Source organism: Hemibagrus wyckioides, linkage group LG23 (assembly GCF_019097595.1).
Source record: "Hemibagrus wyckioides isolate EC202008001 linkage group LG23, SWU_Hwy_1.0, whole genome shotgun sequence".
NCBI classification, from domain to species: domain Eukaryota; kingdom Metazoa; phylum Chordata; class Actinopteri; order Siluriformes; family Bagridae; genus Hemibagrus; species Hemibagrus wyckioides.
This window is the reverse complement of record NC_080732.1, coordinates 10764360-10908538: the sequence shown is the minus strand read 5'-3', so window position 1 is coordinate 10908538 and position 144179 is coordinate 10764360. Positions and strand designations below refer to the sequence as shown.

Here is a 144179-nt window from a genome sequence, read left to right as displayed (position 1 = left end):
CCTACAGATACCAGTTGCTGTCTGCCTAAAGCAATCTGGGATAAAGTGTCCCGCTTTAAGGAATCATGGTAGTAGTGGGGCTTGTTCAGCTGGGACTAAACCGTTTGGTCCTAATTTGATGACCACTGCACCACCTCAACCTCTATGGACTTTGCCAGAAGGAAAGAGGTGATATGTGCACTACAGCTGTTTTTCTGTAGGTCAGTTGGCTGCCTTTGCTTTATTGTAAATCTCACACAGGTCCACAGATGATGCAAAGCCCCTGTAATTGCTTTTGGTAGATAGATTAGCTTGTTGTTGTTGCCAGCCAGTATAATCTTACATAGGACACAAAAATAAATCTAGTGCATGTAATCTGTCATACCAAAGTTCATCCTTATTATAAACAAAATCTAAGTGGGTTACCTAATGATGGAAATTGTCACTTAATGTATTATTGCTTTTTAATAGTTCTACCTGCAACTTACTCTTGCTTCCAGATGGGTCATAAACCTGCAATAGTTATTCCCCAGTTCAGGCTAACATTTTCCTAAGTAAACATGCATGGCCTATTAGTATTTCAATTCAAAGTGTTGTCTATTTATGTTTTTGTTTGGTGTGTGTTTTCTAGTGGCAAATGATCTGAATGTCTGATATTGTTTTCTTCAAATAATTGTGTCAAGTTGTTTAATAGGATCACTGGTGGGCTCTGTACCCCTACCCCAACCTTGAACATTGAATTCGCACTGCCAAAAGCCATAAGTGAAAGCCCCTTTTCAGTTGATTTTTTATTTTATTATTCTTTTTTTAATTAATATTAGTTTATTTATTATTAGTTGTTGAAAGTGCACAAAAGCGCAGAGTCTTCCTCTGTACACATACACACTGGGCTCTATGAAAGGCTAATATGATACGATTAATATGATATTTCTGTAAATGCCATACTGGTTATTGAGTGAAACAGGCCAGTTTCAGAACATACATTAACCATTCAACAACATTAAACTGTGTTGTGTCAAGGCAATTCCATGAAAACTTATTTTGGTGGTTAACCTTCATACATGTAAGTCACTACAAACACATTTATATTCTGAATGACTTTCTTCTAATTAGCTCTATTCTAATTTTATAAACAATAAAATAATCTCAGTTTATTCAGTGAACACTGAATCTAGATCAAGATGTTGCTATGGTTTGATGCTATGTTTTTTCTTCTAGAACCAATCCCCAAGGTAAAGCAAACATATTACAATCTATATTCTTGCTCTGTTGCCCCTTGAATTGTCCTTGATGCTGAAAGTGTGTCATAATGGTACCAATGGGACACCCATTTAATCTGTCTTTCAGAAAGAACACAGATTTTAAAACAATCAACTGCTATCAACAAAGCACTCTGCCAGGCATCTGCTCTGATGTTTCCTCTCTCAGTTTTATTCTCTGAGATGGCAGGCCATGCTTTGCCACATAATGATGTGTTGTGTACAGAGAGACCAAACATTATCAAATGCAATATTTTTATTCTTGTCTGACAATAGTGCCAGCTATGCTAGTCATCGGTTTAAATTAACATGCTCATATTAATAAATTATAGTTCTACAGTTCACAGGTACTTGTATGTTGACAAACCACAGATCTAAAAACATCATCAATGTTGTGAAGTTTTCTGTCACATTTTTTTTTTTTTTTTAGAATTTTTAGAAGGAGTCTTTATTGTCAGTGCTTTGGAACAGTCAGCTGAAAAATACCTGAAACATAAGGAATACAATTTTATGTGCAGCTGATCGAGTTGGGACAAAACACCTCAACAATCAACAAGGACAAATGTGCTATAGACTGAAGGCATTTCAGGTTTTATTTGTAAATGTGGTTTTAAAAAAATGTGCAAAAATATTGGAACATGTGACTGACATGTCCAAACATTTACTTTTGGTTTTAGCATTCAGTTTCATCTAAGAAAGCTGTATTTGTTGTTAACCCAACATAAATATCACAGAGAATGAGAAAAGTAAGCTATTTTGAAACTGAGAAATAAAGGAAACTCCATTAGAGCCATTACACAAGCATTGGGCATAGCCGATACAACTATTTGGAATGTCCTGAAAAAGAAAGAAACCAATGGTCTACTGAGCAGCAGTCACTGAACAGTTGATTACAGAAACATTGTGAGAGCTGTAAAGAGCAACACATAAACAACAGTCTGTGACATCATCAACAACCTCCACATGGCAGGGGTGAAAGTTTCACAATCTACCTTTCAAAAAAGACTTCAAGAGTAGAAATATAAAGGCCATACCACAAGAGATGCAAATCACTCAGCAGTAAGAATCAGAAGGCCAGAATAAAATTCACAAAGAAGTACAGAGAGGAGCTAAAAGTTCTAAAAAGTGAAAAGGCCAAAGTGTGGAGGAAGAAAGGACCTTATTGTAAGCAAGATATATGCAACCAAATATTAAGTGTTATTTACTTTAATTTACTTTAAGACATATTTGTTCCTATACTTTTGATTGCCTATAAAAGGGTGGTCTGATACAACAGGTTTTATGTTGTTTGTTGTTTAACACATGTAGGTGTAAATTCCAGGAAATAAAAGCTGAAATCCTAAACTTTCATTCCATATCTACATTATATCCATATTTATATTATATCCATATTTATATTTTTAGCCACTATGACAGATGAAAGTTAATAAGTTAAAAATGGAAAATGCAAGAAAATTATTTATCCCATTATCCTATAAAGTTGTATACAGAATGTCCATAATGGATGCCAAATTGTACAGCAACCATGTTATGTTTATTTGTTAGCACTTTCTCATTAACTGCCTCCTACTGTAGTTCACAATTCAAGTCACGGTCCAAGATCCCACTTTGGTAGTGACCAATCTTTAACTGCATGCATTACATAGCTGTATACCTCTTACCCATGGTGCCCGTGACCTCTTCCATGACTTTTTTCCTTTTTGTTCTCCTGCAAGTCTCCTCTTCTCCCTTCACTAATTATCCTGCCATCTGTCCCACTCTTTTCTTCACAACCCTCATTTCTCCTCTCAGTAGGACTGATATGAGTGTACTGTTTTTTTTTCTTGTGTGTGTGTGTGTGTGTGTGTGTGTGTGTGTGACCGAGAGTGAATGAAATTGAATGAGTTTCTCCTTATCATTCTGTTTGATCTAGTTTACAATATTTTCTGATGTGCTGGGAAAAGTTATGTTTAAATGCTGTAACATTTAATTATGGAAGTAACACTGCAAATATTAAGGACAGCTACTTCCATGAAAAACTATAGCCATGTATACAGAAGGTATGTTTCCTGTCAAAGTGTATGAGACACAGTTAGTTACTTACTTTTCCTCTTTGAGCCCTTTAGAACATATTATCCCACTAAAGACAATGTAATATTACAGTTATTGTCTTTTTTTCCCCAAAATTCCCAGCCCAACTAAAGACCAAATAAAAGACCTGAAACTAGCCCTAAATAAGACATCACCCATTTTTCTTCATTTTGTTTTTTTTACCTTTTGTGGAGTATTTACTGACACAACATTGTACTGCATTATATAATATAGTCAATTATTGTATTTTTACAGTATATCATATACACATTTAAAATAAAATACAATCCACATTATGGTTGTGGCTATTTGGTAACCACTTACTGTAACTGAAACAAGACACAGCTGAGCAGTCCAGCAGACACAACCAACTAACCTCTAAAATCTGCTCTTTGCACTGTTTATAATATATTTTTGTAAAATAATAAAACAGTATTTTGCTAAAAAAAAAATTAATACTGCAAATTACAGCAATTTTATACAACGTTCACTGTATCTAGTGGCTGTTACACTTTAAACACACTCTGCTCATCAGAGAAGGCATCCACATAAAAGCATATCCATTTATTTACTGTCCATCAATAACAGTTGCTTTTTGTTATGATCTTTTAACAATACTCACATGAGAGTGCACATACATGCTATAGGTGGAATTAACTTAAGTTAATAGCAATCAATTATGTAGTAAAGCTTAACACAAGCAGGCTCATTGTGAAAAACTATACTATAATTTTCCTACACCAGTCAGATCAATAGGCAGGGGACAATACCTGAAGCATTGAACTGAGTGTCTATTTGCAAAACATTGACAAATTCAAAGCAGTGTGCCAAGTGGCAACAATAACACACTATAGCTCAGATAACTATAGAAATCACTTAAAATGATATTCTAATCATATTAATGAATGTGTTAATAATTAAAACATTAGACTAAAAATTATATAACACATTTAAAAGGTAACTCTTTTTAGGGTGCCAGAGTTGAACAGCAGCACATGTAGTGTTTCACCTCACATTGCCAGTGCCCCAATCCAATCTGGGTTACTCTCTGTACATTATCTTTCTTTGTACTCACGTCCACAAAACATGCTGGCAGATGGATTGGTATGTTAAATTGCCCATAGTGGTGAATGTATGTGAATGGTGCTTCCCATGTACTGGCATCCCATTCAGGGTTTGTTCCTGCCTCATGCCCAGTGCACCTAAATTGTAAAGGTAGTCTGATGTTTGTGTTCCAGATCTTTGGTGAACAAAAACAAAAGCCAGTATTCACTTTACAAAAATCTGTTTAATTCCATTTTCCTTTTTGCTATTTATTATTCTATTATTATAATCCTATTTTAACTTTTATATTTAAATATTATTCATCCAGGTAATAATTCTAGATGAACTGGTTACCACTTCATTCACTATTCATTCAAATCATGTCACTCTACAAATATACCCTACTGCTACACTATAGAGAATGTCATTTATGTCTGAGAAAGGTTTCTACAACATTGTTCTAGAGAGTGTAAGGATGCTTATGAATCATTTAAGAGGTTGATTAAAGGGTTGTCTTGTTCTGGGACATTGTGTAAGGGTTCCTCTGAACAGAAAGCACTGTAAAGTCAGGACCAAGGACAGCGACCTCAGCACCACCCAGAGCGGTGAAAAAAGTACACATGCTCCATGCATACAGACTGAATAATCTATGACTGAAGGCGAGTGATTGCCTTAAACCCACCCCACACATAGAGAGGGGGATAATACTTGCCACCACAGAAGATGGAGACAATGGATGAGGGACTACAGGTATAATCTATACAATGATTCTGTTGTTTTTTGGAATTAGTGCAAGTTATCATTCAGGGCTCCATACAGTACATCAGGTTCAAAGTAAAACAAGTTATTTTGGCTTCTGAATACTACATTACTTAATCAGTCAATAAACTATAAATAAACACAACAAAATTGTAGAGTAAAGGGAATGTCAGAGTAAATCACAGGTAATCAGGTAAATGTTTTTTGTGAATCTATTCCTTTGCAAAATGAGTCTGTAGCTTTCATGTTACATGAGGTTCAGTTACTATAATTGTCATATATGTTTTGCTTTTAAGTTCTGAATTTAATTATATGTGCACACACACACACACACACATACACGCCCAAAGGCAGGTAACTTGTCCACTCAGTCTGAGACAAAGCCCAAGGTAAAATGGATTCTGTACAGTAGGATTTTTTTATAAAGGAAAAATCATTTCATCTGTTATATTTGTTTAGATTTTATTAATTTAGGTTTAGTAAGGTCTACCACAGTATGTGAGGCCTCCAATTATTCAGGTTTGTATTGGCCACTAGGCTGGTGATTATCTGTAGAGATATGCTACACTATGTGAATTACACAGTTATGAGAAATGACAGTGGCTCCTGGGTGGCTGGTGACCTCCTTCATATGAATAGCGTTTTCTAGTTTGACCAAATTTGTAATGGTTCCATGAAATCTTTGTGTAATAAAAGTAAACATCCCATCTCCATTCAATACATCTGAGCAATGAGCTCTAGAAAAATGATTTAGAAAACTGTTAGCTTGTTCTTCAGAGTTTCAAATGGAAATTGTTTTTGTTGTTGCTTTTATTTTGTTACATATGATAATATAATAATGTCAACTTAACTGGATTACTAGCTTTTAGGTTTTGGATGGCTGTAATGTCTCAGTTCCACTTCTGCTAGTGTGTTTTTGGTTGTAGTTGTTTGTTTATTAAAACAGTGTTTGAGCAGTGTTATGTTTACAGATCAGTTATTTGTATTCACTTCCCCAAATCTTCTCAAGGCCACGCCATCTTTTGGCATATATTCTTACATTTACTTCCTGAAAAAAAAAGTAAAGCATAATATTGTTACAAAATCAATTAGATATTTTAAAGCTGTTCAGGATTTTTGAGTTTGTAGCTTAGAACTTAGTTCTACCAAGTTGTGTAGTTGACATTGGTAATGTTAGTGCAGAAGCGGTTTAAAATCCTGTAAGTCACCAGGTATAAACAGTATTCCTTCATTTGTAGAATTCTTTTTTTTTGTCCCTAGATTGGATCACCATATGCTGCACCCTGATCCACTGAAAAGCTCACAGTGTACTGATTTTTTCCCATCAGAAACCACTGCACTGACGTGCCTATACACAGATATGGTATAGTTCTATAGTGATTAGCAAAGCAGATTGCAGCTCTGAAGCTTGTGCCCAGAAAGCTATGCAAACAATGTCAGATTTTGAAGCATCTGATGTTGAGACTAGGTGATGCTTTGCCAGGGGAAGGGGTAGCTGGGCATAAAATCTACCTTTCTATAAATAATGGTACCTATTTAATGTCAACATTTACATTTTCATTCCATTTTCACAAATCATTGTTATGAGCTATATTTAATCATCCATTTTTCCCAGCCCAACCATCACCTTCACTCTTGATGTTGTCTTAACATTTATTTTCTGAACGGATTTGTATTTAACCTGAGCTTACAACTGAACAAGCATATGCTTAATATGTTTAATAAATTACTAATGAGATGAATAAGTTCTTTTTGGTTAGTGAAGGCAGCCCCAGAGACTGGGATTGGGAGGAACCAGTTTAGATTTAGCCTGTAGCTGGACACACTCTTTTGAGAGGCTCTACAAATCTGCTGCTTGCCTCTCTCCATAAATATCAGTAAAGAGATTTGCATCACACAGTGTCTTCTCGGCAGTGTCAATGCCCTTAGGATCTGTGGGTGGAGAATTGTTAGGACAGATTTGTATCTAGTCTTTTCTTCCACAGCTATGAGATTATGATTCATTCTTGTTATTCTCCACAGATAAGCAAGCGGAAGTCTGACAGACATGAAGTGTCCTCCTCAGTCTCCTAAGGCACTGGAACACCGGTCATGTCCACCAGTGGGACAAAGCTGAGACACATATTTGAGACACAACATATGTTAGTCGACCTCTGCAAGGACCGCCATGCCTTGCAGGGTGAACGTCACTATCGTATTATGACACTGAAAATAAAAGAGTCAGGCTTGTGCCCCAAGATGGTCTTGCACAGCCCAGAAATAATATCAAGGATGCAGACATATTCAGCTGGTGACAGTTAGAGCAGGGACTTCAGAAACAATATGTCTGAGTTTCAACTTTAGATTGAATAGCCTGTGTGTAATTACAGGGGTTTGTCTAGAACAAATATTTCCTTTGTCCTCCGCTATAAACCAGTTGTCATTTCCAGTTTGCAAATAAATGAAAAGAAAAGTATGAAAAACATATAAATAGAGCAGGAAGAGCAAGGATGATGAGGGGTTGGCTGATAGGATAGGAAGAGGCCTGCAGCAATGTAGGGGCTGGATGTAGCTACAGATTGCCACTGCTCCCTATTTTCAGTGTTCATATTCATATTAAAGTGCAGAAAAGAGCAGACAGCGTCCTATAATGCAGTTACATTGTTGTTACAGCAAGGCAAAGACACCATGCCAAAAAGATGAGAATATAAAGATATTTTTATAAAAGAAGTCTTTAGTACTACTGAAAAGACAATTTGCTTCAATTTTGTTATCATCTTTAAGAGTATTATTACAGATTCACATAACTCTGCAAAAAATAATAAACTTAAAGTCATTTTTGGCCTATAGCATATTCAATAGCCAGTCCACTTTTTGGTGTTGGTTTTTTCCTTTTGACTACTGATTTTAGCTGAAGTTGATTTGTTCATAGGCTTCATGGAGTAAATTAGCCTCTTCAGCTCCTCTCTGTAATAACAATCTGGCAAAGGACGTCCAACTTTACTGATGAGTTTAAAAAAGATATAAAGACATTGAAGGGGGTGAGAAGGAAAAGGAAAGGGAGAGTTGGAAATGAAAGTGTGAGGAAGATTAAGGTGTAATCATGGTGGTCAGGTCAGTTATCATGGACAGAAAAAGAGACAGTAGCTGAAAGTAAACTGTGTTCCTGTTGTATCTGTGTTCTGGGCCCAAGGAGCCCTACTTAAATGAATCTGTTCGTATTAGGTGTGTGTGGGTTGTATATGTACGAGCTTTTCTGTATGTGCATTGATAAGTTTGCGTGTGTGTGGGTGTTGTGTGTCGGATGATCTGTGAAGAACGTCCTCTGCTGTATTAGGCTAAAGCAGGTCAGGGTCAGTCCTTGCTTGCCAAACAGGGGGTGAGATCTGATTGGCTACGACAGACTTTTGACAAGTAATTGTTCTAATCATGTTGGCAAAAGGGGATAAGGGGGTTGGGTGGAGTAGGGAGACATCACTGATCCTACCTCCCTTTGTATGTGACATTTCCTTCTCTTCATCATCTGTGTTACTCCTCTTCTGCCTCCATCGTCCATGCAGATCTGCAGCTTCATTAGAGCAGTCAGCTTTACAAATGTAGGTGCAGATCTAAATGCAGCCCAAGCACCATGCACAGTTGGTGATAGAAATCAGGGCTGGATAACGAAACAGATGGACAGTTACAACTTGACCCTGGCAATGAAGAGATGGCGCATTGAAATTAATGAGTGACCTCTTGTTTGGTTCCAGTCAGAAAAAAAAAAATCAAGAAGGGCCAGTGGTCACTATGCATGCATAGTCTCTTCTTCTGTGTGTGTCTATATGGACAGGTGTGTGTGTGTGTGTGCGTGTGTATTTGTATGGTTTGGGAACGGGGGTGAGGGTGCAGGGGGGATGTATAGGTATATTACCCTGTCAGCTCTGCTCATAGGTAGTGCACTGTTGAGCCACTGTAATGATATAAGTGTTGTCAGCAGAGACAGCCTGAGTTGGCTAGACAGGGGAAAAAGGAGAAAATTGTTAAAGAGATTGAAGCACTGATCAGACAGCTTTGACAGGAATAAAGTCAAGATGAGGAGGGCCACTCCTGGTCTAGTGTGTCTTGATATAGAAGTAGGTAAAGATATATGTGTGTGTGTGTGTGTGTGTGTGTGTGTGTGTGTGTATTATTAAACATAGTAGTAGTAGTAGTATACAATTGAATTGTATTCAATTATTATAATTATAATTCAGTTGTTACTATAATTAATAGTAGCAATAGTAATAGTAGTATGCAACTGTATTTACTACTAGTAGTAGTGGTAGTAGGAGTGATATACAATTTTGTCTGTTATTATTGTTAAAATATACCATATATAATATTAAGTATAGTATAAGTATTAGTATAATAAATATATATAACACTTTAACCCACCCATGTCATAGGAACTGCCATGTAACATAATGTTAGGTAGGCTCCTAAAATATTTTCAAAAATAAAACAAAAAATATTACTACAATATGGATGATAATCATTGCACATAATGGAGCAGTTCAGGGTTAATGGTCTTGCTTAACACCAGCTCTCTGGCAGACCTACATTTGATCATTACTAATTGTTTTATTATATGATACGCTCTTAGGAAAAATAGGTCAATCAGGCCTTTTTTGTATGGTTCTTTTTGTAGGGTTCTACATAGAACCTTTAAGAATTAACCTTTTTTTAACATAGAACCCTGAGGGACAGAACAATATAAGTATTTTTTTCTAAGAATGTATTCCATTTATTTCCTATAGATCAGAGATTTTATTATTTCTAATAAATATGCACTGGAATTGTGTATGTCCTGTTTGAATGGCAATCTGTCACTATATTATGACATCATCATTGGAAGTGCATACCAATGCAATACGCATCAGTACTTCCTCTCTTTAAGTGGATAATGCAAATAGGAAATCAACAGATGGACAACCTAAATGCATATGACTGTTTTTAAAGCCTCAATTCAATAAGTGCCTTTAGCCCTTAGGGCATGAGAGAGAGAGAGAGAGAGAGAGAGAGAGAGAGAGAGTATGGTTACAAACAAAAAAAATAGTAGTGCGTTTAACTTTCATTTATTTAAGTAAAAAAGACCTATGGGTCTGACTGATTTCAGATAGCTATGTAATGCAGGATGCACAAATAGCACACATTTTACATAATCTTACATAAGTTCCTCAAATACTTCATTGCTTTCTATAATGTCCATTTTTCCTGTTTTTTTTTCTCCCTCTGTCTCTCCACTCATGTTTAACTGTATTTCTTGTCTGGGATTCTGATTATCTGCACACTCTGAGACTGCTTTATGTTATTGAATTAAGCAGCTCAGCCTATAGCCAGAACCGCAGTGGGCTCTGTTTCATGCCTGTAGCAGAGGAACAGATACTCTAGGGCCCAGCCAGAACAAAACTCCCTCTTGCATTCCTCAGATGTTTTCCTGAGATATTCCATCCCCTGCATATTCAAGCATTGCAGCACCAAATCCCCTTAAACAATGAGATTTTCCAGCCTCCCACACAACAGAACTCCCTCTACTAATTTTTCTCAGGTGGTATTTTGACACCGCAAGTGAAGATTCTGCTTTTGTCATTTTATTCTTTGAGCCCTCAAGTAAGTACATTTATTCCTACTTGGAAATAACTAGGAAACATGAAACCCTCCTATCATAACTATGTACTCTATACTTTGTGTTTATTAGTTTTATTATTATTATTATTATTATTATTATTATTATTATTATTATTATTATTATTATTATTATTTTGGAGTCCTATAGTGTATAATATCATTAATTATTCTCTATTATCAAAAAGAAATGACACAAATAAAAAGCTATCAATCTGTTCAGGCCAACTCAGCACCTGGGCTTGACTGATGCATTCAGTATACACATATAACCTCTGATAAAGTAAGGTCACTAGAAGCATGAACCTAGGTTCAGATATCTGTCTGTCAAACACAATAAAGAAAACAGAGATGTAGATGCGTAATGTGGGTGTAGAGTGAAAGAGAAAGAGACATTGACTTTGATAGAGCCAAATGAATGGGCTGCTGTTAGTTCTGGGTCATTAACCCATTAAATTAGGATGTCACTGACACAGAAAAGTGGGAGGTGACAGGATGGCTCCTTGGCCCCTTTATAGTCCAGACCGTCAGTGGCAAGCATTTTCCTCCCAACATGAGTGCAACACACATGATCTAGGCGTGCCATAATTCTTAGAGAAGAAGGATCCTTACTCAACAATGGATTTATGCCCTTACAAAACAGCTTCAGAGTGAAACAGGGCATTATAGAAAGAACTGAAATGTTTTGACAGTGTGGTGAAAAATCAGCCATCCTCTAATCTGGTTTGAAAACACTGATAGGCCTGTAATGTAAAGGCCACTAAATTGTGGCTGCTTGTATGGAGACCAGATTTCCTTGAAGTTCTTCCACTTCTTTCTCAGTCACTCATGTTTCTTTGTGTCATTTACTGTTGCCATAATGTAACACCATTGTGAGTTACAACACACCAAAAACATATCACACTCACTATGCTCTCCTCCTCTGCTAATGCCGTAACCAAGCCATTTTAATATTCGCTGGTTTGCAGCCCACCTTTTGTGCCAAGATCCACAACACAATTACAGATGTGTTAAACTTGTAGTACATCTGGTCTGGGGAAAGTGATTCTATCCTATTTCTTTGTAATCACCGAAACAAAGGCTGTTGGCGGCAGTGGGAAATGTAATTAGCTGCTTCTAGCTGGCTTTGGGGGCAGTAACACAGCCTGGTTAATGTTGTCATAGAGATGTTTGGGGAAAGGTATTGGCTGTCTGTGGCCAGCAAGGCCCAGGTTTATTCCCTCTTAATGGGCTTTGGGCTGAGCTCCCAGAGGAGAGTTTGGTTGACAATCTGACAAAGTTATCTGAAGATAAGTAGGTTGGGGAGAGAGAGAGAGAGAGAGAGAGAGAGACAGAGTACAGTCAAATAGTATCATTACACACACACACACAACTTATCCCTTTATAGAATTTGTTTCCACCATTACTTCCATTTGTGTCTTCATAATACTAGCTTTATTAGTCTTCATAAGTTTCGGTTTTCAATCTGTTGTCAATGCCATGGTCAGTCCTTCAAAACTTGAAACTTGAGATCTCTGTGATTTTACTCCTGTCTGAATTCATAATTAATTTTTAATGCATATATGTGGGGAAAACCCATATTTTTACATAATGAGACCTGTAGGTCTTACATACCTGTGTAACTCCTGGTAAAGATTCTGTCATATCCGGTAGAAAAGAGTTTAGACGAATGTTTTAAACAAAATTAAAGAAACCACATTAAACCAATTAAAATGTCGAACAATAAAATATAGGCAATGGTGAAAAGAACTTGTTAAAAAAAAGTGACAGGGGCTTTGGGTACGATTTTTCTTTTGTTTAGTCTACAAATCACCAAGCCTAACATTTTTGTATTGCTTGTATTGAAGAAAGCTGATGCATGGATTATGCATGGAATGTTTTTGGCAATGCATACATTGCATAGATTTTAATTACACAGTCATCGCTTGTACTGTGAATCAATCAAACTTTACCAATATTTACTGGTATAACAGACATACGGTATTTTGGGAGATGTTTATATATTGAACATACACATATGATACATATATTTGTGTATATATTGAACTGAAAATCTTAAGAAAATCTTAAACCCTGTTGGACTTGTGACCTTATAGCTTCAGTTGGGGAGGTTTTTTTTTTTATATGAAGCTAGCATCAACTGATCACCTTAATTAGGAGTCTTGGGAGAAAAATGATGAGTGGGAGGCTTCATCATCATAAAAACAACTGAGAAGAAATGACAAAGACACACGCAAAGAGTTCCAGGCCGACTGGAATCGGTGTACATGTTTGTGCGAGAGGTGCAGAAATTGATTTAGCTCCATGAGACAAAGAGTGTGTGTTAATGGTCCCTAATTCTGACTGGAACATATAGTGGAGTGATTATTCATTACATGCCCATTTCATGGTGCTCATCATTCTGTAGGCTTGTTTTTCAGACCAGCGGTGTCAGAATAGCCTGAGGAAACAGTGTGGAAGCTGAAAGACTCCGCTGCAGTTGAGCCAATTCACTGAGACTCAGCCTGGTGGGCTGCCCACAGAAATAAATAGAAAAATATGCTAAGGGGAACTGCCCAAGAATGCTGATGGACAATAATCTAATGTACTATTGTAAATCTAAGAAATGACTAATCACAATGTAGGACACATGGCACTTTAGGACTGCTTAGTATCTCTCATTGGCCACCTCAGTATGAACACCAGTACACACACATGCGCACACACACGCGTATATGTGTGTGTGTGTGTGTGTGTGTGTGCATTCATCATAGCTAGAGACTCAGCTGTCCCACCACTAAAATTGCCAATAAAGCTGAACTCATATAGATCATCTCAGCATTTCAGCAGGAAAGGATGGACTTGTCACCTAGACCATCTCTCTATTTCTCTCTGGCCTATAACACACACACACACACACAAACTTTATAACAGAAGTGAATGAACTCCTAAACACTTGAAAATTAATGCAGAGATGCATACAGGGCATACTGTCAAAAAAAAAGGCCACTCACCCTGGTACAATATGTTTTATATTTAGATATCAATATTAAAAGTGGATCTTTGATACTAGAGTATAACTGAGTGCATAGTTCAGAGATTTTAAAATATTTTCAAGCACAATGGCAATTACATTTGCATTAATCACAGTATTTAAGATTGCAGCCAAGGTCATTAACCTGATCTATTTTCTGAAGATGCTCCCTGGGTAGCATGTTTGCAGCCCCAAAGCTTGGAGTCCATTATGGATCAGTACATCATCAGCCACTCTCCTAATCTGAAAAAGCATAAAGTGTTATTTTAGAATCATTTTTCCATTACTATGCATTTGGTCAGAGGCAATTGTTGATAGGCATTTCCCTGATCCTGATGTGACTTGTTTCTCTCATTAATTCTTGATTTAAAGAGAGGTTGTCAGGCCACACAACAGCTTGGCTTTGCATGTTAGAGTTTTTCTGCATGTTAAAAAAAAAAGGAAAGAAAAGTAAAGTAGGAAACAAATAGCTTTCTTAGTAGTCTGTCCAGAAGAGAGTCCCATGATGGAGTAAATCTGAAAGAGCCACAGTGCCCCCTACTGGCTAAAGACTGAATGAGTTTATCTGACGCTCACATGTAACTAGTAAGAAGGTTTGTTTGTGTGTGTGTGTGTGTGTGTGTGTGCGTGTGTGTGTGCATTTGCCGTAATAGCCTAATTACCCTAGCAGGCATAGCAAAAGCCTGACTGTAATTCCTAAAATTTGTCCAAGTCACAGACAACCTGCGTGGCCAATGGGCAAGATCATCGGACATTTCACAATGTATAATAATCATAATCTTTGCTGTAGTTATTTTCTCTCATGAGAAGTCTTTTTGGTCACTCCAGGCTAAAAATTCACTGTGTAATTAAGAATCTTAAGTGAGTGCTGCTGGGTGAGAGCTACTTAGTTCATTTTGTGGCCTCCAGCATGATCATCACCTTCTGCTCGCAAGCAATGAAGATAAAAGTGTCCTTTCAGTGTGGGACATTTAACACTTTCTGTTTCTATTACTATTTATCTCTCTCTCTCCTCTCTCCCTAGCTGTGTCTTCATTCTTATCAGCCATATTGGTACTACTACCAGTAGTAACAGCAGTATTGATTTTGTTAATAATAATAATAAAAACAATCATCACCACCATCACTGTTGGGGGCACAGTGGCTCAGCATGTTGACTCACACCTCTGGGTTTGATGACAGCCTCTAGGTTCTCCTTGACCCTGTGTTGGATAAGTGGTACAGAAAAAGGATGGATAATTAAGTTTTATTTTTAAGTCAATTTTTAAAGATGGCTTTTACATACTTTTTTGCAGACGTTAATCAGACATTAAAGCCACATATAGCTGTGTGTCATCTGTATATATATATATATATATATATATATATATATATATATATATATATATATATATATATATATATATATATAAGAGATTAAATGCTCTATTTGTAATAATGCCAGTTGGTGAAAGCCTAAAAATTATAGGAACAAGAACAAATCCTTGAGGGACACTATAGAATAATGAGTGTTGTACTGAGAAACAGGTACTAAGTACAGGACCAATACTTTTTCCTTTTATTTAAATTGGATGTACATAAACCTCAAAATGTATTGGAACAGCAAGTTCATTTGTTTTTCCTGTACATTTAAGACATTTATCAGATAATAGATTTAATTCAATTATATTTTATTAGTATAGTGTGTTATCAGTGCACTGATGAGCAGGTTTAGTTATAAATTTAGGATTTAAATTTTAAAATTTGAATCAGTTTTGAGCAAGCCAGGTGTGATGATGGCAAGGAAAACCTCTCTGAGATAACCTGAGAATGAAACCTTGAGAGGAACAGTGTGGGTCCACCTCAGCAGCCATGATTTTTTTTTCCAAGTGATGAGAACTACAACCAGAAATAGTGCATCAGGATCGATCAGGCAGGTCCAGAGAGTCTTCACTGATATCTCAGTAGTAGCATGTGTAATTCAACACAGCAATTGGGAGAGAAAGAAAAACACATACAGAGACAGATTATTAGGTTACATAATGGTTATGGACAATGCACATTGTATGCAGAGTGCAAGACTAGCTATGACAACATAACTAAAAGGGAGAGACAGAAGGTAACACAGGTAACACAGAAGGTAACCACATGAGGGCTTCCTGTGACATAAAAGCATTCAGCCAATCCACCGTCAACAACCTGAGTGAATGAGTGAGAGTGGGGGGTGACAACTATTTTCCTCAAAACACTCTATGCCCCTGAACCCCCAAGACTCCTTTAACAGATCTCTGTCCTGTAATCCGGTTTTAAAAACGTTGCAGTTTATAGATCTCTGAGAACAAAGAAATTGTTTGAAAATACTTTGGTGACAGCTATATATCGTGTTTTAATCCCAAAATCATCATAATACTTTCTATAGCAATGGTATCAGGTTTATGATAAGATTGTTCGCCACTTAATTTTACTACAGAGATACCATGTACCACTGACCTTAAAGAATTCATGTGAATACTATAATGCAGATTTGTCTTATATCCTGGGAGAAGCACATATTCCTCATAACCCTCTATTGTATACTATTTGGTGAATTTAATTAGTAATAGCATTTACATTTGTAGAGAACTATGTCTCTTTGTGTATAGTTTCTAAAAAAGTTTTTTTTTTCTCTTTTGGATCTCTCTACCTTACTCTCTACTAAGTAAAACATACATTTGTACATCTGATAACATAGCTGAATGATGAACATAGACTTAATAAGAGTTAATAAGCTACTTAATTGACAGCTGACATGATATTATAGAAGAATTGTCCAATAACTCCTTTGTCCATGTAGGCATGAAGACAGTGTAAAAGAGAGAGAATAAACTCTGTAGAACCTAGGGAAACTTTGTCAGCGTTGTCAGTGTGATTCAGTTTTCAACAATTCCAGTGAAATCAGATTAGCACATATGCATATGCTGCAGCGTTATCATTTCATCTTCATATTTACAACTGGGACAGACAGAACAGTACCAGCAGTTTCTTCTTGCACTATAGAGGAACTGAGTATTATAAAAGATTTGAATAACAATTTGAATATGTCCTCCAGCTCCAACTACAGTATATACTCTTATGCTTATGTCATTTGGCAACACATACACTACTCACAAAAAGTTAAGGATATTCGGCTTTCAGGTGAAATTTCAGGATGCACCTAAAATGCACTATAACCTTTACAGGTGAACTTAATTTAACCTTCTCTACACTTTTGAATGCACATGTCCAACTGTTCAGTGTTTCAGTACTTTTTGCATAACTTGCTGTTCTCTAACAAGGTGCTTAACGGCAAACTGGTGTTTGATCCATGAATCGACCAATAAATTTTCTGGTTCAATTAGAATTGGTATTTAAACTGTCCTCTTCATCATGCTGTTCACATTTTGACATCATGAGACCAAGACCACACCTAACAACTGATCAACAGTACCTCGCCATTGCGAGGCTTCAAACAGGATGTTCTCAGAGGGAAGTGGCCACTGAGCTTAAAGTGTCACAGAGTTTCATCAGCAGGTTGCAACAGAGATACAGAGAGACTGAAAGAGTCACAGAAAGGCATAGAAGTGGACGTCCTTTGGCCACATCCCACATTGATGACCGCTTCATTGTGAACAGTGCCCTGCGGAACTGGATGATGAATGCCACTCAACTCCAGGCACATTTAAGGGAGGTGAGAGGCACCCAAGTGTCATGTCAGACCATTTGAAACCATTGGTCTGCATGCTAGACGACCTGCAAGGGTACCTGACCACACCACCAAGCCAGGGAGCATTTACACTGGATGAGGGACCAGTGGGCCTCAGTGCTGTTCTGTGATGAAAGTCGATTCACGTTGAGCAGAAATGATGGCTGCCAACAATGTTGGAGGCCTCAATGAGAGCGCTATGCATCAGCCACTGTTGCGGTGGTGTTACAGTCTGTGCAGGTGTGTCTACTCAATACAGAACTGCCCTACATCTTGTGAATGGTACAGTGATAAGCCAATACTACCTGAATAACATCATTAATCCAGTCATTGTGCCCCTGCATGAACAACACAGGCCTGATTTCATCTTCATGGACAACAATGCTCCAGCTCATCCAGGTCGCATCATTAGGGAATGGCTGCTGGAGGCTGGGGTACCTCAAATGGAGTGCACTTTCTACAGACCTGAATCCCATAGAAAACCTATGGGATCAGCTGAGTCGCTGTGTAGAGGCTCGTAATCCTGCACCCCAGAACCTCAATGACCTGAGGGCTGCCCTTCAAGAAGAGTGGAATGCCATGCCTCAGCAGACAATAAGTCGACTCGTGAACAGCATGAGATGTCGTTGTCAAGCTGTAATTGATGGTCAAGGGCACATGACAAATTATTGAGACATTGACATTTTTTGTTGTGGTATACCCACCACTGTTGTTGGCTTTTGTTTCAATAAATTGTTTGAGATGAGGAAATCACCATTGCATGCTTCTACTTAAATGCCCTACTTTCATGATATAATATCACTGTAGCGTGAACTTTTTTACATTTTCCATAAATTTCACCCAAAAGCCAAATATCCTTAACTTTTTGTGAGTAGTGTATGTATTGAGCAAACAATAACTGAGCAAATAAATAAAAATATATGTTTGCCTATATCAAGCACAGAACTAGCTGAAAAATAGATGGTACAATAATTTGGTAGTCTTGGGTTTAGCTGCATTAAAAGGCATTCACACATACAGCAACTAACAGCGACAAAGCGACTGAAGACCATTCATTTTCAATAAGACATGCCAACTTCCAGTAACTGTTGGAGGCTAGATGTGAGCATGTCCTGCAAGGTGACAAAGTTGAGAAAAGTTTAATGTATGCAAATATGGAGCAACAGTAGAGCACATTTGATCCGCATACAGAGACACAAGTTTTAAAAAAAATTATTCATGTGAAAATGTCATACATCAAAAATCAGACTTTGTGGGCATTCTAACTAAGTTGATTAATGCATTTAATAGCCAGGAATATTAGCGTTTAATTATTAACCATGTCGACCATGTGTGACATGACAAATAGCCATGCTGCCTGCGAATCCAAACTGTTTCATGGACCCAGAGAGTCAGACACTTGCAATTTCCCCACAGATAGATGGACACAAGAGCACATACACTGTCTCCTTCATCTCATACCATGCAAATATACACTGTTGAGTTTTATATATAAATAATGTCCTTCCTGAATTCTTTATTTTAATTACATTGCTGCTGACATAAGTCACCAGTTGGTGTATTATGAAGACGCCATGGCGTCCTACTACTACTAAAGGTTGACATAATAAAAATGTTTACAAATTGGTGGCACAACTAGCTTTACACTTTTGAAGACAAATCAGTTTTCTCGTCACTAAAATTAAATCATCGGTGTGTATATAAGTATCATATCATACAAGATGAAGAATCAGTGTGTGTTTATGCCATGGATCATGTGCTCTCTACCGTAGCATTGGCAGTCGCTACACTAACTTATTCCATATTTACCTACAATTAAACTTTTCTCGACTTTGTCACCTGACTGGACATGGCCAACGGCTGCTCAGATTGCCAGCTCTCACTGAAAATAGTTGATTTGTTGCAGCAAGTCGGCTGTATGTGTGAATTTGATTTTATCTCAGGCGTTCCTACTGCTGGTTGCCATAGTAATAACGTTCCTCAATGGGTGGAGCAACTGGCGTTCCACTTGACAACAAATCAGTTGCTAAAATTTTGCATAGTGTGAGGAAAGCGTTTGTCTATAAAACTCATCTGTGTGTACGTGCATACTTATACAAAGTTGAGAAACTTTTTGGTGCAGACTTGGTGCAGCGACTACCAATGGCTTGAAATCAATAGAGCACATGTTGCAAAGAGCACACACTGCCTCTGCTTCATCTCCTTTAATATGTATCATATATACACTGTTACATTTACAATGTACAAGTGACCTGTCTGTACATTTTTTCATTTTAGCGGCAAGAATTTGTTGTCGAGAGGAATGCCAGTTGCATTACACAATGCTAAACGTTATTACAATAGCGACCAGTAGTAGGAAAGTCTACTAGCGACTCGCTCAGATAGAACCTGAGTGCAGCATCGACCGTCCTGCCGTCACATCAGATCTCGGCTGTTTCCGCCTTCGCTTAAGACACTTGGTTGTCGGTCCTGGCTGTGGGCGTGGCCGAGCCTATTCACCAATCAGCGAGTGCATGCTGTACCACTTCCCTCGTGTAGCAAGATGGCGTTGAGAGAGCTTTCCTCGTTGGAGAAATTTCTGGGAATAAAAAAGCTAAATAAATACAGTACCCAAGGAGAAAGAAAGGTGATTTCACACACTTACCGTTTTTTTAGGGTGCAGCAAATACTGAGTGTTAGATATACAAGCATGTACATTGTTATCATGGGGCTAAACAAAATGCTGCATGCTGACAACACTTAGCTAAGCTAGCTGCATTGATTGATGTGTAATACAGAGAGTATAGTTTCAGTTTATAGATATACATTGATTAAAGGCATATCTGGTAAACCAGTTAAGTAGAAACAATGGCAGGCTATCTGATTAAACCTGCTTATGAAGGACGACAGCATGGTGTGATGAATTAAAGTGACTAGCTGCAGGTTAGTCTTTATAGTTTGACTCCGTCATTTTCAGTAAGCGCATTGTGCCGGGGAGCTGCCGGTGGGTCCGGGGCCACAGTCTCCCTAAGGCCGCTAAAGGCGCCAGGATCTTTACAGCCTGCTCTCTCTGTCTTATCCATTACGTGTTCATTTTACAGTCTGTATGATTACATTTACATTTGTGTATATATAAGGGGTTCTCAATTGTTTTGAACCTAGGGACGGATTCCACTGTAAAATAAATCGCAAGGTAATCTTCAGCACAGAACTGTTATTTTAACGTAAAGGTAATCTGTTTAGATTACCTCGCTATACTTATGTGAACAGCCACAGACTGTTTTATTAGAGTTACAGATTTATTAGAGTCCTCTGAGATTTTTATTCCAGAACTTTTCATCAGCAGAACAAATTAGGTCCAAGCTGACATTATTTCTGGATAGTGATCTCTTGTAGCAAAATTATAGTCTCAGTCCCTGGCAGTGCTTTACAGACCCCACTTTAAGAACAGTCTTGTTGCAGAATCCATCTATGTTTTATTTTTAACACCTTAGAGCAGGGGTGTCCGATCTTATCCGCAAAGGGCCTGTGTGGGTGTATGTTTTCATACCAATCATGCCGGAGACACTCTTGATTCCAACCAGTTTAATCAGTTGAACATGGCTTTCTATAGACTCAGGTGTGGCTTCTGCTTGATTGGAATGGAAACCTGCACCCACACCGGCCCTGAGTTCTGATTCTTGTGAATAAAAGCTTAGAATAAGACTTCATTTCCCAGAAACCATCAGTAATACAAAATTTTGTACTCAGCTGTAAATCTGAGTTTTAAGAAACTGCTGCTCATGCTTATCCCCATTTATTGTACACACAGCACAATCATCATGGGTTGTACAGAAAGCTGTATTTTTTTTAAAAAAGTAGCTAGATTTAGAGTTGAGTACAAACTCAGAAATGAAGTAAAAAAAAAAAAAAAACATTCAGAAACTTTAAGTAAAAAGGGACAAATAAACTTACTATAAGCTAGTGGCATAAGTAGCACATTGACCAGTGGCTACTTATTGAATTTGTAATATGTCCACAGCTGTTCAAAATGCTTATTTATTTATATTTTATTTTTATTTTTTTAAATAAATCCAGTTATGGTACTCTTTCTTTCATTTTAGGTCCCTGTTCTCCAGAACAACAATGCACAGTCTTTAGTTGGTTTGGCCACCATCAGCTGTCACCTGGTACATGAGGCTAAGAGAAGGGAACTGCTGGGAGATTCAGCTGAGCAGAGAGCTGTTGTCCAACAATGGCTGGAGTATCGATTGACCCGACTTGATCACTGCTCTAGAGATGAGATCAACATTATACTGAAAGTAAGAGATTTGGTCCTGCAAACAATCAGATTAACAAAGACTAAGTGGTTGAAAGACAGTGGAACCTCTGCATGCATATGGCACCTCTCACAAATTTTTGCCTTAAGAATTGAAATTTTGCAATGAATTTGCATTTTCAGCAAACGAACAAACGAAGCCAACACCGGCTAAGTTGCACATACGTCTGGGAGCTGTACAAAACTTGCTTGCTTCAGTGGAAAGGCAAGCGGAGCCAACTGAAGCGAGCTTGCAAATTTTACAAATGTTTTTTCAGTCAGCATAAACTGTTTCGAAAGAGTCAACCCATATTGCCTTTGGCATGTGTTCAAAGGCTATGTGATTTTCCACACATTTTTTTGCTGACAGATTGATGGCATGGATAGTCTGTTGTATTTTTAGCCCAAACTTGGTGGCATGACATCCTGTGAGGACCCTTGGAAATTGGTAATATTGGTAATATTTTTGGGTAGCTGGAACAGGTTATCTGCATTTACATTATTTCTTATGGTAAAATTCGTATCGCAAGAACCCGCCTCCAGAACGAGTTAAATTCATATGCAGAGGTTCCACTGTAATTATTTCTGTTTATGGTTGTGCAGTGTTAACATCTCTGTATTATGCCTTTCTGGATTTTTTTATTATCTTTAAATCCAAGTTAAATATGTCACCCATGTGCTGTGAGTCTTTCGGTCTATGGTGGCCATATATAAAAAGAAAAAAAAATTATAGTTGTACAACAGCTTGTTTATGAGATAAACTACATAGTCTGAATATCTAGATTTTTGCAAATTTAATTAAAAAAAAAAAGAAAATATTTCATTTAGAAGAGTATTCATACTCATGCTTTGATTATTTTTAGACATCTCTGGAACATGACGGCAATTTCAGTTGATTAGACATGATTTAGAATCGCACAAACCCGTGTATATAAGATCCGTCAGTTCATAGTGATTGACAGCACAAAAACCAAGCTGTGAAATCTATGGGGACATTGAGTGGGTAGATGAAAGCCACTTGTGTATAAAATAAATATAGCAGAGACTTAAAAAGCATGGGGGAAAAAATCTTTTTGATGAGTCAAAAAAAAGGCATTGGGGCTAATATTGGGCTGAACTCCATTCTTATATTTGGCAAAATCATGTACTGTTAAATGGCTAGTACCAATCCTTTGTTAAAGCAGGGTGATGCATCATGTTATAGGGTTTCTTCTTAATTGCATGAATGGGTTCAATTCAATTAAACTTGAGAGGCTCTGCCAATAAAAATTAAAGTCACTGGCCAAATCCAGGTGTACAAAGCCTGTAGTGACTTACTCAAGAAGACTCAAAGCTGTAATTGCTGCTGCTAAAATGGCACCAAGACATTAGCAGCAAATACTTTAAAACCTGTATATGGTGAGGTGGGGCTTCCATGTATCTGACTTGTTTATCCAGCTCCTCCCACAGATGCCTGATCAGCTTGAGATGTGAGGAATTTGAAAGCCAAATCACTCTCTTGAAGTGCGTCATGTTTCTCAAACCATTCCTGAACAGTTTTTGAAGTGTGGCAGGGTGTGTTATCTTGCTGAAAGAGGCCACTGCCATTAGAGAATACTGTTGTCATGAAGTGATGTACTTGGTCTCCGACAGTGTTTCAGTAGGTGGTATGTGTCAGAGTAACATCTGCATGAATGCCAGGACCCAAGGTTTCCCAGAAGAATGTTGCCCAGAGCATTACATTGCCTTCTTCCCATAGTGCATTTTGGCACTAGTGCTAATATTTCAGGAAGTGGTAAATCTTTTGAAGCCTTGCCAATATAATTGTACCAATCAGGAAAATAATCATAATTTTATTGAGATATTCTGTGTAAGTTAATGGCATATTTTTCAAGTCAATATTTTTTTTTTATTAAATGTATTACACATCAGCTTATACCTAACATAAAGTTGCTCTTTGTGGCTATACAATTACTGACTCAGTGTTAATTTTGTTGTTAATCATACAGTACAATAAAACTAAATATATTTCCGGCCAAACATTTATATACACCTATGATAGGTCTAAGCTATTTATTATATAGGATTCGGTTAGGCAATCTCAGATTTTCACACCTCCACTCAATTCATGTTACCACACCTCAAGGCATCAGTCTGAAAGTAAAAACTTGGTCACAACTGGCTCTTCTAGAAGGACAGTGAAACTGAAGTATACTTCCAGTGATGTAACAAAATGGCTTAAAGACAACACAGTAATAGAGTTGGTGTGGCCATCACCCTGACCTGAATTTTTGTGGACTGAACTAAAAATGTGTCTGTGAAGAGACTAACAAACCTGACTGAGTTACATATTTATGTCAGGAGAAACTAGCTAAAAATGTCCAGCAAAGTATTATAAAATTCTTGTGGGAGGTTACCCAAAATGTTTGATTCAGGTTCAAGTCCATCCTGATGCCCTACCTACTGTTTGGAGTTCTCAACACAACAAAACATCTCACTTTGAAACAAGGAAATTATTTATAAACAGATGAATCTACAAATAAATTAACAGAAATCAGAATTCCATTATAGAAATAGAATAACACCTTTTCACTTTATTGACTGTACTAAAGGATTCATACAGCAACAAATCAGAAATGCTATAGTTTGTTTCAATATTTTGTTTTCTATATATTTATAGAAATATATAATTCTCTCTCTCTCTCTGCTACTCTTCTTTCCCTACTAATCTGTCTTCCTTGATCCATGTTTCCAGGCAATGTCATTCCAAAGCCGGCCCATTTTACTAAAAAATGTTAACAAAACTAAAAACAGGACACCTCAGGCTTTCAGCTGAAATTGCAATTAGTGGAGTAGGGAATGATTATTACTTAATTTTATTTTAAATATTCAGATTTTCTATGTATTTCTGTATGATAACTGCTGTACTGTCCGGAATTGTTCTGCCATTGTTCTGTGCTGAATGCATTTTTAACAGTTTCGAAAGCAGTGTGTTAGCATGTGCTGCAAATATACAGTGTCTTACAGGGGGTAGAGTGTGAATGACAGAAGAGTTTTTTGGAAGATGTGGTCCTTGAGCATATTTTGTGTGAATGCAATGAAAAATAATTCTGCATAGACTTCTGTTTTGATGACTGTATTAAGAGTGTTAAGAATGTGACTTCAGTTTCAAATAATGCATGTTAGCAATCGAAAAAAATTGTACGATGCTCTGCATGTTGTACTCTCCTATGTGAATGTAGAGTAAGAGGCCAGAGCTGTGGATGTGCACACGTGTTGATCAGAATCCAGACCTATCTCTTTTGCTTTCTGAATAGTTCCAGTTTTGGTGAGCCTGTGCACACTGCAGCCTCGGCTTTCTGTTCTTGGCTGACAGAAGTGGAATCTGACATGGTTTTCTGTTATTGTAGCCCTTTTGCCTTAAGGTTTATCATGTTTATTCCAAGACGTTTATTTGTTTACCACAATTTTACGGGATGATAATCTGAGTTACTGTAGCCTTTCTGTCAGCTCTTTTCAGCCTTTCTGTCAGAAAACTCTTGAGACTGTTGTGTGTGTGGAAAGTCCCAGTATATTTATAGCACTTATAGAAATATTCAAACCAGCTTGCCTGGCACCAACAATCATGCCATGGTCAAAAATCACTGATGTCATTCCCCTCCTATTCTGATGGTTTTTTCATATTACCCAAAGTTGCTGGTTTGTATATGATTTTAGACAAAAAAAAAAATTCAAGGCATAAGTCAAGCTGGTACAGAGATATTACCTCACATCCTGTTTTCAGTAGCCTTTCCAAGTCACAGATGATGTCATTTTGTTTATTAACTTCAACTCATGCTTCTAATTATTTTATACGAAGATCTTAATGTCGGTATACACCGATCAGGCATGAAATTATGAGCACTGACAGGTGAGGTGAATAACACTGATTATCTCTTCATCATGGCATCTGTTAGTGGGTGGGATATATTAGGCAGCAAGTGAACATTTTGTCCTTAAAGTTGATGTGTTAGAAGCAGGAAAAATGGGCAAGTGTAAGGATTTGAGTGAGTTTGACAAGGGACAAATCGTGATGGCTAGACGATTAGATCAGAGCATCTCCAAGACTGCAGCTCTTGTGGGGTGTTCCCGGTCTGCAGTGGTCAATATCAAAAGTGGTTCGAGGACGGAACAGTGGTGAACCGGCCACAGGGTCATGGGTGGTCAAGGCTCATTGAAGCACGTGAGCAGTGAAGGTTGGCCTGTGTGGTCCAACCCAACAGACGAGCTACTGTTGCTCAAATTGCTGAAGAAGTTAATGCTGGTTCTGTTCTGGTGTCAGAATACACAGTGAATGACGGGTAAGGTTTGTTTTGGCAGCAAAAGGAGGGCCAACACAATATTTGGCAGGTGTCTGGTTGGTGTATTAAAGGTTTGTGAAATATATCCTCACTTTCTCTTTGGAAACTTAACCATCAGATTTGTTTGCAGATTATGGATAAAACATCATGCAAATCAAAAATCTGGACTGATCTCAAAATGTCATGATACAAATTACGTTAACAAATTTTGTAAGTGATGAAGCAAACAAGTGAATTTCAGCATGGTTGGAGTTTTACTAGTTGATGAATTATAGCTCCCCAGAGAGGAATTATTCTAAATGTCTTGGAGTACCACAGGTCAAGTTCATTTACTCATCTACAAAAATTGTTCAAAATCTGTTAAAGTGCTGCTGAGTCATGCCCTTACTTCCTGTTTGGTGACTTTGCTTTAACTTTGAATGTTGTATGGTTAAAATAGTACCAGTTGGTTTTTACAAAGGGTGTTATGGTGAGGTCCTTCATTTTCTACAAAGCTTGTTCAGAGAACTCTCACTGAGATGTGCTTTCTCCTCCTGTTTGGAAGTTTTTTCAAATAGTTTCACAATTCTGTAAATTACATTTGGTGATTGGACAAAGTTTATAGTAGATGAAGCTAAAAAACTAATAATTCAAAAATTGACATCATCTCTCTTAAATTCAGTTTGACCCAAAAAGTATGTCCAAATTTACCCTTCTGGTGGTAAAACAGGGTTTGATTCGTGTACAACAAAATTGCTGTGAATCTCACATGCAGAATTTAAGAAAAGGCACATAATGCATTTTATGCTGCACCATATATACGTGAATGTATAATAATAATTAGAAAAGTGCATTTCCGACACATTTTGTATCGATGCCCACAGATTGCTAATAATTATTCATGTACAGACGGTTAGATCAGAAAGTTTGATTTTCTTTTAAATGGCCAGTAAATGTAAATAAGTCCACAGTAATAAATCCAGCTTGAAAAATGAAAATACTTTATTGGAGGTAAAAAAAAAAAAAATGTGGCAATGTGAGTACAAATGTAGCCTGTTAACCTTGCATCAAAAAATGATCATAAAATAAAGCTTGTGATGGGGATGCTCTTTTGTGCATGCAGATTTTTCCTTGCACACCAAAGCTTGTCTTAGGCTTGCAGTGGTTTAAAACGGTGTGTGTGAGTTGTCCCCATTCCATGCATGTTCAGCTGTTTTCTTCTCATGGTTGAAATTTACCACATGTTCCAGAGACTGTATTTGTATGGACAGTAGATATTTTGTGTACGCAAGGGTTTAAAACAAGCATGTGAGTTGACCCCTTTTTATGTGCATACATCTATTTTTTTCTCGTGTTTTTAATTTACTGTGCATGCAATCTTCAATAACACACTGGATTTTTGCCGTTGATTTGATGCCAATTTTTTGCTAGCATGGCAAGTCCTGTGAAGCGACTTATGTTTAATGTCCTCCACAACAAGGGTTATCTTTATTTGTTAATGGGCTTTTCTCCAAAGTATTCAAGCATCTCAGTGCATATAACCTCATCATCATGTTGACCATCATGTTCACTTATGCTGGAATCTGACCCAAGTAAACCAGTAAGAAGGGATGGGAAAGGGCTGTTGCTAGGGACTGAAAGACTGATATTTTTTTCTTTGCACTTAACTGCAAGATAGGAACTTCATTCTTTTGAACCTGGGCACTAGCAATCGGCACAATGTTAGGTTCTGAGGATTCAGACCTAAAGAACTGCAGTCACAGGCCATTGCTACTTCAGCAGTCTATCTACCCGTTTATGTGTGCTGTTCCATTGGGTGCTTACATTTTGGACCAGCATATTCTGAGCTATGTCCATTTGCTTCTGTTTCTGCTTAAGCTTCCTGCATACTACAGTTCACTTTTGTGTTCTGTATGACACAATGTTTCAAGCACCTTCCTAACATTTGCTGAAACCCTGATCCTTTAATACATAGAGGTCCACCAACTGTAATGTGTAATGTTGTAGAATTTCATTTCTCAATCCTCTTCAAGAAAATTACATCACCCCTAGGTATGACTCTGTGGCAATGCTCATGAGGGGTACATTGCTGGTTTCCTTCATGACTTTTTTGACCTTGTCTTTTATTTCTTCAGACAGAATCAGTTTCATGATGTGCTCTTAATAGTAATCAGCTTTATATTCATATTTCACCACTGAGCCTGGATGCATGTCAGTTATTATTTTGTTCATAATACTGTTAGTCAACATCTTTGGTTGCTCAGATGAACATGAAAACATTCTATTTAAATGTGTCTATCAGGCACAGGTTTATACTCTTAAGTAATAAATTAGATGATATGCTTTAATATCATGTCTGGTATGCCTTAACTAGTAATACATTTTTGTAGTGATAATGATCTGATGATAATGATCATGTTGTGTTAAAACCTGTTATCCTGCAGAGGGCGCCAATGGTCTTGTAATGGTTGTTGAATGATACTGCATAACATTATCAGATAATTATTTAATCTTGGCGAGCTATAAATAAATCACTAGTGTTACTTAATATTAATATTTGACCACTGTTTTATAATATAAATGCTTAAAGTTCCTGAGTATGTGCTGAGTAACCATGGAAACATACAAACTCAGAGCGTGAGTTATGACCTTATTATGAAACACACAAAGAACAGTAATGTGCACATGTGAGAAAATATTGATTTATTCACGTTGACTTTCTGAATTTCTGTCTACTTTCTATTAAGTGTTAAAAAATTGATACAAATATATCATGCATATTGTACACATTTTTTTATTTGTATAGCACTTTTATCAATGGACAAAGTGTAGTCCTGAGAAGATGTAACAAAAGAAACCTTGCGAGAAATCATTCACAAGTTGTGTAACCAGGAGCTTTTGAGCAACTTATAAATCAGAGTAATATAGATTTAACACTATTTCCTTTGAGTTCAAGTTAAGTAAATGTGTGTTCACATTAAGATTATTCAAAATTATTCAAATCTATCTAGTAGTGAGCTTACCATGCATGTCTGACAAAGGATCTGTGAAACCTGGATGTCGCATTTTCAGGTGCTGCAGCATTGAAAATATTGTATTGTGGTAAATTTTTACCATTTTCCCTTGAATACCTCAGTTACCATGAATACCAAAATTTTTTCCCCAGGTACTTACATGTAATCAAGTAATTCTGACTAACTTTAATTATAATAGGGTTCCAGCACTTTTATTAATTGGACTTTTAGTAATAAGAACATATACAATAAGTGAAGGTTGGCCCCCTAATTAGTTATTAAAATCAACACCGTACAGACTGTAGCCTATTTAATGCTAAGCATGATTTGTCAGCCCCCTTCCACCCTGTCCATCAATGGAAAACAACTTGTATATTTTTTTTTATTTGGTTGTGGACCATTCTGCATATCAGAGACATAGGTGTGCTATATGATGTGTTTCTAAGATACAGATCAAGATGCAATATTTCAGTATTTTTTACAATTTTTGGCATGTTTAAAGTTAATATAGCATCTCAACAGTTTCATCAGATTTAGACTTAAACTGACATAACTAGACATACACTGACTTGGTTAGGTTAATTGCTGATATCACACCATCTTCACAATCATGTTTTACTCATGCTTCTGTAGGGATAAAAGCAAGCTAGAACGTTGAATTGCTCAGGTGTGGAAATGTGGTGATTGACACTTAATACTGTCACTTTAAACAGTAATGAAGAACCAGTGGTGTGTGCCCGGGGCTGGTCACTGTCTGTGACTGAGCAAGTCAGCAGAAGTCAACAATAGCACATCACAACACTGAAAGAAGAGAAGGCCAGAAGGACTTACAGCCATGAGATAAGATTGCAAAGACATCCGAGCCCCCTTCATGCTTAGCTTCCCACTGAGCAGTCACTGACTCCATTAGCCTTCAAGATGCTAAAACATATTGCACAAAAGTGCAAAAGATAGTCTTTTGTCCATATCCAAATTCTGTGAAAAGTTTTTCTTTCATTTAAATGAGTAAGTAGATGCAATGATGGCAACAAAGTCTGCTTTTCCCCACTAACTTAATAAATTGGTTTAAGGTGGGAAAGATGTGCACATCACAAATTGTGTAATTGATAATGTATACTTCAGGTATAAAAAATCACTATAGTTGACAGTTTACACTTTAAAGGGAAAAGAGTCTGTTGTTGATTTGTAAAATATTCCAGATAATTGCCATTTTCAGCACCTGCTAGGGGTTGCACTGATTAGTCCACTAATATATGTACTAGACACTTGCAGCAACCTTTGATGCACAGTGTGTGCAAATGCTTTTCTATCATTACCAACAGGAACTTTTTCAGCAATTTGTTCTACAGTAACTGTTGTGTGGGATTGGACTAGACAGTCTAGTCTTCAATCCCTACAACCATCATTGACCCGGTTCACTGGTTCACCAGTTGTAATTCCTTGGACCCCTTTTGATAGGTACTAAATACTGCACACCACGAACACAAGACCTACTGTTCGGAGATGCTATGACTCTAGCCATTCAGATTTGGATAAAAAAAATAAAATATACCACGCAACACTGTAAAGACAATAATCAACACATGGAGAAAATATGGCACAAGGGTGAGATTAGTAAGAACAGGACATCCCTCTAAAATTGATGAGAACAGGAGAAAACTGGTCAGGGATGCTCGTCATATTCAAGAATTCGTCATATGCCTGGGCTACACGGGAGGGTGGCAATATGAAAGCATTTTTTAACCAAAAAAACCCCACTCAAGCCTGTTTAAAATTTGCAAAAAAAAAAAAAAAAAATACATACAATCTTCCAAAACCATGTGGAATAATGTGGTATCGTCTGATAAAACCAATGTTTTGCCCATAAAAACACAGCACATCATTAAAAGAACACCATCCCCACATTGAAGCATAAAGGTGGCAGCATCATGCTTTAAGCTGGAACTGGCTTTGATCAGGGTGGAGGGAATAATGAATAGTTCCAGATACCAGTCAGTTTTGGCCCAAAACCTTAAGGCTTCTGCTAAAACACTTAAGATGAAGAGAATTTCACCTTTCAGTTTGACAATGACCCAAAGCACACCCAAAGCAAGGAATGGCTTCACCAAAACAAAATCAAGGTTTTGGAATGCCCCAATCAAAGTCCAGATCTAAATCCAATTGAAAATCTGTGGAGAGAGCTGAAGAGGGCTGTGCACAGGAGATGCTCAACCAATATGACAGAGTTAACCTTTTTGGAGGGAAGAGTGGCAAAATATTAATGAGTCAAGATGTACCAAACTGACTTTTACCCAAAAATGATTGAAAGCTGTGACAAAATTTAAAAGTGCTTCAAGTAAGTGTTGGATTAGGTGTGTGCACGCTTATGCAACCAGTTTATTGTACATTGTTTCTTTTTTTTTTCTTTTTCCTCTAAAATGATTCTAATTTTTCTAATTCTATTAGAATTCTAATTCTAATAGCTTGTAATTTTACAATAAAGGTGAAAAAGGTTCAAACAGGATTTTTTTTTACATCACAAAAACAATTTTAACAGGGGTGTGTAGACTTTTTATATCCACTGTGTATGCATGTATACATACAAGTCAAGTCAAGAGGCTTTTAGTTGTTATTTTAAACATGTACATCTAATGTGGTACAGTGAAATGAAACAATATTTCTCCAGGCTCTGTTGCTGCATAAAAACAGAGCTACATAAAACATCACAGAGCTAAGGATAAAGAAAAATTAAAAGAAAAGAAAATTAACCTAAAGGGCATGTGTTAAACCTTGTGTAAACAGTGCAGGACAAAAATCCACGGAGTATCTGTCGATGCTGGTCACTCTACGCTGACTCATATGTACATATATAAGAGGGATGTATATGCAGTGTATGCAAGGCTACATGGGCCCCATTGCAAAAAAAAAAAAAAAGTTTGCCTGAGGAAGCGGAAGCATTTTAAAGCTCTCTGTTTGATGGAAACAGGCCATTAAACATGATATTTACTAGAAACAATGAGTAGTACTCTATAAATAACAACAGAAATCAGTGTACAGGACATTTCCCCATCAGCCAACACTAATTTGCTTTATAATACAGAATGTAACAAAAGATAGATTTGACTGTGATATAGCAGAACAGGAATTATGAAGGTAAAATTAAATTCACATTTAGCTTTTTTTTCTTTGCATAAAGGTTTCGCTTCAATATGGGTCAATAAAGAGTCTTGATTATTCAAATGAAATAATTTGTATATGTTAGGCTTTAAGCTTTTGTCTATGTTTTGCAGGAACTCAATCAGTACCTGGTGGACAAGGTGTATCTGGCTGGAAATAGCATCACTCTTGCGGATATGCTGATGTACTATGGCATCCACCACATCATTGTAAGTTTCTCTGATTTGGCAGGAAAGATGAAAGCATAATGAAGATGTGTTTACTTTATTTTGGTATCTTAATTTATGTGTTAAACTGATCACATGTACCAAAAAAGCTTCAGCCCTGAATGAATGGGGAAAAAAAGAAATTGAAAGATGATTGGGTGGTGTACTCTTTCTGTAAATACACTATATTGCCAAATGTTTTGGGACACCCGTCCAAATCATTGAATTCAGGGGTTTGGCTTGGCCTTGCTTTGTGCACTGGTGTGTAGTCATGTTGGAACAGGAAGGGGTCATTCCCAAACTGTTCCCACAAAGTTGGGAGCATGAAATTGTCCAAAATGTCCTGGTATGCTGAAGCATTAAGAGTTCTTTTCACTGTAACTAAGGGGCCAAGCCCAACCCCTGAAAAACACCACTGATTTGGAGGGGTGTCCCAAACCTTTTGGCAATATAGTGTATCTTTTCAAAAGATATTTCTCTATATCCATTTTGCCAAATTATTAAATAATTTCATTATTGTTCTCTTCTTCTCCTAAATCAGATGGAGCTTGCAGTACAGCAAAAAGAAAAGTACTTGAACGTGACCCGATGGTTTGATCACATCCAGCACTATCCAGGAGTGCGTCATCACCTGCCCCCTGTGGTAGTTCTGAGGAACAGAGTGTACCCAAACGGTCAACACTGACTTCCTTTTGTTGTCCACTCTCTAATGGGTAAAGCAGAGCAGTCCCATCTTTCCTCTCTGTGATCCCCCCTGCAGGTTGGGTTTTCTGTACTGATTGCATTGGGGCAATTCAGACCACTGGGACAAGAGAAAATATTTGTTGTGGGGTTTTTTTTTTCCTGTTTGTGTTTATGAACGTGTTGAGCAGTTAATGTATGGCAGTTTCCTTTAGGAAAGTACATTTATTAGGCATGTACTACATGTATGAAGTAGTATGAAGTATGAAGCAAAAGAAAAATACGTATGCAGCTAGTTGTGCCAGCCAAACTCATGCCAGAGGATGTGCAGTATTCCTGTCCATTTTAGGTTTAATTTCATTTCGGCTCCCTTTTTATTCATTTTCTATCTGTCTTCTTGATTTCGTCTGTTCTGTTTTCTCCTGCTTATCATTTTCTCTCTGAGCTGCAGTAATAGCAGTTGTGTGGGCAGTGTACAGTGCTTAGCCAGGCATGCTGAGTTTGTGCTCTGGGGGTAGAGGGCAGGCTACCAGCTGCAGCAGGCAAACCAGTGCCAATGCTGCTTCCTCTCCTAAGCATCTCCACAGCCAGTTGCCGGGAGCAAATGCACTTTATTTCATCATTTCACCAACAGTCTCCCACCCTGAGCTGGAAAATCCCATCATGGAACAGACATGGGCTTTCAGCTCGATCCAATTGATTGCCAGTCGAAACACTAACAATATCACAGATTTGAATACATATATATAAAATACTTTAAATGAGCTGGTTGTTTAAGGAACTGTCACACATTTCCTCTGTAAATGGAAAAAAATATTAAAGGATTGCTTGTTTGAGCCACATTTCTGGTTTTATTTATTTTATTTTATTTTATTTTTTTGCCTTTTATTTAAGTCAGTTTCTGCTCTGTGTAGAGACTGTAGTCTTTGTCCTAGGAAATCTGTTGATATTTTTGTTTTGGGAAAAGTAACCCCATTGTTTGTTAATCTCTGTTGTGCATATACTGACAATATACTGATTTTATTGTACTTCCAAACTCATAAAATTCTTTTGTGCCAATAATGTAAATGTGTTCTATAAATGCTCTTACCATTGATGTACTCTCTTTCACGGTGTTTCAGTAAAAAAACAGTGGAACAAAGCAGCATGTGTTTGAAGGAAAAGAACACAAACAACACAAATCCAGCAGTCATCAGGACAGGTCTTGTGACTATATAATGAAGATCTCCACAGTCGAGTGTTTGTTTCATTTCTCATATGTCCCATTATATTTAATTGTCTGGATAATCTAAGAGAAGCATTAGAATGATTTGAGGTGTCAGAGGAAAGCACCATTTACATTTCATTTTGTGAATTTTAAATAAAGTAAATATTTAAGCAATAAAAATAGATTTTGTTGAAACGATGTATTTATGTACTAGCACAGGAGTCCAAAAATTAAGATCTTTTGAAGTTCCATACAAAAAAAATAAAAGCATTTCAGCCAGCTGTGACCTGGATTCCTGGATAAATGTAATATATTGTAAAAATTAACAGTATATTGTAGTTAATAAACATGGCCTTAACTCTTTTCCATGTGGTTAGGCAGCACTTAATTTAGCCATTTTTCAGAGTTAAAGTTTAAGTTATGAAAAAGAAAGTGTGATGACATTAGAGATGAGAATTCAAGTCCTGATGATGCCACAGCCAACTGTGGCTGGGAGCACTCTATAGACCTACTCTCAGGGTGGGAGACATTACCCTCTCCCCTGTCAGTCAGTGCAACACTAACCACCAGTTATGGTCTCTGACGGTGTCCGGGCAGGCAGGGGGTTGTACAAGCAGTCCATCTCTAATCTTAAAACAAGCTCAAATCAACATAAAATTCCCATTACCGCCATTTAAGACAACATATGCACTGTTCAACTGAGACACTTGAGGATCTGTATTGAGACTGTTTTTATTTTTTCTTCTTTCTTTTACGGTCAACCTGAACACAATGGCTTTCTACCAGCCTATTATATTTGCCTAGACAACACAATTTCTCACTGGAAGTGGTTTGCATTCTTAAGACAATGATTTTGATGCTCCATTTACAGCTGTGCAAATATATGGACACTGTTAATAGAGGGGAAAGTGGTTCTGGCAGCTTGCACTACTGTTGCTCTATCCGGCAGTGATGATGCTATTGTACATAACCTTTGATCTTTGATCGTCTACTACAAATAGAGTAGAGTAGAGGCATAAGCAGATGGGGCCATCAGGGGGAAGAAGATTCCTCTCTATACAAAAAACCTGATTCTATTTTAGATTTCATCCTTTGTTTTCTGATATTTTACTTTCAGAGACACTAGAAGAATATGTGCTTGCATTTATTTATGAGTGAAAGCCAACCACACTTGCTGATTTGAATACATTGTCAAGACAATGGTAAAAGCACAGAAGGAACCCCAGTGCTCTTCAGTCAACTAAAAGAGAATGGAGAAAAGGTGCATTTGTGTGACCTAAGGCGCAGTTAGGGCACTTCAACTTTGGGTTTGGATGACAGATTGTTCCAGATTTAGACTCTGTGGATCCCTGCCTCAGCTGGATGAAGTTCCTTTTTTTCGCTCTGAATAGCATGGATGTGCAGGCTTTGTGTGCACTTTGTGTGTTCATTTGCTCACTGAAGGAGCTGTGCATATGGCTCAAGGCCATCAGGAGCTCTGTGGAATAAACGGGGTGTCATAATGGAGGAAATCAAAACTTAATCCTGTATAAGACAGTGTGGAAATCCAGCTTCTTCACCTATAACTCAAGTTTGATCACTCATAACAGTAAATCTCCACTAAAGAACTTCACAAGGCTGCTGTTGCTGCTGAAACTAATAAGTGAAATTTTGCATGTCAACATAGCCTTGTCATTAAATGGTTTTAAAGCAATTAATTTTTAGTAGAGAATTTTTAGTGATATAAGCACTTTTTGAGATCCTGATGCTACTGTAATTATCTTTTTACCTTGACTGAGGCTTTGTTTCATTTCACATTTTCATGGCTGCTCCACCAATGGGACGCACTGTATGTGATCTTTTGTACAATTTTCTGGCCAAGGTGTGTGACAGGCAATGATATAAGTCTGCGTTTGGTGATCTGCTATGGTTCTTTTTAAATACTTCATGTTTTATATTTACTGATGCTGCATAAATGACTCTTTGGCAAAGCTAGAGGTCTGGCTTGATTTGTTTGATTTCTCTATTCTTTTTTTGATATAAGAACATTTGACGGAAAGGAAAGCAAAAGTATATTTTGTACCCACTGTAGCAGCCTGTAAAAACTTCACAAGAATGTGTTGACAATAATGTGATATGATTGACAAAAAAGGATAATTGAACTAACTAGTTTATACTCTAGACATGGCAGTGATGGGCAACATTGTTCTGCTGGTTAGACAAGCGTTTAGTTTCTTTCATTGGTTTCATTATAGGAAATGATTTCTTCAAAATCAAAACTTTATTTAAATACTAATATTATATTTTGCTAATAATATATAATAAAACTAAATACTTTAAAATAATTTAACCTAAATGAAAACCTGTGATTAAAAACTACAAATTTCTATTATTTGTGTATAATGAGACAAATGTAAATGATGACCTGTTTTTGTCATTTGGTCATTATAGGGGGTGCTATAGGCAGCTTTTGCTCCTTGCCTCATAGCACACAAACCTTGAAACAGAACTGCAGGGTAAAGTGTCCCAACACTGAGCCTCTCCAGCCCTGAAAGAGTTTGTATAATGAATCCTCTTTGTCACACCATTTCAGATACAATTACCTTTAGTATCACTTCCTAGCAGCCCCGAGACACCCTATCAGAAGACATTAAGAGAGGCGGCCTGACTGAAGTTCACAGGCAAGACCTGTAGGGGAGAGGGGGTTGATGTGGAAGGTGGGTAGATGAGACAAAAACCTACTCATTTGTAAAGAATCCTATAATGACACTACAGTGAAGATATATGGAAATATAATTGAAGTTCTCTATTAAAAAAATTATTTTACATTGGAAAGGGCTAGCAATTGAACCTTCATATACCACATAGTGTGTGTATATATATATATATATATATATATATATACACTAAGATACCAGTGCAGCCAGATCATTTTTGTGTTAGGAAAATGATGCTATGCTTTTTGAAAAAAAATACAGGAAGAAATGCAATAATGAAAGGTAATGAAAAGCAAAATGTAAGGGTTTTACAGTTTTTCCAAATTAGTTACACACACGTCCCAAGCATTATTCACAACTGAAATCCCCAAACTCTTTGTTGCACATTATTCTAATAATCTTACAATTAAAGGGGGGAAAAAAACACTTTTTTATCCAAAAACTTACATGCCTCATGGCCGGGTAATGCAGTCAGAATCACACAAAAAGAGATACTGTATTTCAAAAGACAAAGACCAAAAAACAACCACTGAATAAGTCATTTGTGTAACTTTGTCTGTTCACATATCTAGATACTTCACAAAATAAAATAGGCCACAAAAGCTTTTCTTTTTTTTTTTCAAAATTTGAAACATTGAAAATTTGATGGCTTCAGGAAGACATTTATGTTAAATCTATAATGAATTCCGAAATTACAGTGATGCTGATATTGCTTAAAAGCTCCTGGTTACACAGTTCAATTTTACTATATACAGTTGTAGAAAGTAAATTATTTATTACATCAGGTGTCATCTAGATGAGGATGGGTTTCCTTTTAAATCTGGTTCCTCTCAAGGTTTCTTTTTCATTTTTCATTTAGTTTTTTTTCCTTGCCACCATTGCCTCTGGCTTGGTCATTATGGATAAACGTTGTAATTTTTTATTCTGGAATTTTATTATCCTGTAAAGCTGCTTTGCAACAAAGTCCACTATTAAATGTGTTATAGGAATAAAATAGAATTGAAGTACATAAACTATGTCCCAGCATGCAAACGTTGCATTATTGCATGCCATTTTGTAATATAAATAGTGTGAGATGTTACAATCTTTTTTCTTGCACAGTCAAGCCTAGCCAAAAGGTGTATAATCCAACCTGCAGCTATGCTGTGAACAGCAAGTGAAAGAGTTTGTTTAGCTAGGAAAGAGGACAGCAGACGTGCTTTGGCATTGTCCAGCAATTATGTTTTGACTAAAACAGACAGGTGAATCTAATCTTAGCTAATTAATTGAGGAAGCTTTCAGATTTATAAACTACTTTGACATAAAGACTATGTGCTGGTTAAAATTTAAAGCATTATTAATTAGTGCCACTTGCATAGGAAGAGTGAGTTCAATACATCAGTTACTTATTATTCTGCAGTGTCTTATTATTATTATTATTATTATTATTATTATTATTATTATTATTATTATTATTATTATTATTATTATTATTATTATTACTCTATTCATTATTATGCACATCACCACTATTCTATCGTTCTATTTTTTTTATCCCATAAATAACAAAGTAAGGCAATGCTTTTAAAAAAATAAACAGTCTACTCTGGTTCCTTGAAGGGAATATTATGCTAATGATAATGCTAATCCTGGAAAATGATAGTTTAGCTTGGAAATTGGGCAGGGTCAAAGAATAAAAAACTCATTAAAAGGTTGAAGGTTGGGGGCAGACTAATCTTCTCTCATGCATCTTTAGTGCCATCTAAGACGGTCATGTAATTATAATACTTTTGTAACTGAAGAGATTTGTTTCTAGGCAGGAGAAACGAGAATGAGGGCAGGTGTCCAGAACATCATCATCATACAGAAATCATACATGATATTCAATTCACTTCAATTCAATTCAATTCAATTTATTTGTATAGTGCTTTTAACAATGGACATTGTCTCAAAGCAGCTTTACAGAAGTATAGAAACATAGAATCCCTATTTATTATTTCTGTTTTGTTATTTATAAATGTGAGTGCAGCATTTGAAACTACTGACTGTGATATTACAATAAAATAGATTGAAAAGGATTTTTTTTATGCTTTAGACTTGTTGACAGACTATTACCATTAACTAACATGGTAGCATAAAAGATTATATCAATTTAGAGAGCCTAAAAAAGTAAAATACTGTGTCAAAAGGTCTATTTTAGTGCCCATATTCTATTCCATTATATCTAGACTTTCATTTCTAATGATACAATGTTTAATAGAAACGTTGTTCTGTTAAATTCTGACAAAACAGAATTACAAACACTGAATACTAAGTCTATTCAAAATAAGGGTTGTGGATTTCACAGTGGAGTTTGGTCTAATCTTATATTCTGGTGTACCATTTGATTCTCATATAACTAACATCTCTAGACCTATTATTATGAACAGATAATCATAGCCAAAAGAAGAAATATTTTAATACTACATGATGCTGAGTAACTAATTCATTGAGCTAGTGTTACCGGCTGCCCTGCTGACTCTTTTAGGAATTTTTAGCTAGTTCAGAACAAAGCAGTCCATGTCCTACATAGGAAAAAAGTCAGTCCATTATCCTGGTGTATTCAATGAAGCGGGCTGCCTGTTAAATTCTGCACCGAAAAAAGTCCTGCTTATGATGCTTAAAGTTTCTCAGTTGTTTTGCTCTAGTATATCTCCCTTATGCTGTGTATTATGAGTAAAACATGCTGACATCACAGTCTGCACCCTTTTCACTGAGCTTTATTGCAATAAGAAATTTATTTGGGATTCAGTCACAGGAAGCAAAATATAGTGCAAAAGCAAGAAGATACAACAGTGCAATTATACAGTATTTTGGTAAACAATTCAAATAAGAATAAGGACAACACAGTAAAAATTGTTTAAAAAATATGTTTTTCACCACTGCTCAACATGAATGAAAAAACTGGGTTGTATGTGCGTTTTATGATTTACATTTACATTTGTATTTACTGCAGAAAATCAATCTGATAAAAAAAAATATATTCTTGTAGCCCAAATATCTGATGTGTTAAAGAAAATAGAACCATGTATTGTGTTAAATTAAAGTCCCAATTATTGTCATCTACCCTTTTTCTACCTTTCAAACATAACAGCACTGAGTCTTCACATATGTTCATGAGACTGCAAAATACAGCCAGGAATCTGAGATCAGTCCTCTATACAGAATCTCTACAGATTGTCCAGAATTCTAGCTCCTCTGTTATGGACTCTGCTCTTTAGTTCATCCCACAGCTTTTCAATAAGGTTTTGGTCAAATGACCGTGACATTGAATCAATTTTGTGCAGATTTAGACAAATGTATTGGGTCATTGTCCACTTAAAGTAAACATGAAAAATGTTTGTATCACAGGTTCCCAGTCCTCAACACCAGAGCCATACTTAGCAGTGGTGATTCGTTTTTTTTCTTAGTCCTTACACTAGACACACTGAGCATTTGTTGCCAAGAACCTATATTTCTGTTGAATCCAACCATAAAAACCAGTTACGGTAAGTTTTCCAGGCATGGGCATTCTCAGATTTGTATTGCTATTTTATAGCCACTGCCTAATTTCTGAAGGTCAACACCATTTTGTCTCATTTCATTTGAATATTCTCTCATTTTCACCATATTGAAGGATTAAGGGAATCTGGCTTATGTCTAACTTCATTCATACTAATAACCGAGTCAAAAAGGAAATGTTCCTAAGTACTCAGATGACTTTATAAAACAAAATATAGATAGAAACATGTAACTTCTGTTACATGTTACATGTTAATAGTTATTTTGTTACAAATATATTTTATTAAGTTTTTGTTTGTTTGTTTGTTTGTTTGTTTGTTTGTTTTCTAATGAATTTGCTTTCTCTCATATTTTCAGTAAGATTTAGATGACTAACTACAAAGACATTTTTATAAAATGCTCCTTTACCCAGCTTTACCAACAGTTCTAATAATTCTTTAGTTGGCCTTAAATATATATTTATAAAGTAGACAATATAAATTACATTTATCTCACTAATATGCATTCATGCTTGGAAATCAATTAAAACTTACAGAAACATATTAAAAACTGGCAAGCTGGAGGGTTTGTGTTGTGTTGGCTTCATTTGGGGAAATGTTAAATTATCATGGCATTTTAGCCAGTTGTTACATAGAAGACTTTAGGAAAGAGTAAACAAAGGACATTTGTATTAGGCTGAAAATTCTTCTATTTCTCCACTTTAGGTCACTTACCTTCAGGCTTATCTCCTCTGACAAGAAGATCATCTAGCCAAGATGACTGTTTGCTTATTGGGGACTGTTAAAAGAAAGCAAATGTTTTATGCTATTTTTAAGTACACATGACACACTGCTGATTTCTGGCTCCTTTGAAAATCACATGTGCTTGAGGCAGGCGTGAAATCGACATTTGCACCCAAGAGTGGCGCATCAGGATGCATGACAAAGGTTCCTTATTGTGCAGAAGGCCCGGGAGGGAGCAAATCTGGTCTCGTGTTCTTTCCCAACCACATCCTCCACTGCTAGAGGGTCACTTTGTCCAGTGCCCACCATCTTAAAGCCTTTGAACTGATCATGCAACCAGAGGGGTGAGCCTGGTGGAATTTTATAGGCTGTGTTGATGAACACACTGCTGTTAAAGAATATTATATCAGTGCTTCATGCTATCCAGTCCATCAGCATCACAATAGAGCTACTGTCTTTCTCACATCTGGATAAAATAACAAGCGCTCACATCTGTGTATAGAATTGCTTCATTTTGCTTGACAATTTGATTCTCAATTTGTAACATCTTGCCTAGACCCATTTTGCTGGAAATGGTTCAGTCTTACATCATACTTGTGGATTAACATCTGAATGATGCTGGTTATATGTGCCATTAATACAAAAAATTACAGTACATAAGCAAGGCCCCTTTTCTGTCTGCGGGCTATTCATTTGACTATACACCTTTTAAAGTTTTATATTATTAGGGCTGTGTGTGTTATCTGTTAAATATGTGAACAATTAAATGATCAATTTTTAAATGAATTTGATTATGTTTAGGATATTGATCCATGTTTCATGATACAGATTAAGCCTCAGAAAGCCACATTCCAGAACTTATTTTATGAAGGTTTGATTTTCTGAATTGTTTCATTTTCCTATTATAAGTGGAATAAATAACATTCAAATGAAATCCCAAGCTTTCTAAATTTTATCAGATAGTTACATTTCTTTTGTGTGTATTATAAACTGCTACACAGGTGCCAAATAAGTGCAATGGCATAAGTATTGCCATTACAATATAATTAATAATAGTAATATAATTACTTTTTATAGCGAAACATTCTCAGTTTAACATCAACTCTCCACTGATGCAGAATCATTTTCATTCATACAACGATTCTTATTTTAAATGCTATCCTACAATGTATTGGAGGAAACTGTCTGAATATGAATTTTAATTATGCTGGAAAAATGGTAGAATTTGAGCTAAGCTTTATGTACTTAGCTGATTTCAGTCAAAAAATCCCCCAGGAGTCTCTGCAAACACCTGGGTGATCACAGAGTTTACTTCTTGCCAAGAAATGAGGACAAGTGTGCATTCTAGTTTTTTGTGCAAAGACACAATGTATAAGGGAAATGTTTGCTATTATGTCCATTTTCTTTGTTCTTTTTGTTCCTTTGTTTCAGTTTCTGATCATATTTTGTTTTCTTTAATGAGGTCACAACTCTATTCAACCGAATGCGTCTATTTTCTACTTCCCCGCAAACATCCCAGGTGACTGTTCAACATAGGCAGTAACTCTAAACATGCCTTCAGCCAGTTCTTTCTCTGTAAATGAGTGTGTGTGTGTGTGTGTGTAGACACAGTGATTACACAGCTGCATGTATATCTTTGTGTTTGTGCATGCACAATGCTTGCGATATTCTTAACTGCAAGGTCATATGTTCGGCTGTAGTTACTAAAGTATTTATTTGTTATTATTTCTGTGATGTGATACTTTGCTTATTCATTTTTATTCATAAATAAAGGAACATAACACAATTACAATTACTAGAATGCATAGATAAGAACCAAAATCTTTTGGATTGAAATCATTTTAAGCTACATTTATAAATGTCTAAAATAAATTATTATTATTATCCTGGAACAGGGACTGAGGAGCAACAATAAATGAACGTTTTCTAATCATCGCTGTTCACGACATGGGGCCACGTCTCCTCAGCCTTTCCAGTGTGATGAGCTAATTTGACAGCTCACGGTGTGCTGTGAATCCATCCTCAGTGAGACAGGTACCCTAGGGCAAGTCAGCTGGATTGTGGCTGCTTACAGATTTAGCTGCAGCTTCCTGCTGGGTGTCATCTGTCTCTGTGCTGTGGTGCTGCCTAATTTTTTATTTTTTTTTTTGTCCTCCTGACATCATGAGACTGAACAGTTTGTGCCTGGCAGGCCTTTTCTGTCCAGGTCTGCCATCAAAGCAGCCATCGAGCTCCTGATCCAGCCCGGCATTGCTCCCAACACATACCCCCGAGCTTTTAATGGAAAAAACACAGGCCCTCAAAAACTTCCCCCAAATGGTGCAAGAGAATTAGTATACCATTCCTGTGCACTAATAGTGCTCTAATAAAAATGGTCAAAAGGTTTTGGTTTTTAGGTGTGTGTGTGGGTGCGGTGGTTGGGGGGCATGGAGGAAGTCCAAGGATCGACACAGAAACTGAAACAGAAATACATACACATACACTGTGGCCTTCAAATCTGGAGACTGCTGTGAACCTTAATCGTAAGCGACACAATGATTTTCTACCTCAGGAGGTTTACAGTTTAGCACTGTGTGACACTGTTGACAAGGTCACTGGGTGAAAGTTTGGCTTTCAACAAAAGCACATGATGATGAGTGCATATGTTAAGTTTCAGTCAGGAGCGACTGCATACACAGGCCCTCAAGAACAAGAACACCAACTCCAACCAAACAGTGTGACAAGGCAGAGCTCTGTCCAGGAAAGGCTGACATTTCTGTCTTTCCTTACTCTCCTTATAGCATACTCTCTTTTCCTGTCTCTGGAGTGCAGACACTCAGGGAGTATCAGGATTAGTGATCTGCTCTTTGCTCAAGGACAAAGCCAGCTAAGAGGAAAAATAGGGATATACAAAGATAAAGAAAGGAGTAGAAACAATCAGAGAAAGAGAGAGATACAGAGAGAATGCAGTTAAAGAGTTAAAGGTAAAGGTTAAAGTGTACGCAAGAGATGGAGAGAGAAACTGAGAAAGAAAGAGAGAGAGAGAAAGGCAGTGGAGGCCAGGCAGGTTGTTTAGCCCCAGGATGTGAGCTCTTGCCAGGGTTGTGAGTCGTGTAATCCCCCACCTGTTTAATGCCACTATTAGCGGTATTCAGCACACACTGCTATAAGCTTACTGAATCCCTACGGCTGACTCGCAGGGCACTGGATCAAGACCCAGATGGAAAGAGGGGAGAAAAAAAGACAGTGAGTGCAAGTAAACAAGAGAGAGGAAAAAGCCATTCGATGCAAAATAATTACACCCATTGGGTAATGTGTGTCCTGTGGTCAGAAATGGTGGAGTAGACAAATGTGTGTGTGTGTGTGTGTGTGTGTGCCTGCAGCATCACTGTGCTCCCAGGAGAGTCAAGGCCTATGCAAGGCTACAGCAGCGTTTTTAATAGCAGATATTCGTTATAATTTTAATGACACTATGATACTACACATTATAAATTGGAATGGTTATATAATACATGTAAAATATATGTTTATAATGGTTGTATAATATGTCCAAAATCTCCATGTATATAGAAGAGAATATGTGCTTCCTTGACATAATAAACAGTTTAATATTTGTATTGCCAAAGCCTGCATTACAAAATGTGTGAATGAATAATAAAATAAACTTAAAAGGAAACATTAAACAATTTAATAAACCAAATCTAACAAAAATATTAATAATATTAAGAAAAAGTATTATTATTAAGAAGAAAGAAAGAAAGAAAGAAAGAAAGAAAGAAAGAAAGAAAGAAAGAAAGAAAGAAAGAAAGAAAGAAAGATCACTTGTGTATTTTAGCATCTCATTTACATGTCATTAGGTTCACATGAATTTGCTTATTTGTTTGTGTTTAATAGCTACTTCCAAGACCTGATTATTTGTATATTCAGTTGTTCAGTTGTATATTTAGTTTTTTTTTCCTTTTTAGTGTAATGCAAAAACAACTAGAACAAAAAAAATAAATACTGTTTTTAGGTTATATATTCAATTTTGTTTTTGTAAAAATATTTTTTGATATTTAAAAAAACGTGTTTCTGTTAATGACATGAAGTTGCTGATAGAATTGTGGTAAATGGACTTTTTTTTTATTATTGTACTTTGTCTCCATCTAGTGAATACATTTTAAATCATGGATAATTAAATCAAGCATGAATATTCAGGTGCATCATGGCCACTAATAAATGGACCAGTGAGTGTATACTGATGGTGTTTTTTTTTGTTTGTTTTTTTTTAAAGAAACCCCCAGTTTTTTTTTTGGAAAATTTTTTGGAGCCTCCACAAATATATGTACCTAGGTTTGTCTTGAAAGTTGAGCAGGACACATGATTTGAAGTTTCCCTAGAGACCTAGATCATTTTGAAAAACACCCTCAACTAAGAACAATATATTCATCAATTTATTATGTGATTAAATAAATAAATGAACAGGTTATATATGTATGATTGTTAATAGATCAGCCATCTCACGCACATGTACACTGATCAGCCATAACATTAAAACCACCTACCTAATATTGTGTAAGTCTTCACTGTGCTATCAAAACTGCTCTGGCTTGCCAAAGACTCTACAAGACTGGTTTTTAATGCTGATTTGTGTACATTAGAGTTCAACAATATGCATACACACATACCAATCAGACAAAACATTAAAACTCACCTATGGAGTGTATAACTGATTATCTCATAACAATGGCACCTGTCAAGGAGGAGGATATATTATGCAGCAAGTGAACATTTAATTCTCAAAGCTGATGTGTTAATAGCAGGAAAAAATGTCCAGGCATAAGGAACTGAGTGACTTTGACAAGGGCCAGATTGTGATGGCTAGACGACATGGTCATAGCATCACCAAAATGGCAGGGTGAGGTGTTCCAGTTAAGCAGAGGTTAGTACTTACCAAAAGTGGTGACAGGGTCATAGGCACAAAAGGTTCACTGATGTGTGTGAGGAGCAAAGTCTAGTCTGTCTGATGCAATTCAACATACAAGCTACTGTAGCACAAACTGCAGAATGCAAACACACAATGCATCACAGCTTACTGCATAAGGGGCTGCATATTTGTAGATTGGTCAGAATGCCAATGCTGAACCGTGTCCACTGGCAAAAGTGCCTACAATGGGCAAGTGAGCATCAGAACTGGACTATAGAGCAATGGAAGAAGGAGGTCCACTCTGCTGAATCATGCATTCTTTTACATCATGTGGATACCCCGGTGTGTTGCTTACCTATAAGGGTGCACTGTTGGAAGAAGGCAAACCTGAAGGCAGTGTGATGCTTTGGTCAATATTCTGGCATTCATTTTGATGTCTTTTTTACATGTAGCACATGTCATTATTGATGTCATTTAGTTAGAATATCTCCTATTAAAATATTTTGTCTACAGTTATGTCTATGTATGTTAACTAACCCTCTATGTCTGTATCCTATGGTATAAGATAGCCACCACAACAACTCAGGGTACAAAATAAAATTGAAAATAGAATATTTTTAGGTCTCTAGATATCAGATGAGATTTAAGCACTTTTAAACACTGATTGCTCGCTCTTTCAACCTGTTAACATCACAGCTTTTTACAGCTGTCCAGGTTATAAAAAGAGACTCAAAATAAAAACAGTCAAAATGGAATTTAAAAGTAAAATAAAATAAAATAAAATAAAATAAAATAAAATAGAATGGAAGTTGTACAATAAATGGAATTAGTTGTACAAGGAAAAACAAATAGACAAAATGTAGAAATATATAGCATATGAATGCACTACAATGACTGATGAATATGGTAAACTGAATATAGTATTGCTATTTATCTGCAGTGTAGTGCAAATCTGTACGGTGTGTTGTGCAAAAAATTCTAGTTGAGGTAGAGATGTTGTGAGACAAGTCCAAGCTCTAAGTGTTGTCCTGGTTGAGGGCCCAGATGGCCTGTAGGAAGAAGCACCTCCTCATTCTTTCTGTATTTGCCTTCAAGGGGTAGAAGCGCTTCCCTGACTGCAGCGGAGAGAGAAAAGCCCATTGTTTGGATGGCTATCTTTCACTATCTTCTTGGCCTTGGTCCAGCACTGCTTGCTGTAGATCGACTGCGGGTCGGGGAGCTCAGTGCGGATGGTACACTCAGCTGATAACACCACCCTCTGGAGAGCCGATCTGTTCTGCTTGGTGCTATTCCCTAACCAGGCTGTGATTCTTCCCATCAGGATGCTCACAATGGTGCAGGTGTAAAAGGTCCTTAGCACCTGAGAGGGTAGTTTAAAGTCCTTAAGTGTCTAATGTGGTAAAGACAATGCTGAGCCATCTTTGCCAAGATGTTGGTGTGACAGGACCATGACAGGTCCTGCACACTATGAAAATGTAGATACCAGAAATTATACCACTACTCTCTCCACTGGGTTCTCGTTGATCTTAAAGTGGTTGGTAGTCCACAGTGGTTGGTAGAAACTGAGCATGAATGCTGTAGGTTAATTTCATGCAAACAAATTTTGAATAAGCACTGAGAAGAAGGAAATGAACGAGTACATTTAAAATGACTTAATTCATGGGTAGTTTCAGACAGTTAATTGTATATAAGGATCTATTATTTTCAATTCAATTTATTTGTATAGCGCTTTTAACAATGGACATTTTAACTAACAATAGCTTGTGCAGTTATTTGAAATGTTATATTTAATTTCATTAAAATGTAAAATAAATAAATAAATAATGTGTTTTCAGGAGAATGATGAACAATATAGACAAATTTTTGCTGACACATTACCATTACATCCATATGTGAGACTACAAAATATTGCCACAAAGTTAGAAGCAGATTATTGTATATGCTGCAGCTTTAAGACTTCCTTTATAGAACTAAGATGCCCAAACCTGTTCCAGCATGACCCAGTGTAGAGCTTGGTGTCGAAGTACCTGAGCTGCCTGCACAGCGCCTGGATCCCTGAACTTTGCTCATGCTCATGGTTTGGGAATGGGATGTCTGGTGTGTGGTGAGTGCTTAGCCTCTAATCAGTAGGGGGTAGCAAAGGACTGTGCATGGGAATGTTTCAGTAAGAAGCGTTAACTATAACTTATAATTTGCTACGTGTGTGCGTGTGTGTGTGTGTGTGTGTGTGTGTGCGCGCGCGTGACAGAGGTATTGCAGGAAATTTCCCCCTAACTTAACTTACTCTTAATCTTTTGGGGAGCGCTGTGTCAAAAAACTATATTTCCCATCATTCATCCATGAACTACGTCACACCGGAAACTAAAGGAAAGTTCACTGGTTGGTCGCGAGAAGCACTGACTCTAAGCTAGTTAAAGCTACCTTTTAAAAAGTGAGTATAATTACATTTATTCCATTGCCATTAGTAGACATTAACTCTATTTTTTTAATCATACACTGAGACAATGTATAGATTTAAACACAGCTGTACTACAATCCGATCAAGTCACTCTTTTGAGGCACATGTGCTTACTTAACATCAGCGCACTGTGAAATGATCATTTTTGTTGTTGTTTGTTTGTTTGTTTGTCTGTTTGTTTGTTTTTGCACTGATAGGCGCTGATGATGGCAGTTGACTGGGCTGGATATGGATATGCAGCCCTCGTTGCGTCCGGAGGAGTTATGGGTTATGTCAAAGCAGGTCTTCTTCAATCCTCGTTATATTTGTAATATATAACCATGGGTAACATGAATACATAGCTCAGTTCAAGTAGATCGTTTTTAACACGATTTATACCGTGACTTTTAATGTATAGAAATTTGCTGTAATGTTCATCTCCATTACACAACGCTGTGGATTTATCTGGAGGTTTGACCTGACCGTCTCGCTTTCTGCAGGCAGTGTCCCTTCATTGGCAGCTGGACTGCTGTTTGGAGGTCTAGCAGGTTTTGGTGCCTACAAGATATCGCAAAACTCCCAAGACATTTGGGTGTCTTTAGGTTGGTATTTTCAGTTATTTATGCAAACGTATACAGTATCTAATCAGGTCAATTAATACCCCCCCCACACACACACACACATACACACACATACACACACACACACACACACACACACACATACACACACACATACCATAGTAAATAATTAAGGAGCAAATCATCATGGGGCATGCTGTTATAGGAAAATAATCAGACTGGGTTGTCATCTGGTCTGATATAAAGCAGTTTTCACCCAGAGGTCATTTTCAATGTCATTCCTTATTACAGCAATTTTCAGATCAAATTTTCAGTTTTGTCATTAAAAATACTTTTAAATGTTTTTACACTAATGTTGCAGGCTTCCAGTGAATCAAGGACCGGTTATCTTGTTAATAAGACAAAAATAATCTTGTTTTCTGTTACAGTGAAACTGGAAAACTCTCTGTCTGTGGAGACTTTCCCAATACCAATAATTGTGTTACTAATCAACAAAAACATTATTAATTTGTATATCTGTATATGAGCTTTTACTATATAATTGGCTAACAAATGTTAGAGAGGTCTAGTATATATGGCTAGTAAATAGTGCAATTGTATGGAAGCCTGTATCAGAATTGGCGAATGGAAAAAAAACATGCGAGTCTGGAGTAATTTGTTTTCAGCAAGCAAGTTGTTAGCAAGCTATACTTAGACAACCTCCCAAGATGTTCTCTGTTCAATTCACTTTAAAAGGGTCTGAGACCACACACTGAAATCCCTTTACTGCTTAAGCAGACCTCTTTCAGGGATAGTGTACGAAAGGACAACTGGGTCCTTTTTCACTTGGGTCACCTCTTGGTCTGGTCTGAATCTTGGTCTGGTTCAAGGGGTCTGATTTTAGGCAAAGACAAAACAACACGACTCATCAATTTTTTCATTTTTTTTCAAAATGATTTTGGTGCTATTATGTATAGCAGGGCATGTCACTTCTTCTGTGTCTCACAAAGTTCCCCTGCTACTGACACATGTCCTGCAAACTATTGATGTCATCATCGGCTAAAAACATGTGCAGGTTAATACATATACTGTGGTCTGCACTTGTTCAGGATAAGTTGCATTCACAGTTCCAGGGCAGCTGAACTCTGAGCACTTCCTACAGGTAGTCATTTTTTATGCAAACAAAGCTCTGTTTCTCACTAAACCTCCAGAGTGAAAGCCCCTATGAGCAGATCACACAGGTGTGCACCCTTGATGATGTCTCATTTACCTTCTTCAGGTTTAGGATAAATTTACTAGACATAATAGAATAAAAGAATAGTTGACCTTTTTTTTTTTTTTTTTTACAGTCAGACATAGTTGAAAAAATCCTTTGTGCGAAATCCTAATACTTCAGTCTTTGAAATGAACATGAACTGATTTTATTAGATACTGTGTATTAATAATTTCTATGTGTGTTGGGCAGCTACATCAGGAACCTTGGCTGCTCTCATGGGGAAAAGATTTTACAACTCTCGGAAGATAATGCCTGCCGGTATAGTGGCTGGAGCCAGGTAATTCGTGTTCACACTTGACAAACAAGGTCCCTGGAGACTGGATTATGAGCCTTTTCAGTAAAATATCCACATTTTCCATAAACCTCATAGATAATTCTGGAGCAAACATTTTTCTGTTTAAACAGCTTCTCATACTACACAAAGGAGACAGGCCCTTTTAGTGCCTATAATAATTATTTGGAATAAGCATGGCATGTAGTCTCATTTGTGGATGTCATTTTTCTTTTACAGTATTCTGATGCTGGTAAAGCTTGGTATTGGAGTCCTGCAGAAGCCTCAAGATTCATGAATGTTGCTGCAAAAAAATATCAGTGATAAAAATAAATCATATTTTTGTTTGACTCTAAATTGTACAGTTATTTAGAAAAAAACAGCATGATTGCAACAAGTATAATGTTCTCTAAAATGTTTAATAAATGATAAAAACATTTATTCTGCATTTATACACACACTTTTTTTCATTCAAACCACATGAATCAGTGTTTTAAAATACTTACAAAACTGTTAGTGTTGGTTTCAAGCTAAAAACAGATTATTCTTGATTTTCTAGAATATATTCTCATATGAAAAATCAAATGTTGTTCCCAAATGGCAGCAGAGGAAACCAAGTTGTTATTTGGATAATGTGGTCAAATCCATGTTGGTTCAATAGCATTCCAGTGGCATTAAAGATGGGTGTTGTAATATTTTAACATTTTTAAAAGCCCTTAGTAATCATACTCAAAGAAAAAACAACAACTGCACTGTTCCAGGAAAGGGAATTTTTTTTTCAATGAGGTTACACCTGCCACTTCAAATAGTGAATTCATCGACCAATCAGACATGACATTAAAACTACTGCGAGGTGAACTGAATAACATTAAGTTCAGTCAGTTCTCCAAACTGATGTGTTGGAAGCAGGGCAAAGATAAGGATCTTTGACAAGGGCCAATTTGTTATGGCTAGATGACTGGGTCAGAGCATCTCCAAACTGGTAGGTCTTGTGGCGTGTTACTGGTATGCAGTGATTAGTACAGGGTCATGGGCACCCAAGGCTCACTGATGCACATGAGTAGTGAAGACTATCCTGCCTGGTCCGATCCCACAGAAGAGCCACTGTAGTATGAATTGCTGAAAAAGTTCATGCTGATAGAAAGGTGTCAGAATACACAGTGCATCAAAGCTTGTTGTGTATGGAGCCATGTAGTTGCAGACCAGTCAGACATGGTCCATGCTGGTCAACTGGACCATGGATCAATGAAGAAGGTAGCCTGGTCTGAGGAATCATGTTTTCTTTTACATCATGCAGATGGCCAAGTGCATTGTTTACCTGTGGATGAAATGGCACCAGAAAGCATTATGGGAAGATGGCAAACCAGCAGAAGCAATGTTATGCTGGGGTACTTTGGGTCCTGGCTTTCATCCACATACCTAAACAATGTTGTAGCTCAAGTACCTCTTCATGGCAATGTTATTCCCTAATAGTAGTAGCCTCTTTCAGCAGAATAATCCTTCCTTAATGCAAAAATTGTAATTGGAACATAACAGAGGTGTTGACTTTGCCTCCAAATTCTCCACATCTCAATATAATTAAGAACCTTTGAGATGTCCTGGACAAACAAGTCAGATCCATGGAGTCACTCTGCAACTTGCAGGACTTAAAGGATCTGTTGCTAATGTCTTGGAGCCAGATATCACAGCACACCCTCAGAGGTTTTGAAGAGTCCATGACCCAATGGGTCATAGTTGTTTTGGTGGCACAAGGTGGACCTACACAATATTAAGCAAGTGGCTTTAATGTTATGGGTGATCAGTGTATGTTCTGAAATCTACACTGAAAAATTAATAATGAATATACCAAATTTTCAAGGCACATCACAAAAGCATGACCTCTGTGTGTTTGTAATTACAAAGACATGAACTGGTTTAGAATGAACAGCTTGATTCTAAAATACAATAAATATTTTTTTACATAGTCAATAAAGAAAACAAAAGAAAAAAATCCAGGTCTACGGTGAATATCATTTACAAAATTCACAGTTACATTTTATTCAGAAAAAAACAACTATTTGTACTGTGGACTTTGAGACATTAAAAAATTATCTGCTAGAGAAGATGACAATATTATGGTTAGCACAAGCTGAGGCCATAAAGATTTGTAGATGTGCTACCGATGGCTTCCATACTTCTCCGCCCAGTCTACTCGACCATGGACAGGTTGCACAGGAGCTGCACGAGAAAGGATATTGCCAGAATTTTTCCCCAGAACTGAGTAGCTTGTCCCTTTTACATGAGATCTTTTTTTCCACTCATCAGGATCTGAGGAACAATTATTGAGAATGTCAAATGTAAGAACATAGGCTTTAACTTTATTTTAGGAAAAAATGTATGTGGTTTCATTCTCACTGGGGGAACAGAATTGGTCAGAATTTGCCTGAATTTACCTTCAGTACTCATATTTAATGAAGTGGAAGCAGCACATTTGATCTTTATATATTTTGTTTTGCCAGTTTTAGAATCAGCAGTGGTGGACAGATCAACTAAGAGGAAAAAAACATGAATAGGGATAGAGGATGGAAGAGAATTAAACAGCAATGAAGATATACTGCAAGCAAGAGGGCATGTGTTTTTAGCTATTGCTTCTCCAGCTTAATGTATGTTAACTACTTTGCTGTTAACAAGTTGTTCCTTTCAGGAAGAACCTGGACTGCTGGTGAGACTTTTTTTCCTCCGATTTTTATATCTGATTTAATCTCAGCCAATTATAAGTTTCCATTAAACAATACATCTGAATGGATGTGAGGTGAACAGAATGAGATTTATTTAATCAGGAACAAAGTTTAGATATTAATACATACGTGCTTGCTGTTTTCCAGTTGGTGTAAGCTGTATCCTCTGGCCAACTGACCCAATTTCCTTCTTCTGGAAAGATGAACTATAACCTCCAGAGAGGTTGTACGTAGTGCTAATAAAGTTTCCTAAAAGCCAAAGTCATACTGTCACAACAAAATCTATGTAAAATTATATGACGTGAATTTTCGATTAGTGATCTTGTTTCTACTTTAGCTCAGTTTAGTTTCTACTTTTATAAAGATATGCTTTAGGAGTTTTTGTAAGTTTTAGCCTAATAGCCAGACATTATTTGATGAACAGTTACAATTATTCCAATTGTCCATTGTCCAATTATTATTTTTTATGTATGTTGTTTGGTGAATCACAAGGCAATCTCCAATGGGGAAGTTACAATACAAAAAAAATCAATGTTATATGTACCTTTAGGCTGTTCAAGTTTTTCTTGTATCCTTTCTCTAGGCTTATATGGAACAGTAATGCTGCTATCCTCTGCATCTGGGGTTAGGTATAGAGGCAAGGGATACATGCAAGAAGGAAATCACAAAAATATGAATAGGAAAAAAACAAGGAAACCCAAAAGCAAATGAGAAAGAACTGCCAGGTTTTTTTTTGTTTTGTTTTAATCCACATTGAATACTGAATGTTGATTATATGCCTCATGAATAATAGAAGACTTATAGACTTATATATACTATAGCTACAATGTACAAAGCACTGAGGAGTGTTCGAAACACTCTATTGTGCTTGATACATTAGCTTTGAAGTAGGAAACCCAGAGGAATTTGTGTGTGTGTGTGTGTGTGTGTGTTGGGGGTGCATTGTGTTGCATCATTTGTGGTAATCAGACAGCTTTTAACTAACAGACTACCCTTTTGATATAAGCTTACCAGTGTGAGAGACTCGGGTAACTAGGGCTCCACTAATGGGAGCAAGCGGTTTCTTCGTATGTGTTGACCAGTTGTCCCACAGTTCTATCTGGGGCTTCTTTTCCACAGTTGACGAGGAGCTTTTACTTATCAAACCTGAAATGAAGGTAAGACAGTAGTACTTGCATTATAAGTCTTATACTGGAATTAGGTGTATTACACCAACGCAAATTCTATTAGTGCTCATTAAATTATTTTTAAAATAATTAATAATAATAAATTAATAAATATTAAATTAAATAATTTTAAGCTTCTTGAAGCTAGAAATGAAATAACATTTAATTTGTAACCGAACTGGAAACAACCATATAGTACCAGGCAGTAAACATACCAGGCAGGTATCTTGATTGCCTTAGGTAATGCTGCCGGGCTGAACAGGTGCTTTGCAGACTGGAGTTTGATTTAATGCTACTTGGTAGCTTTGTAACGTTGGTAAAAGTGTAAATAGGTTTTTGATCTTTTGACCTAAATAGGTTAAGCCATAGGCCATTAAAAAGAGAAGAAAGTGCAAATTCAGAATAACAAAACTCCAAATACAATTAAACACCAAATCTTAAATAGCCACATCATTGTACAGTCCAACTGAAAATTCAGTGACTCAGAAGTGAACCTATTAATGGGTTTGTTCTCTTCCACTGCAATGTTGGGTTTTTTGGAGTTGAATGCAGCTGTGTCTGAGGGGTATGACTCATCCCAGCTGTCAGAGTGTTTAGTCTGTCCCCAGCGTCTCCGCCCACTTTTCAGTCGCATCATGCTGTTTTCATTTCCCATAGGCCTCTTGAGAAATAAAATTCAGGTTGACAGATTAGTCAGTCAGTGTAGTTATTTATATATACAGTATATCTACAGTCAAATCTCTTACTTTACATATATAAAAATCAACTAAATGACACTGTGGTAGTGATTGAGTGCCGATTTGTGAATGGAGAACAGAGCCAAGAGGAACAAGTGGTAAGGATCACACACCTATGCTTAATTATAGGAATGATTATTCTCTGTTACAGTGAGCAGCCGCAAAGATAAAAGTAGGGAAAGTGAGAGACGGTATAAGAGAAAGCAGAGCACACAGGGCCATGTGTGCGAATGTGCATGTGTGTGTGTGTGTGTGTGTGTGTGTAGATAACCACTGAACATCAAAAGTTAAAATAAAAGCACATTTTTTTGAGTTTGCAAGCCTGCTTCCATTTTTCCACTGTCCTACACCCTTTGAATCACAACAGAGGCCAAATCATTTTACACTATTTTTGGGAAACAAGTGGGAAATGTGAGATGTGGGCTAGAAAAAATCCAAAAGTCTGAACCTACTACCAGCAACTGTTTTGATTTCTAGGTATTCTAGAAGATTTAGCTTTTATGTCCTTTACCTTTTTTGTATTGAGTGCAAGGGGATCAGCTTCGTGGTCTGTACGAATGGGGCCCTGAGGCAGGGAGATCAACTGGAGGGTCTGATGGGAATTCCTGCCCTTGTCCTTGGTCTGAGAGTGCAGGACTGGCTCAGAAGCTGACTGCAGCTCAGATTTGATCTCGTTGGGTTTAGCTGTTTTCACCTGTGTGTTACGGAGGTCAGGTGTTTGAGGCCGTTGTCCCAACACCTGGCCCACTTGAAAATAGGGGTACCTGAGTGCCTGGCATGGTAAGATAACATATAACAAGAAATGTTGCTGAGCATATCATTAAATTCACATCTTATACTGTATATTTTAATAGACAAGCAATAGTAAAAATAAATTTTTATTTTTATTTATTTATTTATAATATTTTACAATACTAAAATGTTACATTACTGTTCAGATGTTTTGGATTTTGGAAAACGGATTCTAGTCCATGTCACATAACCACCACCTCTTTTTGTATTCAGTCATGACAACACACACATCTTCTAAGAGAATCCCCAAGAATGTACATGGATTTTATGTCTCTTGTGTTTCACAGAAATATTTGCACTTTTTAGGCAAACATATATTTGTATTTTAATTATTACTAAGCATATTATGACATACCTAACCCTTCATGTGCACCTACCACTACCAAAGTGCTTATTTAAAGTCTCATTAGGATCTGACTCAACTGGTAAGTTCTGGGTTTTTAATGGGACTTCTAATCAGTGCTTTATTAAAGGTAGGCACATTTTTAATTTTTCATTGAAAATTACTTAATTACAAAAATATGCTGACAGTGTCATGACTTTGTATGCATTATTAGTGCACTTATTATGACTGGGCCTAAGTACTACTGTAACCTGAAGGATATATTATAATATTTATAGCCTATAAGCAGTTGTATCTTGGTGGGTAAGGTTTTGGGCTAGTGATCAGAAGAATATGAGTTAAAAATGGATATGCTGCATGATGCATGTTGTTTTTTTTTCTTTGGCACCTATTGTATAATACATAATCACACACAAACATATTATTTTACATTCTGCATCTTCAAATAATTGTGCCTGTTGTGAGGTAAAAAAAAAAAAAACCTGTAAGAAACACCATTGGCCCAGAGTAACTTAGCACTAAGCCTCTGTATACCTGCACAGCAGTTGGCCTCTTTTTTGGCTCCCAATGCAGCAAATCCTTCATTAGGGTGAGAGCCTCATTACTGGCATTGGGGATGAGGGTTTTTAGAGGTGTAGGAACACACTGAGGAAAGCGGAAATTCATCGCTGCAGCAAGCTGATGACCCTCCAACCAGTCCGTCTGAACATTCAGAGAAAGTAAACATTAGAATAATCAACTATGGCATAATGGTATCTATAAACATATTAAAACAAAACCAGTATGAGGACAAGTGAAACAAAACCCAAACAGCTTAAGATCAAATGTATCCATGTCTCAAACTTTTTTTTGTACCATATTCTGCATATGCACTATATTTTTTTGTAACTATAAGTACCCACATATTCTAATATATGTGTGGATTGGGGTATAGGACCTTGTCCTGATACAAAAATTGAGGCTGCCAATAATGTCCACTACAAATTAGTCACTGAAGTCTTATTAATGAAATTTGTCGTCTCTGGCACATTTGGTTTTGGTTCACAGGTTTACATACCTTCTTTACTGTGCCAAGAACCTGGCAAATCTTGAAGATCTCATCAACCTCACTGTTGCCAGGGAAAAGAGGTCGTAAAGTGTAGAGTTCTGCCATAATGCAGCCCACTGCCCACATGTCTATAGGAGAGCTGTACACAGACGATCTCAAAAGCACCTCTGGAGCTCGATACCTGCACACACACACACAAATGTCAAATGTCACATGTCATTATGGTTAGTACTCATATAGAAAGGCTAGGAAGCAAATTCATTGTCATACAGTCAAGTCTATAATTATTTTTGTGATAGACATAAAAGAAAAAATCCTGAATATATTGTATATTAATATTTATAATTCATACATTGTTAAAATTCTGTAAAAATTTGTTAAAAAATTCCTACTATTAAACACCATTAAAACTAAATATATTTAATGATATATGTAATGTATAATTGTGTCTGAAATTAAACAATGTCCAGTTTGCCCCTGTATTAGGCCTTGTGTATCTATACCCGGGGATAACTGTTTTATCTCTGAAATTGTGTTGATTTCTTACCAAATTACGTTTACTCTAAACAAGATTAAACTTGAAAAACATGTTTTATGTATTCCTGAAAAACGATTAAAAAACTGTTCCACTTGATAACAATGCCATTCTGCTGTTTTATGTTTCATTTAGCCATTTCTGTCACTTGTTTTTTTTTGCCCATTTTGACTTCTGTCTGTTCTCAGCTTTTTTTCTGGATACCATTGATTGCCCTTTGCCGATCACCTGAGATCTCGCTCTGTTGGATTACGTGTCTTCTCTGGTCTCCCGAAGCTAAGCAGCCCTTCCTCCATCTCACAGATCTGTTCATGGTTGCCGCCAACCTGCCTGCATCTGGGGGCTGCCCAGAGAGGAGACTTCTTGTCATCGACAACCTGCACTCCAATGTCCTCCAGTGGATCTCCTGTCACCTGGTTTGCACACACACTATCCCTCCTCCAGCAGTGGTTCTGGTGGCCCTCCATGAGGAAGGATACCCAGGAGTTCGTTGCTGCCTGCTCCGTGTGCTCCCAGCAAAAGCCATCCAGGTCCCCACCTTCCAGCCATCTATGACCTCTGCCCATCCATAGACATCCTTGGCCCCACCTATCCATGGACTTTGTATGTTTGTGTCCATGGACCATCAGCAACAATGCCATGCTAAAAGGTGTAGATCGCTTCTCCACTTCATTCCATTGAGGGCCCGTCTCGCATTGCTCAAAAGCCTGGACCTTATTGTATCAGCCAGAGGCAGCCAGTTTGGCGGTCTACCAGGGACCTTCCTTTAAAGTCAACCTGCAGGTAGCTTGCACCCCATTTTGTGGGTCCCTTTCCCAGATCTAAAGTGTTCGACTCAGGCTCCCCAGGGTCCTTTGCATCCACCCTACCTTCCACAACTCTACGCTCAAACCTGTCCAAACCTGCTTACTTTTGTGCTGGCTGTTGCTTACTATTTCCTGTTTGCAGATTACTGCTTTGTGCCTATGGACCTTAGTGACTGTACTGTGCGTGTGGATTTACACGATCACTTTGTAACTGACTATTTTATGCTGCTTGTGTCTACAAGCCATTACTGCTGTGCTATTCCCTGTGGATTATTGTGTCTGCATTTGTCCTGTGGATTTAGTTACTGAACTGTGCCTTTGTATTTCTGTCTTTGAGGTCTGCTTATAGTACATCACCTATGTTCTTATTAAAGACTATTTTATCACAGTCCGTTTCTGTCATGCATTTGGGTCCTAGCCAGTAACTGTGACACAATAACTGCATTAAGCCTGCTTTCTTGATGCAATATCTTCTTTTGCAATGCTTTTCTAGGCTTTTAGAGCAGCTGCTTACAGTGCTCTTCAGTAGGTAAATTGACTGCTAAATTGGTCTAAAGTCTGGTGATTGACCTGGCCAGTCTAAAAGCTTCTACTTTCCCACAGATTAAGTAATTTGTTGAGTTGCCAGTCTGTTTTGGATCATTGTCTTGCTACATGGTGAAGTTTCTCCCAATTAATTTGGATACATTTATGTATAAATCGGCAGACAAAGTGTACCTGTAAACTTCTAAATTTATTCTGCTGCTGCAATGATGTTACATCATTAAAGATTAGTTAGCCTCTGCTAGAAGCAGCCATGCAAGCTATGATATTACCTACAACATGTTCCACAGTTGAGCTTGTATGATTTGGATCTTCCTCCACACTTTGGCCTTTTCCATCACTGAATGAAAGAGTAGTTCCATCTTAGTTCCAGAATTTTTGTGGCTCATTTTTATACTGAATTCCAATTTGGCCTTCGGAGTCTTACTGCTGAGGAGTGATTAGCATATTGTGGTATGGCCTCTATATTTCTTTTCTTTAAGTCTTCTTTGTGAAACCTTCACCCCTGCCATGTGAAGATTGTTGGTGATGTCACAGACTGTTGTTTTTTGGGTTGTTCTTCACAGCTTTCATCATGCTTTTGTAATCAGCTGTTGTTGTTTTCCTTGGCCAACCTCTTCGGTGTCTGTTGCTTAGCACACCACTGGTTTCTTTCTTTCTTTAGGACTTTCCAAATGGCAAATACAAATGTCTTCCATACATGACACAAACAAATAAATTGGTCTTGCTGTTCTAATACAGGGGTTCTGTAAATACAGCTCTGGAAAAAATAAGAGACCACTGCAAAATAATCAGTTTCTTATGTTTTTTCTTACAGGTGCATGTATTGGTGAGATGAACAGTTTTGAATCATTTTTTGTGAACTGCTGACAATATTTCTCCTAAATTCAAAATATAACTATTGTTATTTAGAGTGTATATTTAAAGGAAATGACAACACATGAAAATAACCCAAGATCATGCAGTATTCGCAGAGCTTTAATAACTCAAATAAAACAAAATGCAAATAATTTGTAAACAAATTGCAAAGCTCAGCTTTGCTTGATGTTTTGTGATCATCCATCTTCCTTATTCCAGAGGTTTTCAATAGGGTTCAAATCTGGAGATTGGGCAGTGGTCTCTTATTTATTTCCAGAGCTGTATGTCTAGAATTCAGAGACCTGGTACAAAGGCTAAACAAAACAGTCCAAGACGAAAACAAAACAAAATATAATTCAACAGTCTGGTAGTCTTAACTGGTGGAACTGTTTACATAGCACATTAACACATGTTGATTTAACATCTTAAAACCTGCTGCTCAAGCTATGTCACAGGGCAACTGAACATACATTGTGAAATGTATTAACTATCCTCTTCTACATACATGAGATCTTTAGTGTTATAACGAATGACAGGGGACAAAGAAATACCAGCAGTGCAACCCAGAGAGCATGGCCAATGATGCAGTCTTGGATACATGGTGAGTGGATGGCTGTGAACTTTCAACTACTGACCTCAATTAAATAAACCATTTCATTACTAATTCACATTTACTGGTTTGCCACATTTTTGTTTCCATGAGAAGAAAGTGGAAGCTCTCTTACCATCGTGTGGAGACATAGTCTGTATATGGAGGGCGGGAACGGATCTCTCTGGCCAGACCAAAGTCTGCTATTTTCACCAGTTCAGGACCCATACACAACAGATTCTCTGGCTTTATATCCCGATGGAAAAATCCTGAATCAGCAAACCAATTCACACATAAAAAATTACAAGTGGTCCTGACTACCAATTGTTATGTTTTAAAAATCGGATTACAAGATAACATATTCAACATAGTATTGCTGTGTAGGTAAACTTAGCACATATTACTCAAGAATATCAGTTAGTTTCTTCATAAGGCACTATTTACAAACAATATGTGGCTAAATATTGTTAAAAAAAAAAAGACTTCCTACATTAACTGCAGATATGAACTGAATAAAATTTGCCACTACAGCATAGCTTGCATTGTAGAGCTGACAGCTGTGAACAAAAGCAGCACTATGTAGCACCTAGGTAAGATAAAGTAAAAGAAGCTTTAGGGAAAAGAGCCAAGCAAGGAACAAATGCCAACCAGAGAGCATTTGAAACATGATGTTTCTTATTTTATTTTCAGTAAACATCTTATTTTCTCTAATGGCAGAGCATTTCATGCACATGAGAAGGGAGGAAAGAGACAAGCATAGATTGCACAACCCATAGGTTGTAAAAAACAATGAATTTAAAATTAATTTTATTTGTTTTTTGTTTTTTTTTCCATACATAATTTGGATTGTGGTGTTAAATGCCAGGCCTCAGTTTTAAATGTGTGCTTTAGATATTCCTGACATGAGCCACTCACATAGCCTGTTCCTGAAGAGATAAAGAGAAAGTCTGAGCGATCATGGGTGTTTGTCACACCCACGAATGGCTACTCAGAGCTCACACAGCTGTTGTCCTTTATTAAGCATTAATATCACAGTCCTGAGACAGTAACCTACCATGCTTATGAATGAATGAAAGCCCCTGCAATATCTGAAAGGTTATGTTCCTGATGACTGACTCAGGGAACAATTTGTTTCTAGAGACAAGAAAATTAAGAAAAAGGATTAATTAATTCTTATATATGTGTGTTATATAAGTGTTAACAGTTAATTTTCTTCAAAATGGAAAGTAAATAAACATAATAGAAATCCAAATCTCAAATCAATATTTGGTGTGACCACACTTTGCCTGCAAAACAGCTTCAATTCTTTTAGGTACACTTGCACACACTTTTTAAAGGAGTTAATGTCAACTGGTAGGTTGTTCCAAACATCTTAGAACTAACCACAGATGTAGGTTGCCTAATCCCAGGTATTTATTTTACAGCATTTTTTTTACACCTGGCTAAAACTTTTGCAGTACTGTGTGCATATTTAATTTCATTCACTATGAATAACTTATTTAATGATGTTATATAAAATGAAATAAAAATCAGTTTGCATTTGTCAGTTATGTGATAATAGGTGAAAATAGGTGTTGTAGAAAAAAATAATACAAGTGTCTATGGGAAGTGTTCGTGACACCTACATATGCCTTTCATAACATACAGACATTGAATGTAAGCTGACATTTAGACTACTTTAACCAATGATGTCTTTAGAAATAAACTTTTATAGATATGTTTATGTACTTCACAGAAATGTCTTATTACTTATCTAGCCCTGTGAACACTACCTGCATTTTACATAAGTAAAATGTTACAAAAATATCTTCCTTATATGCAGTGTAGAGGCAAACAAGTAAAAGTCTTGGTTCAGTCTGTAAAATCTACAGCATATCTTCATACCTGTCTTTCATCAGCTGGTAGAGATTCTCTTTCATGTACTCAAAGACGAAGTACAACTGGTCATTTTCTCTGATTACTTCCTTTAGTTTCACCACGTTGGCATGATTCAGTTTCTTTAGTGACTGAAACACACCAATATTCATTTGAAATATTTCACGGAAAATATATAATAGTGATAGGAATCAGAATAAATATTATTATTGGATGATGGTAGTGAACTGATTATGAACTAAAGAGTTCACTTTCATGGTCTAGTTTAGAGGTGTCCAATCTTATCCTGCCGGTGTGGGTGCAGGTTTTCATGCCAGTCAAGCAGGAGCCACCTTTTTAAATTAGATGATCTTGGCTTTCAGTAGACTCAGGTGTGACTTCTGCTTGGTTGGAATGAAAACCTCCACCCACACCAGCCCTGGGTCTGGACACCCCTGGTCTAGCTGCAGTTCACACCTTTACTTCTCTCAGATTCATACACTCCTCCCAGGAGTAGAACTTCCTCTTCATTCTGTGAAAAAGAGAGAATGGACAAGCTCAATTTCATTAGCAACAACAGACCACATGAAGTTGTTAAACTTCCTTGTATGGAAACCAGCCCCTTGAAAAAGTTCACAAGTGAAACGTGCTAGTTCTTTCACTATTTGTATGGACTAAGCTATATTAAAACAATCATTCTATATTTAACAAATGCTAGCACTACAGGGCATCTTCTAATAATTACAACATGATTGTTCTGCATTTAGACATGACATTTGACAATGAACTGTCCGTTTCTGCCATCATGAACCCTATTCTGAAATTCCTAAAAACTGCTTTAGCATGAATTACAGTCAAATGTACTAGTGCTATTATACTAAATATCAGCACTCTTCAAATCAAATCAAATTAGTATCCAGAATTTACTGCTGTATACATATTGAAAAATACCTTTCTAAATACCAGTGAAAACACAGTAAACATTCTGAGCTACAAGTTCTACTAGTTCTCTGACTACTACGGCCACCAAGCTTACTTGAAACTCCTGGCTTTGGGCCTGAACAGCTCCCAGTGCAGTTGGATTCTGGACTTGTGGACAGAATTGCCAGCAACATCTCCTTCCTACTGACCCTCAACACTGAAACCCTGCAGGGCTGTTTAGTTAGCCCTCTCCTGCACTCCTTATACACATATGATTGAATGGCCATAAACAGCTCCATTGTTATTGTCAAATATGCAGATGACATGTGGTGGGTCTGATCTCCCACCACACCCGGCAATGAAACAGACTACAGAGGAGAGATATGCACCCAGACACACAGGTACAAGGAAAACCACCTCAGACTCAACATTGATAAGACTAAGCAGCTTGTAGTGGTCCCACAACCATAGAGCATTGTTTACATCTCTTTATGTCTGCATAGGAGTGTACAACTGTAGCATAAGAATTTTAGTGTATATGCATGCTTTAAAGCACTCTTTAGGCACAACAATAAACTCGAAACTTGAAAATTGCCATTATAAAATGTTGGACTCAACGTTGCTATGTATAATACAGATCCAGTGCAACAGATGGTGCCTGAAAGCTAATCTGGGTGGGGATGTATACCTGCCTGCATGTGCAATAAGAGTTGTTACCCAGAACATGCTTTAGTGATATTGCTTATTTGTTGATGTTACACCAAGGTGACATAGGCCTGTGCACTTTCACTCCTTTTTTCACAGTCACTGGAGTATCATTTTGCATGGTAACTGTTTGTTCTGGACAGGTACAGTGTCTCAAAGGGTCATTTATAATTCAGCTTACTTACCCCTGTTGAAAGAAGAGACTTATAAGACGATGTGACTTAGCTTGTGCTCCGATCAGCTCTGGGTTTACTGTGTTCATTAACATTATGAGGTTAGTATAGGGCATGATGCTGAAACTCAGTTTATGGTGTGTTGACTGTTGACGTATTTGTTTATGTTTGTGGTTTGTTTGTGTACAGAGTGGAGATTCCCTAGCACTATTGGCTTCACATTTCCAGGAACTTTGCAAGATCTATATTTAACTCAGTCAATGGCAGAATAGTATCAAGGGCAACTCAATTAATGGAAGAAAAGTATATAGAGTATACAAACCATATTCTATCACCATGAACAGCTTCACAATTCATCTGTCACTTTGCACAATTTTAGAAGACAGGCTGCTCAGATCACTTCACATTAACCATCAGTAATTGCACTTTTTCCACCCATAAGAAGAATATGACAAAACTAAAATTCTGATTTAAACTTATCATTTCCAGATTCTGTTGTTCTCCCTCCATCATACTCTACACAGCATTCAGAATGCTTCTCTTTACCTTTTTCATATCCTCCCAAAGTTTTCTCAGTTGATTTATTTACTAAGGACACTCCAGTGATTAAATGTCTCCCTGTTGTGCTGATAATGAATGATGATTCATTTGCCTGCTGTGCATTTCAGCAGCCTATTTGTCTGACTCATGTTTTATCATAACCTAGTTTACCACTACATTAAAGTTACAAATCCTGTCCAACTTTGTCACTCCCAAAGAGAACCTCAACATCTTCAGCTCTGCTACCTCCATCTCTGACTCCTGTCTCTTCCTCAGTGATGTCAATGTACAATATAAAACATAAAATAAAAATAATGGAATGTGTGGATCAAGTGTTTTTATATAAGCTGCCAGATAATGAGAGTAGAAGCCATATTGTTAAGTTAAATGAAATCTGTTAGTGATTATTGTGATAAGTAAGGCTACACATGAAACAATACATTATATTTAGACAATATATTTAGATTTTTTAGATGTTCATTTCAATGCTTGCCATCTTCTCATTGTTATATACTATATGGTCAAATTCATTTGGACAAACTGACCATCACACCCATTTGAGTGTCTTCCCCAAACTGTTGCTTGCACAAGTTGGAAGCACACAACTGTCTAGATCTTTGTATGCTGTAACTTTAACATTTCCCTTTACTAGAACTAAGTGGCCTAAATTTGTTTTAGCATGACAATGTCACTTTGCACAAAGCAAGCTTCATGAGGACATAGTTCACCAAGGTTAGAGTGGTAGAACTGGCTTACACAAAGCACTGACCTCAATTCTACTGAACACCTGTGGGATGATGCCTATGGTTTTAAAATGATGAAATATAAATATAAATTAATTTCCATTAGTGATCATTGATAGCCTTGCTTAATAAGCTCATGAATTGTCCATTTCTTACACCTGACACAATTAATGGAAACAGAAAAAATCCATCTGGGATTGTAAACCACCGACTTTAATTTTTCATTGTACCTCTTAATGGCCACCAGCTCCCCGGATTCATTGCTTCTCCCCAAAAGCACACTGCCATAGGTGCCATCCCCCAGCTGCTTTAAAGTGGTATAGCGGTTCATCCTTGTTGACGCAGCTTCCAGATGGAAAAGAATACAGTTCATGTATATACAACAGCACAACCTGTGTTACTCAGGCCATCTTCTATGACTGCTCTATAAGCAATAGAGAATAGAGACAAAGAACAAATTATTCTATACACACTATTTGTACACACTGATCAGCTATATCATTAAAACTACCTGCCTAATATTGGTAATTTTGTAATCAAACCATTCTAGAATAATGTTTGTAGTATGGCAGGGTGCAGCGTCCTGCTGAAAGAGGCCATTGCCATTAGAAAAATACTTTTGCCATTAAAGGGTACTCATTGATGCACATGCAGAGTGACACAGACTATCTGGTCTGATAAACGTTGAGCAATGTGCTCCTGGGAAACCTTGGGTCCTGTAATTCATAAGGATGTTACTGTGATCAGTACCACCTACATAAACATTGTTACAGACAAAGTGTGCCCTTTCATGGCAAGTGTATTCCCTAATGGCAGTGGCTGTTTTCAGCAGGATAAGGTGCTCTGCCACACTGTAAAAACTGTTCTGGAATTGTTCATGTTTGGTGTGAATCCCCTTTAGCTTCAAACCAGCATCAATTCTTACACTTGCATAAAGTCAGGGATTTTGTAGGATCAGAGTCAGGCGTATGATTAGTCAGTTATACCAAGTAGGTGCTAATTATCACCAATTTCCTATGTAGGTTGAAATACACTCATTAATAAAACAGAAACAGCTGTGTAGGAGGCTTAAAACCGGGCAAGGAACAGTCAAACTCAGGCAGTTTGTTTGCAGAAGGGCTAAAAAGCAGTACAATAATGAGTGTCTGCAGGAAACAGTGGTGAAAGTTTGGGGCTGCATTTCTGCAAATGGAATTGGAGGTTTGGTCAGGATTAATGGTGTCCTCACTGCTGAGAAATACAGGCAGATACTTATCCATCATGCAGTACCAGTTGAGAGTACCAAATTTATACTGAGTGGGCAACAAGCTATTTGGAGCATAGAAAAGAACAGTTATAGGCAACTGTATTTTAAACACATTATTTTGTCCTTCATGTCATTAACCTGTCCTGTGTTTTCATTTTACAAGTACAGAACCATGTCCTGGGGGGAGATGATTAAGGTAGGTGAAATAGCACAGATGGAGAGGGGATAAATAAGATGTTGAGTCAGCTTAATGCTGTCAGGTCCTGATCAGCATGCCTGCTAATTGGATTTTAAACCAAATTAGAAACCATTATTTTGAATCTTGTACCCTGCTGAAAATTTACATTTATACCTGACTCAATTCAACATCCATTTATCAGGGTTAGGAAAACACCATTTGCAGACCTTTTGTACTCTAACATTTATCAGTTCTCTGTCAGTAAAAGTCAAAACTACTTGATCAAAGGTGCTGAGCTAATTAAACTGGCATATACTACTACATTTTGCAAATGTATTTGTCTAAAGAAATACAAAACCTCAATACTTAAACACATCTAAGCACAAAGTGCACAATATAACCAAAGCAATACAAACTGATTTTCCTAAAATAATAAACATATCTATTTCAAAAGGCAGATGATTAATGGTAGCATTAGCTTTATCTGTAGTGATTTGCTAGATCCTACTGTCTGAACTTGCCAAGTAATCTGAAAAGGGTTTAGAAAGACTTAGACAGGTGCATACAGGATAAATTACATCACTGGTGTTCTTAAGGTCGACGAATGTTTAATCTAATAATAATGTTCTCTAGTGCAGGCTAAATCATAGCATGATGTAATAATGTGCTGTAGGAAAATCAGTTTACTTTGCCGAGTTTTCTGCCTTGACTACATTCATTTTAATTCATCGATTTAAGTGTGATCACATAATGCAAAGCGAAACACTAAAGTTAAGACGCAAATAAATGTCACTAAAACCTGGCACTTTATGACCATAAAGTGCACTGACATATGGCTAATCTGAACCACCAGTAATGCTAACGTTACAGGGTTTTCTTCGTTTGATCATTAATGTAAATAAGATATTAAACCATGACACCAAGCTAAACCAACCATAACTGTATAATTACATTAGAGTTGTTGAAAACAGAAAGAACGTTATAGCTAACAATTAACTTGGTAATTCTGTTTGTATAAAATTAACCGGTGGTTTAACTGATCTAAAGTCGTTCCCTATTATGAAACTCACCGCCCTTTTCTGTTGTCTGGGACAGAAGATAGTAAAGTTGAGTGGAAGATAAGGTTAAATTCACTCCTCTGTACAGATAACGCGCCTAACATCTTCTATGGCAACGAGGACTCCAGCGCGACAAACACCCCGCGTCACGTGCATGGGCAGGGGCTTGTGGGATATGTAGTTTGCCAAGACGACCCAGGAGATCTGTGTTACTATTTTTAAGGGCTGCTTTTGGATTGAACTGATTACTCATTATGTGAAACATTATGCTGTGCAAGAAGTCAATTCAATTTAATTTATCTTGTCTGTTTAAAATGTAGAACATTTCAGTTTTCTGGTTTTGTGACAGCATTAAAAAAAATCTGAGGATTACCGGCAGGTGGAGGCACTGCTGCACACCACCTAGGCAAACATTTCCTTCGTCTTTGTCCCTAATGGCCGCTGCTGTCCCTCTGACACGTGGGTGCTTTAAAACCAGCTGAAGAGGAAGATATTTTTGTATAAATCATCGGCAACTCAAATAGGTAAGTATATGTCGTAATACATGATCTGCTAGTTCTAAAATAATAAAAATGATAATAATAAATCAATAAATAATCATGTTGACGTATGTATTTAGACCCTTTTAATGTGTTCATGACACTTTAGATTTAGCTCAGGAGCATCCCATTTCTCAGGGTCGTCTTTGAGATTTCTGAACTTTACACCTGTGGCACAATCAATTTGTCAGACATGATTTGGAACACACAAAACACCATCCCATATTTCTGAATCTTCCACATTGGAAGAAAAGGGGGCTTTTTTCAGTAAAATTTAAAAATTAGCTCACATGCTACAAATGCATTTGACAGGATTCTTGTAGAAGTATCATCAGCAACCTCAAAGAGGCTTTCAAGATTTGCTGGCAGGAACTTCACACACAACTCTGAGCACTTCAGGTCAATACGATCAGTCAACAGCCACAAATGGATTCTGGTTTTCAAATCCTGTAGTAGCACTTTAGTCCTCTTGTATTGTCAGTGGTAAAAATGTGACCAGGAAAAAGCACAGCCCTAAAAGAGGGTGCACAGGTGCACATAGAAGAAGTCAAGCACCATTGTTACCAGACACACACATGTCCCCATACAAAGAATTACTTTTTTTTCATATGCTCATACAAAATGCAATTTATATATAACAAAGTAAGCATCATCTCAGTGAGCCAAATATTATTATAAATTAGATTTGTCTATCAAATATTCACCTGGCACATGGAAGATCCTCCTAACTAACTAAACCCAGTTAGAGTGAAGCAAAAAAAAAAAAAACAGAAAAAAGAGAACAATTACACTGTTTTGACTTGAACTTGGGGCAAGGCATCAATCGTAGACAAGTTAAGCGTGATTGAGTTTGCATTGGAATTCATTAAGCATCACTGAGAAGGGGGAACATCCTGCAGCTGGACGGATTTGGTTTCATACGGGTGCTCTTCATTCTCTCACATCCATTTTACATTTCGACATAAGAGGCCACACACACTATGTGACCTAAAGATGACACTCAGTGTGTTTTTTTATTTGTTTTTGTTTGTTTTTGTCTGGAAAATCTGTTTTCCACACATATACCATACATATTAAAACTATTGTACCAGTGCAAAGGAGTTCAGGTTTGAACTTATTACTGTATGAAAAGTTCAGTTTGTACTGCTCTAGGAATGTTGGACTACTGATCAGAAGGTTGGCAGTTCGAATCCCTGCACAACCAAGCTGCCACCACTGGGCTCTTGAGCAAGGCCCTTAACTTTCAATTGCTCAGTTGTATAAAATGAGATAAATGTTGCTCTGAAGAAAGGGCACCTGCCAAATGACGTAAATGTAAATGAATTAGCTGCCAAAGTGAATAATGACTGACCTAGAGGTTTAGATCCATTATAAATGTTGTATAGAATATAAGCGAAGTGTAAATCAGATTGGAAAACTGCAAATAGGTTGGCTGTGAATTTTACCAATTTAATGAAGGCATAAGGAACAAAAGGCTCCTTCACTTCAACCATGGTTGTTGACCTGCATGACATTCAGGCATTGGTACAGAAATACTTCTAGCACAGCAAACAGCAGTGAGGTTCAGCTCAAAGTAAGTGAAGCTTCAAGCTTGGAGTCTCCCATGTTTGTTGCCTAAACAGAACAGTGGGCTGAGTTTGCTGTTTTACTGCGGACACAACATACAAAGTACTCTTAAGTTTACATCTCATTGTGATGTATTGAATTTCCATTGACTCCTTTCATTTTTTAAAATTTGTATTTGCAGAAGAAAGAAGAAGGCTTTCTAAAAGAAGCAAAATCTTCAAATGTGATTAAAAACCAAAACTCCACTGGGATCTACCTATTCATCTCCAGAGATTAATTAAACAATGCGCTCATGATGAATAAACCCTTACTAACCCTTAAGACCCTAAGTCATGAGTCTTCCTCAGGATCAGCCATCCAGATCATTAGAAATTAGTGCATTAATGATTGCATTGTTTGTACCCCATGCTCACATCACTATTTTTTTTTTAAAAGGCTTCAAGTACTGGTTTATGAGAATTCCACTTATCTACATACTGACCTTGAACTGGGACAACAAATGAAGGAATGAAAAGAAATGTGAGGGTGAAGGGTGAGTGTTTTGAGAGTGTAATGCTAGTTGAGGGTAAACTGGGTGCTGCCTAATTCATTGAGAAGTCAGCACCTGATCATTGCTTTATTATCAAAGGACATCCCTTTTAGGGCTCAATGACAACTACTTTACACCCTCCAGCTCTTAAAGACATTGAGTTGTGTCTGACCGCACACAACAGTAACACCCAATGGCCCCATCTGATGATTATCTGAGATCTAGAACCATAGCACAGAAAGCAATCTCTCTACCATTTTTTGCAAACATTTTGGCCTTTTTGCCTCAGCCAGTGAGATAAAGAAAAGGGGAGGGGGCAGGGCGGTTGTGCAGACCTGACCTTGTGGAGAACAATGACTTGACCTTAGCACTATTACTCAGCGCTACCTGTTTATTAAACACAGATTTGGATCAATTGAAACAATCTCTCTGTGTGCTGATAATATACTTTATATCTTATTTTATATATATTATATTTTATTATATTTATTATATATATAACGAAACACCACTTGCACTTGACATTCATACAGAGGTGTAGTGTTTTGAGGGACTAGGTTACTGCTCTCCACTGACCTCCAACAGCTTTCACTGTTTTTGAGCTGCTATGAGCCCCAGGCCAGTGCTGAGTGTTTGAAATAGAGGAGTAATGAGGGGGAAAGACAGACAACAAGCACAAGCGGCCCAACACAAACACACAGGAGAAAGTATTTAAAGCAGACTGCACAGTGTTGAGTTGAGGCAACAGCACTGACCCTGTAATATGATGCGCACTATAAACACACACACACACACACATGCACAGGATGGACAGTAAAAACTCTATGCACAGGCACACCTGGCTGTCAGGTGTGTTTCAGTAAAAGCATGATCACAAGCACAAGTCTGATTAATGTGTAAAGCTAAGAAAAATTTTGTGGTAGATGGCATTGCCTTCGGTTCTATGCATCCATACATACACACACTAATACTTTATCGAAGCACCTTTTGATTTTCAGGGGTGATATTTTTTGGTGGTGTGACTTTTTTGCACCAAACATATTATTATGGAATCATTATTCCTTTTGGAAATGGTCTCATCAGACAGTTACCCATTTTGCCAAATGTGGGGTGATTTGGATGAGCTTGGATATTTTTTTTGGCTTCCTTCTGGCCACTCTACCCTGTAGCCCAGAATGAAGAATATGAGTAGTTGTTGTCACTTGCAGAAAGTAATCAGTACTCGTCAGATAATACTATAGACCTTCAATGTTGCTCACTTGGCAGGGACATCCCGTTCTTGGTTATGTCTGTGGTGCTCCATTTTCACAAAAGCCCTTTTAGATGCTAGAAAGCCTGCCTCATGGAACAAATTTTCTTTGTCTCTTTGGAACCAACAACTGGGTCATCTTTAGGTTAGTTTGAGTGTCCTGTGTCACTTGATATAAACTACGCTTAATAATAGAATGAAATGGTGGGTACCACAAGATCTGTTCAGAAGCAGCAACCTCAGCACGCTTTATTTTGTTGCATATAAATTACAGAACAGTGAATATATCTTCATTTAGCTTAGCAAAGGGTTTGAACATTCAGCCACCACTGACTTTCTGTTCTACTCCTCTTCCATTAAACACTATTGACAGAAGTCTTTCAGCTGCAGTGATTAAGTGAAGGAAATGCCAACCTTGGGGAGCTGTAGTGACCGGAAACGTCAGCAGCGTTCCTTAGGTGTCTAGCCAGCACGAATCAACGACCATGTCTCCATCACACATCCATTACATGTGTCTTGATGGCATGGGACATAGATGGAGATGCAGTCATGGATTCATCCTGAACACAGCCACATCCTCAATGATAAAAAGGTGTGCACAGTTTTATGTTTTTTTTATTATATGAGTTTTTATTATGTTATTATGTTTTTTATTGTGTTTAAGAGAAAGGCAGATATACTAAACTTAAAACTAAAGTTAAAATAGTATCAGTATGTATAAAGCTGTTTACTGATGTTACTTTAGCATAGAATTCTGGGCAGAAAGAAAGAATTGAAAAACTTCAATACCTCACTCATAAGAGAACTCCAATGGCAGGTATTTAGAAAATTAGTTAAGGTTTATGCAGTGTTTATATTAATAAATTAGGAATCATTGTACATGTTAATTCAGATTCAGTAGATATGGATTTGAATTAAAAATGTGGCCCTTTTGGAACAAGCCAAACACGGTAAACACTGGCTCTACATTTGATGTCTCTCTATGAGCCAAGTTTACAGGTCACTTTCATCAGTGCAGAAAGCAAGAATTATCATGTGAAATGCTTATCAGACAGTCAGGCATAAAATCACAGCAAATGCATCAAAGGCCTGGAGGACCCTCATCTGCGGCAATCAGCTATCTACCAGCAGAACAGCAGAATGGTAACTGTGTAAATCCCCAACCAGGCAAATAGAGCATTGTGAGTTGGACACTTTATAATTATTGGTATAGACTGTGATTAGGGTTTTGTGAAGCTTATGAATTTATATATCTGTTGATTGTGCCTGTACAAATAAATATGTTTCTAAAGTGTATAGTAAACTCAGGTTTCTCCAGTTTATAACTGAGTGGTGTAATGATGGTGGTTACAGTTTGAAGTTGCTAAAATGTAGCTACCTCCAGCACTTATTTAGAATCAACTGTAGATATGTTACAAAAAAATATACATTGATTGTATCTAAACAAGATGTTTGTTCAAACAAATGAATCTGGTGGTGAATGTACTATGTGGTCAAAGGTTTGTGGACACTTGGCCATCACAGAAAGCACACAGTTGTATAGAATGTCTTTGTAGAATAACAATTTCACTGCACTGGAACCTAGAACCTACACTGTGACAGCAATATAATTGCTGTGCGCATTATCCATGAGGACATAAGAAGAACCCAAGTGGGATGCACTACTGACTACTGCATGACTACTGCAAAATAATCAGTTTCTGCTGACAATATTTCTCCTAAATTCAAAACATAACTATTGTTATTTAGAGTGTATATTTAAAGGAAATGACAACACATGAAAATAACCCAAGATCATGCAGTATTTGCAGAGTTTTAATAACTCAAATAACACAAAATGCAAGTAATTTGTAAACAAATTGTGTTAATGCTTTGGCTAAATAACATTAAGAAATCAGTATTTGGTGGAATAACCCCAATTTGCATGCGTTTTGGCTCCATGCTCTCCACCAGTTTTTCACATTGCTGTTGGGGAACTTTATACCACTCTTTTTGCAAAAAGGCAAACAGCTCAGCTTTGCTTGATAAGATCAGCACAGAAAAAGTGGAAGAAATCACTACTCAACATAGATCTCACCTCTTACCATGTGCTCCTGTCCAAATTCTCCTAAAACTACAAGGAAAAGCTTGCTCTTGATCTTTAGCTTCAGCACAAGATCCTTGAAAGCTGCACAACATATTTTCTTCACTATTCAACCTCCCAGATAGCCCTGTTTGTCCACTATGACTGCTGAAGACTTTGCCTCCTTTTACAAAAAAGAAAATCTGCCAGACCTTAGCGGTCACATTTTTTAACCCTAGCAACAGAAGAGCTCAAACATGTCAGCCTGTCCTTCAATCCTACCACCTGCCCACTAGATCCAATCCCTTCCACAATGCTCCAGACCATCCCACCATGATGTCCTGACCTTTATCAGTATGATCATTGATGGTTCCATAATAGGTTCTATAACATCTGGTTATGTACCATAGACTGCTTTCTACTTGGAAGGTCATATATATATATATATATATATATATATATATATATATAGTGAGGGAAAAAATTATTTGATCCCCTGCTGATTTTGTACGTTTGCCCACTGACAAAGAAATGATCAGTCTGTAATTTTAATGGTAGGTTTATCTGAACAGTGAGAGACAGAATAACAACAAAAAAATCCAGAAAAAACGCATTTCGGAAAAGTTATACATTGATTTGCATTTTAATGAGGGAAATAAGTATTTGATTCCCTATCAATCAGAAAGATTTCTGGCTCCCAGGTGTCTTTTATACAGGTAAGGAGCTGAGATTACAGCTCGTTAACTGTATGAAAGACACCCTGTCCACAGAAGGAAGCAATCAATCAGGTTCCAAACTCTCCATCATGGCCAAGACCAAAGAGCTGTCCATGGATGTCAGGGACAAGATTGTAGACCTACACAAGGCTGGAATGAGCTACAAGACCATCGCCAAGCAGCTTGGTGAGAAGGTGACAACAGTTGGTGCAATTATTCCCAAATGGAAGAAACACAAAAGGACTGTCGATCTTCCTCGGTCTGGGGCTCCATGCAAGATCTCACCTCATGGAGTTTCAATGATCATGAGAACGGTGAGGAATCAGCCCAGAATTACACTGGAGGATTTTGTCAATGATCCCAAGGCAGCTGGGACCATAGTCACCAAGAAAACAATTGGTAACACACTACGCTGTGAAGGACTGAAATCCAGTAGCGCCTGCAAGGTCCCCCTGCTAAAGAAAGCACATGTACAGGCTCATCTGAAGTTTGCCAGTGAACATCTGAATGATTCAGAGGAGAACTGGGTGAAAGTGTTGTGGTCAAATGAGACCAAAATCCAGCTCTTTGGCATCAACTCAACTCACTGTGTTTGGAGGAGGAGGAATGCTGCCTATGACTCCAAGAAGACCATCCCCACCGTCAAACATGGAGGTGGAAACATTATGCTTTGGGGGTGTTTTTCTGCTAAGGGGACAGGACAACCGCACCGCATCAAAGGGACGATGGACGGAGCCAAATCTTGAGTGAGAACCTCCTTCCCTCAGCCAGGGCATTGAAAATGGGTCGTGGATGGATATTCCAGCCTGACAATGACCCAAAGCACATGGCCAAGGCAACAAAGGAGTGGTTCAACAAGAAGCACATTAAGGTCCTGTAGTGGCCTAGCCAGTCTCCAGACCTTAATCCCATAGAAAATCTGTGGAGGGAGCTGAAGGGTCAGCCACAAAACCTTAATGACTTGGAGAGGATGTGCAAAGAGGAGTGGGCCCAAAATTCCTTGAGATGTGAGATGTGTGCAAACCTGGTGGCCAACTACAAGAAATGTCTGACGTCTGTGATTGCCAACAAGGGTTTGCCACCAAGTACTAAGTCATGTTTTGCAAAGGGGTCAAATACTTATTTCACTCAATAAAATGCAAATCAATGTATAACTTTTGAAATGTGTTTTTCTGGATTTTTTTTGTTGTTATTCTGTCTCTCACTGTTCAGATAAACCTACCAAAAAATTACAGACTGATCATTTCTTTGTCAGTGGGCAAATGTACAAAATCAGCAGGGGATCAAATAATTTTTCCCCTCACTGTATGTATGTGTATATGTATATATATAATATATATATATATATATATATATATATATATATATATATATATATATATATACACACACATACATACAGTGAGGGGAAAAATTATTTGATCCCCTGCTGATTTTGTACATTTGCCCATATATATATATATGGGTATATATATATATATGTATATATATATACATATATGTGTATATATGTATATATATACACACAAAAAGTTAAGGATATTTGGCTTTTGGGTGAAATTTATGGAAAATGTAAAATCATGAAAGTAGGGCATTTAAGTAGAAGCATGCAATGGTGATTTCCTCATCTCAAACAATTTACTGAAACAAAAGCCAACAACAGTGGTGGGTATACCACAACAAAAAATGTCAATGTCTCAATAATTTGTCATGTGCCATTGGCCATCAATTACAGCTTGACAATGACGTCTCATGCTGTTCACGAGTCGACTTATTGTCTGCTGAGGCATGGCATTCAACAGTGGCTGATGCATAGCGCTCTCCTTGACGTCTCCAACATTGTTGGCAGCCATCATTTCTGCTCAACGTGAATCGACTTTCATCAGAGAACAGCACTGAGGCCCACTGGTCCCTCGTCCAGCATAAATGCTCCCTGGCCCGACGCCTGTGTTGATCAATTCTTAGGTGTCGTCTTGGTCTCATGATGTCAAAATGTGAACAGCATGATGAAGAGGACTGTTTAAATACCAATTCTAATTGAACCAGAAAATTTATTGGTCGATTTATGGATCAAACACCAGTTGTGAATTTTGCCATTAAGCACCTTGTTAGAGAACAGCAAGTTATGCAAAAAGTACTGAAACACTGAACAGTTGGACATGTGCATTCAAAAGTGTAGAGAAGGTCAAATTAAATTCACCTGTAAAGGTTATAGTGCATTTTAGGTGCATCCTGAAATTTCACCCGGAAGCCGAATATCCTTATTTTTATTTTTTTTATCCCATATTCATATATATATATATATATATATATATATATATATATATATATATATATATATATATATATATATATATATATATATATATATAATGGTAACATGGAGGGGATGCATATTTGCTCTGTGCAGACTTTCTGCTGGTTTTCCACAAGGCTCTGTACCTGGCTCTCTTCTTTTCTTCATCTATATAAATTCTCTTGGCAAATTTCTATCCTCACATGAATTATCTTACCACTGTTATGCTTCTGGTTGCTATGTGCATCAGATTTCTAACACTTGTTGCTTGCCTACAAAGCCAAAAATGGACCAGCAGCTTTGTGCCTCAAAGCTCTTATTACTCTCCACACTACACCATGCTCCCTCTGATTCTCTAGCACTGTTCGACCGGTCCCTCTCAGGGTACAAGATAAGTATGCATAAAGACTCTACTCCATTCTTGGCAGCTTGGTAGTGGAATGAACTTCCCATCAATGTCAGAACAGCCGAGTCACAGGCTGTCTTAAAACAACAGTGGAAGTCTTATTTCTTTCTGAAATACTTCAACTAGTGCTTGTTGTTTGTGTATTTTTCAAATAAAATAAAGTTTGGGTGTGCTAAACTACCACCCAACAGAGTTTTAGGCTAACTGTATCTTTAATCTGCATACCAGTATCGATGTATTCATTGATAGAGACTTCAAAGTAGTTTTGTATGTTGCTCTGGATAAGGGTTACGTGATAAAGGTTAATGTGATGGATGTAATGAAGCTGAGTGTAAGAAAACACAGAGCAACACAGACGCGAGAATGCAAGTGTAGGAGAGTGTTTATTTAAAGCCAGAAAGACAAATCCAAAAACATACGTCAGAGAGTGGGTCAAATACAGGCTGTGGCCAAAACATGGTGCCAACAGGGTAATAAGTAAAAAAAAAAAAATTGAAAACTCAAAAAAACCCAGAAAATCTCATACTTGTGCAGGCTTGGTAACAAATAACAAAAAGCTGGGTAATGTCATGGACAGACCACATAGGCATTAGCATGGAGCAGGGCTGGAGCAGAGCTCGGGAGGCCACCATATCGGCCATGGCAGGGAGTAGGATTTGAGAGATCACCACAATGTCTTCTGCATGGAACAGTGCTTGGGAGGCCACCACATCAGTCTCTGCATGGAAAATGGCTTGGAGCTCTGTACTGGAGGCTGCCCTTTGAGTCTCTGTAGGGAGTTCAGTTCTAGAGGCCTCCCTGTTGAAGGCTTCCTTATTGTCCGCTACAGGGAGCTCTGGCATTGGCCTCTGTCTGTGGCTTGGGAATGGAGGCTGCCAGGTTGGCTTCTTGCTGTAGTTCCAGGGCAGAGACTGCCAGGTTGGCCTCCGGTTGTTGCTCAGGAATGGAGGCCACCCTTTTGACCTTGTAGTAGCTGGTGAATGGTTAAAAACAGTCAAAATGAGATGCATTCAGGGTAACCAGGGCTAGGAAAAAGACAAAGAAGAAACCCAGAAAAACTTGTACAACGAACAGGCTTGTAAGAAAGAATGAAAGGTTTGGTAACTGAACATATACTTTGTAATAAGTGTGTGCTTGTCAAGTTTTCTCTTAAAGAATTTTCAGATCTCCCCTCCACACACACAAACACACACACATAAGGGTTTAAATACATAATTAAAGTTGGAAATAAACTGAAAAAGAGGTGAGCTTAATTATGTATGAGGGAAACAAGCACTGATGACATTAGGGCAATGACAAGACATGAAAGAAATCACACATGGTAATGTGAAAAAAACAAATGTAAAAACAGAGCAATGCTGACATGAGCAGCATAGCACTGCAGGCTGCTATGTACACTGCATAAAGGGGGTGGGGGAACGCACTGAGGTGGGCCAGAGTGTCAAAAAATATTCAACCCTACAATGATCACTTGCAAAGCACAGCTAATTTTATTTCTTAACTCATCTTACTTCAATCTGTACCTCTGGCTCTCAAGCATTGCTTCCAGAGGTCTTCTATCTTGTCTCCTCCTTGAATGAAAACTGCCCTTTCGCACATACATCTAATTAAAACATCTGTAGACGTGTGTGTAGTGTTTTTGGTGCCTATATATTCTGTTGCATGAGCAATTTTTTACCATTGCCACAAGCATTGTACTGGTGTGTACGAATGTCTTGGCATTCTGAGCAAATGGTAAATAAACCTGACCTCACTATTCCACATATAGGGAACAGGCCATTCATTCTTCAGTGAAATGTCATGTTGAGATATGGGCTTGTGTAAGGTTGGATTTTGCCTGTTTCTGCTGTCAGGTGTGTTTACTGGGTGGGTAGGTAGGTGGGTAGGTTTATAATTACTTACAAACATGTATTTATATAGTGAAGGTGACAGAGGGTTTTGTGGTTTATTGGTAAAATGAATTGCTGGTTAAAGAAGAATAAAAAGAGAGGTTGATAAGGGAATGACTGGTGTTTATGGTTGTTATTAGTGATATCAGGAACTAAATTTTTGAATAGACATTCCACAATATTAAATGATACATCAAACCCTTTTTATAGATATATAAATGAAAAAAGGTTATGATGTGTCATTCCTTAATAAAGCAAAAATGGCTATGGTATAGAGTAATAAAAGAGTAATAAAACACTTAGAAGTGGCAATGCACCACTCTGTCATTAGTTCTTTTCTTTTAACTGCACACCCCATTGTGTTTTATTCCTCACTTAAATAATCACAGTTACATGGCAGTCATATAGAAGTTAAAAAAAAAGTAAAGACGATAGCTGAGGATTGTATGATGTTCTATCAATTTCTTAATAGTTTCACAGCATCTAGTATCCTGTGTAATGAAAACTATATTTAATTTTGTACAACAAAGGAAAAACTCATTGCTGTTATTATTATTCTTTTTATGAGTGAATTCATTTAAAAAAGTTTTTGATTCCTTTAGGTGCCCAGGACATTTCTTTAATTAAAATATATAGTTGTCTCCAAAAGTAGTTCCCATATTTTCAGAAGGAACTAAAGGCAGAAGCCTTTATTATCGCCACACATACATTACAGCACAATGGAATTCTTTTCTTTGCATATCCCAGCTGAGGGAGTTGTATTTACCCGTAATAGATTTTTAAACATTTAGTTACACTTATAAAACATATTGTTCATTTGGTCGTATGCTTTCCCATACTACATTAAGGAATGTTAACCATATAAATTAGTAAAGTATCAGTTGAATGGTAATGTTTACTTATTTGTTTAATAGATAGATTGATAGATAAGGATATAATTGATTTTAAAGATATTACTAAATCCAGTTTTATGTCCTGATGGACAGCTCTTTTGGGATATAACATGACATAAAAGCTGAGTAGATATATGTCTATATTTGTTATCTTCAGATGTTGTAATTAGTTAATTAATAGCATTTAAACAGCAGAGATTGCATTAACTATTAATTCTGTTGAATGCTATAATTATTTTTAATTTGCAAAAATGTTTGGCACATTCTAACTTCATCCATGTTTTATGCAGTAGGATCCATTATCTTATCTCTCCGGATCCTAATAGCCCTCATGGGTTAGAGACTTATAGTGTGACCAGATGAGTGTCTGTCCTCTCATCCGTATTCTTCTCTCATCTCAGAGCTGCTCTATGCTCCAGAGCAGTTGGGATGGATCTATTACACAACAATTGCTATCCCTTATTGTGCTTGATGAAAGGTGTCACCCTTTAATCAGTTCATCTCTCCTGTTCTCCACACGCAAATGACTTTGCTCCTTGCATATAAATGAATGACCATATCAGTGTAATTTGAGCATTTTTTATAGCCTCTAAGCTTTCTATAACCTTGCCTCCACCCTCCAAAATGAAGCTAAGAAATGAAGTGCAACTTTCCCCAACCCCCACCCACTCCTGCCCCCCACCTTCTTCTTGTGTCTCAGATGTGGCTTCCAGCTAATGGCTGTTTTGCTTGTAATGCCATTTGGTGATGATCAAAAAACAGACAGTAGAGAGGGGGAGAGCCCCTTGGAATCTAGAGTGAAGCAAAGGCAGGTGGAAGATTGCTTATCAGAAGTGATGCACAATATCTTGACAATAAGATGGCTATCAAAGAGGTAATGCTTTGGCCAGCAGACTCATGACAGTACATTTTTGGATCTTGCTTCCTACTCAGATAAGGATTCTCACGGAAAGGTGTCCTCTTCAGTTTTATCTCTTAAGAGTGTAAGGCATGTTCAGAATTAGCCCGTTGCTGAAAAGTCAGGATTACACATCTGGTCAGTTGAAGTACATTTTTGATAATTTTACCACAGTTCTCACCAAAAATTTCCATTTAATTACTCAAATTAATCAAATTACTTTAATTACTGAAACTAATCACACATAAGTAGCTGCTATTGCCAGGTATTGTTGAGTGGGCTCAATGCCAACCTCAGCAGAATATGTAGTTTATTCTGCAAGCTTTATAAATGCTATTCAGCTTAACTGAATTAATTCAGGGGTAATAAATCATTCTTTTATGCATATATACACACACATAATTTGTGCATCAGGAGTTTATTGTTTTCCAACCTTTCTTGAGTTGATTGCTGGCAGAGTAGCTACAATACATAAACACAAACCCACCCCCAATTTCTGAATCAGTCATTGAGTCACTCAGTCATTACCATGCTCCCATTTTTGTATGGAATCCTTTATATTCTGATAAGAAGCTATGTAAAATGTCACACCAGTAAATCAGTTTTGGTTCTTCTTTGGATCTTGGCATGAACACCCCTTAATAACACCAAGTGAGTTGTTCAAAATTGCACTTGGCCTAAACTTTCTCTCAGAGTCTGTTGTTTAATGGATAATGCTATTTGCGCTTTTCTAGTTTGCATTAGCAAAATTCTGTAAAAAAAAATTTTGTGTTCTGCAGTATGAGTGTTCCCAATGCTATTAATTGTTTTTCAAGTTTTGGCATCAAATTATTGCCTTTTTTTCAGCCTTTTTTGTCATAATATAAAGTAATGTAAAATAATGTATTGTAAAGATAATGTTATTTTCAATCATTTGTAATTATTTTTATGTAATATTGATTAAGTGTTATTAATTATTATTATTATTATTATTATTATTATTGTTGTTGTTGTTTTTCAGATTTGTTAAATCTTTCATAAAGCATTAGGTTTGTAGTTTGGCTTAATGTTTTTCAAGATATATCTGATACACAGTATAGTAATTGTGGTAGTTCTTCACTACTTTTTTTTGTGTATGACTGTCTGATAGAGATAAATATATATATATATATATATATATATATATATATATATATATATATATATATATATATATATATATATATATATATATATATAAATAATTTTTTTTTTTTTTTTTTTTTCATTTTAATATATGCAAAAGATTTATCATAGAACATTTAAGGGTTTTCCCAGAACAACCAAAGAACCCTTTCCTAAGAGTGTACATTATTCCAATCTTTTATGATAATCCAACGTTTACGGATCATATCCACCATAAGAAATCTGTGCAAAGCAAAACTTGTGATAGCACTCCATGATTTAGTGTATCTCATTATATTACAAGTTAACAAAGGCTGGTTTATAGAAGTCACTGGGAGGAATAATATACAGATTGTTGGAGTGATGTGTAACAACCTCTACATCACCTCCCAGTTCGCTGTGAAGCATGAACCATGTTATCATAACTCTCTGTCGCCATTTGCTACTGAGCCTGTTACTCACACTGAAGAGAATGTGCATGAAGTGATATGGTCATGAATGTTTATTTTGAACATGGCAGTCACTGATGCCAAACTATTCAGGTTAAACCCATTGAAATGCCTTTTATCTCTTCAGCTCTGACTTACCCTCTGTTCATTCACTCGGCACAGGTATGATCTGCACGTAGGCGCCTCTTGCAGACCAGGGCTTTTTGCCAACATGAAACCAAAAAAAAACTCATGTTCATGCAGGTAACTTTGATAATGTATCAGCTTCAACTGATCATTTAAACAAGCAAAGACCATTGATGTCTAGAGATTGTAAAGAATGCTCCTGTATAGAAAGTCCTGATACATAAACTAGAAAACAAATTTTTGATATAGAACATAATTTCCAAGCATCCATTTTTCATCTGCTCCCTCAGGTTTGGGATACACAAAAGCTGGTAAGATGCTTTAGTAAAAATATCAGAACAGCTTTTAGTTTATTTAGAATGTGGCCAGAATGTGTTTACTTTCTCTGTACATCAGTGAGAAGTGTGTGTGTGTGTGTGAGTGAGAGAGAGAGAGAGAGAGAGAGAGAGAGAGAGAAAACCTTTCTTTCAATTTGTCAGAGCTTCTTTTCCGGTTTACATACCTGAAGGAATTGTCTTTTGTGTCATGTCTACAGAATATCCCTGTGTATTTTTACTATACTCACTCTGGGAATTTGCTCTCAGATATGTAAAAGTGTGTGTTATTAAAATTAAAATACACAAAAATATAAAACATTCCACTCAGTTACAATGAGATTTTTTCGTTTAAACATGTTTACTGAATTTCAGGAAACTTATATAGAGAAGCTGTAGATCTGATTTTGCACAATAAAGGCTAGTAAAAGCAACCAAAACAAGAAGAAGAAATTCATTGCATTAATTACTGTGATGACGTGTGTGTGCGTGTGCGTGTGTGTGTGCGTGTGTGGGTGTGTGTGCGCGCGTGTGTGTGTGTGTTTAAAAAGATTCAATCAAGATAAATCATGTCAGAACTTTTTCTATCCTCAATGTGAAACTGAAAAATATAAAAAGTAATAAAAGCAAAAAAATTCTTCTGGTTGTAAGTGTGCACACCCTCTTGTAATTGGGTATATGGCTGTGTTCAGAATCACATGCAATATATATATATTTGTCTATACAATTTGATCAGCCATAGCATTAAAACCACTGACCGGTGAAATGAATGACATTGATGACACTGGAATCTGTTAATGGCTGAAATATATTAGGCAGCAATTGAAGTGTGTGTGTGAATGATTTTCATTGCAAATTCTTGCTTGTACTTGATCAAAGAACAGGAAATGCTTGGTGTAGAAATGAAACTTTGCTATTACTAGCTTTCTAGTGGCTCTTGTCTGTGTATTAGTGTTGGGCCACAGCCATGAGAGGGTTTGGGGGTGATGAGTGTTATGAGCTCATGCTGCTGCTGATGTGAGGATTATTTGTCGTCCTCTACACAAGCCCTCACTAGTATGGCGTCTCGGTCAGAAGATGCATCAATTGGCCCTAGCACACTCCTTCCAATTCACCAAGTATAATCTCATATTTAAACAAGTTGGTGGACAGAATACATACTCTCACACATACTCTGTGTCTTACTGTCTCTCTTAAACACACATACACACATGCGCGCACACACACTGCTTTCAGCACCTCTAGAAGATTAACTGGATGCTTTTTAGACAATCTTGTATGTACATGCTGTCAGGCCAAGGGGTAGATTTCTGTCATTGAAAAGTAATTTGTTTTTTTAAAAATGGTTTTAAAAAATGGTCTTGCTTTTTATAATTTTGTTATTGCATATGCATTAGCATGTTATTCTCATGTTAATTTTTATGTTATTCTTGTTGAAGTGGTCCTTCTAATTATGGTAAATAAAATTAGAATGTCCAAATTAGAATATAATTTTCAATAAACATTATCTGCATTTTATTATGCATTGTTTATTCTAACCAAAATCCATTTGTTCCAAATTTGCTCCAGTTCTTATTCATCTGATTGCCAGCTCTGATTCTTTCATTAAAAAAAGGCCCAGAAAAAAACTTGTACAATAGTAAACTACATACATGCAAGAAGAGGTTTTTGCCATCATTTCAGCTGTTGAATCACATTCCGCAGTTATTGAAGGATGCAGGAAGGAAACCATCATACCCAAGAACTATACTAAACAGAGACACTTCAAACATGGATTATGCTCACAGGATTAAGTTAAAGAATGAAACGAACGGGTCAGTGCTTAGCATAGATCTATTCACACTTTGTATTAGCACACAGACAAAACATGACTAATATGCCCTGCTCTCTCCCTGAACCAGGAAGCTCCTGTTAGAAAGGCTTGAACAGGGGTTTGGAGGTGTGTGTGTCTGTGTGTGTGTGCACGTGCGTGTATGTGTGAAGGGGAGATGTTAAAGTTCTTTAAGAGAAAACTTGACAAGCACACACTTACTACAAACGCTCACACAAAACACCTGGATAGCTTCTCATTTTACCCAGGTAATGTCTTGCTAGGGTTCATTTGCCATAAAGGTTATATAAGAATCATCACCTGATCCAGTTACAGAGATTTGCAGACACAGTGTGATTTACGGAGAAAAATAAGGAAAAACTGGAAAAAGAGATTGTGAACAAGTGTCAGAAGACACCTATTACATGTCTTAGTAAGATCTTAGTTATCTTCATAATAACCTACTTTGTTTTTTAGTGATGTTTTGATCAGAATTGTCAGTTACATTGTCAGCACAACAATATAGTGCAATATTGATTAGATCTAGGATTACAAATACGTGTATACAAAGGCGTATATGAATGCAGAATAGTTTTAACAATTTTGTAAAAGCATAAAATATTTTCTTGTCATGCACTGTTTTGCAAAGCAGTGGTGTCACTGCTTAATATTCTTATGTTTGTGCAAATTACCTATTTTTGTAAAAACTTTATTTAGCCACATTGCTGCTTCACAGGATCAAAGTCTCTAGTTTGATCCTGAGCTTGGGTGGACTGTCAGTCTGTCCACAGCTGGGAGTCAATAGATAAAAACTGTCTGTGCTCTTTGTGGGAGCATACTCTTTCTTGCCAGTGAGAGAGACACTAGCATTAGATGGCACTTTCTTTTGAGTGTAATTTGCTATCCTGAGATGCAGCATGAGCTGTGGTATGAAAAGATGTGTCTGTTAGCTTTGTGTCTGTCAGTGGAAGCTGATCTGTTTGGATCTGTTTGCCCCACCAACCACAGTTGGTAGTTGTTTTATTTGCCCATTGTTTTGAAGAGTGCCAGCAATTCTGGAGATAACTGTATCCAATGGTGGTCACATTAAAAATAACATGCCTTAATTTTCTGATATTATCTCTTGGATAAAAAATATGTAAAGGATCAAAGAAATATGAAAATAACAGTCAGCGTTTCACGTTTTGTTGTTGTTAATAACAAAGTTTAAGGTGTTGTGGGGTTTTCTCCTAAATATTCCACATTAATATTCTTCCGCAATATTCCGCAATTTCACATGAATATTGTGTGCTTTAATATTGTGAATATCTACTTCTGACAGATAAAAGACCATTTATTTCAGATTTTATTTATTTTAACAGGGTTTTAGTGGGTCAGAAGTTTACATACACCTTGTTAGAATTTGGTGGCATGGAAGACCTAGTTGCTAACCAGTTTTAACTATCTAACTGATATCTTGAGGTTTACATCAGTATTTCTAGTGATTCATCCTGCTTCAGGATGCCATCTATTTTCTGAAATGCACTTTTCACTGTAACACCATTTCAGCTTCAGTGGTGTTCTTAAAAAAAATGATTAAATGATTAACTAAATGTACTCTATAAGTTAATGAGAATAAATCTGTTAAAACATTCAAGTGAAAGTTTCTACAATTATAAAACTATATTATATTAAATCAGACATTAAACAAGAAACTGATAAGATGGAAAAAGGGCTTTTCCGATCAGTTGTTTATTTTCTTAAGACATGAGTAGTATACTTACCTGGAAAATTATACAACCTATGTGTTAAGCAACACAGCCACTCAGTGAGGTATTTTTGTGTGTTTTTTTTTTTTGGTAGAATGGTCATGGTTCAGTGATAGAGTATTATGTGGGTGTGTACACAATTTACTCTTTTTTTAAGATATGTAAGAGAATTTTTCGCTGTTATAACTTGTTAGTTTTTTTTTTTTTGGCTTGGTGTGACAAGTGACCTAAAATATATACTAAAGTTGTAGGTATTTAATCCATATCCACGCTCAGCTTAATTGCAGCTCATACTGAAACAGCTGATAACTATCTTTGGACCGACAGGCCAGATACTTGCTGTGCTCATGTGAAATGAAGCAGACAGGATGTACCTGATGGCCTGATACTATCAAGTACATGCCAGGCCCAAAGGGCATTCAACTAAATTCCCACGCAGATACATACACTTTTTTTATCATCATTATTTTTGTGCATCCACACCAGTTCTTAACAAGATATTAAAATCACAATAAAATGTTACATTCAGTTTGTTTGTGAGCCTGGTAATCACATCCTGTGCTCCATTTTTCCACTCACTTACTAATTATCCCCTATCCCCTATTCCTTCCTCTATATGACAATAAAGTAGGTAGCGCAACCACTGCTGTTAATAAAATTGCTTACATCAGCTGGAGAGTGTCAGAATAATTCAAACTATATTCCAGTTATTTTTAACATAAAATTCTTTTAGGCCTTGCCTTTTTCCCTGAGTCTGAAATGTACATGGAGACATTTACCTTCATGGAGATACTTAAAAACTCTGCCTCATAACTACACTGAACCACTGAAGACCCAAAGTTCAGACACCAAACTTGTGGCTGAGGGCAATTCTATACATTGCAATTTTGGCTGAACTCTTTCTAAAAAGAAAAAAAGAGTTACAGGAAAGAAAGAGTAACAAGAAAGAGAAATACCTAGTTTCTGCTATTACGCATCTGGTCTATACCTAGTTTTTGCCATTATGCATCTGGTCATTTCAATAAAAAGACATTGCTGTCATCAATTGTGGAGGGAGGGGGAGTGGCACTCTTTCATCCAGAAAACAGGTCAGTTATGCTGTCTTGGGTTCCTGGCCATGGCATTTTCAGGATATGAGCGCATGATCATGTGAACTCTTTTACCAATGCACCACTGTTAACTTTAGACACCAAGACTAACAGTTTGAATAAACCTTAATGCTTAGTCTGCTGAACATCTATGAAGTCATAGACTTGAAAAATGGGGATTAAGACTAAAGCTTAATTCTGGCAACATATACTGAATGCAATATTTATTGAAATAAAGAACAACCTTCCAGAGCAACCTGATTGCTCAACCTGATTGCTCAATGATGCTTGAATTCAGGGGAATTTGATGCAAGTCCAAAAGAAGATAGATCAAATTGGCTGGTGGTATAAACATACAATTAATCTTGAAAACTGACCATAAACTGCATGTGATCCACAGCAGAAAATAAGCATCCATTATTACTCAAGACATTAATAGCTCTAGTAAATACCAGGAATTTGTCATTGAAAGTGTCAGTGTTATTGTATGGTTCATTGTCCTACTTTGCTGATGTACAAATTAACCTATACAAAGAACAAGTATGGATACCTACCTATAGTACATGCTTAAATTATAAATTAAAATGGAGTATCTGATATTGATTTAGAAATGTGTGCAACTCTTTTAAACATTGTTTTTTATCTGTAGAATTGCAAACAATGTATTTTGTTTAAATTAAATAAAAATAAAAAGTATGCATGTGTATACATTACTACGATTGATGTTAAACAGGACAGCTATTTTTTACATTAATGAGCCTCATATGTCAATCATTCCTTAAAGTTTCCATTAGTTAGTGCATACATGTACACAGCTTCAGGAGCTAGAGTAGGATAAGGATGTGTATTTATTTATTTTATTTTTTTAATTTACAGGATTTTCATGAATGCCAAATTTCTTGTATAAATGCCCATATTAACAATTTATGCAAAAAGCCTATTACATGCAACTTGAAAAATAAAGCCCACTATTTCTATAATACATCAAAATTAATTACAGTTAAACATAACCCACTTCACATACAACAAAGCACCTAGCAGGTGATTACTGGTTCTTTCTCTTTGATAACACATTCTCTCAATGATCCATAATGCATTACTTTCTAATCCACACCTGTGATAGATCTGCCTTGTTTTTATTTATGCTATATTTGCAGCTTTCTGTCGATTAAAATCATGTGTTTTATGAAAATGAGAATAGAGAGGATCATAGGAAGGATTTTGTTATAAAGTAGAGCTGGATGTAAAGTTTCTTTTGGAAAACATGTCTGTCTAAAGAACATTAATGAATAATATTAAAAAATATATTTCTCCTTTGTTGTTACTACTACAGAGTTATAAACTCATTAACCTTCAGCAAACAGACATGTTGTATTAGTTTCAGTGACCATAAATATGCTTTAAATTGGGCACTTTCTGGTTGAGAAAATTTGCTCCTTATCTGTTAATGAATTTGCAAATGGTATGTGTAAACAATAACAATAATAATAATTAAATAGCCTGATTAAGTAAAAGTAATCATTATGCTAGTTTAAGGGGAAATCTGATAGCCAGCCATATAGTGTATACTAATATATGCTTAATATTTTGTATGCCACAGAGTAGGTATGGGTGTGATATTTTAGGACTTGTGATTGTTAGGAAGAATTGAACAGTTGAGACTAATCAATAGTCCTGATGGAATCATATAGATACTTTGTATCAAATTAATTTGCTTTATTTGTCATTTGACCATCTTGGACTTAACTGCATATTCAAAGTTTGCCTCATCAATTGCTATTCATGGAAATTGTGAAGAAGTAATTGATACTCTGCTAACAAGATACTTGTAAAGAGAGTTTTGTGACTTCTTTGTGTCTACATTGCTGAGATTTTTGCTACAGTTCATGGCAAGTGACAAAATAACATTTATCAGGTGAAACTATTTCCTCTGAGACTTTCTGTAGCCTGAGTGTCTCGAAAAAGCAGCATATGCATTGACATTGACAAGAATGCCACATCTCTCAAAGTCACAGTGGTGTGAAAAATGATACTACAGCAGATCTAAAGATTTTTCACTAGGCTTTGTTGCACCTGTTAGATGGGAAACAAACAATCCAGTCTAAAGAACCACCTGCACGTGCACTTGGTAATCTAAGGATTTTCAACTCCACAGCACAGAAAGGCTTAGACAGAGTGGTGAGATGACTGATTGAAAGGATCTAGGTATGACTGCAAAAGGGGGCAGGACATGAGAAAGACAATGAAAAATGACTGAAAGGAGGGGGAAAAAATCAGTGATTGCTCTCAGTGTGCCCTCAGTCTGAACACTTCTTCCACTCAAGCCAGAGCATTCTAAGTGTGTCTAAGTTAATGGCAGTGGTATATGTGGGACACACACAAACACACTGAGAGGATTAAGAATGAGACTACATGGCCATATAAAATTTGCCATAAGCAACAATTCTGAGCTCTACGATGTGTCACTCAATGTGTGATATTTTAGCAAGACAAATCATGAGGTATATACTATATTACATATAGCTCTATGGGAAATGTTACATCATATAAATTAATATTTTTCTGTTCCTTTAAAGGTGAACTTCTAAGTGAATTTCACTATGATAATAATCATTCAGTATTAGAAGCCACTATTGCCAGTTAACTGTTACAAACATATTGTTTAAGGCATTGGTTCTTGTGGATGTATTTTTATACATAGTTGTAATAAACCTTGGTTAATTCCAGTATTTATTATTTGGCTTAATCAAAACTTAATTATTAATGAATTATTACTTGATTATGAAGAGCTCTGGAGTTGCAGAGATTATCAGGTTACCTTCAGGCTATCTTAGGCTACCTACCTTTGACCTCAATCTATCTCTCACCCACTAGTTGCAAATAAGGGCTCATCATAAGTGCAGCAAGAGGAATATAGGGGCACTTGGCATGGTGGATCATAATCGCAGACATACAGTGTTGCTTTGCAAGACAAAGTACAAGACACAGTGTCTCTCAGGTCATTTTTGTATCTGCTTGTTTAAATCTGACAAAGTAAAGGCCCCTTTGCATTAGCTAAATGTAGTTTAATAGTTAATTCTAAATCAATGCTACACCAACATACTCTGAAAGTATTGGAATGGCTTTCTTTTGTTTTTGCTATAGACTGAAGACATTTGAGTTTAAGATAAAAAAGGTGAACATGAGAGAGATCAGATTTTGAACTTTCATTTCCAGATATTAAAATCTAGATGTGTGAAACAACAGAGAACAAGGCAACTGTGGGGCACACCACCCAATTTTCTAAGTTAGCAAAAGTATAGGAACAAATATTCTTAAAATAAAGTAAATAACATTTAATATTTGGTTGCAAATCCCTTGTAGAGTAGCTTCTTTGTTTTGTGGATTTTCTCCCTTTAAAACAAAAGTTACTGACACCTGCTGTCTTAAAAACTCAAAATTGAAAACTTATCAACTTGACTTTAATATCCAGAATTTGTCATGATATCTGAACTTAAAAGAACTGTCAAGTTTTACAGTGACCAGTCTTTCTCACAGGAGGTGAAATGCATGCTCAATCAGGTGCAGGTCTGGTGATTGAGGTGGCCAGTTTAAACCTTCAATATTTACCCCTTTGTTGTGTTGCCAGTGTATTTTGGATCATTAATGCTGCATGATGAAGTTCCTCCTAATTGGATGCATTTTTCTGTAAATTGGCAGACAGGCTCTTTCCATAGACTCATAAATGAATTCTGCTGCAGCTATAAGTTACGTCATCAATAAAGATTAGTAAGCCATACAGGCCCAAGCCATGACACCACATCCACTGTGCTTGACAGATGAGCATGTATGTATTTAGATCATGAGCAGATGCTTTCTTTCTCCACACTCTGGTCTTTCCACCACTTTAGCAGAAACTAACCTTGGATATAGAACTTGTATGGCTTTTCAATTTTCACTTTTTTCCAGCTTTAAAATGACACTTTTCTCCCATAGACAGCACTCTGGTATTCATGTTGGTTAATCATAATCATGTTAAAGCATATACAGTCATCACAGGTGAACCCCGAGCTATTCAGTAGAAATTCAGAGCTATTCGCCTGTCAGTTTATATTTATATTTATATTTATATTTATATTTATATTTATATTTATATTTATATTTATATTTATATTTATATTTATATTTATATTTATATTTATATTCAATTTAATTTATTTGTATAGCGCTTTTACCAATGGACATTGTCTCAAAGCAGCTTTACAGAAGTATAGAAACTTGGAATAAAAATTATAAAGTTTAAAGTTAAGTTACTATTTATCTGTAACATTTATCCCTAATGAGCAAGGCTCAGAAGGGAATCATCCTCATCTGGGTGTCACTGGAGAGTAAATAATGTTAATGTAAATAATGTCCTTTCTTTAACAGTTTATATTCACATGCAATTGTGCAACCACGAGCTCCTGAGGAACTAATTGGTCAGCATAATTTAGACTAGATATATAGACTTAGCTCTAATTCCTTCCTGCCAAAACGCTGACTGATGCAATGGCAGTTCAAATAAGGTGCGATTAGTTTCTGAGTGGTTCTATCCGAAACAGCTTCCATGGCATTCCCTTGGGTCACAGGCAGTCCACACAGATCTATCCCCAGCAACAGTGAGCACCACCAAGCAACAAGACACCTGGATCAGGCAGGTCTGGAAAGAAGAAGTGGTCTTACTGGGAACTCAGAACACTTTAATTATACAGTATTGTACCATGCAAAAGTTTTAGGCAGGTGTGAGAAAGAGCTGTAAAGTAAGAATGCTTTCAAAAATAGAAGTGTTAATAGTTATTTTTTATCAATTAACAAAATGGAAAGTAAATGAACAAAGAAATACAAATCAATATTATCAATCAGTAAATATGGTGTGAGTACCCTTTGCCTGCAAAACAGCATCAATTCTTTTAGGTACACTTGCAGGCAGTTTTTGAAGGAACTTGGCAGGTATGTTGCTTGAACAGCACATCTTGAGACCTTGCTGATGCAGAATAACTACCTTGTGTCTTGTAGCAGCCTTGCCATGGTGTGTGACCTGTGACATGAAACGTATATGTATTTCACAACCTCACCTTAGTAGTAAATTCTGGCTGTTCCTTACCCAGTTTTAAGCATCCTACACAGCTGTTTGTTTTAATTAATGAGTGTGTTTCAACATACATTTGAAATTGATTATCATTAGCACTTGCTTGGTAAAATTGTTTAATCATACTGACATTGCATATAGTGTGCAAGATGCTGGTTTGAAGCCAAAGGGTAGTCACACCAATTATTGATATGATTTTAGATTTTTCTTCTGTGCTCTCACTTTGCATTTTGTAATTTGATTTTAACAATTAAAATATGTAATTTGTAAACGTTATTACTTTCCAGCATTTCTTCACCCCAAATGGTAATTAGGTGTGAACAATTAAAAGATCATTTGTTAAACTAGACAGCACATTAAAAAATGTTTGACTTGGTAGCACACAACAAACTGTTCATATGTGAATGGCTCCATGATGCTGCAACACCTTGTCTTCAGTCCTTGGTGTAAAGGTTGTGTGAAGAGATTTTGTCAGCAACATGTATTACTGGCATTTCTTTCACTCTCTTTCTTTCCTTTTCTCACTCACCTTCCACACACACATTTATCTTTTCATCCTTTCATGCCCTTTCATTATTCTTTCTTCTCTCATTCTCTATAATAATATTTCCTATTTGTGAACACACACCCCAGAGCAGAAGAGGTTTGTGCCTTAAGGCTCTTCTGAGGATGAAGATTAAAAAGCTATGCATTGACAAATAAGATGATTAATTGTCTTTGATTATCCTTGATCCCTTTTGACAGAAGTACTGGATTGTTCATGTCAGGAAAATGTGTTACTCTTTCTTTTAAGCCTAAAAAATGCTTGGTCACAAAGCCCTATATTATATGTTAATAGATGATGTGTTCACCACTTCCCTGGGATTATGCTGAATAAACACAGAGATCTCTGAATGGAGCCTTGTCTTGCTTTTCATTTAAAAACCCTTAATTTCTGAAGATTTTCATCTTACTTTATTTACAAGTGTGACATTTTGGGATATGGAAGTTGTTAATGGTTAAGTTGTCAAACAGGTGTATATATGTGTGTGTATATATATATATATATATATATATATATATATATATATATATATATATATATATATATATATATATATATATATATATATATAGACAACAACTGTTACTTATTAATTATTCATCAATTATAGGTCACACAAATACTGACTATCCATTCTGAACAACTTGGTTTTACATCACATTTATTTTGAGTTCAAATTTGACTTTTTTATAACATCAAAAACATATCTTTGATTCCAGTTGACCTCTAGTCATAATTTACAAACCTAAAAATACATTTTTTCCAACATTTACCATAATCCATTTAGTTCTGGCTAAATCAGCAATATAATGAAATGTTTGGTGTTGAACATTTGATCAAATGAGGTAACTACACAAATATATTTTCAGCTAAAAGTCTGAATACTATTTATAAATAGCTATGCATATACACACTGAAGGAAAGCATGATAGGCCTTTTACTGAGATCTTATTTGGCATATTCAAATATCATCAGCAATATAGTCTTTTTCTCTCCTCTTCTAGTCTCTTGAAAATTAGAGCTGAAGCAGTAGATCAGTACTCTCCACCTTCATACCTGTACGGATGTGCTAGTCTGTCAGGGCAGCTGTTGGAGCTGTAGCTGCTGTAACGATAGCCTTCAAAGTTCTCAGTTCTTTCAATTTTTGTGGGGACTGTATCCTGGTAGGTCAGAGCTGTTTTTATGACACTTGAATCCTCTGGGATCTTCAGGTCAGAGTAGGAGTTAGGGGAGGTCTCCTCTAGGAGAGTGTTACAGTTTGATAGACCCTTCATGTCATAGATACTTTCACCATATTTAACCACAGATGGTTTAGGACAGGGCTGGTAGGACACTTTAGTGGTGGTCGTTATGATGGTTTGAAGGGCTGTTGGAGTAGTCGGAGAGGGTCCTGTGTACCTGCATGGGTATTCAGTGTTATAATAATGGTTAGTATTTGCAGAAAGCTGTGGGTATTCCCCTCTCTCTCCATATGGCCCTTTGCCCAGGATCTGCTTCCAGCTATGATGCTTGGTGGTGGCATCTGGATAAGAACGCTCATGGTTTGGAAGTGAGCTGGTTGAGTGAGGCATCCCACTGAGGCCAGAGCAACTTTTATTGAGTTCAGCCTCACTGTGAGGGCTGGCAGGGTCCTTATAGAGTGCAGTGGGATAGGGTGCAGAGCTGAGGTAGCCTGGCACTGCAAAGTCATATCCACATGGGGGTCTTGCCATGTACAGGCGGTGGTTAGTAGGTTTCTGCAAAGGGCTTGCAGCATCAGCCATGGCTGCTGGGCTGTGTGTGTCATAGGGGAACTTGTAAGGCTCTGTGTTTTGGAATGGTGTGTAGTGCTGTGTCTGGATGGGGAAATTGGATTCAGCAATGATGCTAAAGCGATCAGGGGTCTCCATAGTGAGCTGGTGGATGTTAGGGAAGGGCATATCATGAAAGCGGCCAGGCTGTGAGAAAAAGAATAGTGTTTATTAGGCCACAATCTCTTCAGTCTTCATACAAATACACATTAATACTGATATAGTGATGGTTTCAGTTCTCAGTCATTTTGTTAAATTTCACTTGTCTTTTACGTAACATCTCTTTTTTTCCTCAGAATTTTCAGTCATTAGTTGTTCAACAAACAATGCTATAACAAATAATTCTAGGAATGTTATTAAATACTTTAAATAATAGACTACTAAATGAATTTAGAGAATAAATATTATAACCTCAAAAATAATCAATAATAACCTTTAATAATAAAATGTTATTGCAGACAATCAATTAATCATGCATCCATGTTATATTTCTCTCTCTCTCTCTCTATCTATATATCTATATATATACATATATATATATATATATATATATATATATATAGAGAGAGAGAGAGAGAGAGAGAGAGACAGAGAGAGAGAGACAGAGAGAGAGAGAGATAGATATATAGATATATATATATAGATCCCCACTGAATGTAGATTGTGAAGCTGAAGGGGTTTTTGGGAAATGTATATTTGAAATAGGTCAGTGTGCTTTCTTGTACTATAAGTATAAGAAGTCGCTTGTACGTCTTTTAAAATAAACAATAATTTAATTTTAATTAGAGAATTATGAACTTTTAAATACTTTTAAAAAACATTTAAAATATTGAAAAAAATGCATTAAACAAAGCAAAATGTTACAAAACCATAAGAGATATTTGGTGTTGGGTTCCATGCTTTCCATGTTCCAGACTAAGTATAATCATGGCAACATGCTGAAATAATTTTTTATTCTTAAAAATATTCAAACTATATTTACAATTTTTCCCCTCACCTAAGTCAACGAATTCGGCATTACACAGCCAGCATGTAAAGTTTGTTTTTAGTATAAATATTTGTGTAATGAAACTTGTTGATGGTGGCATTATGGCATGACACTGCAGAAACAGAAGAGACCTTCAGGTTTTAGCTTACTCTTACTTGTGATTAATTCATGTATTAGAACTAAATGTGGAGGATTTGGTCCTCTTTTTATCTATACACACACACACACACACACACATATATATATATATATATATATATGTGTGTGTGTGTGTGTGTGTATAATGTGTGTGTGTGAGAGAGAGATTTTGAGTGTATAATATTTATTTAATGTTAAATCTGAGATTTATTTTAAAAAGAGACTACTAGACCCATGTACTTTGTTCCAAATTTTGTATACAAGATTTAATTAGGTTTTAATACTATATAATGTCAATTATTATAATCTTATCCAAACATATAAATAATTTATTGCAGAAATGCAGTGATCACAGATCAATTAACATGGTGTACAATATAAAGAAACATTTGAAATGGTTGGAAAGGTTTAAAATAATAATAACAATAATAATAGTCTGTGTGTGTGTGTGTGTGTTACCTCTGGTTCTACGAGTCTCCTTTTTTGCGAGAAGTGAGGGGAAGCCATCCTTCTTTTTACTGCGCTTCTTCTCGCCTCCGTTTCCGACTTACTCTCGGGTCGCGGGTGATCATGGACCCCTTTAGCCTATAAACATTTACAGCATCCATCTGATTAAGATTTATGACCAGAATTCAGAATTATAGCACACTTGTGTAGATAGAATTTATACACGTGATGAGCATTGTGGCCGATATCTGTATTTCTAATGATGCCAATTACAAAACTGCTCACCCAAAATGCAAATAACCCAAAAACAATCAAACAGCTGAACATTAGCACTTAACAGATATATACATTGTTTTGTTGTTGTTTTGTTGTTGTTTGCACATTTGTTGTTGTTGTTGTTTTGTTTTTTTTTACTCGAGTTTTACGCCGGATGCCCTCGGTACCGGCACTGAAGGTTTACTCCTCAGTGGCTGGGTTGGTTTCCTGCCCAGGCCACCGCGGTGAGAGCGCGGGATCCTACCACTGGACCACCACGGAACCACTTAACAAATATATGCTTTGGAATTTCTAAATTGAACGATTATTTTTAAATTCTTTTCATAAATTCTTTTCACTGATTTACTAAGTCAATTTTTCTGATTTCTATATTTAAATCAAACTATAATCTGCTTACCTATCCTGCCATAGTTTGGTCACAAATTTATAAATGGGTATTAAACACAGTTTAGTATTGATATTTTCCAGCAATACACACCTGGAAAAATATGGCCTTGCCGTCCACTCTCCAGAAATTGGTGACCGGATAACCGCTATGTCCACGACACGGAACCAGCTCGAGAGCTGAGCTGCAGTTTGGACAAAGCTTTTCTGTATTTGTAAAAAAAAAAATAATAATAATAATAAAATTAAATAAATAATAATAATAATACAGTAAAATGTAAAACAACGAATATATAATACACCGACTAAATAAATTGCTAAAAACAAAAAACAAACAAACGTAAAAATATCATATGACAAGATGTTGGTTGTGGAAGTAAACAAATCCTACAGTTAATCACTTTTAATCTATTTGCACCTTTGGTTCTGTTTTTATGCTGAATGAAATCCATTAGTCTATATTGGTGTCATAAACAAATAAAAAAGCTTTTTTGTTTGTTTGTTTCCAGATCTTTATCGTTAGCTCTGGTAACAACGTGAGTTAGTCTCTTGTTTTACAAATGATGATTTTAGATGATTTACAAAATCATCACAGTGAACAGTAGCTCCATTTAAACTGGTGGCAGCGTAGGGACGTTTTTTTTCCTGATTCTATTGATTTCCTTTCGATAGTTACTTGTTCTTGTTGGCATAAGGGCAATGATTGTGGGACAAAAACAATAGCTTCGGTGCCGCTGCCTTCGGATAAAGCATACGCGTAATCACTTAATAATGGACATCAGCGTATTTAAGAAACATTTTTGTTCTCAACGCAAAGGGTGAAAAATATTAACACAGTCCTAATGGACTTCGTGAACATACCGATTATAGAATTCATTAATTCATCATACTCTATCTAGTGCACTTCATCAGCAGGGTTCATTAGAAGTGGCATAATCCAAGAATCCTAAAGGGAACTTTAGTTTTTAAGCTTTAGTGTTTAAGCTATATTTAAACGAGAAAAGCAAGAATGGCTTATGTTCACTGCTGCGACACTAAATCGTGACCGACAGTAGACAGGTTTATGAAGAACTCATGCGTTACAATGGTTTTGCAAAGGCATTCTCGGTATTTGATCAAGACACTTGAGCCACTAAAACCGAAACCACTTCTCCGATTATAGGTCACGACCAGAGGATGAGACATGTTTAGGAGGCTATAAGTAATCGGTCGCTGTAGCCTTTTTGATGCCAACTTCTAATTGGGAATAATGAGTTTTAACATGAGAATTAAAGAATAATAGTTTATTCTTCTGTGATAATGAATCACAGCGAATCATTCCAATGTATCGCCAGTGCAACTCGCACGAGCCAACTTCTAAAAAATTGTGATGCACATATGTCTTTGATCTTACGATTCCATTGCCCTATTACAGAACACTGAGGGTTCTTCAAGGGTATTAAACTTACTTTGCTGCTTCTGGCGGGCTTTATCACAAATGGCAGGCCGCAGTTGGAGTTTGGTGCCGTCTGTCAGTGTGCAGTTTCTTGAGCAAACCACGACGCCCAAGCACGATTTCTTCAGGATTTGACAGTTGTGGTTGTTGGTGTTGCGCATGGCCCAGCCGCTCAAGTGGCGCTGTGCGTTTTTGTCTTCGGCACTGTATATGTACCGAACATAACCATCTGTCCACTCCTGAAATGCATCGTACTGCTTCGTGTCCTGTGAACACAATTAATAATTTGTCGTTTCATACGACCCCTTAACAAAGATTTGCCTACAAATCATGACCGAGTCATTTTTAGAAACTAGAGCGTTGTCTATAAGTTAAATCAGTTAATCAATCAACTGAACAAACAAATCAACCAGTTACATAAAACATAAACATAAAACCTAATCCAAATATAATCGTTAATATTTGTGGAATAATAATAATAATAAAATAATAATAATAATAATAATAATAATAATAATAATAATTGTGCTAAATTCTGAGAAATTAACAAGTGTGAAAAAATACCTGTGGAAGTTTAGGGTCGTTAATGTCCCACGTTAGCTTCATTCCGAACGAGCACACACAGTCTGAGTTGTCAAATTGATCTGAAGATTTTGACATGGTGCTATGTCGCTAAAAGTTGTCAACGAGCTTGTGCCTGCCTTTATGAATTCCGCCAGAAATGCATTAACACTAATCGACGCAATAAAATTTTGCTACAGATATATGGAATTCATAAGTACTAAAATTAATAAGAATTATTTAAGCCATCAGCTATATTCTTAGTGCATCGCGTAAATCCAGGTCTCGCGTTTCCCTCACAGGTGCGCTGCTGGAGACAGGAGGTGGGTAATGATCTCAGGTATGACTGCTGTGTGTAGCCTATGTCAAAGAGGGAGGCAGGGCCGAAATACTGCTCCAGCTCAGCTCTCTTGAAGACAAACTCGGCGTAGTCTACTTTCGTTTTACCTGATCCCTACCACTGACCTACACTAATGACGTGCTGTATACCATAGAAGAGCATACAATCACTGCACTGTTTAAGCAAATATGAACAGGAACCGCTCAAAACATGCATGTGCAATTAGATTTAAATTAAAAAACAACATAAAGATTGGCTGCATAAGCCCATTATCTTCAAAACCATCCTAGAATTAATATAGACGCTTGCGGTTTTTGGGAAAAAACAACAACAAAACAAACAAATAAAACAACAGCAACAGATGTTACAGTTGACAGTCCCTTAGTCTATGAGACTCAGCAAAAAAATGCTAGTAAGCCGTATACGCAGTCGAGAGTTCCCAGGTAAGATGTGATATGGTAGAGGTAATTAGTTGTTATATGTAAACGAAAAGCCATTGTGCAGTGCTGACACAAAACAACAAGGACCGGTCAAACAAAACAGAGCGCATACAGTAAACAGACGAGCAATTTCAGTTTTAGTATAGCGTGTGCGTCTTTTACAGCATTTATACAGACCTGAAAAAAGTGACGATCAGTTGTGGTCATTAAGTATTTTCTATTCTTTTTCTTCTTCTTCTTCTTCTTCTTCTTCTTCTTCTTCTTATTATTATTATTATTATTGTTATTGTTATTATTATTATTGTTATTATTATTATTATTATAATTGGTGGTAGTAGTATCTTTTTATAGCAAAATAATACATAGAAAACACGTCAGTTTTCAAATGATCTTTTTTAATAGGTTGTTTTGCGCAAAGTGCGCGCAGAAAGAAGAGTGGTTAACATGCCCATGTGGAAGTGTGGAGGGCGAATTTAATCACTGCAACGGCGATTGAGTTTAATATAATATCAAAAAAAAATTAGGCTTCATCAAATTACCTACAATTTTCATATATTTTATTATTGATGACATTAAGTTAAAAAATATAGTGTTTCCTCTCAGACCCTAACCACTGACAGTGATTATGTCCGCCCTTTAAAAAGGTTTTATGCATTTGTTTGGTGTGTATAATCTTTTTCGTGAAACAAATTCCAGTCTCTGCTGAAGGACCTAAAAATTGTGCAGGCAGCTGCCGTAGAAAAAAAAAATCTCGCATTTAAGTCCCACAACACTAACCACGTGCGCCATTGTTCACTAATGGAGCGCACCTGTGCCTGTTTGTCTGTCGCGAGGTCGTCAGTTCGAAAATTATGAGTGTAAGTGTATTTTGACAACAAATTTGATTACTTATTTAAAAAGAAAAGCATACCCACATAAGAGGCAATGATAAATTATCTACCAGTGATGTGTATACTTTGCGAAATAATTTGTACAATATAACCAAACTGCCATTAAGGCACCCGAGGTTTTGGCATCCTGCAATTTACTCGTGCATCTAAATGCATTTTTCTCTTGTGTTTATGCAGCTTGCAAGCAGACTGGAGGTTGCATTCGCCACCAACAATGTTACCTCAGTTTTTCAGTTGATTACTGGGGAGAAATCATCTATGTCTCTGATCGACCAACTAGATGACGTTGCATGCAGGGTATCTTCTTTCGAGACATTTATTTATTTAATTTTCTTTCTAGTGTGAATGGGGTTCAGAACTTATATTCATTGATTTAATGACAGCTAATTAGCAGTGCTCCATGAGTTGATTGGTGTGTTAAAGTAGGGGAAATATTACACTGTGCAGGATAGTGGGTAGTCCAAGACCAGCGCAGAGAATTTGTATATTACTTAGTGTGGTAGATTGAGCTTTTGGGTGGAGCCTTTAACCGTTTAATAATACGCTGTTTTTTCCATATAGGCTTAACAAGGACAAATGGTTCGTTTAGTCTCTATTGATATGTTGATAAATCAAATGATGAAGAATTATTATTATTATTATTATTATTATTATTATTATTATTATTATTATTACATATCATTTTTTGCTTAATTCTAGAATAACAAAATATCTTGTCATTTAAAAACTAAACAAATAAAAATCATGAAACAATTAACTCTGACCATTAGAAACAAAGCTAAGATAAATAAAGGGGTTGAATAAAACGCTCACACCCTATTATTTTAATAATGAACACAAACGACCCTGACCAGGTTAATAAAATGAATGGAGTAATCAAATTATGTATTGAAATCGTCTATGAACTATCTACCTTTTTGTGAAATCGCTGCTTGTGAGAAATCCTACTAATATTTAAACAGGAAAATACATTTTACGATCAAATGATCAATAAGACTGCTCATTACCCTCAGTGATTAATTTAATCTATGAAGTAATTTTTTAAAAATTATTTTACAATTCGTATGGCATCCACTAGGTATTTTAAACAAAATTAATTATCATGCAACACACCTAAATAACAGAATTAATTGAAATTACTTGAATGTTAAGATAATTGGGATTATGTTCCCCTGCGGTCCACTTTCTTGTTATAAATTTGGATTTATTAAATTCATTCACATCTATTTAATTGTATTTATTTAGTTTAAATATAGGTACTATGAAACATTTATGCCATTGGTACAGGAAACCATCTGAGCCACAAAAGCCTAGACACATTTGGAATAAGAACGATTGTTTTTGTTTAGCGCTTTCAAGCATTACGGAATTAATCTCGCCACACCTGCTCTTAATCAGAATCTAGACATAGCGTCCTGTGTTCATTTATTGACCTTCTTACAACGATATCACAAGTATTTTTCCCTCTATTTTATCACTACGACCTTACAAGAAATTGCATCAAGCTAAAACTATAGATAGCTATAAAGAAGTCTGAATAATTTGGCGCACAAAAGTGACGTGTGCATGCGTACGACGCCACGATAGCTCTCGAACAAGGTCGAAAGATTATTTTTTTTGTCTTTTTCTTTTAGAAATATGGATTAAAAACATTGCAAACGATGAATGAACGACCCTGGGGCGATAAAAAGAGAGAAAATCTCGGATGAAAAGTAAAATTGACAGAATATGCATAGAATGTATTGCTAAGTATATCTACTATAGATTCTTTTGGGGTTCAGTACTTCAGTGGGGTCCTCAAATATTGCATATGATGTGTTTCTGCTTTATCGCTTAAAATGTGTGGAGGATTATATTTTTCACGTTCTCGTTTGAGATTTATTGACTGGATGTGCTTGTTTTGGTCAATATGGCCAAATATCTTTATTTTTTCCTCCACAGGATTTGCATAAAAATGAATTCAAAAATGTGATACTGATATTACGGGCTCTTGAACAAGTAATCTTCAAAGACGAAGACTGCATCAACCAACTGGTCTCTCGGGGGTTATTGGTCAAGATAAGTGTCCCCTGTTATTTGCGTTCTAGGTAGTAAAAAGGTATTTAAAACAGTCCCCCAGATAAAACTACATACAAACTAAACGTTTGAGGCAGAATGTAATTCTTGTAATTCATTCATTTTGTAGTTTGTACAAACTGTGTATTTGTACATTCAAAACTTATGGTAAATTGAGCTGCACAGGGCGGTTGTTTTAATAGGATAACCTAATGTCTTTCCTTTCCCCCCTAAATCATACATGCTAAATTGGTTTGAGATGGTTTGTGAGCATCTGAAGGTGCACAAGAAACCAAATAAGGCTCCATTGCGGATCATGGAAGTGTTCTTTGAAGTGTCAATGGTAATGTAATCTGTTTATAATGGTTTGATGTACAGCCAAAATATGCACTGGATTCAGCAAACAATTTTTCAGCTATTTCAATGCTTAAAAGCTATGAACCTATTTCCAATTGACTGTATTTTTGCATGTTCATTCAATTCAAGAAAAAATCTCTCTTGCTCTTTCAGAGACTTTGCCAGAGCAGCTGTGAAGGTGGCCACACATCCTTTGTCATTTTAAATTTAAATTTTTTTGTGTTGCTGTAATCTATTTTTGAATTGGTTTTGTGGCAGGCAGCATTAAGATTTTGGAAATTCTCATACTGAGGTTTGGAGCTGTTGTGATTGACCAAAATGTACATTTCAGTCTTCGCCTGGAGGTAAGATTAGTTCCGAAATGTTGGAAATAGTATGATTTAAGGTGGGCTCAATTGTTGTTAAAAGCCTAACTGTTCTCTTCTATTCTATTTTATTTCATTCTATTCTAACTGGTTTAAAATTTAATTTTGGTCACTCTCTCTCCAAACAGGCCATTAAGACAATAAATTCAATGCTGGACAGTGCTTCAAAAGAGACTCGTAAAAAAATATGTCAGTCTGATCACAGTTCTCTGCTGTAAGTTTTTTTTTGTCAGTATTAAGTGCTCGTGAAAAGTTACACAGGGTGATTGATTTTTCTATAAAATAGATTTTGATTTACACGAGCAATACACATGGACTACTAAATAAAGTAAATGTAATGTATTTTGCCCTATTTCATAGCCTATCACTGTAACTGATGGTTTAGTAAATACTGCCCCCTAGTGGTATTAGGCTTTACAATGCACCTCAGTTCGAGTCATGCAATGTTTCCACAATGCAATATTTACACTATTTTAATTTTGTGCAGAATTTGAATACTTTTGTTTACGTATTTTTTTTTTTTAGAGAGGAGTTTGCTAATGCAATAACTGATGTAGGCGGTAGGTCATCCTTTCTCTTCTGTATTTGCTTTAGTTCAAAACATTTTTTAAGTAAAACTATCAAATGTGTCAGTTTCTGTTTTTTCTTAGATTATGAAATGCAGGTGGCCATTTCTGAGGCACTCTGTCGGATGACGCCAAAGAAACAAAGGGAGGAACTGGCTGGAAAGTGGTTTAGTTACAGAAGCTTTGCTTCAGCTTTCACAACGATAAGGGTTAAAGAGTTTGAAACGGTATGTTAATGAAGTAATAACCTTCAAATTCCTTTATATGATGATTCATCAGAATGCCAATAATTATTATGGCTTTGAATTTCTCTTTTGCTCCATTGTTAATGCCTTTTTAAAAAGGATTGTAGGATATTTTTGAATGAACTCAACAGCTATTTTGGGAGCTCGAGAAGGTATGTGCTTTGTGTGTATTTGTATTGCAGTGTAATACACTGGTAAGGTCAGCAATATTTGTTTTTGACCTATTTATGAATTTGATGCTCTATTTTCTCTCTAATGCACACAGAGTGTATTCCTATCCATGCGTAAGGGCATTTCTAGATACCACTGAGGTAAGATTGCGAACTAAAAAATTTCATAAATTACCTTTTGTGCAAAATTTTCAAATCAAATTTTCCCTTAATGCTTTTTTTTTTTTTTTGACTTAGTTGTTTAAACCTGAGGATGAACATTTGCAGACATTTTGGATAGACTTTAACATTGGGACATCTTGCATTGGCTTCTATGTAAATGACTCGCAAGTGAGTTTTGATCCAAACTTATACACACTAAATACATGAATTTTCAATCATTAACATATGTTGGGTTTAGTTTATATCCAGTAAATGTTTTGCATAATGCCTCAGTAAATAAACTTTAACTCATAAGAGATGTTTTTAGATAGATAGATGTGTGTGTGTGTATGTATATGTATGTGTGTATATATATATATATATATATATATATATATATATATATATATATATATATATATATATATATATATATATATATATATATATATATATATATATATATATATAAATAATTACACACACACTGCGTTCTAAATTATTATGCAAATGATATCTTTCTCTGATTTTCCTAATTAGTCGATGCAAATGAGTCAGTTAAGTCATCAACCGTTAAGGTATAATTCGAATTTTATTGAACAAACCTCCCAATGATAACAGTATTTATTTCAAAAATAAAAAACTCAAAATGCACTGTTACAAATTATTATGCACAACAGAGTTTTTTTTGAAAAAAATTTATAGGTTGTAAAGAACTGAAAATGGTCTTTTGTTGAATTTGCAGCATTAGGAGGTCATATTTACTGAAATCAAAAGCTATTTCAATCAAAAACATCCTAACAGGGCAAGTTACATGTTAACATAGGACCCCTTCTTTGATATCACCTTCACAATTCTTGCATCCATTGAACTTGAGTTTTTGGATAGTTTCTGCTTGAATTTCTTTGCAGGATGTCAGAATAGAGAGCTATTAGAGAATCCCAGAGCTGCTGTTTTGACGCTAACTGCCTCCCACCCTCATAAATCTTTTGCTTGAGGATGCTCCAAAGGTTCGCAATAGGGTTGAGGTCAGGGGAGGATGGTGGCCACACTATGAACTTCACTCCTTTTATGCCCATAGCAGCCAATGCCACAGAGGTATTCTTTCCAGCATGAGCTGGTGCATTGTCATGCATGAAGATTTTGCTATGGAACGCACAGTTCTTCTTTTTGTACCATGGAAGAAAGTGGTCAGTCAGAAACTCTATATACTTTGCCGAGGTCATTTTCACACCTTCAGGGACCCTAAAGGGGCCTACCAGCTCTCTCCCCATGATTCCAGCCCAAAACATGACTCCGCCACCTCCTTGCTGATGTCGCAGCCTTGTTGGGACATGGTGGCCATCCACCAACCATCCACTACTCCATCCATCTGGACCATCCAGGGTTGCACAGCACTCATCAGTAAACAAGACTGTTTGAAAATTAGTCTTCATGTATGTCTGGGCCCACTGCAACCGTTTCTGCTTATGAGCATTGTTTAGGGGTGGTTGAATAGTAGGTTTATGCACAACTGCAAGCTTCTGGAGGATCCTACACCTTGAGGTTCACGGGATTCCAGAGGCACCAGCAGCTTCAAATACACTATATTGCCAAAAGTATTCGCACACCTGCCTTGACTCGCATATGAACTTAAGTGACATCCCATTCCTAATCCCTAGGGTTCAGTATGACGTCGGTCCATCCTTTGCTGCTATAACAGCTTCAACTCTTCTGGGAAGGCTGTCCACAAGGTTTAGGAGTGTGTTTATGGGAATTTTTGACCATTCTTCCAGAAGCGCATTTGTGAGGTCACACACTGATGTTGGACGAGAAGGCCTGGCTCTCAGTCTCCGCTCTAATTCATCCCAAAGGTGTTCTAACGGGTTGAGGTCAGGACTCTGTGCAGGCCAGTCAAGTTCATCCACACCAGACTCTGTCATCCATGTCTTTATGGACCTTGCTTTGTGCACTGGTGCACAGTCATGTTGGAAGAGGAAGGGGCCAGCTCCAAACTGTTCCCACAAAGTTGGGAGCATGGAATTGTCCAAAATGTCTTGGTATGCTGAAGCATTCAGAGTTCCTTTCACTGGAACTAAGGGGCCAAGCCCAGCTCCTGAAAGGCAACCCCACACCATAATCCCCCCTCCACCAAACTTTACACTTGGCACAATGCAGTCAGACAAGTACCGTTCTCCTGGCAACCGCCAAACCCAGACTCGTCCATCAGATTGCCAGATGGAGAAGCGCGATTCGTCACTCCAGAGAACGCGTCTCCACTGCTCTAGAGTCCAGTGGCGGCGTGCTTTACACCACTGCATCCGACGCTTTGCATTGCACTTGATGTATGGCTTGGATGCAGCTGCTCGGCCATGGAAACCCATTCCATGAAGCTCTCTGTGCACTGTTCTTGAGCTAATCTGAAGGCCACATGAAGTTTGGAGGTCTGTAGCGATTGACTCTGCAGAAAGTTGGCGACCTTTTCGCACTATGCGCCTCAGCATCCGCTGACCCCGCTCCGTCAGTTTACGTGGCCTACCACTTCGTGGCTGAGTTGCTGTCATTCCCAAACACTTCCACGTTCTTATAATACAGCTGACAGTTGACTGTGGAATATTTAGGAGCGAGGAAATTTCACGACTGGATTTGTTGCACAGGTGGCATCTGAGCTCCTGAGAGCGATCCATTTTTTCACAAATGTTTGTAAAAACAGTCTACATGCCTAGGTGCTTGATTGTATACACCTGTGGCCATGGAAGTGATTGGAACACCCGATTCTGATTATTTGGATGGGTGAGTGAATACTTTTGGCAATATAGTGTGTTTGCTGCTTTGTAATGGCATTTTAGCAGCTGCTCTCTTAATCCAATGAATCTCGCAGAAACCTTCCTCGTTCTGCCTTTATGTGCACAAACCCATCTGTGCTCTGAATCAGCCACAAATCTCTTCACAGTACGATGATCACGCTTAAGTTTTCATGAAATATCTAACGTTTTTCAAGGCATTGCACTATTTGATGCTTTTTGGCAGCAGAGAGATCCTTTTTCTTTCCCACATTGCTTGATACCTGTGGCCTGCTTAATAATGTGGAACGTCAGTCTTAGTATTCTTCAAAGTAGTTTGCCTTTAATTGGGCTCACCTGGCAAACTAATTATCACAAGTGTCTGAGATTGATTTCAGTGATCCAAAGAGCACCAAGACACTACCATCCATGACTTTAATTGAAAAACAAATTAAATGTTTGACACTTAAATCCAATTTGCATAATAATTTGGAACACAGTGTGTGAGAGAGATAGATATATATATATATATATATATATATATATATATATATATATATATATATATATATATATATATATATATATATATATATATATATATATATATATATATATATATAATTTTTTTTTTTAAATGTAAGATAATATGGAAGAAAATAAGAAATGACTCTGCTACAATGTAAAGTAGTGAGTGTACAGCCTGTAAATTTGCTGTCCCCTCAAAATAAATCAATATACAGCCATTAATGTCTAAACTGCAACAAAAGTGAGTACACCCCTAAGTGGAAATGTCCAAATTGGGCCCAAAGTGTCAATATTTTGTGTGGCCACCATTATTTTCCAGCACTGCCTTAACCCTCTTGGGCATGGAGTTCACCAGAGCTTCACAGGTTGCCACTGGAGTCCTCTTCCACTCCATGATGACAACACAGAGCTGGTGGATGTTAGAGACCTTGCGCTCCCCCACGTTAGGGTTTAGGTCTGGAGACATGCTTGGCCAGTCCATCACCTTTACCCTCAGCTTCTTTAGCAAGGCAGTGATCGTCTTGGAGGTGTGTTTGGGGTCGTTATGTTGGAATACTGCCCTGCGGCCCAGTCTCCAAAGGGAGGGGATCATGCTCTGCTTCAGCATGTCATAGTACATGTTGGCATTCATGGTTCCCTCTATGAACTGTAGCTCCCCATAGCCGGCAGCACTCATGCAGGCCCGGACCATGACACTCCCACCATGCTTAACTGTAGGCAAGATGCACTTGTCTTTGTACTCCTCACCTGGTTGCTGCCACACACGCTTGACACCATCTGAACCAAATAAGTTTATCTTGGTCTCATCGGACCACAGGTCATGGTTCCAGTAATCCATGTCCTTAGTCTGCTTGTCTTTTAGCAAACTGTATGCGGGCTTTCTTGTGCATCATCTTTAGTAGAGGCTTCCTTCTGGGACGACAGCCATGCAGACCAATTTGATGCAGTGTGCGGCGTATGGTCTGAGCACTGACAGGCTGACCCCCCACTCCTTCAACCTCTGCAGCAATGCTGGCAGCACTCATATGTCTATTTCCCAAAGACACCCTCCGGATATGACGCTGAGCATGTGCACTCAACTTTGGTCGACCATGGCGAGGCCTGTTCTGAGTGGAACCTGTCCTGTAAAACCGCTGTATGGTCTTGCCCACCATGCTGCAGCTCAGTTTCAGGGCAATCTTCTTATAGCGTAGGTCATCTTTATGTAGAGCAACAATTCTTTTTTCAGATCCTCAGAGTTTTTGCCATGAGATGCCATGTTGAACTTCCAGTGACCAGTATGAGTGTGAGAAGGGTAAATGGCTAATTGGGCCCAATTTGGACATTTTCACTTAGGGGTGTACTTTTGTTGCCAACAGTTTAGACATTAATGGCTGTGTATTGAGTTATTTTGAGGGGACAGCAAATTTACACTGTTATACAGGCTGTACACTCACAACTTTTACATTGTAGCAGAGTGTCATTTCTTCAGTGTTGTCACATGAAAAGATATAATATTTACAAAAATGTGAGGGGTGTACTGACCTTTTGTGAGATACTGTATAAATGTGTGTGTGTGTGTGATATATATATATATATATATATATATATATATATATATATATATATATATATATATATATATATATATATATATATATATATATATATATATATATATATAATATATAATAATTACACACACTACTCACAAGTTAAGGATATTCGGCTTTCGGGTGAAATTTTAAGGATGCCATGCCTCAGCAGACAATAAGTCGACTCGTGAACAGCATGAGACGTCGTTGTCAAGCTGTAATTGATGGTCAAGGGCACATGACAAATTATTGAGACATTGACATTTTTTGTTGTGGTATACCCACCACTGTTGTTGGCTTTTGTTTCAAAAATTGTTTGAGATGAGGAAATCACCATTGCATGCTTCTACTTAAATGCCTAACTTTCATGATATAATATCACTGTAGCGTGAACTTTTTACATTTTCCTTAAATTCACCCAAAAGCCAAATATCCTTAACTTTTTGTGATTAGTGTGTGGGTCTCTCTCTCGCTCTCTCTCATATATATATATATATATATATATATATATATATAATATACATACACACTTAACTATTTTTAATTATTTATAGGAAACACTGTGGGAACTTATTAATTTGCCTAAAGAAGCTGTCAGTTCATACAACCTACAAGGTGTGTCAGATGCACAATCATCTATGGCCTGAAAACAAGGCTAGCATTAAAAGTTAATAGATTATGCTTTTAAGTTTTGTGTATGTGGACATGCCATTTGCTGTTTTTTTTGTTGTTTTTTTGAGTAAAACTTTCCTTTTCTTTTTAGAATGTGGTGATCAGAAGATCTTGAGCATTCACATGTCACTTCCTGTGTCTCATGGAAAGATAACTGGAAAAAGAGTGCAGATTACCTTTCACTGTAGGCATGACATTCAAACTGCTTTGAACAAAGTCTATGCTGGAGGAGATGAATTACAGCTGATGGAGGCCACAAAGGTTTGTTTTTTTTTTTTGTACATATGGACATAAAACTTCAGCAATATTTGACTGCCTGACTTGAGGCTGCATAATTTAGTAGTGAGAGATACAGTTGTGAGATTAGGGTGAGGGTAGGGTTTATTTCCATATACCTGAAACCGGAACAAGTGGCAGCTTTTGGTGTGGAGTCTGAGGCCCTCAGCAATGCTAAAGAGGACCAAAAATGAAATTGGTAATGTTTAAGTCCACTTAAACTGCAAATACCAAAATAGTTTAGTTCATTCAAAATACACTGAGAAACCACCCTTAGATCCCTAATGACCATAACCGTGGCAAGGAAGATGACATGAGGAGGAATCCTTGAGAGGAGCTAGATTCTAAGGGCAGTCCATCATCTTCAGAGTGACACTGGATAGTAGGATTGAGTTGTTACTGTTCGACAGCTGTAGTCTCCTCTGAAAGCACTGGCAGAGCAAGGGCGTTGTTTTGTTTTTGCTGTCATTTGCATGTCTCTTTGCAGACATTTTTTTGGTTAAAAAGGCAGTCTGTAACAAACATGTCTGATCTGTCAATGTCACATTCTGCAAAAAGCACAATTCTAACTTTTTTTTTTTTTTTTTTTTTTTTTGTATATTTACTAATTATACAATAGCTTTGTCCATACATGAAAAATATCAAAATTAAGATATTTCCTACATCCTATCCAAATGTATCTTTAGGCTATTTGTGTGGTACCATCCATAGCAATCCTTGCCAGTAATTAGTGGCAGGATGAGGGAGAATATTATAGCTGTGCATTGTCCTATAATGGTTTGAGAGGATTTAGATTGTGAACAAGCAAGGACTTAAAAGGAACTAAAAGTGATAGCCAGAAGGTAACAAACATGAAGACTCTTTCATAATTGAAGTTGTCTTTCTTTAATTATCCACCAAAATGTATTGTACAGTATGAAATACCAATTGTATAAACAGTGTATGTGCAATGTATTTGCAGCATGCTGCATTTAGTCGGGAAGACTCAGGTGTGTGAAACTACATATGTCCCAAAATATATCTAACTTATTTTTTTTTAAAGAACTTTGTTCATATCTCTATGTGAAATCGTTTCTCTTTCAGGAATTCCAACTACTCCAATTGAAATAAAAAATTCATTCACCAGGTATGTTTCAACGAGTGGAGAAGTTATTTTGAATTCTGCTGATAGAAGAAAGAAATGCAGCATTTTCTATAAGAACTATAATTCTAGGTTGTTCTTGTTTATTTTTCTGTAAATGTTATTCACACACTGATGTTCCAGTCTAATAAGTGTTGCAGTTCTTTTCCCATTAAAATATTATATGGATGGATTAAAATGCTTAACAGTTTTTTTTTTTGTTTGTTTGTTTGTTTTTTTTTGTTTTTTTTACAAGAAATGTTTTAATTTTTGCCAACAAATTGGTATACATATTTTTTTTTTTCCCTTTTAGCCCTTCCTTGACCGAGACTACAGAAAGAGCTCAAGTAAGTATTGATCTTGATTGGCAATATGATTTGAGAACTTTTTAATTTTTTACATTTTATCTTTTTCCCAGGGTTCTTTTACTGTTCGAAGTGGGCCTAGGAAATTGCCATCAAACAAGTGAATAAAATCTTTCATATTTATTACTTTATAAGAATGAATATAAATTTCTTCATGCTTGCCCAGAAATTTTGCACAGTACTGTGTGTGTGTATGTATATGTATATATATGTGTATGTGTATATATATATATATGTATGTATGTATGTATGTATGTATGTATGTATGTATAAAAATAAAATAATAAATAATAATTTTTGCTATGTGCAGATGTAGGTCATTCCCAACAGAAGACAAATATGCTCTAATAAATGATTCAGACACAGAGGTATGTAACTTTGCATTCATGTGTGTTAATCACAACATACATAAACATTACAGCTAAGTTATTAAATACACACAGCTGGACACAACAAAATATTAAAAAAAACTTTTTAAATTAAATAATCATAACTAATAAATCAACAGACAATCATTGAGAACATCATTTATTTAAAGAGGCTTGTGTGCATCCAGATGAAACTCAAAAGGCCTATACAGGACATGATTCAGAGGTCATGTGCAAAATTTGGCATTTGGTCAAATATGGGGCCAGAGTTAAGGATAGATAAGTGTTTCTCAGAAACCATAAGTCTGATTGTGTTGAAAGACTTATTATGCCAATCTATAATGGGAATTTTGATGATAACTAAATGTCATAAAAAACGTGGCCAATATTGGCCAATCAAATTTCAGCAGGCATTTGACGGTTAATATTGACCAATTATCACCAAGGTTGAATGGTTAAGTTTAGTTAAGTTAGTAGCTGGTTAAGTGTGAACCAGCTACTTTCTGATGCAGTCTCAAATTGTTCATGTGCTGTTCATGTTTTTGCTCACAAAAACAAGCTTATATCTTGGGAGGTTCTCAACCCACATCAATTTGCCTTTTGAATTATTTTGACCCAATTACATGTTTTGTGAACTAATCCTACAACTTTAAAAATACAAAAAATATACTCAACTGGAGGGTTATGTTTGCTTAGACCACATGTAATAGTAGTTTATTTTTATTATTACTATTATTATTATTAGCATCTTAGCTACAGTCAAATAATCAGACTTAAATTAATTTCTGCAGACATATTTTGTGGAAAACAATGGGAATATTTAAATATAGATGTGTACCTATGATTTACAGAACCCTTTCTGTGTTCTGTTCTGTTGCACAGGTGGCACAAGCTAAAAACATTGTCTTCAATGAGTCTGTCTCCTCTAATGGGTAAAAAAGATCATCTTGCACTCAACTTTAAACAAAACATTTCAGTTTAGAGTCTGTATATACTTTGATTTCCTCAATGTTTGCCCCCCCCCTTTTTTTTAAACCTGAGTTCAATAATACTGACCTTGCCTTTTTTCCCCCCTTCTTAAGGTCTGCCAGTTCTGTTAAGTCATTTCCATCTGCAAAATCTACACAAAAGGTTATTAAAATGTCTGTTGTAGTTTTCTTAAAGGTAAACAATTTTTTTTATACTTTTAATATAAACTTATGTATTTTATTTTTTAACAGAGGAAAATTAGGATGTTTCACTCTGAAAGTGACAGCTATGTGTCACCTGGTGAGAGACCTTTGCTCAGACACAAACCTCAATGTTACTACAACAGGAAAAAAACACAGCTGAAAAGCAAACTTAAAGGTACATGTCAATCCAAAGCATTCAATCCATCTATGAGCTGGCACTCCTTTCCAATAGGTAGAATAGTGTCTATTTTTTTTTAGTCCATAAATAGCTCAAGCAGCTTAAATTTTCTCTTACAGTTCTTCCACTTTCCTCACCAAGTAGCAATGAAGAGAAGTACTTTAAGGTAACATTCTTCTTTATTACTGAGATAGATACAACTTTACTGTCATTGCAAATTACAGGTACATAGCAATGAAATGCCGTTTAGCATCTACCAGAAGTGCAAATAGTAGAAATTGTACAAATTTACATATTTATCTGCACTTGTTCATTTGCACATCAGTGAATAAGGCTATGTCAGAATGTGTATAGAGAAGTATGTGCAAGTTGTATTTGCAGCTGATAGTGTTTTTTTTTATTTATATATATATATATATATATATATATATATATATATATATATATATATATATATATGTGCAAAAATGTGCATTATGTATAACAGTAACACCATAGTGTGTTTGTGTGTGTGTATATATATATGTGTATGTATGTATGTGTATATATATATGTATATATATGTATATGTAGATGTATATGTATATGTATATATATATATATATATATATATATATATATATAATGTGTACATATATGTACAATATGCACATTATGCACATTATATTATACAGAGAAAATATTAATGTACAGGGTGAAGCAGAACTGCAAGGTGTTGCAGTGTAGTGAGACATGAGTGCCCTAGCGGTGTAGTGCAGAGTTCAGAAGATGGCTGTGGGGAAAAAACTGGCCCTGAACCTGCTGGTTCTGGTGCGAATGGACCTGTATCTCCTCCTGGATGGAAGGAGGCAGAACAGTTTATGACTCGGGTTGGAGAAGTCCTTGATGATTTTGTGTGCTCTGCGCAGACATCTACTGTGGTGAAGAGACTCAATGGCAGGTAGTTGGGTGAACAGGGAGTAGAGCAGTGGGCTCAGCACACAGCCTTGTGGGACACTGGTGTCCAGTATGAGGATTGAGGATATGTGACACTCAACCTTACAGACTGAGGTCTATGTGTTAGGAAGTCCATAATCCAACTGCATATGGATGTGCAGATACCCAGGTCACTAAGCTTAGCGATCAGTTTACTGGGGACGACTGTATTAAAGCACAGCTGAAGAACATCCGGATGTATGTATTGTTATTGTCCAGGTGAGTGAGAGATGAATAGTAGTGGAAATGGCATCCTTTGAGGAACTATAACTTATTGGTCAATTTAAACAATTACTGTATTCTTTGATCTCATGTTATGAATGTAAACTCAGGAATTGTCTCCAAGGTTGTCTCATAGAAACCAGCCAGTATTTATAAACAGCATTTGCAAAAAATAGGAGTATATGATAACATAACTATGTATGTATATTAATTCTGACTGTTGAAAGGAATCAACCCCTAAACACAGACTGGAGAGAGAGGGGGGTCAAGAAATTCAAGGGAAGCAGAAACTGGATCTTTCCCACCAGACCAAGGAGTCTGTTCTGGATTCAAGTAAGTCACAATGAGTTAAATTTAGACAAACTGTATTTTTATTCAGTTGATGCATTTATGTTCTACGCAGATGGACATGTTGTAAAATGTGTTTCACAGAAAGGGCAGGGACATGCACTTTGAACCAAGATTCATTGGTGTATGACTGACAGAATATACAGTTGTTTGATTTTCTGGCACTGCATCATATTTGTCATATTGTTGATGGCCTCATTCTGGTTGAACAGGCCATAGTAACATCCCACAGTGACATTAATGATGGCCTCTATACATGCACCTGTGAACCCATCCTAATCTAGGAGATACTGAAGAGTGTGATTAAATAATGCTGTTTAAGGAAAGGTTACCCACTGGTTAACATGAATGCACATACATTTATTGCTGTTGTACAAGTACACCAAGATTCATTATGCAGTTCCCCATCAAGCTATGTTGCATAAGAAAGGAATACAATACAATCATAAGGTGAGTCAGATTTGTGCAATGTTACCAACATGGCATGGTCTTGTATATCAGTATTGTGAGTGGAACACCATCACAGAGTATTTATGTACTTGACTGAGCATGAATAATTAAGTATGTCAGTTTGCATGTGTGGGTACTTGGGAACTGGTGTCCAGTTCAGAAGATTGGTGGTGATGAAGTGGAAGCTGTTCCTTAGTCTGGCAACATGGCCATTGATATACATCGGTAGCAGCAGACCAGAGACGTGAAGATAGTTGTCTGTTTAATTCCAGGAGATGGTTGCTCTAGATTGTCTAGATGGAAATGATTTCACAAGCATACTTGGAGTCAAGATGTTCTTTCATTGAATGCAGTTTGATGCACTAGACTTTATCCTGGGTAGCACTAAGAGGAATTTCACTGGATATTTTTGAAGCAGTGACAGGGAGATTAGCTGATTATCCTGGATCAGTTCCAGGCTGGCCTCCGCCTGAAAAATCATGGGCGGTTAGAATCTTTGCAACAGTAGGCCTTGTTGGCCCAATACAGACAATGCTTGGGTGAAGTTGAGGATCATACCCAGTGCAGCTTATACTAGAGGCTGACTGACTGACCTCATCGGCTCAGCAATGTCAAAAGCCTACTTAAGTGGCTTTGCTAGTTCAGCCAAAACCAAAGGTTGACGGGGTTACTTCACCAGACCAACCAATACCAGAGGCTGATATGGGTGGCCTCTACACACAAGGTCGTGACAGAAGCTGACCAGGCAGCCTCCTAAGAGATGTCCAAGTTAGAGGATAACCAGGCAGTCTGCAAGCCGTGCTCGAGGCTGACATGGCGTTTGAGCCATTAAGTCCGCTCTGGACTGTGTGTATTGTGGCAATATCATGACCCTTCCTCCCTACCCCAAAGTGACTTTGGCCCATGGCTTACCCCAGTTTTGGAACCCACTGGTTGTAGAGTTGCATTTGCATTTTCACTGACATAATGTAATGACTCAGTGGGATAAGGAAAGCAGCCATTGTAAGACCTGAAAAAAAAAATTTCTTAGTGCCAGGTGGTATAAAGTGTTCTGCTGCAATTATTTAGTTTGCTTTACTTTTAGAATTTACCTGTTCTCACATTTGACCATTTTTAAAACTTAGGACAAAAAATAACTTTTAAGGCATAAACTAATAAGCATCAGATGTATTGGATTTTTTGTTTAGTTTTAAGGACATACAAATTTTGCATCCAGCTGTACTAGATCAGACTTTCTGTTATAAAAGCTTCATAAAACTTGATTTGAAAAAAAAATGAGAATGTACAGTGGATTCATGCAGATTTGTTTACCAATTTCTTTCTCTCTTCTTCCCTAATGCACTGATTCAAGACCTTATTAAGAATCCTTTTCAAACAGAAGTGAATTTGACTTGTGATGTTGGAGGTGAGGACCAGCTCTCATTCTCTACACTCAAACCCAGGAAACTAATAATTTCCCCCTCACTGGAGAGTGCAAATGGTGCAAACCCTTAGTTGTCCCTTTTTAAACCCTGTTAAAGTGCCAGTCTGTCTATTTGATTAAAGTCACTAGGGGAGACCAGTTACAAAATCATTTTTTATTCCATAATGTTTCTGATTTTCAATATGCAATAAAATTCCTATGGATTACTTCGTCAAACTGGCAAGATATCAGATAAATTAGACCAGACTCAGTTATTAGCCTGAGGAACATTTTATTGTAGTGAGAAATAGAAAAATAAATTTAGGTATCTTGAAAGGTGTGTGTGAGAGAGAGAACAAACGGACACAATTTTCCTGAGAGTTGCCAACAGTTCCAAATTGTCCTCAGAAGAACGTTACTGTTCATTGATTGGGCACAATGTTGTGCGTGTGTGTTCATGTAGAAGCAATAACCCATGCATTGATGGAAGAAGATGAATCTGAGGCAGAGTTGAGTTCTGGAGTCATGGCTGCCTTTGATTCCTTTAAAGCTCAGTTAATAGAACATTTCTATGTAAGTAATCATTCTTGGAAAGTGCTTGTGTATACAAAAGTAAGAGAAAAGTCAGTAGACATAATTAAATGGATCCTATTTTATTTACAGTCCAGGTATAAGAAGACTGAAACAAAGTCACTGAAATCTTTGACTGACTGCCAGAAAACTGTATCCTCTTTGCTAAAAACAGTGCATGATCAAAGGTAAATGGCTATTTATAGTATAAAGTCCCCTCCAAACGTATTGGAATGACAAAGCCAATTCATCTGTTTTATGCTGTATACCAAAGACATCTGGGTTTAAGGTCAGTAGGAGGGTAGGGTAGAGGAGAGGAGGTCGAGGGGAGTCATCGATTGCTGCTGTTTTCCTTGGCTGACCTGTTCGATGTCTGGATATTAGTAGTCTAGTGGTTTCTTTTTCAGGACACCCCAAAATGTTGTATTGGCTATGCCAGTTCTTGTGCAATCACTCTGATCAATTTCCCCTTTTTTCTCAGCTTCAGAATGTCTTGGTTTACCTACAAAAGGCAGTTTTCTGGTCTTCACTTTTGGCTTATCCTTTTCAAAAACAAGTGCAGTCTTCAATGATGAAAACAAGGTTTCCAACCAAGCATATACCTTCAGAGCTGTTAATTGTTTAAAGCAGTCAAATCTAACAGGGCACACCTGGGCAATAAGAAACACCTCTTGCACCTGAAATGTGTAAGGTGGCATATTCAATTTTTTTAAATACATACAAGTATTAGGGAATGAATTTGAAATTTTGATTGATCTGATTCTAAAGTCTCATTTATCTTTTGATCTCAAAGCCAGATGTCTTTAGTGTATAGCAAAAACAAAAGAATTGGCCTCGTCATTCCATAATTTTTGTGGGACTGAATTAAAAGAAAGTATAATATATCATGATATAAATCTTGTATTTCTGAATAAATGATTGCAGCTATTTTGCACCCACATTTGCATATTAAAATTAATGAACATTGTTTCAGTGACGTTATGAATGACGTTTTAACTTATTGACCATGTTTCACTCAATGCTCTGTTTTTCTCTATGAAGGCTTGTTCATTTGGAATGCTTCCAGAATGCTGTGGTGCAGCAGCTGGGTCAACTGGAGCAGAACTGTCTTTCCCTAAAGAACATTGAGACAGAAACTGTGGTCTGTTTCCTTCCTCACTCATAATTGCTTTTTCCTTTCTACCACACACATTTTCCTTCTAATGTTATCTTCCACATGTTAAATAGGTACTACCACATAGGCAGGCATTTACAGAAGTACAAGCAGAATGTTATTTTCATAAGTCATCCAACTGCAAAATTTATATCCTTCCAGTGTGTAGTCTCCAATGAAATTATTGGAGCAGCAAGGCCAATTCTTTTGTTTTTGCTCTAAACTGAAGACATTTGGGTTTGAGATGGAAAGATGAATGTGATGGATCTGCATTTTAGAACATAGAACCTTTTGGTGGCAGACCACAAAATTTTAAAGAGAGAAAAAGGAACCGATCATATACAAAGTCTTAAAGTCATTATGCATAAATGTAATTTTAAACTTTATCTATATATTTCTATTTCTGTGATGCTGCTTTGAAACAGTGTCCATGGTTAAAAGTGCTATACAAATCAAATTGAATTAAAGTAAAAAACAGGTTATTTGGTTGCAACCTTTCTTTCTCCAAACATAAGCTGAATTATTTCCAGAGTTCTGTTGGTTTCATCTGATTAGAGTATATTGTTCCAGAATAAGTCTGAATACATTTAGCAAAGGTTCAGTTCATTGCTTTTTTGTGAAACATTGTTTCTATTGCATTCAGGTTGGATGTAAATACATTTTAAATAATGTTAAATATCTTTTGTCAGAAAGTATGTGATCCTTTGCTTGCAATAACTGTTGTGACCCCCGTAAGCAGCAATAATTGTTCACTAAACATTTACAGTAACTGGTGCTCAATATTGCACAAGGAATTGCTTAATCTCAATTATGTTGGTGGGCTTCCTTGCATAAACTGCTCTTTTTTAGTTTCTTCCATAAAATTATTGTTATGGATTATATGAAAATTATTGGATTATGGTATGGACCTTGACTAGGCCATTCCAAAATATTACATTTCTTTTGCTTCTCTTTAGACTTGCTTGTGTGCTGAGGTCCATTGTCTTGCTGAATTAAAATTAAGCTTCACTTTACAGAAAGATACTACAACATAATCCTATAGAATTTAGTGCATCATCCAGAATTCATAGATTTTGTCTTAGCCATGTAGTCTTTAGCAAACTTCAGACAGGTAGCAATGTTTTTGGAGAGCAGCACATACCTGCCCAAAACATTCTAGATGTACATAATTGGCTCATCTCTTATTATATATTATATCTTAAAATATATATATAATTATCTTATGATGATGATGATGATGATGATTATGATTATTATATCACTGTTTTTGAGTGATAACAATTTTATGGAGTTTCTGTGTATATAGATGACGATTAATATATCTCAAGTCTAAAATATATTAGGGTATCCCATGCAGTACATGTATTATGTCTGTATTAGTGGAAAGACAAGGGCCATGCAGTGGACTGGTGGTTAGCACAGGTCGCACAGAAATTTCTTTATAAAATACCCTAATAATTACAGTTTTTGTTTTGAGAAGTCAGTAGTGTAAATAAAGAATAATTTATGAACTCACATTTCATACAACTTGCATTGACAAAAGAGCTCTATGTTACAGAAACTAGTCCAAAAAAAGCCTAAAAAAATATAAAAGTGATTTGAGTAATAATAACTCGAATAACAGCCAGAAAGTATAACAAAGAAAAGTCCAACTATTTTAGCAGACTATTGTATCTGTTGACCCTGCTCAAATGTATAGGTAGGTGCAAAAACTGAGGTATTTTGGAGGTGTTTTGTTTATTGGATTGTGGGAAGTTGTTCTAAAATCTAGGGACTTGGACAGCAAATGCCAATTCACTTTTAATTTTAATTGTGACCTTGGCCAAGATTTTGTGAGGTAAAACCTCAGACCTTTGTGCATTCAAAGGCAGAAATGAAGTGAAGTGAGGACTGGGGAAATGTGCTCACTCTCTTTGTGCTTCTGTGCAGTCTGGCAGCAGCATTCTACACTTTGATCCTAATGTATAGTGGGTTGCAATAAGCAATACAGATTAAATGAATTGATTGAAGGTTTGAAATGCCAATCATTTTGTTGTGATTTTTGTAGCTGACCTCAGTCAGTTTTCAGTGTACAGCACTGTAATCCAAGATGCACTGCATGATATAGCCTTTGTCTAATATTAGAAAGAGAAATGATCTTGCAATGAAATTCTAGTCATTGAAGTGTTGATGGGTGGTAGGAACAGATTAAAAAATACTTCATAGATGACGTACTATATTATGTATATATATTTTGTTCCTCTGTATTATGTAGCAGCTTTTGAAGTAGTTATATAACAAATGTAAGTCACTGATGTACACCATGTGGGATGCAAGTGACAACATATTTGAGTTTCAGTTTTGCTGTTTCTTTTCTTGTCTTTTTCCAGGGTTTTTGGAAGTCTGTATCTGATGCAGTGAGCGCATTCTGTAATAAACAGCAAAAGAGGTAGTATAAAATATTGCATGATTGTCATAAATCTTAAGCCTATATACTGCTTTTCATTTGTATTTTTTTGTTTGTTTCTGTTCCTTTTAGGTTGGATTCTCTAGAGTTTCTAAGAGAGGAAGTCCAAACCCACCAGAGCCAAGCAGAGCAAAGGGAAGCAATGCCTAACGTGGTAGGCATCGTCTAATGTCTACAAATATTCCATAAGGTTTTGCCCCTGCATGTAGGTGGTATGCCATCTCAAGACCTTTAGAGCCATGGGCATTATAGGAAGAGCGTAGAACCAGTGTATTTGACATTGTGTATGGGAATATTTATATATTGCACTTTTTCAGTCCACTGCAGTAGCAGTTGCAGAGACCGAAGACAGGGAATGAAAATTTTATACAACACCTACAGATTCCAGTTAAAAACTACGCATGAATACTTCGAGCATTGCTTCAGTGAAATATGTAATTTGAATGATTTGTATTCAAATGTATTATGCTTCAATTAATTTATATTTACATGAAAAACAATTTGTTTAAATATTATATAATGTGTGGAAAAAAGCTAAGTGACATTTACGATGCCTAGTGATTGGGGGGGGGCTTCTTTCTATGTTTTGGATCCCTTTAATTTGGAAAAAAAAAAAAAAAAGGTAAAGAACCTTATACACATTAAAAGTGTGGTAATTAGACATTTGTGCATTGCCTATGCATTTTTTTTTTTTAACATTCACTCTAATAACTTAATTTGAGTTTGAGTGTAATTGCAGAAGAGAAATGCCCCATTAACATATTTCTACCACACCATATCTCTATATTTATCTACTATATTTTATCTTCTGAATAGTGAAAACCTGAATATCCATGATTTGTGACTAGTGACTTTGCATCAAATCTGGTAAAATGATGCCCCTGTCTCAGAGCCTGTCATCTGGTGAAATATATAAATATCTCTTTTATAAGAATTTGTATTAGGAGTGAACCCAAAATCCTGAAGGGCTATACATTAAATTTTGAAAAATACATGAAATTATTGATTTGACACATACTAGTTTATTTTTGAAGATTAGAGAATCTCAGATTTGAACCTTTCTGATTTTATCTAAAGATCAAGAGATTACATGATTACTCCAACATTTTTAATTAAATGCATACCCAAATAATTTTGCGTAAGATGTTGCATTTAGGCCAAAAAATGGCCAGGTCATCATTTGCCCTGTATATACAAAAAGGAGTTGGTCTTGGGTCTGTATGAAATGAAAGGATCACACTAAATAGTGTATTAATAGTATGCTCTTTTTTTTTTTAAACCATTGTCATTAGGCGTTTGAAAATATACTGCTAGTGGGCTCTACCATGAAATTGAAATCTTATACTCTTAATATTCTCTTATTAATAAAATATATTATTTATTCTATATTTTTATATATATATATATATATATATATATATATATTTTTTTTATATATATATATATATATAGAGAGAGAGAGAGAGAACAAAATATTCTTTTCTACAAATAATTTTATAATTATGCTAGGAGCACTGAATTAAAAAAAAAACTGTCATTTTGATTTATTCTGCAAGGCACTGTGTTTTTAGGAATGTCCACACAATGGCCACCCAGTCAACTCATGTTGCTGTAGTCCAAAAGAACTCTCTAGTTCTGTTAAGATTTGTTAGGGAGCCCTCAGTAATATAATTTTACACATCTACTCGGATATAAAAATCTAACACCCAGGCAGAAATAACACAAACGTAGGAGCTTATTTTTCCAATGTGAAGCAACGTCTGCACAGAAAATAGGTGAATGCGAACAAGACTAAAATTATCAGACAATTATCAAACTTCAGCCTGTAATTTTCTCAGATGATGACAGATCGAAATGCCAATGTGGCCAATCCGGAAAAGAATAGTCACAGAGGAGCATCTGTAAAACAGGAAATTACGCCAGAACCCCATGTAAATTTAATCCCATCTATATAGAACTTTTGTCCACTGATTTAATTCCCTATATTATTGTGGTGAAGAGCCAAATATTACAGTGAGGGATCCCCTGCTGATTTTGTACGTTTGCCCACTGACAAAGAAATGATCAGTCTATAATTTTAATAGTAGGTTTAGTTGAAAAGTGAGTCAGAATAACAAAAGAAATCCTGAAAAACGCATTTCAAAAAGTTACACATTGATTTGCATTTTGTTGAGTGCAATAAGTATTTGACCCCTTTGCAAAACATGATTTAGTACTTGGTGGCAAAACCCTTTTTGGCAGAGGTCAGATTTTTCTTGTAGTTGTCCACCAGGTTTGCACACATCTCAGGAGGGATTTTGTCCAACTCCTCTTTGCAGATCTGTATATCCATCGTCCCTTTCATGTGATGCAGTTGTCCTGTGACCTGGGATGGTGTTCTTGGGGTCATAGGCAGCATTCCTCCTCCTCCTCCAAACACAGCAAGTTGAGTTGATTTGGTCTCATCTGACCAACACTTTCACCCAGTTCTTCTCTGAATCATTCAGATGTTCATTGGCAAACTTCAGACGGGCCTGTACATGTGCTTTCTCGAGCAGGGGGACCTTGTGGGCTCTGCAGGATTTCAGTCCTTTACACCGTAGTGTGTTACCAATTGTTTTCTTGGTGACTATGGTCCTATCTCCCTTGAGATCACTGACGAGCTCTTCCCGTGTAGTTCTGGGCTGATTCCTCACCGTTCTCATGATCATTGAAACTCCACGAGGTGAGATCTTACATAGAGCCCCAGACCGAGGTAGATTGACAGTTATTTTGTTATTCTTTCATTTGCGAATAATCGCACCAACTGTTGTCACCTTCTCACCAAGCTGCTTGGTGATGTAGCCCATTCCAGCAGTGTGTAGGTCTACAATCTTATCCCTGACATCCTTAGACAGCTCTTTGGTCTTGGCCATGGTGGAGAGTTTTGTATCTGATTGCTTCTGTGGACAGGTGTCTTTTATACAGGCAACAAGCTGAGATTAGGAGCACTACCTTTTAAGCTCCTAATCTCAGCTTGTTACCTATATAAAAGACACTTGGGAGCCAGAAATCTTGCTGATTGATAGGGGATGAAATACTTATTTCACTCATTAAAATGCAAATCAATTTATAACTTTCTTGAAATGCATTTTTCTAAAATTTTTTGTTACTCTCTCACTGTGTTAAAATAAACCTACAATTAAAATGATAGACTGATCATTTTTTTGTCAGTGGGCAAACATAAAATCAGCAGGGGATCAAAATTTTTTTCCCTCAATGTATAATGACAGTGATGTGTAAATTTTCTAAGTCCATGATTGTCAGTGTGGGACAAAGTATGAATGAAACTAATCTTGACTTTATATAACAATTAGTTTCATGTGATGACTGATGATGTGATTAAAATGTGTAATTTTTGATTATGGAATCTCCTGGCTCTCAGGAAAATATTGACATTATTTTCAAATGCTCAAGATACTGAGTGTGCCACTTCCATACATGGCTACAGTACAACACTAAAATCATAACATTCAAGTTTTCAGAGGAACAAAGAAAGCCAAAATACAAAGGTTAATAACTACTCTATATAAAAAGCACAACTACATTATTACATATGAGGATTATTCCTGGTATTAGGTTAGCTAACATGAAAGATGGATTTTAAAGAATCAGTAATGATGTGTCATCACTGATGCTTATGTTTGGCTCCATTAACACAGGATGAGGTCCCGTTTATGTGGTTTCTCATCATCTCCTTAGCTTTGTCATCTCTAGCTGGCTTTTTTCTGTATGTCTGCAATGAAGTGAAATTAGAGTAAGGAATTAAGTAAAAGATGTAAGGCATTCAGGTTTGTTACATAAATGGAATGTTTGGAATTATTTACCATCCTTTTTGTTTTTGTATAGTCTCTACAGAGCATATTTTTATTATATAAATAGCATGTTGTATTGGTCATTGTTTCTTACCTGCATGTAAAAATTGATGAACAAGATAACAAGTGTAACCATGTAGCTGGACTGAAAGAACAGGCAGCCCAGAGGAAAACCACAGGGGAAAACCACTGCACTTAATGTGTGTGTTATAGTTAATATAAACTGAACCTGAAATGAAAACCAAGAGAAAGAGCAAGCAATGTTTAGCTCATATTCAGTTATATTTTCATTAAACTTGAATAAAAAAAAATTATAAGAATTGTTCTGGAAATATTAACTCCCATAAACTCTAAGCTACAAATGCAACACTCACTTAGACATGTTATTTTTTCTTCTGACTAAAGATATAAAAATATATGTAAAATATATGATGCCAGCACTCCATACAATATCAACATTTGAACAATATATTAACATTTCTGTTGGAAAAATATTGATCATTTACTCCAAGCATATTATACAGAAAATCTACCAATTTAAAGTACTTTAAATATTATCAGCTGACATGCTAGAAGTGATGCACAGCATTAAAAGGAAATGCCATGGCAAACAAAACTGAATTATAAGCCAGAATTTTTCCTCTGAGCAAAAATTCAGTCTGTAAATCAGATGAAGCAGTGGTTTATGGCTTACAGCTTTGCTCAGACACACCAGTCCATCAGGCCAGACCGAACACTTAATCGCAATCCCTACAATCGGAATCCCTCCCTTTATGGCATCCAAGAACATGGATGGCATTTCAAAGGGTACAGCTTTCCTCATTGCTGATCCGCCAGTGAAGGTTTGGGAACCAGGCATGGTATTATACGTCGCCCTGATTAGGAAGCTGTTCCTGGCATGTGGTATCTTCCATATTTCAGACCATAAGATTGACCTGGTTGTTGTACCCTCCCATGTAGCCCCTACTTGCTGCCTGGTCCACCTCCAGCTGAGATCTGTTTCCATCAACACAAAGGCACCATTTTGTTCTGCTATATAATAATTATTGTTATAATAAATTATTATAATAATTATCATTATTATTATCATTATCATTATTGGGGGCAAAGCACAGAAGGGTGTTAGGCACCTATTTTAATTGTTAGAATTTTTAATATCTTATATCTTCTTTTCTGGGAGTGTATGGCAGCCCATAGAACCCCTCAGTGGATTTTTATGAAATTTTGAATAGTACAAAGTATCCAGACATGAGATTTGTGGTCAATTCATCCATCTCTGTAGTGCTACCAACAGTCCATACTTCAAGGTACATTTTTGCTTAGAACTTTAGAACTGTTTCTGAGTTCATTTATTTTCTTTTTCTTTCTTTTTTTTCTGAATGCTTGGGTTATGGTGGTTTCCCATATTTGATTTTAGACCATTTGAAATTTGAAAAAAACCTACTAAACTGTTGATTCTATCACCATCAAATTTTCTATCATCTACAGAGGATTCTGATATTCAAATTTTGTTGGGCCAAATTAAGTGGCTACTGTTGTCCAATGAAATTCCATGGAGAAAACACCAAACAGGAGGTGAGCCATATGTCAGCAATCCTTGGTTGGAGTCATGCCAAATTTGGTGTACTTTATACTGGTTTGAACTTAATTCATTAAAATCCAATGCCTATAACTTTGGAAACAAAGCCGATGTTCCCTCAAATTCCTTATGTATTATCACAGTAAATTACTCTAGCTGCCATCCAAAGAATTCCCATGGTAAATTCACCAAAACACATTTAAACACCTAGACACTCGGTTGTCTGCCTAGTGGTCCTAACGCACTAGGTTCTTCTAGTAATTGTTAGCATTTTTTGCTATTAAACATTCTCCTCTGGGAGTCTTTGGCAGCCCATATAAGTACTTGGTGGATTTTTATGAAATTTGGCACATTGATAGAGGACAGTCCAATGTATCCAGTGTCCACTTTGCTTAGAACTTTCAAACCACTGTTCTAGATTTGTCATCTTTTTTCTGCTGAATCCTTCGGTCATCCTGATTCAAATCCATCCATCATATTGGATTTTCCTCCATTCATCTACAGAGGGTTCTGACCAAAAATTACTCAGATCATTATGCTGGGGCAATCAATCCGGCCACTGTCGTCAGATAAATTCACTTCAGCAGTGAGGCATGACCATAAAACATTGAACATCTTCATCCACTCATATGCTTTTATAAGAATAAGCTCCTCACTCGTCTGAGAAGGCATTCCAATAGATTTTGGAATGTGGTTATGTGGATTTGCCCATTCAGCCACAAGATGATTAGTTGCTCCACACATAACATTATGAGCACTGACAGGTGAAGTGAATAACACTGATGATCTCCTCATCATGGCACCTGTTAGTGGGTGGGATATATTATGCAGCAAGTGAACATTTTGTCCTCAAAGTTGATGTGTTAGAAGCAGGAAAAATGGGCAAGTGTAAGGATTTGAGCGAGTTTGACAAGGGACAAATTGTACTGGCTAGATGACTGGATCAGAGCATCTCCAAAAGTGCAGCTCTTGTGGGGTGTACCTGGTCTGAAGTGGTCAGTATCTATAAAAAAGTGGTCCAAGGAAGGAACAGTGGTGAACCGGTGACAGGGTCATGGGCAGCCAAAGCTCACTGATACACGTGGGGAGCAAAGGCTGGCCCGTGTGATCCAATCCAACAGACAAGCTACTGTTGCTAAAATTGCTGAAGAAGTTAATGCCTTTCTGATAGAAAGGTTTTAGAATACACAGTGCATTTCAGTTTGTTGCGTATGGGACTACATAGCCGCAAGCCAGTCAGGATGCCCATGCTGACCCCTGTGCACCGCCGAAAGCGCCAACAATGGGCATGTGAACATCAGAACTGGGCCACAGAGCAATGGAATAGGGTGGCCTGTTTTGATGTATAACATTTTCTTTTAAATCAGGTGGGTGTGCGTCACTTACCTAGGGAAAACATGGCACCAGGATGCACTATGGGAAGAAGGCAAGCCGGCGGAGGCAGTGTCATGCTTTGGACAATGTTCTGCTGTGAAATCTTAGGTCTTGCCATCCATGTAGATGTTACTTTGACATGTACCACCTACCTAAGCAATGTTGCAGTTCATGTCCACCCATTCCCTGATGGCTGTGGCTTCTTTCAGCAGGATAAAGTGCCATGCCACAAAGCAAAAATGGTTCAGGAATGATTTGATGGGCACAATAATGAGTTTGAGGTGTTGAGGGGTTAACTTGGGCTCCATATTCCCCAGATCACAGTCCAATCGAGCATCTGTGGGATGTGCTGGGCAAACAAGTCCAATCCATGGAGGCCCCACCTTGCAACTTGCAGGACTTAAAGGATCTGCTGCTAACATCTTGGTGCCAGATACCACAGTACACCTTCAGGGATCTAGTGGAGTCCATGCTTCGACAAGTCAGGGCTGTTTTGGCAGCAAAAGGGGGACCAACACAATAGTAGGCAGGTGGTCATAATGTTATGCCTGATTAGTGCATATAATGTATGCATACTGGGGTATGTGTGTGTATATGTATATGTGTGTGTGTATATATATATATATATATATATATATATATATATATATATATATATATATATATATATATATATAGCTATAGCTCTGGGGGGGGTATGAAAACACTGCAAAATAATCAGTTTCTTATGTTTTTTTCTTACAGGTGCATGTATTGGTGAGATGAACAGTTTTGTTTCATTTTTTGTGAACTGCTGACAATATTTCTCCTAAATTCAAAATATAACTATTGTTATTTAGATTGTATATTTAAAGGAAATGACAACACATCAAAATAACCCAAGATCATGCAGTATTTACAGAGCTTTAATAACTCAAATAAAACAAAGTGCAAATAATTAATATATATACAATATGCCTTGTTACCCTCAGAAAAGGGCATTGATAGTATTACATTACACAAATCGTGCATAAAGTATATGTGAATAATATTAGCTTGCATTATTGTACTGACCAGCTGGGCCTGTGTGAGATAGCGTTTCCACCACAAGTACTTGTGCATCGAGGGAATGGTAGACAACCCATAGTATGAATACATCAGCACATGGATAAAGCTATTCAGTGTGGGTCCAAAGAAACCTGCACAGAAACAATGCAGCACATCAACTAAGTCAATGTCATCTGGAAGACACATCCTTATTCTTAGAAATAATAAATTATAAATAAATAATAAATCCCCCAGACTGCAGTGAAAGTACAGTTTTCTTAGTCTCTTATGTTCTGTGTTTTCCCTGCTTAGTTACTGAGCCTTACATTGTTGTGTTCGCACTGTAGTTTGCGGCTGCATTCGTGTTGAGCTTGCCTTGACTTAGTCTAGTCCTTTGTTTTAGTATTTCTAGTTTTGGTTCTTTTCCTGACTTTTTTTTTGTAAGTTGTCTGCACATGCATAATAGAATTTTCTAATGAACTTTCTAATTATAGACCAATTTCTAATATATTCAATTTCAATACTTTCCAATCAGGTTTCTGCATACTGTATTCTGTATAATCACAGTGCCTGCCACTCCACAGGACATTAATAATTTGTAATAGCTACATGTAGAATGTCTCACTCCCCTTCGAGAGATTTAACTAATTTTGTTTTCAACCTGAGTACTTGAATACCCTTACCTACATACAGTTTCATTAATTCATTAAACAGATAATAAATACCAGTAGCAACTAAACCTCTTCTGCAATCAGTTCATACCTTAATACCTCATACCTAAATCCTTTAAACTATTGGTTATCCAATACTTGATAAAAAAAAAAACGACCTTGTCCCCTGTCAGCTGTCCAACTATAGGCCAATATTAAATCTCTTCTTTATCTCCAAGATCCTATAAAAGGCATTAAGCATGCCATACTTAAATCAGAATAAAATTCATTAAAGGTATCAGTCAGGATTTAGGCCTCATCATAGCACAGTGCAGAGACAGTGCAGGTTAAAGTAGTAAATGTCCTACTACAGGCCTCTGATCAGGGTTTTGTCTCATTGTTCGGTGTTGCCTTACTTTAGTGACGGTTTTGACATCATTGATCATAGTATTTTACTTTATAGGCTAGAAAATATTGGTGTTAAGGGAACAGCCCTCTCTGGCTCAGGTTTTATTTGACTGATCATGATCATTACCTCTCTCTGCATACTAAGGTTATTTTCAGTGTTCCACAATGTTCTGTTTTTAGGCCCATTGCTTTTCTCCTTATATGTTACCTATTGGGTCAATTTTTTGAATACATGGTATTAGCTTCCACTGTTATGCTGATGATACACAGTTATATGTTTCAGTGAAGCTAGATGAGAGGCACCAACATAAGATTGAAGAATGTATAATGAACTTCCTCCTGCTTAAGACCACATGCAGACAGAAGTAAGCTTTCTGATAACAGAGTAAATCTGAATGGACTTTCTGTGTCTTCATGTGCAGCTGGAAAAAACCTTGGTGTGATTATTGACTCCAGTCTTTAATTTAAAGCTTATGTATATATCACTATGGTAGCCTTCTTTTATCTCAGAAAAATTGCTAAGATAAGAAATATAATGGCACTACATGAAGCAGAATTATATTAGTTCTTACTTTTGTTACCTCTGGTTTGGATTATTGTAATGCTTCACTAATTTTGATTTGAAATTTTAAAATGCTACAACTGACCTATAAAGCACTGAATTGTCCCACAATTTATTTTGCACAGTTATAAGGGGGCACTGGGGGGGAGTCTTCCACTTAGTGTTCAGGACTCAATGTTTAAGTCAAGATTTACAATTGCACTGTCCAGTGTCACCTCAAGGTTTCTTCCTCAAGTTGTCTCAGGGACTTTTTCCTTTTGTCACCATTGCTTTAGGCTTGCTCATTAGGGATAAATGAAATTTTAAACTCTCATTTTTATTCTGAATTTTTATATTTCTGTAAAGCTGCTTTAAAACCATGTCCATTGTTAAAAGTCTTATAGAAATAAAACTAAATTGAATTGAATGTTGCAGCCACTTGTGCTTCTGTCTTAAAACATTACTTTGTATACTTACTCTGTCCACATGGGATCCAGTTGAGAACACACCACCAGATGTTAAACATGGAGGCATGGTGATACACGTGCAAGAAGGTAATCTGATTGTTCTTCTTTCTTAGTATGAAGAAGATGGTGTCGAGGAACTCGATTAGCTTAGAGAAGTAGTACCACCACAGCACTTTTGCTACCTGCCCAGACAAGAAAGTCATTGGGAACTGTACAAGATCAAATAATTTATTCTGAAGATATTCTTAATCTCCAAAGCAAATGTCATGAAACAGTGATGTCCAAAATATTAACACTTGATTAGCTAAATGGCATTAAAAAGTGATATGTAGTGTTTTCCCACTTACCCTGATGTCCCCCTCCCCTGCATCAAATAGCCCTTGGCATGTTAATTTGTACCCAGCCGACCAGGTTGCTGAAATAAGCTACCAAATTCATACACACACAGACACACACACACTCATTGTAGGGTCTCCACCAAGATATAAAACTCGCACAAATAAACCTTTTTTCACACATTGTCAGCCTTTTTACACTTAATTTCTTTCTCTACATACTGTCTTATTATTTGCCTTACTTCTACTTGCATTCTCATTATTTATTTTTCTTCAGTTCTTTGCTCTATCCCTTACCTCCACCAGCATGTAGAAAGAGAGTATGGTGACACCAAAGTTATACAATAACAATATATTCTTCAAAGAGTAAGGTATCTTGTTCCTCATATACTTTGGTCCCAGGTAGACTATCAGGATGTAGATGAAGGTGAGGACAAGAGTGGGTGTGCAGGAGTCCAGTAGCAGCCAACCTCGTACTCTTGGATCTACCATCAAACACATACTGATAAGATCATAGTGTAAAAATGTAAGTTTAGTATTTCATCATTTTCTGATTTACATCTAGGTATGTCAAACATGGCACCTAGCAGGCCACCCAGTTAGGTGAGCAAATGTATAGAAATAGATATATAAAAAATGTAAATGAATAGATTGTCTTAATTTAAATAGCAGTTAATATTTGGCTGTATATCCCTTGTATGCTTATAATATCTGCATCAGCCCACCAACCCACCTACACCATCAAACTTTGCATTTTGTGATTTTTTTTTTCCAGGCTTGTACTGCAACTTCTTCTACTTGTTTGTTTTAGGGATTTCTCCTTTTAGTCTCCTAGTCAGTAGATAAAATCTATGCCCAAGTGGGAATTGGCATTCCCAGTTTAAAACCTTTTTACTTTTTTGAAAGGATTTAGACTGACACACTTTCATATGATGAAGTCCTTTGTTGTTTAGGTAGTGTGCTTTGGGTCATTATTTTGCTGCATGATGAAGTTCCTCACAATTCAATTGGATGCATTTCTCTGAAAATTCATGTTTGTGTTTATCTGAAATCATTCTGCTGTTACTATGAAGAGTTACATCATCAATAAACATTAGTTAGCTCATTCCAAAAGCAGTCATGTAAGTCCAAGTCATGAAACTACCTACAACATGCTTGTCCAGTGAAGTGCTCTTGAAGTTTTTGCTATTTTTTCCTTGCCCAACCTGTTTGATGTCTGTGTCTTAGTATACCAGTGGTTTATGTCTTTAACATTATGTCTTTATGTCTGGTTTATGTTAAGTATTTACAGGGGAAACCCAGGTCCCCAACCAAAAGTACATATTCAGAGCTATTAATTGTCAATCAATCTAAACAATCAATCTTAATAGGGCACACATGGGCAACCAGAAACTCGTCAGTCACATGTTCCTTTGTTTTTGATGACTTGAAATAAGGTGCCATATTGTAAGTTGTTTAAAACTTAGATATTAATGTAAATATCAGAAAATTAAAGCTGAAACTTTGGTGTAATGTCTTATATTAATATTTTGCTCTCAAACTCAAATATCTTCATATTAGCAAAAAACAATAGAATTGGCCTTTCTGTTCCAATACTTTCAGAGGGTAATTACACCATTCTGATTAGAACAAGACACATTAGTCTAGCCATTATTATGTACAACACATTTCTTTGTACAATTATATATGCATGTTCAGTAACTAAATCAGAATTACAAAATAACAGATTTTAAACTACTTTTTCTGAGAAAGTAAGACGAGAATTGTTTACTGTTCATTATTACTGTGTCGGATTTGTTTTACATAGGCTCAACCTATTTGAGTTAGGGTTAGGTTCTATAATACTTTGAAACCAGCAAAGAATAGCCCCTTGTCTTATACTATAAATTAACACTCCAGTACACTAAGACCTTAGAGGCCTATAGCTGGAAGGTCAGATAGTTTGTAAGGCAGAGAAGGCAAGTCAAACCTGTTCAACACACACATACATGCATACATACACAAAAAAACATATATACACAGACAGAAAGCAAACTTGAACTTTACAAAAGTTGCAAGTCTCTTTCTGTTTAGCTGTTCTGAGATGACCCTCTCAAAGAGCTGGTGGTTCCGTCGTTCAACTCCTGACATAAACAGTAGAGTGGGTCCAGTGGGTCAATGAAGCTATGCACCTGGTGGTCCAGAACACCATCAGAGCCCCACAGTGACTGGAGAAGCCCAGTGGTCTTAGTGCCCAAGACAGACGGGTTGGTACACTTCTGTCTCATGGGCAGATGTGTCCCCAAATTGATAGACAGCAGTGACTTAACTCCTTAGCCTGAGTTATGTGGTGTGGGTATGTGGTGGCAGGGATGTGCTTGAGCATTGACTCTGGACAGAGAGAAGGCAGGCCAAGGGAAGTAACACATGATGATTCTCACCTGTGTCGTCTTGTGAGATTACTTAGTTGTATCTCTTTGTGCATAGCAAGACAGTGAGTCACTGAGTGGGTGGAACATGCAACACACACACAAATGGTGCACTTGATCTTGACAGAATGAGAGCTGCCAGTCTGTTTACTGTTTTGAATTTTGGTGATGTTTTTTGAAAATGCAGCAAAAGCACGGAGTGAATAAATACAAGCCAGAGCTCAGTTAACATTCCACCTGTCTTCTGAGTCTTTTTCCACACCCTCACACACCTGAGTTGGATTATAGGGATACTTCATTGTACAGTATTTCTTTCATTAGTGTTTACATTTCATTACATGTTTTTGTTTTTTCCCAGAGGCTATGTTAATTAATGGCCTGAAACCTTGGAGTTAACTGAAAGCTGTAGAGTGAACTGAGACACATTTGTATTCCTCTTGTGGTCTTTTTCTATTCAGCACTTGAGAAGGAAAGGGGGCACTTTTAGTGAGTATGAATATTAATTACTGTAAAAGCATGAGCTCAAATGTTAAATTACATTAGCACCCATTCAATAAGCTTGGCCCTCAATTTTCCCCAAGAATCACATGTGGCATTCCACCAGGATTTGTTTCATTAACATGGCTTAGACGGTTATATGAACTTTAACCCACTTAGCTTTGGCAGGACTTCCAAGTTACAGTTCCATTTCTGAATTTATACCAAATTTACAAGAAAAAACATCTACCTCTTTCTTGCATACATAATGGAATTGTAGTAGATGGGAATTTGTTGAATGTATGTAGTAAATGAGAAAATGTAAAGAAACAGTCACTAAAAGCTAAAAGGTTATTTAATGAGTGAGTATACAGAAATAAAAAAAATTAAAGAATGAAAAGAGATAAAAAATCACAAACCTCTCTCTCCAAATAGTTTATCCACTGCAGAATTTAACCATGTGTCAATGGCAATGAAATAGTTCTGAAATGCACAAAAAATTAAAAGAAATGTGTGGAAATGGCTGATACTGTAGTAATGGAATTGCTGGTATTGCTTTCCAAAAGAAAAAAAATCAGCAAAACTGAAAATGATAAGGAACACAAATGGTCTGTACATCAATGTGTCCTTTCTCATTTTACAGGTCACTGTCTGCTTCTTTCTGCCTCTTTGTGTGAATGTGTGTGTGTGTGTGTGAGAGTGTTTGTGAAAGAGAGGGAGAGAGTAACTCAATTTTCCTGTGAGTGGCCATTTTAAAACAGTGCCACATTGTCCTCCTAAGAACCTTACTGTTCTTTGATTGGGCACAATATAAGGTATATGGTGACAAAACGTGGGTATGGTGACTTGGTTGGAGCTCGGAAATCCCATTCAGTCCAAGGGGAGATCTGACAAAATCCAGAACCTTTGGAAAATCTGGTAGTTTTTGGTATATTACCAAATTTTAAAATGTTTTGTATATGTATATCTATGTTATGTCTGTCTTATCTAGAAAAATATGTATATAACTTCAGAGATTAAAAAAGGGTGTCACTATTCATTCTTTCATTAATTCATTCATCTTCAGCAACTGCTTTATCTTGGCCAGGGTCACATAAATCCAGAGCTTATCCCAGGCACAAGTCAGCAATACACACTGGATAAGACACCAGTGTATCAAAGGACACTATGCACACTCATTCACACTTAATAGGCAATGCTTTTGGGAGAAAACCAAAAAAAAAACTCACAGAAAGGATATGTGAAATAATGACTCTGGAGCTGTGAGGCAGCAATGACACCACTGCTACACCACTCCAAATGCTCTTCATATCTTCCACACACTTATGGAAATGCACCCAACAGCTGGCACCTTGCATGTTATATCTTGATCAATTAACCCATCAGTACATACATTTGATTTTATAACACTATACTGATAAAATGAAAATTGTATCAAAGAATCAAATCACATGATCCTCCCCCATCTCATCAGTTTTATAAGTGAATCATTGAAGTGATGGATCATTTTTACACCAGACACCAAGTATTAATTATACATTCAGTCACAGATCCAGTGATTAGCCATAACATGTTCATTAAGCCTTCGTGTACAATAATGTTTAGATACAAATATGGATTTTTTCACTTGGGGTTGTATTTTTAATTGAATCCTTTTCAAAGCAGAAGCAACAACAGCAAGCATTAACTCATAGATTAAGTAAAATCTCTGGTTCTCTACCCACAGCTATGATTCATATTTATTTTATCTGATAACAAAGCAAAAAAGATTTAGCTTTGTAAATGATACTCACTAATGCATCAAGATTATTCCTTTTAGGTTGGCTTATATACCTGTTTGCATAAAGGACGCCTTTCAAATGAAGATGAAATATTTAAAAATGTAGAACTGTCCCATGTAACTAGGCAATTAGGTTAGAGAACTCCTAAAGTAAATCATTAAATCTGCATTTTTATCCAATTCCAGGGACGTGCCTGAATAATAACACACCTGAAATATTCATTCATTTGGACGGTGTACGATGAGTACGCTATTATGATGTAAATAAGTCCTAATCATCCACTATCTAGACAAAAAACCATCATCCCTGCATCAGCATAATCAGAACAGATAACTTTAGAAGCAGCAGTGCCGTCCCACCATGCCCACTAAACAGACTTTAAACCGCATACATCACACAGGCAAGTCATTGTGTCTTACCTTTCCAATGAAACCCATGGCTAGGCTTCTTTCAGTCGTTTTTAGGCTAGAAAATTATGCCACTTGGTGAATGCACAGACCTTGTTCTGTCTGTGATTAAACGTCGACGCCGTTTCGCCTCCGCAGTTGTGACATGGGTTTGCGGTGGTGCGGGGTATTAGGTGTGGTGGGCGGGGCTACTGCCCTTGGCGTTAGTAGGTACTAGGAAATTTTGCGACTTGCCAGCTTCTTGGAGGAAATATTGTTTAACAGATATCTATGATTCATGAGCTTCGATATTTCACTTTTATTTTGGTGTACAAAAGAATGGAGTATAAAACACAAGTATAGCTTGTGACTACACAACACACAACAGAAATCACCAAAGACCCGCTTTTGCTTTATTCATCATGCGAGTTTAAAATGTAATGCACTCAGAGAAAATTAGTAATCCTCAGAAGTTCTCCTGTTGTCCTTTTGAAGAACATTTAAAGGCTATGTGGGAACCTGCAACAGAGTATTTCCCAGAAAAGGTTACAAGTAGAACATTTTGGACGCTATCCCTTAACCGTCCAACTGACCTTTAAGGAATCCTCTAAGAACCCTTTATTCTATGAGTATATTTGAGGTCTAAATGCTATAATCGTTATCATACACTAGCCAAATATTCTGCTGTTACAATGAATGTATTCACAAAGATTAGAATCATGTGCTAATTTGACTTTTAAATAATATACTTAGGTTTAATATCTCTCATAATTAGGATTATATAAGAGCATAAAAGCAGGGCACTATGTATTCATCAGACGTGGAAACTCAGACTTTATTCGTTTGTAGCAATTAAGAGAACATTTAATCGAAATTAGCTATTAAGTTCTTTACTATCTACTATATACTGTACCAATATCAAAGCGCGTGCTCGGCTCCGCCTTAACAGGGCCTCCAGCGCGTGCATGCGCACAAACAAGGTCGCGGTTATTGGCATGGGTCCATCCCGGCGGGCGCGTGAATGGCTGTAAAGTGGTGGGCTGATGGCGGATATTGTGGGGTGACGCTGCTCATGGTCTCTGGTTGGTCCTCCTGCGGAAGAGGGGTGCGCGTGCCAAGAAAATTGATAAGAACACACTGTTGAACAAACGGGGTTAAAGGCTGTAATTTGATTATATTATCGTTCTCAACATTCTCATAGGTGACGACAAGCCATCATATCGTTCTTGAAACGAATATATATATATATATATTTATATTTGTATTGACGATATTTTCCATTAACTGCACTTTTACTTTTGTATTTGTATATGTATTGCAGTAAGAAACGCTAACAACTGGCCAATATGATTCAGTGTGTGTGTGTATAAAACACTTGTCCCCTCTGCTCCACTTTACTTTTTTTTAATTGTTTATGAACTTTTTTTTTTTTTGCTTAAAGTCAAATGGCCTATGGTAAGCATGGGTCCAAATAGTACACAGAAACACAGTATAACTGTGTATAAAAAAAGATTCAATCAATGGTTAAAATAGTTAAACATATCTGAAGAGAATGAAAAAATAAATATCCATAATCAGAGTAAGACTATATCAACTGCTCAGCCAGTAAGGGTGCAAACCACACCTATTGCACAAAAAGACAGTCAGATAAAAAGACAGGGGGGTTGCACATATAAATAGTGCTGCAATTCCTACAGCATCCACCCATGAGTACCTTTAAATTAAAACTGAAAGTATGCAGATGAGGTCATATTCAATATTTAATTTCAACTCCATTAAACTGTAGTAGACAGCTAAAATAACAATAACCTTGTCAGTGTTCAAATATTTGTGTATCTGACTGTATATATTTGTCTGTAATAAGTGTAAAGTCAGTTTATCTAATCCCTGATTCTTGGCTGTACTACCATCACATACACATACTAATAGACCATAGTATTAATAATTACACCAAATTGTTCAAGCATCAATCATAATGATGAGCTTTGAGCAACTCATTCTGGTGTACTTGACCAAAGTTTTCCCAGATTCTATGTAATACCCAATTGGTCAATCACTGAAGTGTTAAATATGGGCCTACATTTCAATTCACCAGCATCTCACCACTCATAACAGATGTATGAGGATTCTTTTTTACTTCTGTTCAGCCTTTAAAACAAACATGCTAGAACTGCCAGTCAAAAAACTTAGTTTCTCCGCCAACTCTGCCAGTGGAACACAGTCTTCCTGACAGTCAGTAATATAGCTTAGAGTGTGGCTTGGCAAATACATATCAGATACTGTAATGCTCAGCACTGGTGTGTTTTAGAAATATGTACTCTCACTCATTCTCTTTTCCTTAAACGTCAATTACTACAACTCTAACGTCAAGCTCCTCAAGTTTGTGGTGTCTACAGATGTGAAATTAAATAACTAATAATCCTCAAATCTTATTAAATTAATTTCAATTTGATTTGCATAGCACTTTAAACAATGGACATTGTCACAAAGCAGCTTTATAGAAATACATACATTCTGGATATAAATGTTAAACATTAATTAAATGTTAAATGTAAATGTGATTTGTATGATTTATGATTGAAGTGATGTAGGTGTAATCATAACTGCTGTGCTACAACATTTTCTAGGATCTTGGAGATAAAGGGCAGGTTTGATATTGGCCTACAGTTGGACAGCTTACAGGGCTTGATTTTTTTTTTTTTTTTTAATCAGGGGTTTGATATGTTTAAAAGTTTTAAAGATTTAGTTACATAGCTGGAACTAAGTGAAAAATTCAATTCAATTCAATTCAATTTTATTTGTATAGCGCTTTTACCAAAGAGCATTGTCTCAAAGCAGAGTTACATAAGAAACAACATAAGAAAACAACAAACATATAAACAGACAGACAGTCCTAGATGTTATCCCAAGTGAGCAAGCCTGAGGTGACTGAGGCGACTGTGGCAAGGAAAAACTCCCTTAGATGGTATGACGAAGAAACCTTGAGAGGAACCAGACTCAGAAGGGAACCCATCCTCATTTGGGTGACAATTGTGTGATGCCAATACAGCATGTGTAGAATATTATGTAAATCAATAAGGAGGTTGTTGTCGTCCACAGCGCTGCTTTGAATACCCCAATCCTCACAAAGCAGAACCTGGCTGGAGCTGGTCCATCTCCGGATGCCACTGGAGCCGGCACAGTCTCTGTATGCCTCGGGATGGGTAGAAGAAGGAAAACAATGGAACAGCATTAGCATAGCTGCTGTTCATAATATTAGCAGTACTAGATGATAATGTGCATTTAATCAGATGTACTGGAGCACAAGGTTATGGGATGTGTTAAATGTATGCCAGGCTAAAGAGATAAGTCTTTAGTCTACGTTTAAACTGGGAGACTGTGTCTGAGCCCCGAACACTGTCAGGACGGCCATTTCAAAGTTTAGGAGCTAAATACGAAAACACTCTACCCCCTTTTGTGGACTTTGATATTCTGGGAATTACTAGAAGTCCGGAATTTTGTGATCTTAAAGAGCGTGGTGGATTGTAACGTGTTAGAAGACTGGCTAGATACGTAAAATGTATTACTTTTAGAAGAGGTTAGATTGCCTATACCTAGGTATTATCTGTTTGAAACACATAGGTAAAAGAGCTAGTAAACAAACTGATCATTTTGATGTGGAAATTAGTGAAATTAGTTTGGGCTCTAAATGGGTAAGAAAAACATTCTAATCCGATATAGTTATAATGTTATCTCCATAGTTAGTTATTAACTTGTCTGACTTTAAATTTATAGCCTGAATTTTTTGCCTGATGTTTTACATTTTGCTCCTGAAAAAATTCCTGAAGCGTCCCTGAGGGTGTGCATGTTTCTGTGGTTTTCTAGTTTCTGTGGTTTTCTAGTTAATTTTGCTACAGTTTTAAATAAGAATCTAGATAAGAATTTAGAGTGATTAGTTGATCTATCAACACTAAAATATGTTATATTGTTTAGAACACTCTCATTCCATGCTGTTTGAAATATTACCAATTTAATTTGATGGCATTTACATTTTAATTTTAATTCTCTCTACATTTTTTGCATAGTGTAGTGGAATGTTGACTCTAAGCATTTAGTTGCCTGGTCAAATTTTGTAATTTTTTTTTTAACCATGATAACTATGTCATGGTTGAGATTATTAAAAAAAACTCTCTGCAGTAGCTGACATGAATGTATGTTTGATGCTTATAGTGTATGGCAAGATGCATATACTGTGTTATGACAAGGACACATTTAAATGAGTGATAATGATTTGAGACAGCTTCAGACTGTGGAAATGTGACTATATTTAGGATTAGATATATTAGAAAGTATTAGATCAAGATACCTAATATCTCTCTCTCTCTCTCTCTCTCTCTCTCTCTCTCTCTCTGTCTTTCTCTGTCGAGCTATACATTCTATTCCCAAGTCCCCAGTTCCCAGCATGCTCCCAGTTCTCAGCAAGCTCCCAGTTCCCAGCATGACCACTACTTCTTTCCAGACTTGTCTGATCCATCTAGACACTCTACCCCTGGTTGGAGTCTTGTCGCTTGGTGGGGCTCACTGCTGCTGAGGATAGATCTGTGTAGACAGCCTGTGACCCAGGGGACTGCTGTGAATAGAACCACTTGGAGACTATCACACAGTCCCTAAACTGCTAAGTACTAAGTCTTTATTAGTGCTAAGTAAATAAAGAACTCAGAAACTACACTGACCTTTTAGTTTCTCAAGAGCTCTTGGTTGCTGCTGCAGAAAGGACATTATCAACATTTACATTATTTACTGTCTAGTGTCACCCAAATGAGGATGGGTTCCCTTCCGAGCCTGGTTCCTCATATCATTTCAGGGAGTTTTTCCTTGCCACTGTCGCCTCAGGTTTGCTCATTAGGGATAAAATAGGGATAAAATAGTAACTTAGCTTTAAACTTTAGAATTTTTTTGTTTCTACACTTCTGTAAAGCTGCTTTGAGACATTCATTCATTGTCTATACCCGCTTATTCCTAGGACTCCTAGGGTCACGGGGGTCTGCTGGAGCCTATCCCAGCGCACATAGGGCGAAGCTTTGAGACATTGTCCATTGTTAAAAGTGCTATACAAATAAATTGAATTAAACTGAAATTGAATCAAGTGTTTGACCACCATTATGAATGGCTCCTATTAAATTCTGATTAACTTATAATGAATGGACATACACTATATTGCCAACAGTTTTGGGACACCCCTCCAAATCATTGAATTCAGGTGTTCCAATCACTTCCATGGCCAGAGCTGTATAAAATCAAGCACCTAGGGATGCAGACTGCTTCTACAAACATTTGTGAAAGAATGGGTCGCTCTCAGGAGCTCAGTGAATTCAAGCAGGGTACCTTGATATGTTACCACCTGTGCAATAAGTCCTTTCATGAAATTTCCTCACTACTAAATATTTCATGGTCAACTGCTAGTGGTATTATAACAAAAGGGAAGCAATTGGGAACAACAACTCACCCATGAAGAGCTAGTCCACGTAAAATCACAGAGCGGGGTCAGCACATCCTGAGGCACACAGTATGTGGAAGTCTCCAACTTTCTGCAGAGTCACTAACTACAGAACTCCAAACTTCATGTGGCCTTCAGATAAGCTCAAGAACAGTGCCTAGAGAGCTTCATGTAATGGGTTTTCATGGCCAAACAGCTGCATTCAAGCCTTACATCACCAAGTGCAATGCAAAGTGTTGGATGCAGTGGTGTAAAGCACACCGCCACTGGACTTGGCAGTTGTCAAGAGAACCATACTTGCCTGACTGCTTTGTGCCAAGTGTAAAGTTTGGTTGAGGGGGGATTATGGTGTGGGGTTGTTCTTTAGGGTTTGGGCTTGGCCCCTTAGTTCCAGTGAAAGGAACTCTTAATGCTTCAGCAAACCAAGACATTTTGGACAATTTCTTTTTTTTTTGCAAGATTTAATTACCATTTCGACTTGGAAAGGCTTTGAAAACGCACAATAGGAGTGAATGGCACTATGTTGCCCACTTATAATGTAAATACTAATAATTAGGAGTGCATTATGATAAAAAATGTCGCCATCTAGTGAATTGTGTAAGCAATGCTACAGAAAAAAGAGCAGTAGAAGTACCTACAGGTCATATGGAGTGAATTCAGACAGATATACTGGGTTTTGAACGTCCATATAATAAATATATATATATATATATATATATATATATATATATATTATATTTATATATATATATATATATACATACACTATATTGCCAAAAGTATTCGCTCACCCATCCAAATAATCAGAATCAGGTGTTCCAATCAAATCCAGTCGTGAAATTTCCTCGCTCCTAAATATTCCACAGTCAACTGTCAGCTGTATTATAAGAACGTGGAAGTGTTTGGGAACGACAGCAACTCAGCCACGAAGTGGTAGGCCACGTAAACTGACGGAGTGGGGTCAGCGGATGCTGAGGCGCATAGTGCGAAGAGGTCGCCAACTTTCTGCAGAGTCAATCGCTACAGACCTCCAAACTTCGTGACCTTCAGATTAGCTCAAGAACAGTGCGCAGAGAGCTTCATGGAATGGGTTTCCATGGCCGAGCAGCTGCATCCAAGCCATACATCACCAAGTGCAATGCAAAGCGTCGGATGCAGTGGTGTAAAGCAAGCCGCCACTGGACTCTAGAGCAGTGGAGACGCGTTCTCTGGAGTGACAAATCGCGCTTCTCCATCTGGCAATCTGATGGATGAGTCTGGGTTTGGCGGTTGCCAGGAGAACGGTACTTGTCTGACTGCATTGTGCCAAGTGTAAAGTTTGGTGGAGGGGGGATTATGGTGTGGGGTTGTTTTTCAGGAGCTGGGCTTGGCCCCTTAGTTGCAGTGAAAGGAACTCTGAATGCTTCAGCATACCAAGACATTTTGGACAATTCCATGCTCCCAACTTTGTGGGAACAGTTTGGAGCTGGCCCCTTCCTCTTCCAACATGACTGTGCACCAGTGCACAAAGCAAGGTCCATAAAGACATGGATGACAGAGTCTGGTGTGGATGAACTTGACTGGCCTGCACAGAGTCCTGACCTCAACCTGATAGAATGCCTTTGGGATGAATTAGAGCGGAGACTGAGAGCCAGGCCTTCTCGTCCAACATGTGACCTCACAAATGCGCTTCTGGAAGAATGGTCAAAAATTCCC

At 36.8% G+C, this 144179-nt stretch overlaps 6 protein-coding genes across 13 annotated transcripts; 3 read left to right on the top strand and 3 right to left on the bottom strand.

Annotated features, from left to right (window-relative positions):
* The first annotated feature begins 19915 nt into the window (after positions 1-19915).
* On the top strand, positions 19916-34105 carry eef1e1 (eukaryotic translation elongation factor 1 epsilon 1). The gene is made up of 4 exons (XM_058376844.1): positions 19916-20072; positions 21529-21726; positions 32304-32399; positions 32938-34105. The coding sequence occupies exons 1-4, from the start codon at positions 19989-19991 to the stop codon at positions 33079-33081; spliced, it is 522 nt and encodes a 173-aa protein (XP_058232827.1). The 5' UTR covers positions 19916-19988; the 3' UTR covers positions 33082-34105.
* Positions 34106-48379: 14274 nt separating this feature from the next.
* Positions 48380-51091, top strand: tmem14ca (transmembrane protein 14Ca). Its single transcript, XM_058376476.1, has 5 exons — positions 48380-48537; positions 48762-48846; positions 49044-49145; positions 50569-50656; positions 50891-51091. Exons 2-5 carry the CDS (start codon positions 48768-48770, stop codon positions 50946-50948), a joined length of 327 nt encoding a protein of 108 aa, XP_058232459.1. The 5' UTR covers positions 48380-48537; positions 48762-48767; the 3' UTR covers positions 50949-51091.
* Positions 51092-51105: 14 nt separating this feature from the next.
* mak (male germ cell-associated kinase) lies at positions 51106-68350 on the bottom strand. Of its 5 annotated transcripts, none has more exons than XM_058376472.1 (16): positions 68215-68349; positions 65951-66065; positions 63116-63170; positions 62669-62790; positions 61839-61918; positions 60921-61053; positions 57463-57634; positions 56940-57107; positions 55782-56042; positions 55028-55194; positions 54749-54882; positions 54379-54513; positions 53912-53986; positions 53497-53616; positions 53083-53178; positions 51110-52957 (listed from the first exon to the last, which is right to left on the bottom strand). In XM_058376472.1, exons 2-16 carry the CDS (start codon positions 66049-66051, stop codon positions 52806-52808), a joined length of 1971 nt encoding a protein of 656 aa, XP_058232455.1. In that variant the 5' UTR covers positions 66052-66065; positions 68215-68349; the 3' UTR covers positions 51110-52805. The 5 variants fall into 5 exon arrangements, with proteins under 5 accessions (XP_058232457.1, XP_058232455.1, XP_058232454.1 ...); XM_058376471.1 differs by having other exon boundaries at positions 51111-52957; positions 65951-66144; positions 68215-68350; XM_058376474.1 differs by lacking the exon at positions 55782-56042 and having other exon boundaries at positions 51106-52957; positions 65951-66144; positions 68215-68350.
* A 25868-nt stretch (positions 68351-94218) lies between these two features.
* On the bottom strand, positions 94219-100367 carry gcm2 (glial cells missing transcription factor 2). The gene is made up of 5 exons (XM_058376468.1): positions 99597-100367; positions 99046-99298; positions 97692-97804; positions 96950-97075; positions 94219-95511 (listed from the first exon to the last, which is right to left on the bottom strand). The coding sequence occupies exons 1-5, from the start codon at positions 99690-99692 to the stop codon at positions 94609-94611; spliced, it is 1491 nt and encodes a 496-aa protein (XP_058232451.1). The 5' UTR covers positions 99693-100367; the 3' UTR covers positions 94219-94608.
* A 3186-nt stretch (positions 100368-103553) lies between these two features.
* On the top strand, positions 103554-129125 carry sycp2l (synaptonemal complex protein 2-like). Of its 4 annotated transcripts, none has more exons than XM_058376464.1 (28): positions 103554-103661; positions 103829-103853; positions 103934-104019; positions 104169-104254; positions 104566-104600; positions 104691-104833; positions 104951-105003; positions 105117-105162; positions 105259-105351; positions 110581-110641; positions 110790-110959; positions 111936-111963; positions 112058-112100; positions 112408-112441; positions 112513-112559; positions 112770-112827; positions 113710-113759; positions 113910-113958; positions 114048-114174; positions 114297-114343; positions 115602-115707; positions 117524-117577; positions 118038-118147; positions 118238-118332; positions 119186-119285; positions 121667-121725; positions 121816-121897; positions 128847-129125. In XM_058376464.1, exons 1-28 carry the CDS (start codon positions 103560-103562, stop codon positions 128931-128933), a joined length of 2076 nt encoding a protein of 691 aa, XP_058232447.1. In that variant the 5' UTR covers positions 103554-103559; the 3' UTR covers positions 128934-129125. The 4 variants fall into 4 exon arrangements, with proteins under 4 accessions (XP_058232447.1, XP_058232448.1, XP_058232450.1 ...); XM_058376465.1 differs by lacking the exon at positions 128847-129125 and adding an exon at positions 122061-122329; XM_058376467.1 differs by lacking the exon at positions 105259-105351.
* elovl2 (ELOVL fatty acid elongase 2) lies at positions 122743-137180 on the bottom strand. Its single transcript, XM_058376469.1, has 8 exons — positions 137042-137180; positions 135261-135324; positions 132254-132441; positions 131969-132046; positions 131632-131803; positions 129583-129707; positions 125671-125805; positions 122743-125497 (listed from the first exon to the last, which is right to left on the bottom strand). The coding sequence occupies exons 1-8, from the start codon at positions 137057-137059 to the stop codon at positions 125390-125392; spliced, it is 888 nt and encodes a 295-aa protein (XP_058232452.1). The 5' UTR covers positions 137060-137180; the 3' UTR covers positions 122743-125389.
* Positions 137181-144179: the final 6999 nt, after the last annotated feature.

What these genes read in the sequence shown, in the direction of transcription:
- eef1e1 (XM_058376844.1), top strand. Translation starts at nt 19,989, where the DNA reads ATGGCGTTGAGAGAGCTTTCCTCGTTGGAGAAATTTCTGGGAATAAAA. An exon ending in GTACCCAAGGAGAAAGAAAG is followed by an intron (nt 20,073 to 21,528) that starts GTGATTTCACAC and finishes CTTTCATTTTAG; the next exon opens with GTCCCTGTTCTCCAGAACAA. An exon ending in AGATCAACATTATACTGAAA is followed by an intron (nt 21,727 to 32,303) that starts GTAAGAGATTTG and finishes TATGTTTTGCAG; the next exon opens with GAACTCAATCAGTACCTGGT.
- mak (XM_058376471.1), bottom strand. Translation starts at nt 66,093, where the DNA reads ATGAACTGTATTCTTTTCCATCTGGAAGCTGCGTCAACAAGGATGAAC. An exon ending in GAGCTGGTGGCCATTAAGAG is followed by an intron (nt 63,171 to 65,950) that starts GTACAATGAAAA and finishes TCTTTTTCACAG; the next exon opens with AATGAAGAGGAAGTTCTACT. An exon ending in AAAACTTGAACAGCCTAAAG is followed by an intron (nt 53,617 to 53,911) that starts GTACATATAACA and finishes TTTGGCTTTTAG; the next exon opens with GAAACTTTATTAGCACTACG.
- gcm2 (XM_058376468.1), bottom strand. Translation starts at nt 99,692, where the DNA reads ATGTCAAAATCTTCAGATCAATTTGACAACTCAGACTGTGTGTGCTCG. An exon ending in ACGACCCTAAACTTCCACAG is followed by an intron (nt 99,299 to 99,596) that starts GTATTTTTTCAC and finishes TTGTGTTCACAG; the next exon opens with GACACGAAGCAGTACGATGC. An exon ending in GGAGACTCGTAGAACCAGAG is followed by an intron (nt 95,512 to 96,949) that starts GTAACACACACA and finishes TTTTTCTCACAG; the next exon opens with CCTGGCCGCTTTCATGATAT.
- sycp2l (XM_058376464.1), top strand. Translation starts at nt 103,560, where the DNA reads ATGCTAAATTGGTTTGAGATGGTTTGTGAGCATCTGAAGGTGCACAAG. An exon ending in ATGAAGAGAAGTACTTTAAG is followed by an intron (nt 114,344 to 115,601) that starts GTAACATTCTTC and finishes GACTGTTGAAAG; the next exon opens with GAATCAACCCCTAAACACAG. An exon ending in TGTAATAAACAGCAAAAGAG is followed by an intron (nt 121,726 to 121,815) that starts GTAGTATAAAAT and finishes TGTTCCTTTTAG; the next exon opens with GTTGGATTCTCTAGAGTTTC.
- tmem14ca (XM_058376476.1), top strand. Translation starts at nt 48,768, where the DNA reads ATGATGGCAGTTGACTGGGCTGGATATGGATATGCAGCCCTCGTTGCG. An exon ending in AGACATTTGGGTGTCTTTAG is followed by an intron (nt 49,146 to 50,568) that starts GTTGGTATTTTC and finishes TGTGTTGGGCAG; the next exon opens with CTACATCAGGAACCTTGGCT. An exon ending in GGTATAGTGGCTGGAGCCAG is followed by an intron (nt 50,657 to 50,890) that starts GTAATTCGTGTT and finishes TTTCTTTTACAG; the next exon opens with TATTCTGATGCTGGTAAAGC.
- elovl2 (XM_058376469.1), bottom strand. An exon ending in TAAACTATTTGGAGAGAGAG is followed by an intron (nt 132,442 to 135,260) that starts GTTTGTGATTTT and finishes GTTTGATGGTAG; the next exon opens with ATCCAAGAGTACGAGGTTGG. An exon ending in CTGGATCCCATGTGGACAGA is followed by an intron (nt 129,708 to 131,631) that starts GTAAGTATACAA and finishes GTTTCTGTGCAG; the next exon opens with GTTTCTTTGGACCCACACTG.